The 121,896-nt window shown below is 45.0% G+C and overlaps 1 long non-coding RNA gene and 1 pseudogene across 1 annotated transcript; one reads left to right on the top strand and one right to left on the bottom strand.

Annotated features, from left to right (window-relative positions):
• The first annotated feature begins 7,176 nt into the window (after positions 1–7,176).
• Positions 7,177–82,847, top strand: LOC136648581 (uncharacterized). The gene is made up of 3 exons (XR_010794339.1): positions 7,177–7,335; positions 26,115–26,168; positions 82,703–82,847. It is a non-coding gene; the product is annotated as an uncharacterized lncRNA (long non-coding RNA).
• On the bottom strand, positions 69,068–69,187 carry LOC136637545 (5S ribosomal RNA; annotated as a pseudogene).
• Positions 82,848–121,896: the final 39,049 nt, after the last annotated feature.

The following is a 121,896-nucleotide window of genomic DNA, read 5'->3' as shown; positions in this document are numbered from 1 at the left end:
CAATAAACACACCGCAGTTGCTCCAGAAGATCCCAATTCTGTGGGACAGCTTATGCATGGATATTCATCACTTAATGACTGCAACATCAAGAGATAGTTTTCGTGTCTGAATGGGCCTTGACAGATCCATCTAATGGGCTTTGACAGATCCACCAAAAACTTGCTTCATGTCATCTCACATCACCCGTAATGCAATACTTTTCTGTGAAGCAGGCTATCAAATCCCTTTACATATGTTCAGTTAGGATGCAACAACAGTGCATGAAAGGAGAAGCACTGTGGCAGAAAAATGTGCCCCAACCTGTACTCATCCATTTGCCTGTCAGACGACATGCGAACGAATCTACATCTATACAAGTATGTGTGTGTAAGCTCTCATCAAACATTGAAACAAACTTGCAAATTCTATAGGAGCCAATGGAGCCTTGGTTTACAATGGGTTCACATTACAATGAAATTACTGTAGAATGGACTTGTTGTAAAACAAGCTTCACTTTACAATAGGCTCATGATTGCCTGCAGCAGGTTCTCGTGGGTGATAGATAATCTAACCAGCAATGCAAATGCAAGCATTTGGTAGCATCTCAGCCAATAGCAATGTTTTTAACATGGCTGTGTGTATTGTGGGATGGATATAGCAGATGCAAACACTGATGCAAACACAAGCCTTGAAGGTGGTGTCTCAGCCAGTAGCAGCATTTTTAACATTGTGACTGTGAGTACTTGAGGGAAGGATGCAGCCTTACAGTTTGTGTTTTATCATTACAGTATTATGTAAACTGATAACCATGGTCCCTAAACTGCACAGGAGGCACTTTAACAATAACCTCAGAGTAATTTCAACTTCCAAACCCTTGGTGCAAATAACAGAAAAAAATATGTTAAAGGGTTCACATTACAATATTTTCATAGTACAATGGTATCTCCAGAACGGATTACCATTGTAAGTGAGGGTCCACTGCACAGCAATCATAGGTACAGAAATCAAGTGATCACATGCCTGTGTAGTAAAATATGAAGTAATTCTATTATGGGAATGCAGGTCATCAAAAGTAAGGTCAATGTGATTAACCCATACTTTGCAAAATTGTAGTGACTTGCAATGCAGACATATCCTTACGAGACAAGGGAACGCTGCAATCCCACCTTTGATTGATCTCACATTGCTGGGCTGGAGATCCGTAACTGTACAGCTTCTTGGAAGAAGCTGTTCTAGCTAATCTTTATGACAAATAAACACACCAAATCGGCCTACTCCCATTACTCTCTGTTGCTGTATAATGGAAGCTGAACTTTATATGACCTCCTCAATAGGTAGTATTGGATTTGTATGCTGCCTGCATGGCTCTTTTGCAGCCCTCAATGAGAAAAAGCAGAACTGATTATTATCTCAGTACCAGCAACATGTATCATTTGTTGCTTTTGTTTGGATTTCAAGATATTGACATCACTTCTTTGCTACCCAGAGGGGTCACCTGAAATTCCTAGATTGGGATCATTACAAACCTAGCATGGTTATTGCAGCATAGTGACCACCCACACACAAAAGAAAACAATCATCTTGTAAATATAGAATCAGTTTTGGAGAGCCCAATTCTTAGATTTGAAGATTTCCATAAATTGAGTTCCATAAATTGTGAGTTCCATAAATTACAGACACTGTATAATATTGTTTTTGCTCCTCTTAAGCTGAGAAGCAATGCTTCTGACTGGTAGATTTGTTTGTTTCCGGTGAGTAAGATTACAACCTAAGGCTTACTGAATGCAATGAGCTTACTTCTGAGTAAAATAAATAACACCGTTTTCAAACACCTCTATTGATTGATTCAAAAACTTGATTGGGTTGTATTGCAAGAAAGTTAATCATGATCAAGTATCAGTGAAATCAGTGGTTTGCATCTGGATGTTTCAAGAAGCACAGCTACACAATCAGAAACTCGCTCTATGACTGGAAGGGGTATTCTGCATGTACATGGGGTTTTTCCACTCATGCAAGGAGCTGTTCTTGAATGGAATTCACCTTCCAGTTGCAGAGGAAGCTTCTCACAGTGGAGCAGCACTCAGTTAAAGTTGTCATGCAACTAACTGAGGTCACAATCCTATCCACCCTTTCCTGGGAGTAAGCCCTACTGACTATAATGGGACTTACTCCTGAGTAGATAGGCATAGGATTGGACTCTGAGACAAGTTAATTGCATGACAGTGCAATCCTATATTGCACTGGAACAGGCAGGCCAGGAGGCCTGTGTTGTATCCAGTGCAAGATAGGGGCCCAAAGTGACTCAGCCGGAGGTAAGAGGAAACTTTTCCTCTTATCCCCGATCTTCTTGCACTTGTGTCACCTCTGGGGGTTGCATAAGTCTGAGGAGAGAGGATGGATTCAGCCTCTGCAGGCTGGCACGCATCCCTGCACTGGCCCAGCTGACTCTAGAGGAGGCGCAAATGCACTTTACGGCGCATCTGCGACTCTCCTGGGCCTGCGCAAGGGACTTGCACCGGCCCAAGGCACTCTTAGGATTGTGTCCTAACTTACTGAAGTTCCAATGAGTTCAATGGAACTTAACCATTACTAACTTTCTTTGGTTAGAACTCATTGTATTCTAAAGCCTGCTGCAAAAATGTATTGGTTATCAAATGCTAGAAATAATGTAAGTACTTTGATTAACCATCTAGCCACAGTTGCTGTTGGATCCATTTATTTCAGTAAGAGAGTTAAGAAGATACTAAAAGTCATGCCCATTGAAATCAGTTACACTTCAAAGTGATTGCAGCTGAAATTCTATATTCATTTTTTGGGGGAGTGGCAGCCAGATCCTATGCTGCCCTAGCACCCAGGGTACTGAAATGGCCACCACTTTAGCCTGTGGGGGCAGGGAACCACCTGGATGTATCCTCAGGATAAGGGAAGCATTACACAAACTGGTGGGTCGCAACCCACCAGTTTGAGAACCACTGCACTAGTGCAAGTCTGAGTAGATGCCACTGAGTAGATGCAAAGGGTTATCCCCGGGTAAGGTGAAAATATTTCCTTACCTAGAGGAGACCTCTGCAACTGCCTCCCCCTGCAGATGCAGCAGTAACCATTTTGGTGTTGGTGCATTGGCAGGTTGGAGGTTGGGGAAGAAAAGGATTGGGCTGTTTAGATTGTTTTTGTGATTATATTATTTTCTAATATTTTTTTAAAAAGAATATTCCTGTAGGTAGCTGGGTAGTAATTAATAATAACAATAATAGTAATTGTTACAGCCTGATCTCAAGGTCTGCTGTGCACAGGGAATAGATCTTACCCCTGCTAATTGGGCAAGAGGCACTTTTTCAAGTGGGTGCTCCTTTTTTTAGCAGGGGGAGAGTAACTGGCCCACCTCACCCCAGCACTGTCTGTTCCTAGTGGCTGTCTGCTGGTATTCATTTGCATCTTTTTAGATTGTGAGCCCTTTTGGGACAGGGAGCCATTTAGTAATTTGATTTTTCTCTGTAAACCGCTTTGGGAACTTTTAGTTGAAAAGTGGTACATAAATACTGTTAATAATAATAATAATAATAATAATAATAATAATAATAATAATAATAATAATAATAATAATAATAAAGAAATCCATGCAATGCACAGGTGTGATTGGGCAACAATATCAATGCTAGGATCCAATCAAGGCCCCAGTGCAGCTGTTACTTTTGGAGATGATTGCCCCCTGCTTCCTCATTGACAGCACAGCTCTTCTATAGAAGGTCAACAGTACTCCCCTAGCAATACTGTCCTGGCCTTTTTGGCTATAGTTGTGTGAAGTCCTGGCCAAAACGAACACTAAGAGAGGAAACAAGATTTTTCTGTGGAGTTGAGCTATGAAAGCCACAGTTGCTGAGTGATCAGGGTACCGTGCAAATCGTTATTTGTGCAGCTCATTGTCAGTCTCCAGTTGGCAAGTAACTTTGAGAAGGGTTCAACATTTGGACTGAGCATGGGCTGAAGGGCCGATAATATTGCCTCTGCGCACAGACGCATTCCCACATGAGCCAAACGGGCATCATCACCACCACCCTCCTCCAAGCAGAAAATGCCACAGAGCCTTCAGCAGAGTCCTCCTCTCCTTATTTTTGCTCTCCATGACTTATTGCAGTCCTTGGCCTAAGCATGCAGTTCATCAAAGTGACGGTATCCTAAGTGGCCTATGCCATTTCAGGCTAGCGGTAGAGAGTGTAATTTTTTAATGTTCCCTTTCACTTAAAAAAAAATCCCTGCATGTGAGAAAAGCAGCACATCAAGGTTTAATCCAGTCTGCCCCTTGCTGTGGTAATTTTCTACTTGCAGACACCTGTTGTCTGCAAGTAGGGAATAAGTAGTTGGTTTGTTTGATTTTAACTGCAAGGGAGAATTCAGCAATAGCTCACTTTACCTGTACTCTGAAGTGGTACAGCCCATTCTACCACTTCAAGAGTCTATCACTTCAGTCTTCATGCAGGTACAGATGGCCTGAGGCCAATATTTCTTAAGCTCTCTACCTGCTGCCTTATGAAGAGCAAGGAAGCCTGCATGAAAAAATGGGTTGTCTTTAGCCTGCAGTTCAGGGAGGAACTTTGTGCTGTCCATGCTCACTTTGTAATGTGAATATGAGAAGGGAGGTTACAGGAGGGGATGCATCATTCTTCCCAGTTTGCCAGCTCTTCCTTGCAAATCTCACCAGACCACTTTTAAATCATGTTTTCCCCACCTGGGTTCCAAGTTTGGAAGGAAGCACAGTAAAGAATAAAATGCCATGGGAGGTGTTTGGAAGGGAGAATGAGTGTGTATGGGAGGGGTTGAGCCCTGGATATGAAGGGCTCAATGCATAGCTATTGCGCTGGTATGTCTACCTGGCGGGCCTGAGCATGTAAATTTAGGCTGCTTTCACAAGAGACATTTAATGTATCTCCCCCTCCCCTTTCACCATGACAGAGTCAAATCAACTTGCTTTAGACATGTTTCAGAATTAATCTTCTTTGTATATTTGTGAAATTCAGCGTTTTCAAGGCAAGCACCACTTTTGAAAACAACTCATATGCAAATAACAAGACTGCATTGTTAACTGGGCCCTTCAATTTACTTATTTGCTTGCCTGAATATGTATTCTGTGGTATGCCCAGAGCAGCTATCCACAGGTTGTAAAAAGCAACATAAAATTGGGCTAATTGAACTCACCCCCTGCCACCAAAACAAAGTCATGATAGCCAGAGAGGCCCTTGGGGAATTCACACGGTTTATGGTAGCATCCAAGGGCATGATCAGCTATCCAGCTATTCTTCTTTTCTTTCATTTGACACCTAGGTCCAAGAGTCCAGAGCATTTGCTTATGTTTCATTCTTGGTCCACCTTGCTTCAGAGAGCGGTATTCACTATAAAAGGAGCACAACAGCAAACAACAAGGCCTACCAAGAAGAATAAGAACACTTGGGATAATGCTCACTTGGGGCAGGGGCTGTGTGGAGCCTCTTCATTGAGCAAATGGAAAGTTGACTGATGTCGGCAGAGAGGCAATCCCATCAAAAATGATGCTTCCAAAATTAGATACAAGGAAGGGGCCGTTATCTGCACAGTGATAGCGCTTCCTGCCTTCATTTGTCTCATGCTAGTCATACACACATATACTCCCATCCTGCTCATTCGCTGCTCATTATCTCAACTGGCAGTAATAGATCTTGGAAATGGATTCTGCCAATTCTTACTCCCCCCCTTTTTTCTTTGTTTGACAGGGATGATTCTGAATAGGAGCCAATGCAGGGCTCTCTTTCCTCTTTCCTGCATTAAAGAACAATCTCTGGGCTCTGACATCTAACTCCCATTAATTGTGTTGCTGAGGTTTGTAACGTCTGTGCTTATTCGGCTGACAGGTTTTGCGGTTCAGACGATGCAACAGCATTAACTTATCATCACTGTTGACTGGGAGGAAGATGAATGGAGACACACAAGAGCCTTGTCAATGGGATACCGAATACTGAATACAGTATATGAAATAAGTGCTTACAAACAAAGGAGCAGGTGTTGATTAAAGCCATTTTCCCCTTCCTTCTGCCTGGGTGGCAACAATTCATGGCTCATTAACACAGCACTACTGTGTCTTGGCACACAGCCCTCTTCCCCTCCAGCCAAGTATTTACTAGCCACCTCCCTTCTTCTGTCTCCATCGGCAGCTATGAAGGCAGTAAGTTATGGGGCAAAAGTAAGTGACTCACTGGGTTGTCTGACACCTTGTTGGCATCCTTCAGTCTCGGAAGACTATGGTATCGTGCTCTCAATGGTGGTTCTGGAACAGAGTGTCCTCTCCAGTGCGCAAAGCCTGGATAAGGTAGATATGGAGGATAGACTGTTACCCATGCAGCAAATCCTCCCTCTCCACGTCGCTAAAATGGTCCAATGGAAAGGCAGAAGCCAATACGGTTGGTTCCAGCGGCGTCACAGGATTTGTCAGAGCGTGACTATATACAGCTGCAAACTGCCTCAGGGACTCCAGATTTTGCCTTGAGATTGTCTCCTGAAGCCTTTTCCATAACTGGATGTAGCCACAAGGCAGTGGAGGTTTGGGATCAAAGTTTTCCTTCTCTCAGATGAGCTGCTTTCCCAGGCTAACTAATCCCATCTACCCGGTGGCTGTTTAGTCGCCTCTTACGACAATTACAGCCAAACTGAAGGCCTAGTCTTGTCCCCAGCCCCCAGGGGACACCTGCACTGTCTGACACCTGCACTGACAAAAAGAGTAGAACCCACATTAGACACATAGCTGTGTTTATTTCTAGGGATACCCTTTAGGGATTTTAGGGATACAGGCAGTCCTTGACCTGAAGCATAATGGCACCAAGTATCATGGCACCAACGTACTAGATAGTTACCCTTTATATCAGGATGCCAAAGCATGTTAAGACTATAGAAATGAAATTCACTGGTCTAAGGTATTCTATACCTTGAAGTTGCAAATCTATGCACACTTATTTAGGAGTAAGACATTGAACTCAGTGTGACTTATTTATGAGTAAACATGCTTAGGGTTGAGCTGCATATAACCTAGTGCAATTTAAAGCTTGCTCCATGCCTAAGATTCTGAATAGACATTTTCTTATCTAATTGACCTTTTCAGAGAACGCTGTCTGTTTTCCATGATGTTTTAGGTCTAGCCGTCGTGCTTCACCCACAATCAAAATGAAGGCAAATTATGTGAAACTACATGCATTCACTTTCTTCCTTTCTTTCCTTTGCTTCTCCTGTTTTGTCTGTTCTGGATAAACAGATGGAAAGTGTAATTTAAAGATGAAATGATAAAGCAGATAGTGAACCTTGTTGAAGGAGAATCAGCATGGTTTTGGCAAAGGGTAAGTCCTGCATTACAAATTTTCTAGAGCTCTTTGAGTGTCAACAGGCTTGCAGACAGAGCCAGCTGCTACTGTCTATTTGGACTTAAAGCTTTTGACAAAGCCCCTCACCAAAGGCTCTTGAGTAATTTTAGCAGTCATGGCATAAGAAGACAGTCCTTTTACAGATTGGTGTTTGGTTAAAGAAAAAGGAAGGAGAGAGTAGGAAAAATGGGCAATTCATTAGGGAAATAGTTGTGGGAGTAGAATCCCCTAAGGATTTGTCTTGGGACCAGTGCTTTGTAACTTGCATGTAAATAATCTGGAGCAGGGGTGCCCAAACCCCGGCCCTGGGGCCACTTGCGGCCCTCGAGGCCTCTCAATAAGGCCTTCAGGGAGTCCCCAGTCTCCAATGAGCCTCTGGCCCTCCGGAGATTTATTGGAGGCCGCACTGGCCCGACACAACTGCTCTCAGCGTGAAGGCAACTGTTTGACCTCTTTGCATGAGCTGTGGGGTGAGGGCTTCCTCCACTGCTTGCTGTTTCACGTCTGTGATGCAGCAGCAGCAGCAAAGGAAAGGTCAGCCTTTTATAGGCCTTGAGCTATTGCAAGTTCATCTTTAATATATTCATTTATGTAAACGTATGTAAATTTATTCAAACTAAAAGTGTAAATTAATTCTTCCCCCCCCCCCCGGCTCCCAACACAGTGTCAGAGAGATGATGTGGCCCTCCTGCCAAAAACTTTGGACACCCCTGATCTGGAGCATATAAGAACAGCCCAGCAGGATTAGGCCATAGGCCCATTAGTTCAGCTTCCTGTATTTCACCACCAAATGCCTCAGGGAGCACACAAGACAACAAGAGACCTGCATTGTGGTGCCCTCCCTTGCATATGGAATTCTGAGGCAAATTCCATAGGCAAAGGAGGCAAAATCTGGGATCATTAGGAAAAGGATTGAGAAAAAGACTGCAGATATTATACTGCCCCTATAGAAATCTATGATGTGGCTACATTTGCAATATTGTGGTCACCACAATCCTAATCCAAAGGAAGAGGGTGACTGGCAGACCTTGCTGTATTCTCCTCTTCCGGAAAACTACTCCAGGCTCCAAGGCCATTAGCTATACTGCTGCAATGGATCACTTTGGGATCATATCCAGACCAGCGGTTTTTCATGGAATGAGCTTCTAGTGGGGGGTCCCAGTGTCTGTTCAGTCTGCTGACATCAGAAGGGGTGCCTGACCTCTAAGCAACTACATACTTCCACAGTGCTGTCTGTAGCTTCCCCACCAGCTGTATGTAAGAACAGGGATTCCCCATCCACCATAATCACACCACAAGGGCAAGAGGTGATTTCATTACTATGGGGATTATTTTCAGCAAGTAGATGGCAGCAGGCAGGCACTAGGACCAAGGCAGGCAGAGCCACAACTGCTTTTTCTTCTGCTACAATGGAAGTTTTAAAGAAACAGCAACCCTACTGCTGAAAATTACCCTCCACACATACATGCTTCTCTTTCCCATACAAGGGAATGTAAGTGCAGTGACTTCTTCAGGTTGGGGGGGGGGCACTGGGCAAAACACTCTCAGTGAGCCCCTCTTCCTGAGTTGGCCAACCTCCTCCTTGCTTTTGTCACAGGTGCCCATTTGATTGCCCTCTCCTTCTTGGCTCAATCTGCACCACAGCCCAGAGGGAGAGGGCAAAGTCTATGGAGGCTTCTTCTCCTTGGCTTTTTTGTCACTGACCATATGTTTGAAGAGGAGAGGAAAGCAGAAAGTGACAGTAAAGAGCAGCAGCAACAGAGCTCTTGCCACGCTGGGATCATCAGTGTCCCAGCATATAGCCAGTGATGCCAACCTTTGGCACTGACTTGAAGAAAAGGATATACCTTATAAGAATAGGTTAACTTTTTATTAGAGAATGTTTCACATCTACAAACAAAGAAGAACAACCAAGTAAAATTGTAAAATTTTACAGTAAAATTGCTCACTAAAATTGAGTGCTGGGAGAGTTAGAACAGACAAAAGAAAATATTTCTTTACTCAGCGTGTGGTTGGTCTGTGGAACTCCTTGCCACAGGATGCGGTGATGGTGTCTGGCCTGGATGCCTTTAAAAAGGGATTGGACAAGTTTCTGGAGGAAAAATCCATTACGGGTTACAAGCCACGATGTACATGTGCAACCTCCTGATTTTAGAAATGGGCTATGTCAGAATGCCAATGCAAGGGAGGGCACCAGAATGAGATCTCTTGTTATCTGGTGTGCTCCCTGGGGCATTTGGTGGGCCACTGTGAGATACAGGAAGCTGGACTAGATGGGCCTATGGCCTGATCCAGTGAGGCTGTTCTTATGTTCTTAAGTAGAAAATATGAGATCCTGAAACATGCTTACATACATTGGGAGAACATTGGTGATCATAAGCACAGAGCATTCAGGCATAGTATATAAGTCCGTTTCGGGTGTTACAAGTGGTAGGTTTAAAGTCCATAGGTCACCAAGGCTAGAGAGCAGGGCATGCCCAGTCTCGCCTTGCACGTGGTCAGCTGTGCCAGACCAGGCTTCTTCCGCCAACGGCAGCCTCCAATTGATGGATGGATCCTGGGTCCAGGGGGTCGTCCATGGGTGGTCTCTGCAGTCATTGTTGGCACGTCTGGCTTCTGGATGGGTTTGTTCTAGGCATGCATTACAGCAATGGGGCACAAATCAGAGCACAAGGTGACATACAAGGCAAAAAGTCATGTTAGGGGTGAAGGGAAAGAGAATGAAGCAGAAAGATGGCATATGTCAGTCCTTCTCCAACAGCGTGTGCAGGCAGGTACAATGTTGCTTGGTGGGCTATAGTCTGAGGTTGGGGGTGGGCAATTACTAAAAAAAAAGAGCCATTACTAATTGGGGAATTCTCTGCAGCTCCAAAATGACTTACAAAGATGCTGGGCCAAGTGGCTTGGCTCTTCAGCAGAACTGCATGAGCAGTGGCACAAAAGGGCTGCGGAGTGGTTCTGATGTAGACTGTTCTCAATCAGGGTGATGCTGGAACTAGTAGTAGAGTAAGAGCACAAGTTATCTCTGTGCAAGAGCACCAGGAATCCCGTACCACATCTCAGGTTTAGAAAGTACAGACCAAAAATGGAAGCTCCAATCCTTCACCACTCCATGTTAGAAGTGATACTACATAGTTTGACAGCTCATTTTGAGAGGTGCAAGCGATGGCAGTGACAGCATGGATAGCCTGAACCCACTTTATTCCAAGTGTCGAGGAGTTCTAAAAGTAGCAGTTGAGGTAAAGAACCAATGCTGTCATTCTGAACACTTCCATTGGTATGGGTGCATGCTCCAGTGAAATCAATGGAACATTTCAGTGGAACTCGATTTCAGGATGTGTTCAAGGTTGATAGGCAGGGAGAGTTGGCAATTTGATGGAAATGATTTTATTAGAGCTTCTTTGCATGTTACTTTTTCCTGCACAAACCAAACTCCACGCTTGTCTTAGCATACCACTAGAGAACCCTACTTTGCAGCTGTAAATATGGTCAGTCTTAGGATACAATCCTAATCTGCACCAGTACAGCCAGGCCACAGTGGCCTGCACTATATTCAGTGCAAGTTGGGGGGCTGCTGGAAGTCATCTCAGGGAATATTTTTCCCCTTATCCCATGTTGAGCCCCAGCCTACCCTATGGGGCTACTTGGATCTGTGCCAGCTATATAGCAGGCACAAATCTGACAGCCCATGTAGGGTTGCCAGGCCCAGGAGTGGGGGTTAGGATATGGCGTGTGCTATCATCACCAGTCCTGGCCCCTCCTGGGCCCTGGTCCACCCTTCCATGCACAGAAACGCCCAATCCCCAGAATGCCCTCCCACCACCCTCTCCCACTCCCTGCACTGCCAGACACAAATTCATTCTCTGCCCAGCATAGCTGCAGGATTTGGCCTGGGTGAGCTGGCATGGGCCTCTGAGCTGGCCCAGCCGACTCCTGAGTCAGTGCAAACATGCCTTACAGCACCTTTAGTACACTCAGAAATTGGCACAGGAGACCTGTGCTGGCTCAACTCCAGGTTTGGATGGGGCTGCTCCACTCTAGACTCCCTCCCCACTCCACTGCACTTGGAGTTGCTTAATTATCACTAGTACATAATCACAAATGCAAGTTTATTATGCCTATTGCAACGATTAGAGAAAGAGCCAAGTGGTTTGCCTCTTGGACATCTTAATGTGTGGGAACAACTATGGTGCATGATGACCCTTCCAGCATGGTTGGAGGATCTAGGCCAGGGGTGTCAAACTCATTTCATACAGACAGCCAAAGTTAGCATTCAGGGCATCTGCTGAGCGCCAGAAGTGACATCAGAAAGTGACATCATTAAGCAGCTGATGGCCAGAAATCAGCACTTTGTTCTCACATAGAAACTTATTAGCTGCAAATGATAGAAGAGAAAATATACAAATCTTGATCATATTTCAAGATACGGGAAAGCCCAGTTTTTACATAGGCTGCCTTTTCAGCAGTAACTCCTTAGCACTGCTCAGCAGCTGAGAGCTTGAGAGCTGGATATAAAGCTTCTGAGGGCTGCATCCAGTCCCCGGGCATTATGTTTGACACCCCTGATCTAGACCACTTGTTGCAGAATACAGGCTGAAGCTACATGGAAAAGTTGAACATATGCTTATAGTTGGGGAATGGAATAAAATGTATCAATGAAAAAGCCTAACATGGTGGATCTGTTGGATAGTGAGCTATCTAGTTAGGTGCAAACCACATTTGAGGTTCCTATAAGCCCAGGGGCTACAACTGATCTGAAAAGATCACAATGCTTTTCTCCCCCCCCCCCTGCTTTTGCAAATTGACTGACAAAATTTTCTCATCTCCTTAAGAACTTGAAGGAGTTAGGATGTGGCAGACTTACGCTTCTGCAAGGCACGCTGCTGGTTTGGCTTTGATCAGGGCTCAGCGCTTGTTGTTGAAAGGATATTTCATCTTGCCAGATTCTCTAAACCTAGGCTGCCTGCTTCAGTCCATTGCCACAGGCCCTTGTCAGGCAGGAAAAAGAGCAGTCTCTCCACCCCTTTTCCAAACAACCGCCAAACAAAAGCAAGCAGGCAGCCAAATTACAGTTTGTTTCCATCAGGCACAGAGTGTCTGAGAATGACTCACGTGTTCATTATAGGTCGATGTTCTGAGAGACATCATGCTGAGCGGTTGGGAGAACTGTTTCTTATTATTCTGGGGTATTTTTCTTGCTTGCTTTTTTTCCATAGTGAATATCAAAGCTAACTTTCAATTAGCACCGATGTCCTTAGAGCTCCACCTGGCACCTCCTATCTATTGTTCCTTCAGCCAAGCTTATAACTAGAGTCAGGTTACCAAGTGTGCGGTCTCCAGCACAAAACAGTCCTTCCCTCTTGCTGTCAATTAGACACCCATACAGATAGGTTTGCACCGAATGGCACAACCAAATGTTTCTCATCCAACAGAATCTCAGTATGCTGCTACTCATATTTCGCAAGTGCATGTTTGAACTGGTTGGCCATTATGGCTTCTCAGAAAATCCAGTGGTTTGCTACTAGAAGGGAGGAAGCCTGGCAAATAGGGAGCATTGCATTGGATAAAACCATTGCATTCAATGATGATGCACTGTATGGCTAAAGGGCACAGATTTAAGTTCATGGTAATACTTTTCTAAGTGATACACAGTGCACATTCACACTGCACCTTTAACCGGTTTTGACACTTTTAAGCCAGTTCTGCCCAACATTGCATATGTGCCACAGGAACCAAATGTGTACACCCGTGGGCTGGGCAAAAATGGGTGGATTTCAAACATTTTGGAGGTGGTGCACTCCTTATGAACTGGGCTGCACATCTAGCCAGGTTCAGGAAAGGCCAGTTTGACATTTTTACTTCTCTTACATTTCCTGTAGAGCAGCAAATCCCTATTGAAGCTATTAAAACAGGGGGATCAATCTCTGATTGAAAAGATTCACAGGAGTATCATGGACATGCCCAGATATGGCTGAGTTACACTTTGATTGATTGCACAGAAATCCTCTTCTCTTTTGGAAGACAACTACGGTACATTATATAATAGTTTCACTCTTTTCTTTTCCCATCTCTACTGACAGGTCACAGTCTATGGAGAAAATGCTACAGATAATATTGAAAGATGGGAATAATTGGATAGTCACTGAGCAGTCCAATCCTAACTTGCACTGGTACAGCCAGGCCGCAGTGACCTGCACTGTGTTCAGTGCAGGTAAGAAGGAGGCTGGAGGTCACCTTGGGGGTAAGAGGATATTCTCCCTTTACCCCATGTCAATCCCAGCCTACCCAATGGGGCTATTTTACTGATGTAAATCCATGCAGCCCATGTAAGTCAGCAAGGCCTGGAAGTGGAGATTAGGATCCAATGTGTGCTTCTACTGCCAGTCCCACCACCTGGGCCCAATCCACCTCTTGTTCCACCCTTCCCCTGCCTAAAAATGCCACCTCTCCACCCCCAGAATCCCCTTCTGCCACCCTCTCCCACCCCTGCACCATCCACTTAACCTGGCCCACCAGCACAGGGTCTAGATGCGGCTCTTCCAAGCAGGCGCAGGGTCTGCACCAGCCTAGCCAACTCCCAAGATGGCACAAACAAGCTTTATGGCATTTTTTAAACCCTTAGGAGCTGGTGCAGGTGGGCTGCACCAGCTCAAGTTCTGGTTTGGATTGCACCCTAAGTTGTCCATGGAGATAAGGAGATGGTCTTTATTTCATCTGGCCACAAGAAATATTGATGGATGGAAGAATCCATGACATTTCATCAGTATTGGCTCTAATTCATTTTTAAATTCTTGTTAAGCCAGATTTCAGACAAAATGAAGTGTTAACATGTTAAATACAAAGCCATATGTGCTTAGACAGACATAAGAATTTCACTCAGGCAGCTTTCAAAGGCCTTCCAAAAAGAGTCTTACAGACAGCATCATATTTCTGACATGAATACAAAGGAGCTTGGCTTTGAAGACAAGGCTGAAGTTCCCCACAAATAAGATTCACATATTGGATATGCTCTCTGATATCCACAATAAATTTCTGGCCTGTATAAAATGCTGAGGATAAAATGGATCAAAATGACAATGGAAAAAGGAAAAAAGAAAACACAAAACAGCAGTACCAAGAAGGCAATGAATATTTCCATGTGGAAAATCCATTGTCAACAAGACCCTGCAGTATAGCCTGTGGTCTGAACAAAAACATGTTCAAGCCAAGTCACTCAAATTTTGTGTCCAGTTCTGATTCAGGTCCATCCATATTTTTAACTCTCTTCAGTTCAGTTCTGGATTCAGATGCTCTCTTTAAGATGTGGTTTGCTAACTACGTAGTTCAGATACATTTCATCCAGAATAATGTCCAAGGTTGTTATCCTGTATGTATTGACTTGAATGCAATGGGACTAATTTCTGAGTAAACATGAATACGGTTGCACTGCATGTCTTTTGCTAGCAATAAGTCTAAAAGTTGAAAACAACTATTTAATCTGATATTTGTTTTGAAAAGAAAAGCTGTCTTTCTGAATTTTAAAAAGGTTTGGCAAACAAATTGCATACAACAGAATGAAAGAAAAACAAGCAAATGAAAGAATCACACAACAGCAAATTGATTATACCTGATTATTTGAACCACTTATTTTGAACTGCTTACCACTTTTCATGTTTAGAAGTTAAGTTCTGGTCAAGTTTGAGAGATTTTGGGCGCAATCCTAACCAACTTTCCAGCACTGACATAGCTGTGCCAATTTGGTGTACGCTGCATCCTGCAATGGCGAGGCAGTCAAGGGGGCCTCCTCAAGGTAAGGGCATGCTTGTTACCTTACCTTGGGGGCTGCATTGCGGCTAAGTCAGTGCTGGAAACTTGGTTGGAATTGAGCCCTTTGTTTCAGTTCTGGTACACTGAACAAAATAGCTCTGATTTAGTCTTTGGATTTGGGTTCAGGTTTGGTCCAGCTCCCTGGTTCAAGTCATTGCAGGGTCTAAATGTGATCTATAAGGAAACTCAAGGAGACACTAGCAACAGCCACTAGAAAGGATGCTTTGCTGGGATGAATAGGGACAGTTGTCTCCCACCCCCTGCTAATATAAAAGGACAACAATTTATAAGGTGCCTTTCCCCCAGGTAGCAGGAGTTACTCCTGTGTAAGTGTTCCCACATTCACAGGTGTACACATGTGTGCTGAAGAGATGTGCATCCAGATGGAAATGTCTCTTCTTTCAGCCAAAAGAGTAGGGCCTGATCTGGATAGAGAGTGCAATGGGTACAGGGGGAGGCACATTAGCTCTGTCCCCTTTGCACAATTCTCCCCCCCCCCCCGCAAATAAACTGTCCCCAAAGCAACTATTTTCCCCCAAAGTGTGGGGAGACCAGATGGCTTCTTGAAGAGGAAGGATGATTTTTGATGGGAAAATGGTTAGCAGGAAAAGAGTTAACCTCCTACTCCCCATGCACTGCTGTCTTGATCAGGATTGGACCCCCCTTCACAGCTGTTTGACCATTACTATGCATGATCCTAAGCATGTTGGATTACATCTGATGAAAAAGATCGTAATCCACAAAAGTTTATGCTGAAATACATGTGTTACAGTCTAATCCTATTCAGCGCTGCTGCAGCGGGACCACACAACCCATGCTGTATCCAGCACTGAAACTGGGCAGAGTGGAAGTTTCCTTGGAGTAAGAGAACATTTGTCCCCTTACCCCGTGTCAAGCCCCAGCCTGCCCAATGGGGTCAGGACCAGCAAAATCCCTGGTGCAAGTCTGAATAGCCCTGTGTAGGGTTTTCAGGCCCAGGAAGGGGGTTAGGATAAGGCAGAGGCCTCCTTTACCATCCCCACCCCCTTCTGAGCTTGAATCACCCCCTCTGCACTGTGAAACATGCCCTTGCCACCTCTGTTCCACCCTCCCCTGCCCCATGCTGCCTGGCGCAGAACTCACTTTCCCCGGTGGCTGTTCTGCTGGATTCAGCATTGGCAGCACAGGCCTTCCCACTGGCACTTCTTACTCAAAATTCATTGCAAACATGCTTTACAGTGATTTACTGAGCCAGCGCTAGCTCAAATTAGAATTGGGCTCTTGGTCTTTAAGATGCAACAAGATTATTTGTGCTTCTCTCTTTTTCTGTGTGTTTCTTACTTGAACACGTCACTGGTAGTCTTAGGGGAGAACAAAAACGAAAGGTGGGAGAAGAAAGAATTTGGAATGAGGACACTGGCAGATAGAGAGTGACCTTTCTCTTTTGCCACCTTTCTGCTCCTCATTACTGTCACTGGGAGAGACTTTTCCTAATCAGTCCTTCAAGCTTTCACATTTGCAAGCAATATGTAGTTTGTGTCCCTGTGGAACGGGATATAGAATCATTCCCAAATTCATTTCAGACACGGCAGAGAGGACTGCAGCTACCACCTTTCACTTTGGGTGATGCAATCACAGCTGAAAGTGCCAGCTCCTTCCCCTCCCACAATCTTCACAATTCCAAAAGAATTCCAGCAGAGACCCTGAGGCCGACTCTGAAGTCCTTGGGTGATGTCATGTCTGGAGGAAATGGGATGACAATAATTGTCCATTATATGATCCTATTTATTTTGTGGGAGGCACACAAATGCCTCTTCAGAATGACTCTTCAGGCTCCATTGCAGGCCATCTATCAGATACAGTCCATTTGTGGCTGTGTGGTTTCGGTAATAGGACGCCATTACATTGTTCACATTTAATAGCCAGCATCAGCAATGTTGTTAATATGCAAAAATTTAATAAACTTTAGTTTATTGGCCATTTTATCTTCCACTACAGCCCTCTAGCTGAACTGGATGAGTGCCAGGATATGATGGGGTGGTGGTAGCAGTATTAATATCAGACATCACCATTTTGAAAATATAGATTTCAGAAGATCAGGAGAAAGGGTATAAAACAAATTGATTCATCCTTTCTGTGTACACTTGCCGAACACTTCCAGATTTTGTATAGTTGTTTGCTCCCTAAGCTGGCTTGGATGAAAAGGACCTCTTCAAACTTGTGCAGGATCACTGCACACTGCTGATGAGCTCTTAAGTAGGATAGAAAGAAAAGCATTATGACTCAAGCACCATTGACACACTACACACAATCCTCTTCACAAACTCAGAAGGGACAGAACCTATTTAGCATTCTAAATCCATCTCAAATCCTCTGCTCCCATTTTAGTCAAATTTAGTGGAGCGACATAAACGCAGGCAAATCTGTAAAAACAAATTAAATCAGTATTTCTGATGGAGGTTAGAACTGCTGAGTACGCATTCTTCAGACTTTATGTGTCATTTCCATTTACAGTATAATGCTTTCCAAAGAAATTCATGTGATTCAGAAGCTTGATGCGCTGGTTGATTTTCATCCAGTGACGGTCTGTGCCAGCAGATGCTGTTGCCCGTGAGAATGTATAGTGGACAGTAGTTAAGATGACCAAGTCCAGACTGTGAGAGGTCCCTTGTGTCTATTCAAGTCACATAGAAAAGAAAAACAGGACCTGGTGACATTCTAACGTCTAGGTTATTCTTAAAGGTGCAGCTGCCAATCTCAGGTAATTAGATGGTATAGCCCAGGGCTTATCCAGACAGTCTCTGAATGCATGCTTCAACTGCATTTTATTATTAATTACAACAATAACAACTGAACAAGTCTTGGTTCAGAGACAACAGCATGATATTCTGTCCATATGTGGTTGAGGGGAAGGGCTGAGACAGTCTTGATTGGGAGTAGGTTGAGGATAGTTGTAACTACCATTAAAAAATTATGGCATGTGTGCAGTCTAGTGCTTCAAGAGGAGTGCATTTGTTTCAAAGTAAGCATGACTAAAACAAATATAAACACTAAACATGCAGCCCATTTTAAATACAATGTACCACATTTGTATTTCACCCTCCCTCTGAGGAGCTCAGAGCACTTGTGCATGGATTTCCCTCCATTTTGTCCTCAGCAACCCTGAGAGGTGTTAGAAAAAGGCGGGGGGTGGAGCAGAGCAATCAGTGAAAGCACACCTTTTCCTATGGTAAAACAGTCCACATGGCAAGTTGCTATCAATAACACATACACAGGAACAGAGGCTGGTTAAGGTTTCATAAGAAATACCCTACAGTTCTCATGGTTGTACATACATCTTCTGAGTGATCAGAGGCTCCTACTACTTGGAACAGAGAACCATAGTGCTGTTCTCTTTGTGTGGAAATGTGATGGGGATGACCTGACGGACATGGAACACAGGCAAAGCACATTGTATGGAGAAAGGGAGAGACTGTATGGAGAAAGGGAGAAAGGGAGAAAGGAACTAGAACCCGTCTATGCAAGGATCATAGAGGGCAGGTAAAGAGGTCTCAGGTGTCTGGAAGTACACTGCCCTCTAGAGCTGTGCATCCAGATTATAACATGAGGTAGGTTTTGCCTGCCCTAAACAAGACAACACTGACTGCCCTAAAAAGATCCACCAAATGGTGAACCATTTCAAATATAGGAAAATGTTGCTTTTAAAAATTAACTTTTTCTTCTTTTTAAACGTATGACCTGCACACAAAAGAAGGAGTTTGGGGCCATTAACAACCCAACCTTGAGCTGCCTGGTGTACAAGGTTACTGCAGCATCCAATGTGCACTGGGCAGCCTGTGACAGCTCCTTGGGAAAGGGGACTTTGTCCCCTTCTCTCAGGGAAGGGAAGTAGCCCTGCAGTGGGGTACTTGATTCTGTGATGGCTCTTGCACCAGCACAGAATCGAGGAGCCCTGTGTTGGGCTATGAGGCCTGACATGAACATAAGAACATAAGAAGAGCCCCACTGGATCAGGCCAAAGGCCCATCTAGTCCAGCTTCCTGTATCTCACAGTGGCCCACCAAATGCCCCAGGGAGCACACAAGACAACAGGCACAACCTGCCTGGTGCCCTTCCCTGAATCTGGCAATCAGAGGCAGCCTATCTCTAAAACCAAGAGCTTGCACATACCTACTATGACATGTAACCCATAATGAACTTCTCCTCCAGAAATTTGTCCAATCCCCTCTTAAAGGCATCCAGGCAAGATGCCATAACTACTTCTTGTGGCAAAGAGTTCCACAAACTAATTACATGCTGGGTAAAGAAATATTTTCTTCTGTCTGTCCTAACTCTCCCAACTCAGCTTTTGTGGATGTCCCCTGGTTCTGGTGTTATGCGAGAGGGAAAAGAGTGTCTCTCTATCCACTCTGTCCATCCCCTGCATAATTTTGAATGTCTCAATCATGTCTCCCCTCAGGTGCCTCTTTTCTAGGCTGAAGAGGCCCAAACATTGTAGCCTTTCCTCATAGGGAAGGTGCCCCAGCCCAGTAATAATTTTTGTTGCTCTCTTTTGCACCTTTTCCATTTCCACTATGTCCTTTTTGAGATGTGGCAACCAGAACTGGACGCAGTACTCCAGGTGTGGCCTAACCATCGATTTGTACAACGACATTACAATATTAACTGTCTTATTCTCAATGCCTTTCCTAATGATCCCAAGCATGGAATTAGCCTTCTTTACTGCCACCGCGCATTGGGTTGACATTTTCATTGAGCTGTTCTCAAGGACCCCAAGATCTCTCTCCTGACATGGGGCTCAGGATCTGGTGGAGCTGAGCTCCTGCCCCACTCCTCCCTCCCCACCACGCCTCCTCCCGCCATCTCTCTGCCCTCCCCAACCTCCCCCTGCCTCAGAATTCCTCCCCCCCATGCCCCTACTCACCTCTCCGCCACCTGGTGGTTCATGGGCCCAGCGCTGATACTGGCCCAGAGCGGGTTTGTGCTGGGTTAGATCTGGCGTTGTCCCACGGTAATGGTTGCAGTTGTACCTTACAGCATGTTTGCGACAATGCACGCCGGTGGAAAGCCAGCGTGCACGGCTCTGGATTGGGCCCTAAGGCTCTAAAACAAAAAAAATTAACTAAGAAAACGTCTCACACATTGATAAAAATCTGGCAGGAAGAATTGTGTTGCTTACTATTGGTGTGTCACAAGCACTATCCAACAAGAGGGTCATGACATACAAGTAACTATATTGTGTGTTGGGTGGGGGAAAGATTCCAACCTTACCAGCAACAAAATATTGCAGTTCACCTGGTGAAAAAATATAATGTACAACAGAAGTTCTTCCTTGAGTGAAGGCATTGTCTGGACCCTTGAAGAAATTAGTAACGGGGGGCGGGGGGGGGGCGGAAGGGGACAGAAGAACAATATGGAACTGCACCTTAATATTTTGCTCTGTTAGAGAAGAACAACCAGTTACTTCATTCCTCTTTCCATGACTCATTTGGAGCACGTTTAAAATAGATGTTTGGTGCACTTGGGCTTTTTCCAAAGCACATATTTCAGCAGTTTGTGATAGGTGAATTTTCTTTGTACCGGCAATGCTTCAGAGGAGATTTCTTATCTCAATCAATATGTGAGGAAAGTGGAAAACACTCCCATCCTTTCAATTCTCTTCAATGTAGACTGAGTTGGTCAGAAAGATTGGTGTAAAATAATCACCTCTTTGTGACTGAAATAAATGGCGCCTTATCCCAGAGCTATTTCTCTGGGAACAGGAATAGCAGGCATTTTCCCAGTGTATTCCTCCTGAGAAAGAGTTGATAAAGGTCCAAAGCTGGCCATTTCTCAAGGAAACAAATTAATTCTGGACATTCAGAGCCAGTTTGAGCCACCAACTTGGAATTGGTTGCAGAAACACCATAAATTGGGCTGCTTACTTTGGCAGTTGGCTTGCATTGTAGCTCACCTGCCCCAAAAAACAGAGAAGACCATCCACCGTACGTGGTCTGGATTTCTCTGGACCCTCTGGATTTTTCTGAATATCAGGCTTCTCATTCAGTAGCAGGAAGCTTAAGCTAGCAATGGTGGAGTGGCTCAAGTTGGCAGAAGGCTAGTAGTCAGAGGCATCACTAGAATTTGCATCACCTGGTGCAAGAGCTCATTGTGTCACCTCCATAATGGACCTGAATAACTGAATAAGCTTTCTAGTGTTAACTCTGGTTCTAGTGTTAACTCTGGTATGGAAATGAGAGCTGACTCCTACTAATATCCTATTGCTGAGGTTCAGTCTGGTTCAGCAGTGCCCCAGCCTGAGAGCCTCAGCCTCTGGCCCCTTAAGGAGCACGGGAAGGCAGCCACGTGATCCCCAGGACTGTGCTGCTAATGGGGACCAAGGGGGGGTTTACTTACCGGGGGATGCTGTGAGCTCCAGAAGCCGTCTGCAGGGCTCCCCACATCTTAGGATACTAAAAATAAGTGATCGGAAACCACTTCCAGTCCACGCAATGGTGTGGATGTGCAGCCAGACGCATCTTCTCATTTGATTTTCATGTATGATTTCCATTCTGTGTACAGATCTCCCTAGCTTCAGTTGGAATGTGCATGGTGGAAAACCGGAACTTTTAGAAATAAAAAGTATGGGCATGTGGCTTTTTTTAATTTTTAAAACATTTTTTTCCCCAAAGTACACAAAATACGTTTCTGAGAATGCTACATGCAGAGAGTGCTACACATGGCATTCACATTTGCCTTAAGTTGAAATTGTCTTCAGTAGTAATTACAGTTGCTTATACCTCAAGACATTATGTGACATAAATCATCCTTGAGGTTCGGTTGACAAACTTTCCCTTGGGATCCCATTACTTTGAACAATTTTGCATATAAATTGCAAGCACTTCCTGGAAAATCACAGCAATAACCTTCTCATGGATCACCAGGCCTCCTGAGACATAAAATATTGTTTCCATGAAGAGCTTTAACAAACATTAATTTGACTCTTACTGTTTAAAAAAAAAATCAGTCAAAGTCAGACACTATTAAGGGTGCAATCCTAACTGCGCCTTGGGCCAAATCCAGCCTCCATGACAGCTTCCCACCAAGTCTTGCGTCGGCCTGGCTGGGCCGATGCAAGAGTAAAAGGTAGGCCTGGGGGAGGCGGGGAGGAAGCTGGAGGGAGGCATTCCTGGGTGGGGGAGGGCGGGCAGTGGGTGGCCCTGGGGCAGGTGGGCAGGGAGAGGGAGGTGGGGCTTGGATCTGGCAGTTATGTTGGATCCCGTGGAGTTATGTTACTGGGGAGAATGGAGCGGCTTCAAGCCGCTCTGCTTTCCTTAGTCTTGCGCCGCCTCCAGAGGTGGTGCAAGTCCAAGGAGACCCATAGGGGCCAGCGGACCTTACTCAGGGGTAAGGGGAAAAGTTTCCCCTTGCCTCTGGCTAAGCCGCTTCTGGCCACAATCCTGCGCTGGATACAGCGCAAGTCTCCTAAGCAACGGATGCTCTAAGCAACGGATGCTCTAGGGAGCTGCCTTACAGAGAGGGGGATCAGGGCAATCAAACCCCCTCCCCTCTCAATCTCAGTCTGAAGCACCCAAAGGGAACTGAAGTATACAAGGTAGGATGCTGTGCCCCATGCCACAGGATTCCAAGATAGACGTATAGAGAGCTGGAGCATAGGACCACAGAGACAATGTGAAGCCCTCAATTTGTACTGTGACAACTCCCAGAAGTTAGAACTTGGGGAAGCTCCTCAGTCAGCCAATGCTGGCTTGTTCCACAAAGATAATGAATATGCTGGGTTCTGGGGCTGGGCATTCTGAGTAATTGTATGTGAAACACAGAAGGCCACATTATTGCCAGTGTCTGGACATGTTGCAGGGTGCCTGGAAGACTGGCTGGGAAGGGTAAGACTCAGTAGAATATCTGTGTGAAGGGAATTAGTCATACTAGAGTTTAAAGGATTCTAAACTATATTCTAAACTCATAAACTCCTATCTTAAAGTTTCTCTCTTCTCAGTGGAACTTAAGTCAAGTTCACTCACTGTGGGCACAATCCTAAGCAGGTCTACTCAGAAGTAAGTCCTATTTTGTTCAATGGGGCTTACTCTCAGGAAAGCCATTGTTGTTAAACCTGTGCCTGGGCAATACCACTTTAAACTGTAAGTGGGGCTCACCCAAATCTATTGCATTAAAAATAATCCCCAGAACACATAAAAATCTGCACGTGAGGGAGAAAGCTGGGCTGAAACTGCTTTTCACCTGGCATCTAGTGTTCTATGTACAGGGGATTTTTGTGCAAAATTATGTGGTATAGCCCAGACACAAGATTGCTGTCCCCATCTAAGCGTTGGCTGTAAGTCAGTCTGCCATTGCCTAAAAACATCACAAAAAGGTGGTAATGAGTGGGGTTTATGTCTTCTATGTTTGTTTACTCAGAAGTAAATCGTGCTCATTTCAGTAGGATTTACACCCCAGCAAGTGTGCCAAGCGATTGCAGCCTTAAAGGTTATGCAAGGTGACATTTCAAGGAACAACTTCAGATGATTTCTAGTTAACCCAGACCTATTCGTCAGAGGTGCAGGAGAGAGAGCAGTTTCTCAGTGTGTGCTTTTATTGCCTCGAGAGCAATAAACAACTAGAATCAATGAGCAGCCCAGAAGATTCTTTCTCATGTGGTTATGTCTTATAAAACACATGCATGCAAAAAGCAATCACAGGAAGTCTGATCTTAAAAAAAGAACGCTGTCTCCTCCTTTTGCCTGAGAAAATGGTCAGGAGAACCAGTGTGGGGCATATGCATGCAGAAACCCACACAGAGATGCTACATGCAAATAAAGAGATGTATATAGGCATTCCCCACCCCCACTCTATCCCCTCCCACTAGCAGAACAATGGCTCTCACTGCACACTATTCTGAGCTGTGCAATCCATCTGGGAAGAGAGAGCACTGGTGGTATATTTAGCATTCAGAGTTCAATTGCAACAGACATTTTATAGCTTCTGCTGGCAACCACTGTATGAGAAGCAGATGTTTGCATTTTCAGGGGTTTCTTTTGCAGAAGGTTGGTATATAGGATTTAATGAGGGATTTTTTTTTTTGGCTTGTTTTCTATAAAAAGATTTTTGGGTTTCACAGACAAGTTAATAGGATCTGTCTGTCACAGTGATGGAGACCTCAATTAATCTTACTCATATTTTTCACCCTGGGCAATATTATAGTTAAGCCATGTTAGTGACCTGCAAAATAGGCAGGCAACTACTGTATTATGTACTAGGATGCAAAAAAATGGTAATAGAATAATGTGTACATCATGCACGTAGGCACAGGGGAATTGTTTGTGGTGCATTCTTGATGTCACATACAAATATTCATGGCTTTGAACGTACATATAAAATGCAGACTGTCAGGCCGATCAGTAGGGACCTACTTGTCAAACAATATACCATGAAAATGGAACTATGCATAATTACAACACTGGAGAGAGCTTGTGAGTAAAGAGGGGAAAACTAATCAGATATTCAAAGGCTGGAATCCTATATACATTTACTTGGAAAGAAGCTTCATTGAACTCATCGGGACTTCAGTGTAAATATACTTAGGACCGGACTGCACGTGTACCAGCTGTTCAGTAGGGCAGGTTACAATTTAATGTGTCATTTCCCCCCTCCCACAAAAAATTTAAAATTTTAATGTTTCTGACATTTCGGAGTCTCGGCATAAGAAAATCAGCATAAAAGATGTCAGCTCAAAATGTCACTCCTGAATGCATCATATTAATGTATTGAGCAGCCTGCATTCTAACCAAAATGTTAATCCTAGTATTTGCATCTTTAAAATAATCAGTGTTTTCCTATTTAAAATTGCTAACTTTAAAAAAAATAAATCTGAGTTTGGATGGGAAGTTAAATTTTTATATATATATATATAAAAGTAATTTTTGTTTTGCTAACCAATTTCACCATAATTACAGATATCGCTATTTTAATAACTGTAATAACATTAATAATAATATTTTTCAAGAATGTAGCAAATTTCACATCTTCAGAGAACCTCACTTACCTTACTTCAGTAATCCTTACAACAGTCCATTAAGGGAGGCCAATTTTATTACACCCCCCCCCACCATATTGCCAGTGGAGATCTGAGGCTGGGAAAAATAATTTGCTAAAGTGAGTTTGTGTCTGCCATGATATTTGAATTGGGAAATGGACCGAGACATAACTGTTCTCTGAGACACAGTGGCTAAGTCACACTTACTCTTTTAAAAGCACCTCTTGTGCTTTAATATACTTGAAATGTATTGTGCATTGTGCATAATATACTTGAAATTGCACAGAAACGTCCATGAAGGTTGCCTTTTGGATGTGCTAGACACTGCAGAAAGATACTGTGAGACATGGTTGTCACAAGTAATTAATAATTTTATACAAGCAAAGAGTTGCCGTGGTTATGTGTGGTGACAGCTTGTGCTTTAGCTGGTAAACATGCTTAAAGGATTTGGTTGTGCTAACAGTGAAAGGAAAGGGTGGCATTAATCAGGCAGCAGCCAGTTTGCTGAAATATTCCTTCATGGGTTTTGGTTTCTGAGCTCAGCTATTGTTGCACTCCCCCCCTCCCCCCTATTCTCTTGCTTTACAGAATCCATTTTCTTGTGAGGAGAAAATACTATATCAATTTGCTAACTAATATACATACTGAACAGGTAGGGCAAAAAACAGCACACAGGCAATGTTGCAAGTCCTAATAAATATTAATCTGAAAAGGCAAGAGCATTTTGCGTGCAGGAAGAAAACGTGTTCATAAAAAATGAGGCTTATGAATAAGGAGAATGTCCTGGTTTTAAGGGCTGTTTTTTTTTTCCTTCCCTTGTTTCCTTGCAGGGTGGGTTTCCTTCAGTGTACTTCATTACACTCTCTTGTTTTTATTTATAATCACACCCTTCAACATAGAATAGCATACGTGGTTCTCTTTCTCCCTCTTCTCTTCACAGCGGTTATGTGAAGTAGGCTAGACGAAGAGCTGGTGACTGTGCCATGGTGATCCAGTAAGTTTATGGGGTAAAGTGGGGATATACACCCAGGTGTCATTCCAAAATCTAGCCATTATACTACACTGCTTCCTTTTTATGGCAGTTTCCATGTCATTGAAATATATTAGCTATTCATGCTCTTCTGAATACAAAGAAGCATCAGTGCATATTCTCACAGTACAGCTTGCACTTGGTTAACCAAGACCAAATCTGTTGATTCCCATGGCTGGGTGTATATCTTCTCTTTTCATCTCAGCTTCTCTGATGTGCTGCACAGGTTAATAATAGATTGCAAGCTTTCTTTGCTTGATTCTGACTTCAGTGGGATCAGAGAGTGTTCAAAAATTATGGAAATCGAGATGTTTCTTTGTGAGAAGTAATACCTCCTTCTACACACATTTCTTGGGCTTCTTTTGATTTCATCCAAATGGTTGGTTGGATGAAACCAAATGGATGAAACTAACCAAATGGTTTAAAGTCACATTTTGATGCTTTGATTCCCTTGTTTGGACTGTATCACTTCAGCAGCTGATGGGAGCTCACATGACTGAAGGATCAAATATACAAAAAATTCCTACACAGGAAACTAACCCATCAGGGAAAGGCCAGCCTAGAAATAAATGATCTCCTTCCATCTCGTTTTTCTATGATTTATTTGATCTGTAAGGAATAAAAATCAAACTCTCATAATGATACTGTTCATCAACGTGAAAATCCATTAATCAAATATATAGTGTTCCTACCTTTAGAATAAAGAATATAATCTTAAATAAAACTAGAGAAGGCTTAATTTATCAGCAATATAATCTATATTTAGATATTTGAAATACATGCCTTGTTTTTTATTACAGTTTTGTTCAGCTAGGACAGCAATTTTCAACCTTTTTCATCTCATGGCACACTGACAAGGTACTAAAGTTGTCTAGGCACACTATTAGTTTTTGGACAATTAACAAGGTGCACCGTGCTGCTGGCAGGGGGCTCACATCCTTCAATGGGCCCACTAAAAAATGCTCCTCCTGAAACTTCTGTGGCACACCTGCAGACCATTCATGGCATACCAATGTGCCAGGGCACAGTGAAAAACTGCTGAGGTTGGAGATTATCAAAGCATAATCCTATCCATTGCTGGTGCAGCGAGGCCACACAGCCCACATTGTATCCAGCATTGCATTTGAGACGACTGGAGGTCTCTTTGGGGTAAGGGAACGTTTGTTTCCTAACCTTATTTCAAGCCCTACTCTGCCCAATTGGATTAGTTGGATCTGTGCCAGTGAAATCACTGGTAAAGCCCCATGTTGGGGAAAAAGGCCCAGGAGCGGGAACAGGATTCAGTGGAGGCCTCTTCCTATTCCCCTTTCCAAGCCTCCATTCTACCCTCCCCCTCTGCCAGAGGGCACTGTACTTACCAGTTCTGGCGGCCGATCGTCCAGATTCAACGCTGGTGGGACAGCGCAGGCCTTCCAGCTGGTGCTTCCCACTCATACAGTGCTGCAAATGTGCTTTATGACACGTTTGCAACAACAAGTGCAAACACAGAGGCCACTGCACTGGCATGTGGCACAAATAGGATTGCCTTGTAAATGCTACAAAATGGAACAGTAGTGATAGGGAGAAAAAATCCGCTCAAGATTCAAATGAAGCATGAAATAATTGCAGAATTGCTAGATCTACAGAATTGCTAGATCTACAACAGTATTAGTTTATTTCTTGCTTTGAATTTTTTTTTTCTGGCAAGGATATTTACATGGAAAAGCAAACACCCAATAAGTGCCTTTTCTTATAGGACACCACTCCTATCTGCCTGCTTCACCAGTTCACACCAGTTCACACCAGTATTGATGCAGAGGGGAGGGGGGTTCAACAAGTGCAGCAGGCAGCCTATGAGTTCACACCACTATGTATTGGGATAGTGCCAGCACCAAGTTGCTGGGGCCCTGGTGCAGAGACTGGGTTCCATCATGGAGCCTCCTGCCTTCTCATAATGGTTTACTGGGCACTACCATTGTCACCAATGTCAAGAGTCAGGATTTGGCCTGAGTGGGTGACTGCTCTGGTGGATGTGGGTCCCCAACCAGTTCCTGACCCAACACACTCCTGACATCATCCCTCCACCCAATCTCATCATCATCTCATGCGCCACAGCTTATTGGCACAGAAAGACATTCGTTATTGAAACTGTAGTCAGTGAAATGGAATATGTGTTGACCTGACATACTACCCTTGATTAGGAGCTCTTGGTAAGATTGAGAACCTCCTTTTACATCTTCCAAAAAGAGCCAGGTAAAGATTACTGCAAAATGGTCTTAGATACATCACGTTGCCTGAGGTATTTCTCTCAGAAATATGTTGAGGTTGAATTGACACACATCCACGTGTGTGCACACAGTCAAGCCTTAAAAAAAAGAAAAAGGCATCTGGAAACATCAAAATGACATTAACTACATTCTTTGATGGTTTGTGAGATAAAGAGGAATAATGAAAGACCCTGCATGCAAAATTAGCTCAAAGTTGGAGAGAGATCTAAGAATTCTTTCACTTCTCTTTGAAATGATACCCTTAATACATTTATGTAGCATTAGAGAGGTCTCACCCCATCACCCCATTTCACTCAACAAAGACTTTAAAATATTTCCTCTAATCCTCTAAACAGAGAAAGTTTTGTTTTACAGCTATGGGGGAGGGAGGGAAAGTTCCAATGACTTCTGACTATTGCCACTTTGAAGAACTTTCCAGAATCATTTCATTCCACTTAATATTGACTTAGCATCTTTTTCAGTATAAGTATTAGTGATACTATTAATAATTAATATTAGTACGAAATATGATCACAGCCCACTTCCTGGTTGTGATTGTGAAACCAAAAATGGTTTGTGATCTCATTTTGTCAGTGTTCAGAGGTGCAGGGGCCTTGCAGAGGGCTCCACTTGACTCCCTGCACCCCCCCCGATGCTGGTAGGCACTCAGGTGTGTTTAAAAAAAGCCCCAGGTTTGCAGGTCTTGATATGGGAATTTAGTGATAATAAACAAGTCCCCCCCTTATGTGCTGGTTAATGATCGACTAAATTTTTTTCCCCATAGAGTATGGGGCATTGATTGAGATAGTTTAATTACAGATTACCTTTGAAATGCAAAATTAATTTAAAAACACTTTTTAAAAACCCAAGGAAATCATGTACCACAAGACGTACAGTTATGAGAAGTACAGCGATCTCTCTGTTACAGTTTTATTACACAATATGCCGTGGGGGGGGGAGCCAAACTGAGGCCACATGCGACTCTTTGACATATAACGTGCGGCTCTCTGAAATATGTTGGCTGAGCTCCTTTTTTATCACATTTAATATAAAAGGTAAATAAGAAAATGTTCAAGCTTTAATATTATTTATCGGGTATAAACTGAGAGTTCACTAGATTAAAATCCAAATTTAATGTTAATTGTGAGTAAATATATTTAAGAATTTGAATGCTTTTTAAATACAGTCATGCATCACTTAACGATGGGGATCGGGACCGCAATCCCCGTCGTCAAGCAGCGCTTGACAAAATGCAGACCCTCCACAGGTAAGGGGATGCTCCCCTCCCCCCCTTCCCCTCCCTTCCCCTCCCCTCCCCTCCAGTGGTTGTTTGAGCCTCCCAGAAGCAGCGCACCTCGAAGCACTGCTTCTGCAAGGCTCAGACTGAGAGAAATCATGTCTCTCACGCAACTTCCGGTTTCACGGAGGAAACCAGAAATGGTGCGACAGATGTGATTTCCCTCAGTCTAAGCCTTGCAGAGGCAGCACTCGAATGTGCACTGCCTCTGGGAGGCTCAGACAACCCTCCAGAGGGAAGGGGAGCAGAGCTTCCTTTACATTCAGAGGGTGAGGGTGTGTGCCCCCGACAACCGCGTGACCACACATGGTCGTCGGATATGCGATCCCGGCGTAAGCCTTTATGTCACAAAGGAGCTCACACCTGTATTGTGTCTCTCAAACATTTCTCTTGCAACTCTGAAACATCTGAAGTTTATCATATGCAGTTCTTACATTAAGCAAGTTTGGTCACCCCTGTAATATGCCATTAAAACATCAAATACACAATGCTAATTTTAAGAATGCAGAACATGAAACTTTCTTCCATGTCTTCCATCTTGCCACATGACCTGCCCTGGCCTATTACTGCCTAAGAGGCTCCTTCACTGGTCTGCTTGTTATTCTGTTGGTTTCCTGTTTTGGTCAGAGCTTGGTAGTGGCACCCAGACTGAATCCCTGCTGAATGTTCTTCACCTTCAGAACTTAGGTTTGAAGCTTAACTTCAGGGTTCAGTAGTACCACATTCAGACTAGAGCAACAGTTTGGTCTGGTTTCCATCCTCCTTCCCATTCCATCTTTCCATAAACTGTTTGGCAGGGCCAAGACAAGGGCCAAGTTGTGGACATCCCACCATTGGAATAATTCTGGAGTGCAGTGTGCTAACTTCCCACTGTATCAAATGGTACACACGACTGCCTGCATTTCTCTAATTATGCTATTGAGCACCCCTCTTTGCTTGGGAAGTGAGAATCAGTCTGATGGGAATGCGTGGGAAGGAAGGGAAGAGGAAGGGAATTGGGCTGGTAGTGGCAGAGGATCAACCCTAAGCTGAATATTTCTGTGCTTTGAAGAACTCTTAGAAAAAGATGGAGCTTTTCCCAAGAATTCTCAAAAATAACATAAGATCAATTATAACTTTAAAAAAACCCTAATCCTGTGACTCAAGTAGTCAGCTTTCATTTCACTTAACAGGAGCTTTTCAAATGATTTTATAGTGATTCATTCCATACCTTTGATGTTAAGCAGATTTAGGAAGCAGATTCCTTTTCTCACCTTTCCACCTTCTTTTGCACAGACTGAGGGCCAGACTACATGTGATGCTGAGTCACATGTATGGTAGTTATCCCCTAAGGAAAAGGAATTGCTAAAAACTAATGCTGGTCAATTGAGAAGTCAACCAAATGAAAGCCAAACTGCACATGACACTGAGCTGTGTGTAGTTTTTCTATGAATTTGTATACCCTCAGCAAAATGCAGTTGTGGAGACTGAAATGTGAAGATCAGAGCAGGGGATGAGTGACTTCTTCACCACTTCCCTAAACACACTTTCTCTTCCATTTAAAATATATGAAGTAGCATACCTGAAGGCCCCAATGCAAGGGCAGTGGCATAATGTCGTCACATCATCACATGATGTTGTGGTGTCACTTCTGGGATCGCCCAAAGGAGAAAAAGGTGCTGGCAGCAGCCACTTCACGATCTGGCTGCCACCCCCATTCCTTCTCCTGTGGAGAAGCCTCCACAGGAGAAGGAACCAGGGGCTGCAACCACATCACAAAGTTGCCAGCACCTCCTCCTGCAGGAGAATCCTGAAGTGATGTCACGTTTCCAGGTTGTCCCAGAGGAGGAGCTGATGGTGGCAGAGGCTGCACTGACACCCCTGTTCCTTCTTCTGTGAGACTCCCCCTTGAAGGGGCAACCTCTTGAAGGGGGGTGCCACAGAGCAGAAAGAATGGGACGCGGCCAGATCGCGAAACTGCCAAAACACAAGACTGCAGCTTTGTGATCTGGCTGCCTCCTGTTCTTTCTGCTCTGTGGCATCCACTTTCAAGGGGCACCTAGGGCAGGTGTCTATACCTGCCACACCCTAGATACACCACTGCATATACAGTGATGCCTCGCAAGACGAATGCCTCGCGCAACGACAAACTCGCAAGACGAAAGCGTTTTGTGATTTTTTGGTGACTCGCAAGACGAATTTTTCTATGGCCGTGCTTCGCAAGATGAATTTTTTTTGCATTTTTTTTGTTTTGGTTTGTTTTAAATCGTGATTCGCAAGACGAAAATTTCACAATACGAAACGACTCGTGGAACGAATTAATTTCGTCTTGCGAGGCACCACTGTATACCATATTTTTCGCTCCTTAAGATGCACTTTTCCCCCCCAAAAAAGTGTGGGGGGGGAAGTGTGTGCGTCTTATGGAGCGAATACTGGGGGCAAGGTCCGCATCGGGGGCAAGGTCCTCATTTGCACAGGCGCCACAGGGGGAGGGCAGGCGGAGAACAAAGGGGGCAAGGTCCGCACTGGGGGCAAGGTCCTCATTTGCGCAGGCGCCATGGGGGGAGGGCAGGCAGAGAACAAAGGGGGCAAGGTCCGCACCGGGGGCAAGGTCCTCATTTGCACAGGCACCACAGGGGGAGGGCAGGCGGAGAACAAAGGGGGCAAGGTCCGCAACGGGGCAAGGTCCTCATTTGCGCAGGCGCCACAGGGGGAGGGCAGGCGGAGAACAAAGGGGGCAAGGTCTGCAATGGGGGCAAGGTCCTCATTTGCGCTGGCGCCACAGGGGGAGGGCAGGCGGAGAACAAAGGGGGCAAGGTCTGCAATGGGGGCAAGGTCCTCATTTGCGCTGGCGCCACAGGGGGAGGGCAGGCGGAGAACAAAGGGGGCAAGGTCTGCAATGGGGGCAAGGTCCTCATTTGCGCAGGCGCCACAGGGGGAGGGCAGGCGGAGAACAAAGGGGGCAATGTCTGCAACGGGGGCAAGGTCCTCATTTGCGCTGGCGCCACAGGGGGAGGGCAGGCGGAGAACAAAGGGGGCAAGGTCTGCAATGGGGGCAAGGTCCTCATTTGCGCAGGCGCCACAGGGGGAGGGCAGGCGGAGAACAAAGGGGGCAATGTCTGCAACGGGGGCAAGGTCCTCATTTGCGCTGGCGCCACAGGGGGAGGGCAGGCGGAGAACAAAGGGGGCAAGGTCCGCACCGGGGGCAAGGTCCTCATTTGCGCAGGCGCCACAGGGGGAGGGCAGGCGGAGAACAAAGGGGGCAAGGTCTGCAATGGGGGCAAGGTCCTCATTTGCGCAGGCGCCACAGGGGGAGGGCAGGCGGAGAACAAAGGGGGCAATGTCTGCAACGGGGGCAAGGTCCTCATTTGCGCTGGCGCCACAGGGGGAGGGCAGGCGGAGAACAAAGGGGGCAAGGTCCGCACCGGGGGCAAGGTCCTCATTTGCGCAGGCGCCACAGGGGGAGGGCAGGCGGAGAACAAAGGGGGCAAGGTCTGCAATGGGGGCAAGGTCCTCATTTGCGCTGGCGCCACAGGGGGAGGGCAGGCGGAGAACAAAGGGGGCAAGGTCTGCAATGGGGGCAAGGTCCTCATTTGCGCTGGCGCCACAGGGGGAGGGCAGGCGGAGAACAAAGGGGGCAAGGTCTGCAATGGGGGCAAGGTCCTCATTTGCGCTGGCGCCACAGGGGGAGGGCAGGCGGAGAACAAAGGGGGCAAGGTCTGCAATGGGGGCAAGGTCCTCATTTGCGCTGGTGCCACAGGGGGAGGGCAGGCGGAGAACAAAGGGGGCAAGGTCCGCACCGGGGGCAAGGTCCTCATTTGCGCAGGCGCCACAGGGGGAGGGCAGGCGGAGAACAAAGGGGGCAAGGTCCGCACCAGGGGCAAGGTCCTCATTTGCGCAGGCGCCACAGGGGGAGGGCAGGCGGAGAACAAAGGGGGCAAGGTCTGCAATGGGGGCAAGGTCCTCATTTGCGCTGGCGCCACAGGGGGAGGGCAGGCGGAGAACAAAGGGGGCAAGGTCTGCAATGGGGGCAAGGTCCTCATTTGCGCAGGCGCCACAGGGGGAGGGCAGGCGGAGAACAAAGGGGGCAATGTCTGCAACGGGGGCAAGGTCCTCATTTGCGCTGGCGCCACAGGGGGAGGGCAGGCGGAGAACAAAGGGGGCAAGGTCCGCACCGGGGGCAAGGTCCTCATTTGCGCAGGCGCCACAGGGGGAGGGCAGGCGGAGAACAAAGGGGGCAAGGTCTGCAATGGGGGCAAGGTCCTCATTTGCGCTGGCGCCACAGGGGGAGGGCAGGCGGAGAACAAAGGGGGCAAGGTCTGCAATGGGGGCAAGGTCCTCATTTGCGCAGGCGCCACAGGGGGAGGGCAGGCGGAGAACAAAGGGGGCAATGTCTGCAACGGGGGCAAGGTCCTCATTTGCGCTGGCGCCACAGGGGGAGGGCAGGCGGAGAACAAAGGGGGCAAGGTCTGCAACGGGGGCAAGGTCCTCATTTGCACAGGCACCACAGGGGGAGGGCAGGCTTACTTTAAAAGTACGTTTTCCTCCTCTAAAAACTATGTGCCACTTATGGTCAGGTGCATCTTATGGAGCAAAAAATACAGTAGGTATTAATACCCTTTCCCCAACAGGCAGAAAAGAACCTTGGAAGGTGGGAGTTCCACTTCAGCAAAACATAGTTTACAAAGAAAAGGGTTAAGAAGCCCCTCATCCCTTGCACTGCTTTTCCATTGTTCCAACTTCCATGGCTGCATTTGTGAGTCAAAAACCATATAGAGAAATGTGACGCACAGCTCAGCATCATATGCAGCTGAGCCCTCATTTGTGTCACCAAGTCTCAGCTGTCCTGCATCTCTTCATTATCTTCGACCTGCCAGATTCAGTCAGTAGTGCTGGGTAAAGGTAATGCAAACACATGTGGAGTTGCACAGTGTGGGCAGCTGAAGTTTGCTGTAGTTCTCGTTCCTTCTCCTCATTAGCTTGAGAGAGGGCACAACCTGGAGAATGGCAACAGGCCTACTCTGCTGATTAGCTGAAGTTTGCTGTGTAAAAAAAGCTAGTAGGAAGCTGTAGTAGGAAGAACAGAAGTAGGTTGTGTGGAATGTGGGAATATATAGTTTATTGTCTATTTTTATTCATAATTAGTGACAGAAAACAAGCCACTAGTTGGGGCAAGGCTGTTATCATCTGATGTAAATTGGGTTAATTTAGCCATCACTTAAAGGCTACACACGAGGTGATGATACATATTGTCATTACAGAGCAGTGATTTTCAACCTTTTTCATCTCACACCAGCAAGAAACTAAAATGGTCAAGGCACACCATCAGGTTTTTTGATAATTGACAAAGCACATTGTGCTGTCACATCCCCCAATGGGGCCCTACTAATAAATGACCCTCTCCCAAATTCCCATGTCACACCTGGGCACCATTCGCGGCATACCTGTGTGCCACGGCACAGTGGTTGAAAATGGCTGGTCTAGAGAGACCCCAATCATGTGCAAGGTATGTCATCTAGTTTGGGTTTTGGTTCAGGAAGCAAAAACCCTTGTAAGATCATTGGGACATGTACTAGAAAGATGACAGGAATGCAAAAATATAGTGACGTGCCAGAGAGTTATCCCTGGCACGCCCCTCAGGCATTAGCAGGGAGGGGGAAAGCTCCCTTGAGTTTCATCTGCACAAGCTGGAGGCAGCAATTTAAACACAGTCCAACAGTCATGTATGGCAGCCCATGAGGAATTCAGTGAACCTCTTTTACAGCCCAGTCCTAACTAACCCTCCCTTCATGGCCAATGCCATTGTGCCAATGGAGCACATGTTGTATACTGGGGAAGGCAGTCCAGAGGCCCCATTGATGTAAGGCAACATTTGTTCCCTTACCTTGGAGCAAGCCTCTGCTGCCCCAATGAATCTCCTTGGATCTGTGCCAGAAATGTTGCTAGCACAAGTTCAAGGGAAGTAAGGGAGAGGGATGGGGAGAGGAACAGGGATAGGATCCTGGCACATCCACCCCTACTCTTCCCTGTTCCACCTCCCACCCGCCCCTTCCCCATCCAAGAACTCCCCTATTCCTTCCCCTCCCCAACTAACTCCACCCACCCACTGTCCCCTGCTACAGACTTACCTTTGCTATTGGAATTAGCTGGCTGTGGCAGCATGCCTCCAGCACTACTGACATTTGTGGTGGTGCCCGAAAATGGCCAGCGGTGGCACACACAGCCATATTGCCATTTACAACAGTAGATCTGTGTTCCGCTCTCATAAAGGGCTACATAGCACTAGTTAGGATTGGGCTGTGAGTTCGGTACCTAGCTAGAATGACTAAAATGCTGAGTGTCTGTGTTCTGTGTGTGTGCCTGAAAGAGAGAGAGAGAGAGAGAGAGAGAGAGAGAGAGAGAGAGAGAGAAAACTCTGGAGGTTACAATTTTGGCTGGTTGATGCTGTTTGAGTCACAAATTTTTCAGGCCTGGGCAAGCAGAACCAGCTGACCTGTTTTTTCAATCCAGGCCTAAGCAGACTAGACATAGCACTGATGTCCGTACTGTACATGCAGTCTGATCCTAGCTCTGTTCACTTGGAAATAAATTAGCAGTACAATCCAAAAAAAGTTACATATAGGCATACAGCGTCAGTTGAACGTGCATTTTTCACTGTGAACATTCCCAGGTGAAAAATTTTTCTCTCGTGCTACAAAGTGTGTCTGGTTGATAGCACTCAGAGATGTGTTCTAGAGGTTGTTCTTTAATCAAGAGTAGAAAGTTTTTTATTTTTTTAACAGCAGTGTCAAATAAGAATTTGCTATTAAATATGCAAGCTATTGATTTAGACAATACTCGGAAAACCAGTTCTGGAACATCCATTTGGGAATATAAATTTGTCAAGCAGAAAAAAGAGGAGTTATTTTGAACCAGTGATTTAGGAGAGGCTTTCAAACACTTCTAAAGTTAGACCCTTGCTCTGCCAAGAGAAACAATGCAGCCGAGAGGAAAAAATACCTTAACTAAATAGCTGTCTGCTAGCAAAAATGTCCTGGTTTCATGCCCAGTTAAAATGTGGCCCTGCCAGGCATCCGTACATCAAATGTTTCTGCTTACTGCAATATTTTCAAGGTATACAAGCTGTACTTTATAATGTGGAACTAATAAGCCGCTTCACTGTTGCTCAGAATTTTTAGTCAGGATGTTGCCACTGGGACATTCCAGACGGCTCCCTGAAAGTTCAACTTTCTTAAAAAAAAATAAAAATCTCTAGCCCATTAGCAGATCAGGGACATGGTTAGTTTGCCTTGTTAATAAACAGGAAGCTGGTCTCTTGGTTACAGAAAAACAGATACTGCTAATGTTCAGTTAATATGTTCAGCTTCTTTTATTCTCCTGGGCAACGCCACTTTCATCTCCCTAAGTGGATGGTTTTTTGAATTTTATTAATTTCTATTTTACTAGGACTAGGGTCTTATTCACACTTTATCTAGATAGACTGCCATGTGTACATCCTGCTGCAGCCATAAACTCTAAAAATTGCTAATTTTTAGATTAATTACACACTAATTAATCGCGTAAAACACTCAGAGTGTCCAATTCTGTCTGACTTTCCAGTGCTGATGCAGCCATGCCAATGCACTGCATTTCCTTACTTTGGGGCTGCATCAACACTGGAAAGTGGGATATGATTGGGCCCCGTAACTCTGAAGCTGGTTTGGATATTTTTTCACCTGGTCCAGCCCCACTTAAAGGTCTGGCCAGGCACTTAAAAGTCTGCGTACACATCCCAGCCCTTCCTGTTGTATTAAGCCAGTTCCTTTAATGGCATGGGGGTGGGTCTTCATCCAAACTGCTCCTCTACCCATGCTGAAAAATCTACTTAACAAGAAATATACCACAGTTATGACTACCAAAAGACAGAAATATTTATTAGAGAAACTTGTAAAAATTGCAAAACTTTGTTGAATGAAGGAGGGGATAAAAACACAATACTTTTTCCTGTGGCATTTAAAAAAAAAACATTATTTGTCTAAGGCTACAATCCTATCCAGTGGCATCGCTATGGGGGTGCGGGGTGTGTGGGCCGCACTGGGTGACACGCATGGGGGGTTACGTGCACTGGGGGGGTGATGTGCTAAAATAGCAGTGGTGAGGAGTAACACCATCATGTTATATACTGTTGGATGTGGAATTTCGAGCTGAATGCAATGCAAAAAACCGGAGTGAAATATCACCTTTCTATCAAAAGCTATAGCCAAAAAACTGGAGAACAAAAAAATGCATGGAGCCCTATGGAAAGTGAAAGTGATCCCATGAGTAGGTGAACTTGCCTTAGTCTGTCGGAAAGGGCAGGCTGAGGGGAATCCAATGACACCAGAATGGTCCTGATCCAATGAATGCAGCCCTTAAAAACACCTGAGAAGGAAGTCCCTCCCTCCAAGCAGATGAATGTATTGAGCCCTATGGAAAGCGAATAAGCCTGTTTACTTGTGTGTAAGCAAACGTGCCTTGGCTGGTGTGGAAGATCAGGTGAAGGAGTGTGCAAGGCTACCAGAATGGTCCTGATCCTATGCACCTGCAGCTAAACAAGTGCTCCAGAAGGCAGCCTTCCCCCTCCCCCCCCCCCACTAAAAAGTATCAAAACAGGCTTCAATTGATGAGGTGAACCTTTTTGAGACTTGCAAAGCCAGGTGGATCCTGACAGTGATCTGGTTTAAACAGAAGTTCTTAAATTGAACTGGGCACTGGGTAAGGCTGAAAACCTTACTGATTTGGGGGGGGGGGAGTTTTTGCAGGCAGGCTACAGAGGAAATTCACTTGGTGGAACAGGGCTGGCTTCTGCTTATTTAATTATTTGTTTTACTTTAATTATTTATACTTATTTATTTTAATTTACCTGATGATGTCACTTCCACCATGACATCACTTCTGGTGGGTCTTGGACAGATTGTCATTCTAAAAAGTGAGTCCTAGTGCTAAACGTTTAAGAACTGCTGCAATAAGGTGTTAGTAAGTTGACAACCTGGGGTGTGTGTGACACCACTAGTGACCAAAATCACTAAAATCATAATTTGGAAGAATAATACCATCATGTTATATATCAATCAATCAATGCGTAATTTCATGCAGAATGTGTTCTATCTTTGTTCTATCAAAAGGTACAGCCAAAAAACCAGTGGGGGCGGAGTGATGGTACATCACCATGCCCACCACCTGGGATGTTGCCCCGCCCACTGCATGGGGGGTGACGCGCTGGCATCCCGCAGTGGGTGACACGAACCCTAGTGATGCCACTGATCCTATCCACACTTACCTGGGAGTAAACCTCTTTGACTATAATTGGACTTATTTCTGAGTAGCAAAATTTCTCTCCAGCAAAGTAGAGATTGAAGGTGGGTCTGACTCCACCGTAGAATCTCTGTGGGTTAAATTACCAGGCTTGTGCAGCGATGTAATACTGGGGGTGTGCTATCGTCCTCCAGACCAGAAATCGGATGGGGACCTTGAAATGAGGAAACAGATCAGGGAGGTGACAAGGAGGAACAGGGTTGTAATCATGGGGGACTTCAATTATCCTCATATTGACTGGGTCAATTTGTGTTCTGGTCACGATAAGGAAACCGGATTTCTTGACATGCTAAATGACTGTGGCTTAGAGCAGCTAGTCACGGAGCCCACCAGAGGACAGGTGACTCTGGATTTAATATTGTGCGGTATGCAGGACCTGGTTAGAGATGTAAACGTTACTGAGCCATTGGGGAACAGTGATCATGCTGTGATCCGTTTTGACATGCATGTTGGGGGAAGAATAGCAGGCGAATCTCTAACAAAAACCCTTGACTTCTGATGGGCAGACTTCCCCCAAATGAGGAGGCTGGTTAGAAGGAGGTTGAAAGGGAGGGTAAAAAGAGTCCAATCTCTCCAGAGTGCATGGAGGCTGCTTAAAACAACAGTAATAGAGGCCCAGCAGAGGTGTATACCGCAAAGAAAGAAGGGTTCCACTAAATCCAGGAGAGTGCCCGCATGGCTAACGAGCCAAGTTAGAGAGGCTGTGAAGGGCAAGGAAGCTTCCTTCCGTAAATGGAAGTCTTGCCCTAATGAGGAGAATAAAAAGGAACATAAACTGTGGCAAAAGAAATGTAAGAAGGTGATACGGGAGGCCAAGCGAGACTATGAGGAATGCATGGCCAGCAACATTAAGGGGAATAATAAAAGCTTCTTCAAATATGTTAGAAGCAGGAAACCCGCCAGAGAAGCGGTTGGCCCTCTGGATGGTGAGGGAGGGAAAGGGGAGATAAAAGGAGACTTAGAGATGGCAGAGAAATTAAATGAGTTCTTTGCATCTGTCTTCACGGCAGAAGACCTCGGGCAGATACCGCTGCCCGAACGGCCCCTCCTGACTGAGGAGTTAAGTCAGATAGAGGTTAAAGAGAAGATGTTTCAGAACTCATTGATAAATTAATGATCAATAAGTCACCGGGCCCTGATGGCATCCACCCAAGAGTTATTAAGGAATTGAAGAATGAAGTTGCAGATCTCTTGACTAAGGTATGCAACTTGTCCCTCAAAATGGCCACGGTGCCAGAAGATTGGAGGATAGCAAATGTCACGCCTATTTTTAAAAAGGGAAAGAGGGGGGAACCAGGAAACTATAGGCCGGTCAGCCTAACATCCATACCGGGTAAGATGGTGGAATGCCTCATCAAAGATAGGATCTCAAAACACATAGACGAACAGGCCTTGCTGAGGGAGAGTCAGCATGGCTTCTGTAAGGGTAAGTCTTGCCTCATGAACCTTATAGAATTCTTTGAAAAGGTCAATAGGCATGTGGATTTGGGAGAACCCGTGGACATTATATATCTGGACTTTCAGAAGGCGTTTGACACGGTCCCTCACCAAAGGCTACTGAAAAAACTCCACAGTCAGGGAATTAGAGGACAGGTCCTCTCGTGGATTGAGAACTGGTTGGAGGCCAGGAAGCAGAGAGTGGGTGTCAATGGGTAATTTTCACAATGGAGAGAGGTGAAAAGTGGTGTGCCCCAAGGATCTGTCCTGGGACCGGTGCTTTTCAACCTCTTCATAAATGACCTAGAGACAGGGTTGAGCAGTGAAGTGGCTAAGTTTGCAGACGACACCAAACTTTTCCTAGTGGTGAAGACCAGAAGTGATTGTGAGGAGCTCCAGAAGGATCTCTCCAGACTGGCAGAATGGGCAGCAAAATGGCAGATGCGCTTCAATGTCAGTAAGTGTAAAGTCATGCACATTGGGGCAAAAAATCAAAACTTTAGATATAGGCTGATGGGTTCTGAGCTGTCTGTGACAGATCAGGAGAGAGATCTTGGGGTGGTGGTGGACAGGTCGATGAAAGTGTCGACCCAATGTGCGGCGGCAGTGAAGAAGGCCAATTCTATGCTTGGGATCATTAGGAAGGGTATTGAGAACAAAACGGCTAATATTATAATGCCGTTGTACAAATCTATGGTAAGGCCACACCTGGAGTATTGTGTCCAGTTCTGGTCGCCGCATCTCAAAAAAGACATAGTGGAAATGGAAAAGGTGCAAAAGAGAGCGACTAAGATGATTACGGGGCTGGGGCACCTTCCTTTTGAGGAAAGGCTACGGCGTTTGGGCCTCTTCAGCCTAGAAAAGAGACGCCTGAGGGGGGACATGATTGAGACATACAAAATTATGCAGGGGATGGACAGAGTGGATAGGGAGATGTTCTTTACACTCTCACATAATACCAGAACCAGGGGACATCCACTAAAATTGAGTGTTGGACGTGTTAGGACAGACAAAAGAAAATATTTCTTTACTCAGCGTGTGGTCGGTCTGTGGAACTCCTTGCCACAGGATGTGGTGCTGGCGTCTAGCCTAGACGCCTTTAAAAGGGGATTGGACGAGTTTCTGGAGGAAAAATCCATTATGGGGTACAAGCCATGATGTGTATGCGCAACCTCCTGATTTTAGAAATGGGTTATGTCAGAATGCCAGATGCAAGGGAGGGCACCAGCATGCAGGTCTCTTGTTATCTGGTGTGCTCCCTGGGGCATTTGGTGGGCCGCTGTGAGATACAGGAAGCTGGACTAGATGGGCCTATGGCCTGATCCAGTGGGGCTGTTCTTATGTTCTTATGAGTAGACATGCATAGGATTGGGCTCTAAGTGGTTAAGCACTGTTTGCAGGTTAACATATTATGCTTAGTCTAGTACTTGGTTATATGTACATTGAAGTTGCAACCTTCAGTCTCAGAAGACTATGGTATCACGCTCTGAATGGTGGTTCTGGAACAGCGTCTAGTGTGGCTGAAAAGGCCGATTCGTCTAGTGTGGCTAAAAAGGACTTACTTATATATAAGATTTCTATTTTTATGACTGTGTGCTTTGAGTATTGTTTTATGATACAAATATTCTATTGCCAGGATTCGAAAACATGTTTATATCTCAATCTTGTGCTAATGCCAAACTCTACTGACTGTCATGTTTCTGCATAGGAGTACAGCTCATTAGTTCTTTTACCCCATTTGTGTTTCCTTGGATCCTTTTTTCATCTGACTAAGTCAAAAGGGGATAGTGTACATATCTCCTAGGCCTTGAACTGTTCCTCACTCATCTAGAGATCATGTGGTTCTTGAACACCAAACTTAAGTAAACCTATGGGGGGGGGGAAATGACAAAGTCAATGAATACCATGGGGGAAAGTCATTTCAAATTACTATGGTATTTCATAGAATATATGGGGCTGCCCAATCCTAACCAAACTGCCTGCACTGAGATGCAGTAGTGTCAAAACAGCCACTGCTATATCCAGCACTGGAGATGAGACTGCTGGCAGTCTTCCCAAAGTAAGGGGACATTCATCCCCTTGCCCTGGGGAAAGCCCCAGCAGCCTTTGTGGGGATACTTGGATCTGCACCGGCAAAATTGCTGGTGCAAATTCAAGTGGCCTTGTGTTAGTGATAGGATAGGCCTTGGGAGTAGGATCTGGCGGGAGCCACTGCTGCTGCCCCTGCAACCCTCTTGGGCTCAGTCGCTGCCCCATCACTGTCCTCCCTCATCCCATTCCACCTTGCCTTCCCCTAGCCTGTTCCCTGCTCTAGAACTTTCTCATGCTGCTTGGTGCAGGACTTACCTCTCTCTGTGCCATGGGGCCTCTTCCACCAATGTGAGAGGCCTGTGTGGGCCAGCACCAGCCTTCACGCCGGTGCCTCCTTCCTTACAGAACTTTCATGATGGTAGTCTCCATGGCAGTGTACACTAAACCGGAGCATCTGCCATGGAGGATTGGGCTGCAAGTTCCTTTTATCTGGAGTGCAGGAGGCCAAACCTATAGCATCACTTACAGCAGCTACATTAAATAATTATTTTTCTATAGTGTTTGTATGTTAATGTACATGGTTGTTTTTTAATGTTTCTTTTAAATTATAGCATTAGACCAGAGAATCCAAGTGCTCTGTTGAGAGCAAAAGAATGTTCAGATAATCTTGTTGTTACTGTTGCTGCAATATCTTAGACAAGTATGGATGCTTGAAATATATCTGGATACCTGCTTTTTTGCATTCTTGGATTAGTTCATCTAAAATGGAAAAAGCACATTCAAGAAATGATGAACCACACCAAACAGCTCTCAGGAAAGTAAAGAGCCACTTTAAAAGATTCCTAAATTGAAGGTGTTGTCACATCAATAGAATGAGGAATGCAATGTGGTTTATGTCCACTGCCAAAAAATTCATTGATTTATAAACCGAAATGGCCAGCAATTGGCCAAAATTAAAAGAGTAACAGCTCAGACTTCAACAGTGTTGGCACAACCAGGCTACATGGCTCGGGCTGCATCCAGTGCAGCTTAGGAGCTAGCTGGAGGTTTTCACAAGGTAAGGGGATATTTTTTCCCTTACCTGGTGTTGAGCCCCAGCCACCTCTATGCAGCTATATAACTGGTGCAAATCTGGGAAGCCCAGTGTAACTTTGGGCAGGTCGAGAGGGGGGTTAGGATACGGCAGAGGCCTGCTTGCTACAATCCCTCTAACCCAGAGCCTTCATATCTTCCTCCATACCTTCCTCCATACCTTCTTTTTGTGATGTCAACAATGGTTGGGAGGTGAATGACATCATCACAATTGCTATTTAAATATGCCTGTCTCTAACTGACCTTTCAGGCTTGTTGGAAGTGAAGAGATGGCTGGATGCTTCTTGGCTTGGAGAGGGTTTGAAGCAATTTAGATAGTTATTATAGCTGAAGTTTAGTTTATTTAGGGTGCAATCCTATCCTGCACTGGAACAGGCAAACCAGGAGGCTTGCACTGTACTCAGCGCAGGATAGTGGCCATAAGCAGCTCAGCCAGAGGTAAGGGGAAACATTTCCGTTTACCTCTGGGTAAGGGCTGCTGGTCCCAATGGGTCTCCTCGGACTTGCATCACCTTTGGAGGTGGCACAAGTCCAAGGAGAGCAGAGCGGCTTGAGGCTGCTCCGTTCTCCCCGGGAATGGGATGTTGGTATCCGGCATAACTGCCGATCCCAGCCCCACTTCCCTCTCCCTGCCTGCCCGCCCTGGGGCCACCCACCGCCCACCCTCCCCCCACCCAGGAATGCCTCCCTCCCTCCTCCACCCTGCCTCTCCCATGCCTACCTTTTGTCCTTGTGGTGGCTCATCTGAGCTGACACAAAGCTCTGGGAGGGAGCCGGTGTGGAGGCTTCTGTCAGCCTCCACAGGCCGGTGCTTCTTGGAGCACTGGCCTGGCTTCCTCCCGAGGAGGTGCAAATGTGCCTTACGGCTAACTACCAGTTAGGATTGCGCCCTTAGATAGATAGGCATTTTATTTAGTTATTCATTTAGGCCCAAATCCTAACCCACTTTCCAGCACTGGCATAGCTGTGCCAATGGGACTTATGCTGCATCCTGCAGTTGGGTAGCACTTATGAAGATCTCCTCAAAGGAAGGAAATGTTTGTTCTCTTACCTTGGAGCTGCATTGCCCTTATGTTGGTGCTGGAAAGTGGGTTAGGATTGCACCCTTATTTAGTAGCCAGTGGTTCTCAAACTCCCTGGGAGCTTTACTCCAGGGGTAAGTCTTTGTAGGGGAGGGGCGAGGGCAGCGATGCAATCTCTAGGATCACGTGGCTAATGGGGGTGGAAGCGGGGTGCTTTTACTTTCCAATGGGTGCAGGACATTGCAGAAGGAGCAGGGAGCCCCATGCAGCCCTCTGCAGGGCTCCCCAATGCTTAGAACATTGAAAAAACGTGAGCGCAAAGCACTTTCTCGTTATGCCAGATCCTGACCCTGTTCCTGGGTGGTGCAGAGCGGCCCGTGGTTGCTCTATTCTGCTCGGATCTGCACCACCTCATCAGGTGGTGCATATCTGAGTAGACCCATTGGGGCTGCTGCAGCACAACATGGGGTAAGGGGAAAGGTTTCCCCTTGCCTTGGGCTGCACCGCTTTTGGCCCCAAACTTGCGCCGGATGCAGCACAGGCAAGTTAGGACTGTGCCCTAAATCAAATGCCTATCTAACCAAAGTAAAATTCAGCTACAATAGCTATCTAAATTGCTTCAAAGCCACAAGACATCCACTTATCTCTTCTGACTCCCAACAACTCTCAAAGTTCAGTTAGAGGCAGGCACATTTAAACAGCAACTGGTGATGATGTCATCGTCCTGCCAGCATTGTGACATCACAAGGAGAAGGCTGGGTGGAAAGGTGATGCACTGACTTAAAGGCACAGAGTTAGAGGAGCTTATGGCAAGCATTATTTCATCATTTCTCAATACCTGATTTGTAGCAGGAGTCAGCAGAAAATGAAGCCTGAAAAAAATTAGGGTTGTCCATTGATGGTGTGTGTGTGTGTGGGCGGGGCATCCTTACTAAATAGTTTAACTCAGTAGTTCTCAAACTGGTGGGTCACAACCAGCTCATGTAAAGTTCCCCTGTCCCTTTAAGGGGTGGGGCAGAGGGAGAGGGCAGCGATGCAATCTCCAGGGATGGAACAAGGAAGTGCTTTGTGCTTGTGTTTTTTCAATGTTCTAAGCCAGGGGTGTCCAAACATTTTGGCAGGAGGGCCACATCATCTCTCTGACACTCTGACAGGGGGCTGGGGAAAAAAGGAATTAATTTACATTAAAATTTGAATAAATTTACATTAATGAATTTATTAGAGATGGAACTTATATGAATGAATAAAGGTCTCGCAGTAGCTCAAGGCCTATAAAAGGCCTTGCACAAAGAAGGCCAGCCTTTCCTTCGCTGCCACTGCTGCATCACAGATGTGAAACAGCAAGTAGTGGAGGGAGCCTCGTCCCACAGCTCGAGTGAGAGGTTGAACAGTTGTCCTCAGGCTAAGAGCAGTTGCTTTGGGCCAGCACAGGCTCCAGCAAGTCTCCGGAGGGCCAGAGGCTCATTGGAGACTGGGGACTCCCTGCAGGCCGGATTGGGAGCTCCTGAGGGCCGCAAGTGGCCCCTGGGCCAGGGTTTGGGCACCCCTGTTCCAAGCATTGGGGATGTGTGGTATCCATAGTTGCTCTTGCTGCCTTTACTGCTTCCAATTGTCCCCAAAACATTTGATAAAACAAAGATTTTCACAATATTAATATGGCCTGGCACATTCACAACATTAATGGTGCTGGAACTAGTGTTCTGACAGCATAAGATGACATGCCATTCAGTGTGGTCTGGTCTTCTCTTCTGTAGCAAGTGGCTAGCAGGGCAGTCCACTAGGATTGAGCTGATAGTTGATGATTATGTTTTCATTACAATGGGAGACAAATTTGAATTTTCTGCCTCAGGCACCTTCATGTGCATCTTGGCTAACATGGCTGTCAATTTGGCTATCCTGATCCAGTTACAGTTATCCATGTTCTAGTCATGTCTGGGTTGGGTTACTGTTGTGTGGTCTACACGGGACACCATAAAAAGTACTTTGAGCAAAATGTAACAGCCAGGTTGTTAATCAAGGCTGCTCCATAGGATCATAATCACCTCCAACTCCTCATGAATTGCATTTGTTGTTTTGTTATCATTATAGCTCTAAACCAAACTAAGAACTGTAATAAATAACTACAGTTAACCGAATCCGAGGGAATATAAATAGTTTTCAAGAACTGCAGCCCAGGAAATTTATCACTAGAACTTCCAGGAAAGCATCTGCCTCATATTTCACTGCTAAAAGTCTATTTGCATGTCACATTTTGTGCATGACCTGTGGAGTTCTTGAGCTCCTCTAGAGTTTGCAAAGTGCAATTTTGGAGAGCATTTTGATAGCATTGTTTAAAGAACCATCTCTAGTCTGATTGATAGGTCCCTTTCAACCTAAATGCAATGATTTGCTTTCAGTGGAGGACATCTAGATTATATGCCATCTGCAGGTATCTTGGGACAATCTTGATTGCTTCCTCTTATTGATCATGCCTTGACCCTGGAAATCAATACATAAATACAAGCCAGCCTTGTCACTTTATGTTGAAGGAATACTGTATTTCTCTGTTCCATGATATTCAGTTCACACAGTCACACTGCTTTTGATCTGCCACTCATTTCTCCCATGCTGTGGTTACGGCAAATGGATGTGTTGTATTGTTTGAGCAGAAAACACTATCTGCATGATAATTCCAGCTATGATAATAAAGTATGGCATGTAAACAGTTGTGCTTAAGAAAAAAAGTATAAAATTTATTGTTACTGGTATTGGTTTATCCCCGGCAGTCCATCATTTTTGTTTTATAGACTACCTCCCTCTAATGTTCAGAATCAGAATTACTCTGCATGTTACCATAATCTTTACATAATCCTACCAAAACCTAATCTCACTTGCAGCAGAATGAGGTGAGAATGAAGTGGGGGAGTTCCAGTCCCAAGGTGGCAGAATGGCCTGAACCACTTCAGAGGAGGAAACGAAACACATTTTTTAATGTTCTCTTACAATTAAAAAAAAAAAAAAAAAAAAAAAAGCTCTGCAAATTGAAAACTAACACAGTAAGGAGTTGGCTGGACCGTATCTTTCTCGATGTTTTCCCTGATGTGCAAGTGCCAAAATAGCACCCCTACCAACAGTCTGAAGTGGTACAATCTCTTTTATTATCCTACCTGCTCTATCACTTCATTATCCTACCACCTCATTCTGCTGCATGTCTAGAGAGAATAGTCTCAACTTGTGTGGCAGCTCAGCTTTCTCTTGCACTTCCGATCAGCCAATAGGCTTTCTTCTGGGCCTTTGTGTCATTTCAGGGGCCTGGAAGAAAGCCCACTGACCAGTGGAAGCACCACTTCAGCTCGCAAAGAGTTTCTCAGCAGAACAAATAAAAGTAACAGGAAAGGGAGGAAGAAATATCTGGGGAAAATGCTTCTTGTTGCTATGTGTTTGTTACTGACTTCCCAAAGGTCAAATGGAAGAGCAATCAAAATCTGTACTTGAGCTGATGAAGAAACCCACATCTGTTAAGTGGGCCAGAGTTTTAATCCTTCTGCTATTCCAGCATACTGTGTACTTTAAAGAGAGAACCAGAGTACAGAACTTCAACAATGATACATGTGGAATTTCCAAATGAAAGTTTTTTTCCCAGTACAGTTTAACATTTAAAAGCCTCCTGGGCATCTGATTCGAAAGGAACAGGGAGGCCTTAAAGTCAGTTCCCAGATCCAGAGGAAACAAGTAAAGGATAACATAAGTCAAAGAGAGGACAAGAACACTCTAAACTGGGATTGGGAAATGAAGTTAGGCAAACAACTAGATGGCTGACAGGAAGTCTGTCTTTTACTTAAGTCGGTAACGACACACATCTCTTGTGAGGTGGGGTCAGAAGCCAGGATTGTTGTATGCAGGAATGGCTGGTGGCCAGATGTGGAACTAGAGGGCCAGAGTGGTAAATATGGCATGCACCACAACATGCCGTGTAAGTGCCCTTCCCCCTCTGCATCAGAGCCATTCAGGGCAGCAGTGTTACTTGCCGTCGCTGTCCCGAATGGCGCTGACACCAAGGGGGAAGGGCACTTACATGGCATATTGTGGAGTGTGCCGTATGTACCACTCTGCCCCCCTCTAGCTTCACTTCTGCTGGTGGCTCCAAAAACTGGGAGTGCTACAAGTCACATTTACCTGCCAAGCTATGGCCTCAGTGCCGCAACATCTTCCCATGACAACACCCACTCATAGGTCTTCCAACGTGCTTAACATCAGCTCTATCCATGAAAACCACCCTTGTCTCCTATGATAAATTGAACCTGTTTATTCAGATGCAATGAACCTCTGAACACCAAATGCTGGGGATAAGCAATAAGGGAACACTGTAAGCATCATGATCCTCTTGTATTCTTCTCAGGGACAATAGTCTGACCACTTTTGAAAACATGTGCAGGTATAGATGGAGGTAAGAGACTTTTCCAAGGGACAGTACAGAAGTAGGGTTCAAAATCCAAACACTGAACCACACTTTTGGCCCTACGTTTGATGCAACAACATCAATTTTAGAGAAGGCAAATGAATGATGGTAAAGACAAGTGACTTACCCAAGGCTATAAATGGAAGGCAAGTCAGAAGTGAAGTCTGAGCCCCAAACCTCAGACCTTTCCAAAATCTTCTCCAAAAATCACCAGTTATTTGACCTTTGCTTTGCTGCCATGCTGTAATGTGCTGTACTCAGAATTGCTTCTCTTCCCGTCCCTGGGCTTCCCATGTTTACAGGGGCAAAAAACAGCCAGTATCACAAAACAAAGCCTATATATCTAAGGGCCCAATCTTATCCAACAAACATTCCTTTGCATTGGGGTGCTGGAACGTTCGGTAGGATTGGACACTGAGTCAGGCTAGAAACAGAATCAAAATGGCAGAACCCCAAAGTTTTTATCTGCCCACATTAGGCTTTATTAGGTAGAGCAATTGATTGATATGTGCCAATATTAATTGCTGGGCTGAAATTAAAGGGCATACTGTGGTTTTGAGACTGGTTTGGTAGCATAATAATACAAAGAAGCAAAGACTAAATATGAGATTTCTTTCTAACGCAGTGGTAGCAGTTGTTTATTAGAGTGTAAATTATGTCACCTACCTATATCTCAAAAAAACACTATATCAAATTTCCAGCCTAGCTTTCTTCATGACATTCTGGTTTGTCTATGTGCAGGGAAGTTTTTCGTTCATTTAGAAAGAAATATTCAAACATTTGTTATCTGAATTGATACTATCCAATAATAGATAATGCTACATGTATTTATGTATTTATTTAAGAGATTTATATCCCGCCTTTCCCATGCCAAAGCAAATGCCCAAGGCGGCTCACAAAGCTTTATAGTTAGGTACAAAGTATAGCAATGGGTAGAAACATCAAATAAGGCATTAAAAACATTAAATTTTCACATTATATAGTGGAACGTACCAAAACAGAGCAAAAACTAACAATTAAGGTAAGTCCAGGGAGGCAGTCAAATCACAGAAGTATTTTAGAGGCATGGAAGACAAATATCCACTCAGCCAAATACAAGACGGAACAGGTATGTTTTGAGCCATCGCTGGAAAGCCATGAGAGAAGGAGTAGTTGCCTCTCAATTTCCCTGGGAGGCAATTCCATAGTTGTGGCACCACTACTGAGAAGGCTTGTCTTAATTTAAGATCATGAAAAGCTACCCTGCAATGATCAATAGACCTGAGGTTCCTTCCAGAGGCTCAAATCCGTATCAGAACTCGGGTGTATGACAGAGTAAATAGAAGGACTGTGGTATATTACTGCCTAAGCTTGTACCTGAACCCTTATCAAGCTGCCTCTGAAGACACCACAGAACAGTTCTGGAAATCCTATATTGCCTCCAAGGAATGGTGGCAAACAAAGGGCCATCTTCATGCACAGGGAGGCTGGGGAGTGAGGCAGAAATGCGGAATGGACAGATGAGACTAGAATTTCCAATGAAACATAAAAGCACCAGCACTATTTGCTATACATCCTGTGCTGGGATTTAAGGGACAGATTTAGCAATGCAATGTCACCCTTATTTTCCGACTTTCCTGTTTGGGAAATCCAGTCTGTATAAACAGGATTCAGTAACTTTGTTTCAACACCTGTCAAGCCACAAGCTGTTTCAAATAGAGCTGTTTGTAGTCAGTTTTCAACATACAAGTAGTAAGAGCCTTGTTGCTTGGAATTTGTATATCCACTGTTTTTCCTGTGGTACTTCCTGGAAACGGGGACATATTGTCTGTTCCTACAAGCAAATAAACTTAAAGTGAAGCCATGTCTCGACATCAGGACAAACAGTTTGCAATGTAAATGCAATGTATAATGTCCTCTTAGGACAGTGGTATTCAAACTGGGGCGTTGCGACGCCCTAGCCTGTGGGTCCTGGCCTCTGCCCCCTTAAGGGGTGGGGGCAGCCAGGAGACAGGGGGAAGGCAGTGGCACTGCTCAGGGGGGCTGCAGGGGCTTGGGTGCACTTGCCCAAGCCTCCTGCAGCCTCCCAGGGGTGCAGGGAGCCCTGCGCAACCTTCGGCAGGGCTCCCCAGGTCAGGAAAAGTGAAAGCAGAGCGATCGCGCCCCGCTCCGCAAAACTGGAAGCGGAGCACGATCGCTCCGCTTTCCCTTCTGATGGGGCTGCAGGGACTGGGGTGCACCCTCTAGTCCCTGCAGCAGCCGTCCCTGTGTGTGGGGAGCCCTGCGCAAGCGCCTGCAGGGCACCCCAGGTCAGGGAAAGGGAGAGTGGGGCGATCGCACTCTGCTTCCGCTTTTGCGGAAAGTTTGAAAACCGCAGTCTTAGGAGATTTCATTTTCTGGTAGTCCTTCTCTTTGGACATACTAAACATATTACTGTTATTCAGAGATTAATTTCTAAAAGAGAGGTCATTGGAGCTGCCTTCCTGGTCTGTTCCTGACCTGGAGGCCCTATAATCTAATTCCAGGTGCATGGTATTCAAATTATAGTTGTAAGTCAAAGATTCTTTGCACATGCTCAAAAGTATCCTTATTTATTATTGGTTTGCACAGTGAGATCCTGGAGATGAAAAGAGATTCTGGAGCTGAGCCCTCCTGAATTGTGCCTGAAATGCAGCTGTGCTGTTGCTCCTTTTAAGATGCCATTTGGGAAACAATTTATAAGACAATAATGGCATGATGAAAGGGAATGAGAACTTAAATGTACCTACAGATCAAGCCAAGTGGAGACAGTAGCCATGCCAAACTCCTCGTATTCTCATTTATAATCCATGAATGAAAAATAGGTAGCTTGGGAATGTTCAGCTAGTCTGGACAAAAGGAGAACGGTAATCTGATTATTGTCTTGTGTGGGAAATGTTTTTACCACTTTGCAAATTAATGACCTATTGACTTCATAAATGATAGCTGGCACGCACTTTTTAAGAAAGGGAGCTTATGGACAGATCCACCCTAGCGAAGCCTGGCTTCCTTGCCTTTCTATAGCTTTGCCCGCTATGTTGCTGAAAGGAAATTTTGGCTCCAAACAAACTGACATGTCAATCCTATTCATACCCCCCACGCCGATGCAGCAGCATCAAAATGGTGACTGGGGGAGCAGTCCAGGAGGTCTCCTCTGAGTATAGGATATCGGAAGTGGTGGCAGTGCCAATCCCATTCCCCTCCTGGGACTGATCCACAAATCACCTGCCTCCTCCCTGCCCTCCCCTGCCCCCGTTTCGCCCCTTTCTCACTCCTATTCCCTCCCTCCCTCCTCCCACCTCCCTCTCTGATGTACCTTTGTTGGTGAGTAGTGGGAGAAGCACTGGAACAGATCGTAGGTCATAGGCCTTCCCACCAGTGCTGCCAGTAGCGCATCTAGTGGCATGCTGTCGGAGCACCTTTTGCGACTGGTGCTGACCTCTTTATGGCAGTCAGTGCCACTCTCAGGTGGTGCGCATAGGATTGGGTTCTAAGGCTACAATTCTACACCTGTCTACTCAGAAGTAAGCCCCATTGTGTTCAGTGGGACTGAGACTGCAATCCTATCCACACTTACATGGAAATAAGACTATAATGGGTAGACATGCGTACAATTGGGCTCTTACTCTAGTGTGTATAGGATTGCGTGAGGGATGAATTCTCAACATGCCCCCTGCCATCCTTGTCCCAGTCCTTGCCCCAGTCCTCCTCCGGAGTGCCCCCTCTGCCATCCTACCTGCTCTGGTGGGGGCACACCACTGGCATGCGCCTGTGGCCCTCAGCTGTTTGTACTGGTGGCCCCACCTACACGCCATTGCAGTGGCTGCCCTTGTCATGTGTACCACCAGGCATACTATGTGTACTCACACCCATACTCGCAACCAGAAAAAGTTTCCTCCAGCAGTAACTTCAGCAGAAAAAGGTTTCCCATCTATAGCATTTGCCCCATCAGTTGAGTAAGGAGTAAATTGCATTGAAGCACAGAATTAATAAGTGAAGAGTCTTCCTGCTGGAATTATTTCTGGGGTGAACTTTTTCTCTTTGAGAGCAGAGGTGCAAACAGACAGTGCTTAGCTTGCATGTCTAAAAATGGAAGTCTGACACGGTCTGCTCCAATCCCTAAATGCATTTCATGCTGGCATGGCCATCTTGGTGCACACCATCCTAATGTGCTCCTACTGCATTTGGGCTGTGGGTCAATTACAAATAATACTACACATCAATTTAGTCAGGGATCTTCCCTGAGAGAGCCAGAGGCCTTCTGCAATCGATGTTCAGTCATGCTTGTAAAGCTCTGTCAGATCAAAGAGGCAGCAAAACCGAGGGTCAAGGCATAGGCCCTGGGAGTATTTTATTCTTTACATCCTCACTCTCTGGAAGCTCTCTCTGTCTCCTGCTTCTTTGAAGTTTCTGCACTACTCAGGGTTTTCTGATCATAGACTAGCCTTTGCCATTTTCCTGCTTCCGTTTTCTTTGATAAGTATGTGAACATGGAGTAAGGCTTTCAGTAGTACAGCCACCTTGTAGGTGGCAAAATATTCTTCCTGCAAATACTGCGCAGTGTTCAGGTTTCATCAGTTCTGAGTGAGTGATGCCTCTTGGTTTGAGATGGAAATCTGTGGGGAAGCTCTATCCCAGATCAAATGCTCATTACAAATCTCCCCAGTGATGAATGAGCCATATTCAACATTTGAATGACAGTGCTCTGAACTGGAGAAATTGACCTGTGCTTCATTTTAGGAACAAAATGACAAACCACTGCTAAAACAGAGTTAAGGGCCCAATCCTATCCAACTTTCTACCACTGTGCAGTTGCGCCAACAGAGCGTGTGCTGCATCCTGCAGTGGGGGTGGGGCAGTCACGGAGGCCTTCTCAAGGTAAGGAAACATTTTCCCCTTTCCTTGGGGTTGCATTGCGGCTGCATTGGCACCTGAGATTTGGATAGGTTTGGGCCCTAAGAATGGTTATATAAGCTTAAGAAGTGTAGCTGCTGGTTCCCAGTTCTCAGGGTTCACAGACTCCTCCTATTGTTCGTTGTTCTACCTTGATGCCTCAAACTAGCCACACCTAGGCTGGTAACTGTTGGTCTGCAATGTTTAGTAGTTGGCCAGAATTTCATTTTTCCAATGGTCTCCTTACCTAGAGACTATACTCAGTGATGGGTAGCCCAGTCCTAATGCGGCTGCCCATGCCAAGGTACAATGGTGCTGAAAAGGCCACCACAGTATCCTGCTGGGCCAGGGAGGCAGCCAGAGGTTTCCTCAAGGTAAGGGAACATTTGTTCTCTTACCCTGGGTCTGGCCCCAGCAGCCTCTATGGGCCTACTTGGTTCGGAACCAGCGCCTTCCTCCTTCTGTCTGCAACGAAGTGCCTTAGCATGTTCGGCATGGCTGACTCCAGGCAGAGCGCAGGAGACCAGCACTGGCCCAGGGTTGGATCAGGCTGTGAATGTACTGGACATCAAACTTTAGTAGTGCTACTCAGTCTTGTGGGCTGCTCTCACTAATCTCTCCAGCAAGCTATCCTTTTTCCTGTGCCATCTTATTCCAAATTGAAAAGAAACCAGTGAGTCATTTATTAAATATATACATCACATGCTTTAGGAGGCCCAGTTCACACCCCTCTCCAGGATGCACCTAAAGAAATGCCCCTTTTATTCCCCCCCATCCTCATGATGCTACCAACTGCTACATATCCATATTAAGAAAAAGTTTATCCTCTCCTAGATCTCAAGAAACTGTAGACCTTTCTCTGTCAACCAATGCAGTATTGGTGGTTTACAGCAGATGTTCCTTTTTATAAATGTAGAAGGAATAAATCAAGGAGGGAGAAAGAATTTCAGCACCTCAGTCTTCATCATTCAGTGACAGGTTGTTTGCCTGAGAAATAACAGCCCCTCTCGCTCCACTTCTCGGCTCCATTCTTCTACAGAATCTGTATAAACACCAAAGTTATTACAACCGTTTCACCAGGATACATATATTTTTATGAGCCTACGGTACAGAATACTGAGAACATTTAACTGCACACAGATACAGGAACAAAGAGATGAGGTTCAAGTTGTTAGATAAGGCAAGTTTCACAGCTAGGATTGCCAGGGTGAAGCACCAAAATTCTGAGACTTGTGAGGCAGGGTCTGATAATGCATCAAGGTGGGGCCTGGTGACATTTCAAGAACCGAAAATGGGGGGGGGGATCTGTGACTGTGCCTACAAGTGGTGGAGTCCAGTGCAAAAGAGGGAAAGGCCAAAGGTAAAGTGGCAGAACAGCAGAAAATTGCCTTGGAGATTAATCTTTCTTGCCCATCCACCTAAGAAAAATCTGGGAAAACAGGGTCATCTTGGGCAAAATAGCAATTCTAGAAAACTTCATCATTTTAAAAAATCTGCAGCAAGCTATATCTTTAGCTCCTATTTCCCAAGGCTAAACATCACGCAATGAGACAGTGGTGACTCCCCACCATCCCCCTTCTGATCCCACCCAGTTCTCCCCCCGACTCCTCAGATCCCACCCAAAGCTGTACCAAGACAGAGTGTTTTCCCATCACCTCCTCTTAGCTGGAGGGATTTTACTTTCTCTGGACTCTGAAGGGTATCACATCCTAAATATTTGGATGGGCCACATGTAGAGGTGTTTGAAAAGTTATTTATTTTACTTAGAAGGAAACCCATTGTGTTCAGTAAGACTTCGGCTGTAATCCTATCTTACCAGAAACAAACACCTCTAGTTATGCTCCGCTCTGCTCAGGGAATGGGGTTGGGATCCAGCATTACAGCTGGGTCCCAGCTGCACCTACCACGCCCCGCCCACTTGCCCCAGGACTGTCCTCCACCTGCCCTCCCCGCCTTAGAATGCCTCCCTCCCACCTCCTTCCTGCCTCTTCCCCACCCTCCCTAGACCCTTTTGTTGGCTGACCTCAGCCAACGCAACCCTCCTTGCCCAAGTCGGCGCAGAGGCTGGATCCAGCCTCTGTGGACCAGTGCGTGTCCCTGTGCTGGTCCAGCTGACTCTTGAGGAGGCGCAAATGTGTTTTACAGCACATTTGCTCCTGGGCTGGCACAAAGGACTTGCGCCGGCCCACGGTGCAGTTTGGATTGCACCCCTAGTTACTTAGATTGGGGCTTTGGTAGCAAGAGCACCATGATGTCCTGCTCTTAAATTTGGGGGATGGCTCCTAGATCCAAAGCAGATTTTGTTGTGCCCAGAGACCAGTATGGACATAAGCAGGCCTACCATTGTGCCACATTGTGCTTTGTAAAATAAATTAATAAAGCTGCTGTTTCTTACAAATGACAACATTAAACATGGCGTAGTTGGATGGCAATAAAATTCACCTTAAATCTTTGTTTTGGTGCTAACGTGAGCAAACCAGAAATGGCAAAAGAAAGTGGTTCCACATTTGCTCAAGTCAGCAACCTTTTCATTTGCTCTAAACAGAACAATTATCTTGCTCTTCATGAGGGTTTCCTGGTGAACCTCCTTGTTTAGACAGTCTCCAGATGGTTACTAAAGTGTGTCGGTCAGAGCAACCTTATTTGCTCTGTGCACAAAGTGAGTAATAGAAAACGTCAGAGATGTCCTCTGTATGCTTTTAGTTCTAGAAATGGTCAATGATCAACCCTGTTTGTTACCATAACTCACTGAGCCGCTTCTGCTGACAAAAGTGAAAGGATTGCTAGAATAGAGCATCACAATCTGTGCCTTCTGAGGATTCTAGTAGAACAGTGTTTCCCAAACTGTGGGTTAGGACCCATCAGTAGGTCATAAGCTGATTGTTGGTAGGTTGTGAAAAGTTTTTGAAACATTAAAAACAAAACAAAACTTTGCAAGCACCCTTGCTCAAGTTGCAGAAGAAAATCATTAGCTGGAATGCTAACCTGTGGTAAGAGGTTCATAGCACCAAATTAAATGTTACATTTTCCTGTTTTCTCTAGCAATTGGCATGCTGTAAATCATGTGTGAACCCAGTTTCAGCCTTGTGTCTGGCCTGGAAGTCCTTAATTGCACATCTTACTCTCCAGTTCAGCTTTCTGGATCCCCTAAATAGCTGTAAAGGTTTGGGAACAATCCTTGAACTCCATGTCTAGGGGGAGTCTAGCAAATGTCTACACGCACATATAATATGCAGAATCTCTGGCACCCTTGGAAGCACAGAAACCTGATTATTATTAATCATTTATTAATCATTAATATTAATAAATACACAATTTCTTTCTAGAGCTCTCTCTTTTAATCTAGTGGGATGTGATTGATTGTTATTTTTAAAAGTGGGTCCCAGTGCTAAAAAGTTTGGAAACCTCTGTAGAAGAACAAATGATGTCTTGACTGATGTTGCTCCTTGATCCTGTCAATCCAGATTGAGAATCTTCAGCAGTTGTGACAATGATGGCTTTCTTGTCTGCTTGTTGCACTAGTGATCAAGATCATTGATTATTATCTCCATGAAATCCTTTGAATGTTCCTGTATTTAATTGTAATGCCTTGTATCTACACCCCAGCTTGTGCAAGCACAAGCTACCTTTTGCACATGCAACATAATGCTTGTACAAGAGAAGGGGATGTGATCACATATGGCCAGCTGGGGTTGCTGAGAGCAAATCAAACATTGGGGATGCATTACAGACAGTCTCCTTGTGAGTTCAACCCTGTGATTCCTGACCTACAGGTAACTTCTCTGAGGCTGCCATCCTATACAGCTAGTCCTCACTTAAAGTTTTTTCATTCAACATTGTCTTGTTGACAATCTTCTGACTTCCACGTCCTCTGTGGCTGCACTTTGTAGCACTACCAGAAGCTGCTTCTGGGTTGTGCCGGCCAACAACCTACTTCCTTGGCCTTGTCGCACCTCAGAATGCCTTGCATAGCACAAGACATTCTGGGGCACAACAACACTTTGCAGTGCAATAGGAAAGTCCTCAGTGAGTCCACCTACAGTGAAATTGATTTCATCACAAGTTGTTTAGCTTAAAGTTACTGTTTCAAGAACCTTTTCAATATTCTTCAAATATGTTAGAAGCAGGAAACCCGCCAGAGAAGCGGTTGGCCCTCTGGATGCTGAGGGAGGGAAAGGGGAGATAAAAGGAGACTTAGAGATGGCAGAGAAATTAAATGAGTTCTTTGCATCTGTCTTCACGGCAGAAGACCTCGGGCAGATACCGCTGCCTGAACGGCCCCTCCTGACCGAGGAGTTAAGTCAGATAGAGGTTAAAAGAGAAGATGTTTCAGACCTCATTGATAAATTAAAGATCAATAAGTCACCGGGCCCTGATGGCATCCACCCAAGAGTTATTAAGGAATTGAAGAATGAAGTTGCAGATCTCTTGACTAAGGTATGCAACTTCTCCCTCAAAACGGCCACGATGCCAGAAGATTGGAGGATAGCAAATGTCACGCCTATTTTTAAAAAGGGAAAGAGGGGGGAACCAGGAAACTATAGGCCAGTCAGCCTAACATCCATACTGGGTAAGATGGTGGAATGCCTCATCAAAGATAGGATCTCAAAACACATAGACGAACAGGCCTTGCTGAGGGAGAGTCAGCATGGCTTCTGTAAAGGTAAGTCTTGCCTCACCAACCTTATAGAATTCTTTGAAAAGGTCAACAGGCATGTGGATGCGGGAGAACCCGTGGACATTATATATCTGGACTTTCAGAAGGCGTTTGACACGGTCCCTCACCAAAGGCTACTGAAAAAGCTCCACAGTCAGGGAATTAGAGGACAGGTCCTCTTGTGGATTGAGAACTGGTTGGAGGCCAGGAAGCAGAGAGTGGGTGTCAATGGGCAATTTTCACAATGGAGAGAGGTGAAAAGCAGTGTGCCCCAAGGATCTGTCCTGGGACCGGTGCTTTTCAACCTCTTCATAAATGACCTGGAGACAGGGTTGAGCAGTGAAGTGGCTAAGTTTGCAGACGACACCAATCTTTTCCGAGTGGTAAAGACCAGAAGTGATTGTGAGGAGCTCCAGAAGGATCTCTCCAGACTGGCAGAATGGGCAGCAAAATGGCAGATGTGCTTCAATGTCTGTAAGTGTAAAGTCATGAACATTGGGGCAAAAAATCAAAACTTCACATATAGGCTGATGGGTTCGGAGCTGTCTGTGACAGATCAGGAGAGAGATCTTGGGGTGGTGGTGGACAGGTCAATGAAAGTGTCGACCCAATGTGCGGCGGCAGTGAAGAAGGCCAATTCTATGCTTGGGATCATTAGGAAGGGTATTGAGAACAAAACGGCTAGTATTATAATGCCGTTGTACAAATCTATGGTAAGGCCACACCTGGAGTATTTTGTCCAGTTCTGGTCGCCGCATCTCAAAAAAGACATAGTGGAAATGGAAAAGGTGCAAAAGAGAGCGACTAAGCTGATTACGGGGCTGGGGCACCTTCCTTATGAGGAAAGGCTACGGCGTTTGGGCCTCTTCAGCCTAGAAAAGAGACGCCTGAGGGGGGACATGATTGAGACATACAAAATTATGCAGGGGATGGACAGAGTGGATAGGGAGATGCTCTTTACACTCTCACATAATACCAGAACCAGGGGACATCCACTAAAATTGAGTGTTGGGCGTGTTAGGACAGACAAAAGAAAATATTTCTTTACTCAGCGTGTGGTCGGTCTGTGGAACTCCTTGCCACAGGATGTGGTGATGGCGTCTAGCCTAGACGCCTTTAAAAGGGGATTGGACAAGTTTCTGGAGGAAAAATCCATTATGGGTTACAAGCCATGATGTATATGCGCAACCTCCTGATTTTAGAAATGGGTTATGTCAGAATGCCAGATGCAAGGGAGGGCACCAGGATGAGGTCTCTTGTTATCTGGTGTGCTCCCTGGGGCATTTGGTGGGCCGCTGTGAGATACAGGAAGCTGGACTAGACGGGCCTATGGCCTGATTCAGTGGGGCTGTTCTTATGTTCTTATGTTCTTATGTTTTAAATGAGGACTCGCTGTACACATTTTCCTGGGAGTAAAGCCCCACTTCCTGGGAGTAAGCCCCACTGAAAACAATGGAACTTACTTCAGAGTAGACATGATTAGGATTGCACTGTGATCCTTGCAGTTCATGTGGTCCGGACTTCAGCTGCACTGGTCCCCTGCCTGGCTACATGACTGATAGGAGGACAGCAAGACAGAAGTGATCTATACAGCCAACGTCCTGTTACCAGCACAGGAGCGTCCCAGGAGAAGAATTCACTTGACTTTTCCCAGGGTCTGCGCTTTTCAGACTTTGGATTATTCATAACAGTAGTTAGTGATGTACATAGGCAGCTGCCATGGAAACATATCCACACTGCTTGTACTGGTTTGACATTACAGTCATTACCTCTTCCGAAGGAAGCTTGGGAACTGTTGTTCTATTAGGAGGATCTGGGATTTCTAAGATCTCCTTCTTACACTGTGCTTGCAGCATGGAAGCTGTCGTAATGTGACTCTTCTCTGGTGACTCTGGTAACATGGAAAGCTTTGTGTTCTGTCGGAGGACCCTAAAGGACAGTTATTTTCCTTGCCAGCATTGCCCCAGTTTCAAAGTGGCAAGGGGAGGCTCTGCAGGGTAAGGAGAACTAACAGATCATTAACTCCCCTCACCATACTTTGCTGCCCAGAGTTCTTAAGGGGAAGCAATGCCAGTCAGTGATAGAAACAGATGTGAGCTCGTAAGAAAAATAGGTTTCAAGGTACAGCTAGCTGAAAGTTCTCCACAGAAAAAGTTTACGTTTGAAATTTCATGGGGTTGTGGGTGGAAGTGGAAGCTGAAACTAGCCTCTACCATTTTCTACTTCTGCTTTGTTTTGTGACAGTGGTCAGAGGCATAACACCTCAGTGCCTGGGGAAGAGACATCATGTGATGTTGTGACATCACTTCCGAGTTCTCCCTGGAGGAGGGGGAGCTCCTTGTGGTTACTTCGCGCCCCCATTCCTTTTCCTGTGGAGGCTGTCTTTGGAAGGAGAAGGAATGGGGAGGCACAAAGCCACCACTGCCTCCTCTGTAACTAGGTTTGAGCCTGAGAGGCAGTCATGCACCCTATCCTTGGCGTTGCACCTGGGACAGGTGCCCCTCAGGCTCCTCCCTAGTTATGCTTCTGGCTATGTTGCTCCTTTTGGCAACTGGTGGCTGGCACCCCCCCCTCCCATTTTGCCTCCAGAACAATGCTTCATCATTTCAAGGGGGACTCTGGGGAAAAAAATGAGGACCGTTTTCCCCCAGAAAACATGACATCCCCCACACTGTGACATCATGTCATCTGGAGGAGGTGCTTGGAAGAAATGGCAGTCACTGAAATTTCTGACACAACACTGCCACATCATCAAACCAATCAAGCCAGAATTTAAAGGTACACATCAAGTTTATAGTGCACCACCAAATGATGACATAGATTCACCAGCAGGTTATTGATAACACAGCAGGTTGCCGTGGAGGCTGTGTTGTAACACATTCTTTCCCAAGGAAAAAAAAAAAGGCTAAATATATAGGGGCAATTTCCTTGTTGTTTTTCAGATGCTTTACTTCCTGAAAACAACTAGTCCAAAGTGCTCTTGCCTCAGCAGAACTCAGGCCAGGGATCAGAAACCTTTAGGAATGTTTGATTTGTTCTGCCCAAAAAACTGTAGGTTTTACATTATGAGGCCCAGGTTCAAATTCCACTTCAGACACAAAGGTCAAGAGTATTGTCTCTCAGTTTCACAAATCACACTCTTTTTTTTTTTTTGCAAGGTTAAACCTGACAGCAGGGCCATAGAGAGGAATTTTATCAGGGGTACAAAGTTTCTTGCCATTGCCACATACTATGTTTACTCCTAAATTGATAGATTGGAGGCATGAATGTGAACCCAGAGTCTGGCTGTAGAGTACTCCATCTGAGTGTCCCAAAACTGAACTGAGTATTTAAGGGAGTACGCCAGAAACTACATTTCAAGAAGTTCAAAATTTCACAAATGCTTCAAACTTTCGAATTCCAGAAATGAATTGCTCTGGAAGTTTAATACTGAAGGATGCTTTTTTCTTAAAAAAACACAAACCAAAAAAACTCCACTCAAATTACATCTTTGTTCCAGCGGATTAATTGTAACAATAATGTTCAGCACTAGCTTGTCAAATCCAGCACTGTAAACAGGACTGGCCCATCCACAAAGCAAGTGATGAAACTCATGTCAGCCGCAGTGACAGGGGAAGAGCAGATTCACGGTCTCTTCATCCCAAGTCTGCCACTGCCTTCCTCCAGCCCATTGTAGACAGAGCAGCTTTGATCTGCTTATGGATTATCTAATTCCTTACCTTGCATCATCACATGGTTCTCTTGCAAAACCAGGACGTGCAGGATTTCCTGTTTATTTAAAGGGACCATTAGAGGAAGGAGCAAGGTAAGGATCCAGGTAAGAATTTTTTTTTGGGGGGGGGGGGGAGGCATGATGCATTGGAGGTTGCAGCAGAAAGCCAGTGGTGGCATCAGGTGGTGGCCCCAGTTGGATTGTCTCTCTCTAGAGCACATTTTTTTTCTTACAACCCTGATCAGTTGTGCACATGTGACTCATTCAGTGAAACACAGTTGCCCAGCCATATTTGGCAGCCCACTGGGTTTGATTAACTTTCTGTTTTTGTTGCCTGCCTGGAACAAGGGGATAGGCAAGAATCTGAGAAACCAAAATAATGGTTAGAGGGCCACATTTGGCTTGGTGGGGCCCTAACTGGGCAGGCTTGAAGCATCCATAGTAGGGAATGTTGGGGGGAAAGTTGTACTTTTGAAAGCAAATTTGAGCTATGAGAATTTGAGCTTTTCCTTCCCACAAAACAATTTCCACTCTACATGGTAGCCAGAAGACCACAGCTCAAGAGAGAGGCTCCCTGTTATGCTTGGGAATGCTAAGAAACTGCCTGGCGTTCATTCTGCAGCACTTCTGATGATAATGAATAGCTCTGAGATGAGTGCTGGTTATTTGCTATTACATTCTGTACTCTACAGAGCTCAGTGCCTTGACACACACTACGGGATGTATACAGGGTCATCAGAATAATTTGTAACCTTGTCCATTAGGATGATCCATGGGCAGATTGCTCAGCAGCAATTCCCTTTATGATGTTTTACTTTAGCAATAAACAGCATTCTTGGCAGCAGAGCTCATTCAAAGAAGGGAGTGGGGGTGGGGAGACTGTCCACACATTTTTCTCCAAGTCGTAAAGGCTGTCTGTCATACGGACACTTTTGATACTTCCCAGACCACTTGACCTTTCATTTCCCAGAAAAAACTCCAACAGTTCAGTGTTTTTAATACCCAAACCTGTGCTCGGAATAGTTTAAATATCGAACAAGCATGCAATTTCTGGACCTGTGAACAACTGGCCCATTTTGATTTTTTAAAAGTCCTTGTTGCGTATAGTTTCCTCTCAAAAGTTCTATATTACTACAGTGGTGATTCTAAATAATGGATAACACTTGTGAAGATAATGTTTGGGAATACATAGATAAAGTAATACAGAATAATTCTTGGAAAGCACTTTGAACACTTAAAAGCAGTATACAAGGGCTTATTAGTATCATGCCTGTACAATGCAGCAGACATTTCATCCTCCTTTTAATCAAGGTTGAGGTGGACTAGGTTGGGATCTGGCCAGATCATTCTCAGTGGTGGTGGCAGTGATAGCATCCAGTGGACACTTGGGGGGGTGTGAGGATGCCAAGTGGGGCTTGCAAGTTCAGGGTTTGTCCCTGGGTCACCAGTAATTTGGGACTGGCACTGCTCTTAATTCATACTTGGTGCTCATAGCCTTACTGTTTGATCTGACTCCATAAGTACATACACATAAAAACAATGCATGTGAGTTACATATTCACATGCCAGTCCTTGGGCTGATTCATTAATAAGAGCCTAGGCTGCTGTTGGATCCACAGACTTTGTTCCACATCAAAAGGTTTGCTTCCATGGGAGTGTTATTGGAATTATTCTTGTGGCAATTATCTATCTGTGTGCATGTGTAGGTGCACAAAGGGGGCACTCAAAATCTGCCCGCTGTGCATATCCCGATGAATGACTAAAGGATGCTGCCTCTGATGAAATACGCTTTAATCCATAAAAGTGTATGTCACAACTATTTGTCTTTAAGGTGCCAAAGACTAACATGGCTACGCTCTGGAATTTGTCAATATGGAAGGTCCTGGATTTTTAGCCCAATCCTATCCTTCTCCCTGTCGCTGATTCAGTTGCATCTAGTGGCGGGGGGGCAGACTGAGAGGCTTCGGAGGGGAAAGAGGATTTCTCTGGGGCAAGTCTGAGGAGAGAAAGGGGTCAGGGAGGCTGTTGCTAGAGAGGATTGGATTTGGTATGCTCCATCACCACTGGATCCAACCCGTTCTGCAGCCTTCCCACCCCGTTCTACCACCCCACCACCCTGTTTCACCCCCTCTTACCTTCCCCGCTGTCTTACCTGCTTTGGCAAGTGGCCAGTGATTCCCTAACATGTGTGGGAAGGCTCCAGCCTTCCCACTGGCGCTCGGGCAGCATGCTACTCTGCACATTGCTACAGTGCCCTGTATGGCTGCTTTCCAGCAGTTGCCACCAGTGCAACATGTATTTTGCTCTTGACTGGGCCCAACAGGATTGGGCTGCTAATCATGTGAAATGGAAATCCAGCAGTCTCAGCTGCATCCAATAAACTAGGCTAGATCAGAGAAGACATGGCATGAGCACACTGTTTTTCTTTTCAAGATAGCACCAGTCTGCAAAAGTATGTTACTTCTGCAATAGAATACCACTGCAGCTACCCCTTTGAAAGGTTCTAGGGTTACCAACTTGAAAACATCTGGTACTTGGCTTGGATTGTAGTAGGTTTAGGACAGGGGTGCCCAAAGCCCGGCCCTGGGGCCAATTGCGGCCCTCAAGGACTCCCAGTCCAGCCTGCGGGGAGCCTCCAGTCTCCAATGAACCTCTGGCCTTCTGGAGACTTGCTGGAGCCCACTGTGGCCTGAGACAACTACCCTCAGCTTGACGGCCAACTGTTTGACCTCTCGCATGAGCTGTGGAACAAGGGCTCCCTCCACTGCTTGCTTTTTTTACCTCTGTGATGCAGCAGCAGTAGTAAAGGAAAGGCCAGCCTTGCTTTGTGCAAGGCCTTTTATAGGCCTTGAGCTATTGCAAGATCTTCATTCATTCATATAAGTTCCAGCTTTAATATATTCATTTATATAAATTTATTCAAATTTGAAATGTAAATTAATTCTTTTTTCCAAGCCCCCGACACAGTGTCAGAGAGATGATGTGGCCCTCCTGCCAAAAAGTTTGGACACCCCTGGGTTAGGAGGTAGGGCTAATAGTAGACGGATTCATTCTATTGTTCACTTGTGCTAGCAGACATAGAAGGTTGAGCCTGTGCTAGTGTGAGGTGTACTGGGGGAGGGCTGTTAAAGAACCACACACATGTGTGCTGCGGTTTTATGCTGAACTACTGCTGGGGCTGAACTCAAAGGTCTGACACCTTTTGGAATCTGCAGCACAAGCCTATGCCATAAATGGAAATGCTGCTGCAGCCTTTAACCTTTAAAAAAAAAATTCTAGTTTACTCAAAAAGTTCTGACAACTAGCCCAAACCGGATTAGTGGTTAAAAAAACAGCCAGGCAATTCCCTTTTTCCTAGTCTGTTAGGAACTCTTTGTGCATCTCTGCGGTTTCTGAAGGGTGCCTTGTAAAGCCACCAGCTGGTGATGTCACCGTGATTGGTGTCTGTCTGCAGCTCAGAGTGGAGGAACGTGATGGGCAAGGAGAACACACTTGGACCTCATTGTGTGGATGGCTACAAAGAGGGAGTGAGTCTGTCAAGGGGAGGAGTGAATGGTCACCTGCATACACAAAAAGCAAGCCTGTCCTAGTCTAGGGCGGACCTTCATCCCACCCCTTAAGTCTCAAGCTGCTTCCATTCCAGGACACTCCCAGCTAAAAAGAGCCAGCTCACGTCCTCCTTTCAAATTCCGAACTGGAACTGCAGATATCGGTCTCTTATTCCTTCTCCCAAATCCTGATTGGTCGCACATTCCAAAGGCTGCGGAGAGATTCCAGGATATTCAGAACAATTTTTGCTGTATCCCTTATCACCCATTAGTTTTCTCAGGCAAAACTATAGGATAGGCCCATTAATCCTTATCAAGAAAGCCAATACCATAATACTGTAGTACATATTGAACCTAAGCTTTTGTACCTCTGTCTTCAAGTTTGTCAATTACAGTTAGGAATAATTTTAAGTGCCGTTAAGAACTATGTTCCATTTTAAAATGTTGGCTTCTCTCTGTGATAACAGATAATTTGCTTCAGCCTGCTCATTTTGTGGCATTTTGTGGCATTTTGTTGACAGCAATATCTATTCCTTCTCATTGTCTCCAGATTCCTCTCTCCCCTTTTGTCATTTGACTTTGTTCTGTATGCCAATACATTCCACAAAAGATTATGACTTCATAAACTTGAAATGGTGGTTACATAAAACAGAAATAGTAAATGATTCTAAAAGGAAGCAAAGCAGTCTTGTGAAAATGACCAGAATGCCATTCCATGCTAAGTGGATATCATTTATATTAATGGTCCATTTATTGGCAAATCCATCTCTCAGAAATAGCCCTCTCAGTGCAACACAACTAACCATAAGGAGAAAATCCGAAGGGGGAGGAAGCAGGCAGGGAAGGGCATTGTTGGCCTTCCAGTCAGGGCTTGTTCAGTATTTTTAAGGGCTCTGGAGAGGAGTTCTACAGTTGTTTCCAGCACCACAAAACTCACTGACATTATATGGCAGCAATACTCTGGCTTGGAAGGTACAAAGCCATGCAAAGTGTGCTGGTGGGAGCTTTAGGCTGCCTAAATAGAAAAGGCGGGGAGGGAGGATAAGATAGAGAAGGGACTTGCTGTAGTTTGACATCTGATTTCAACAGACAGGGAAGGAAGCCTGATGTGTTATGCTGGCCGCTCCAAAGACATCTGCACTGTGTTGATTTTCATCACAAGGTAAACAAAACAAAAAAATTAGATTGCAAATCACCAACCAAATTTCTTTTGCAAGAATCTGTACTTCCTGATGATATTACCTAGAAAGGCTCTGAGAACACAGTGTACTTTTCTTCCTACTTCTGGGATTAGTTTCTTTTGCAGTGGGAATGATTAAACGTGACTAAAGAAACAGCAACTGAGTCTTAATATGCGCAACTGGATATCATCATGTGAATGTTTGAACAGGGTCTGATAGCCATTTTCTAAATTACCAGTACATTTATTTTTTATGGACTGTACACTCAACAGTAGCATCTTAATGCTTCAAAATCCGCACATCGAAGGTTGTTCCACCTCCTGCGGTCATGTCTTCCACATCCAAACCATTAGCCCCTTTGTACACTGAGAACATTGCATGTTGCACTTTCTGTTCTGAAAGTCTGGATGTGTTGGTGATGGTCACATAATTCAGAGAAAGGCCATAGCTAATTGGCAGAGCACATGCTGTGCCATAACTTTCAGGCAGCACCGTGGTTTACCTTTGGTGCACCACTCACCAGAACCCTGCAGGAAAGAAGTAAGAAAAGTAGCCTCACAACCTACTGCTTACTGCTCACCACTGCTCCTGGGAGGGTGAAGAAAGGGCATATTTGCATATCTGAATTGCTGGTAGGATTTTTTTTCAAGCTCCAAGCTCAAAACTGAGCCTTGGGGACCAAGGAAGTTCATCCCTTCTTTCCAGTGGGCTGTTTCAAGCTCTCAAGATTCATTTCTGAACCCAATTGGAGAGAATGTCTTCAACATCTCAACTAAACAATACACATACCAGCAGGCAGGCTGCATAGAATTTCTGGGCCTTAGAAGAAAATGGAGCTGGCAAAGTTAATGAGACTGAGCCCTAGAAATCTGGTCAGTTTAACCCAGATCACAAGCCTTCCCTCCCACTGGAATCTTTGACTGGAAAAAAGCTCTCTCTCTCTCTCTCTTTCCAATTATAGCATTTTTATATTGATCTCAGTGAAAAGTGACCTGCACTTAACTTTTTGAGCTGAAGCAGAGTTTAATTAAAACCAAAAAGAGGAGAAATATGTGTAGTGCTCCTTTGAACCTCAGGCAGGAATGGAATGTGGGGGGAAAAAATCTGTTTATCCCCATGACAGAAACCCAGTGAAAATTAATGCAGTATTACATTCTCTTTGACTTTAGGTGGTGAATTGTTCTTATGAGGGAGCAGATGTTGAAAGGAAAGCTTAGCAAAAGTGGGAGGTGATTTCATTAACCAGGTCAAACTCTATAAAGAATCAATGGAATGAACACAGGAGGGGCAGAATAAATATGGCATTATTTGTGGTTGCTACACACTTGATAAAGCCAGGACAAGTTCAACAGTGACTGGGATTCTCCAAAGTGGGGGTTGTACAAACAAACAACTTTGCTCTGAGAATTATCCAATGAGAATGGACCCCTCATTTCCAACAATGCAGGTCTGACATATTGGCCAGTCAGTGGATTGATTCTATGCCCCCAATATAGGCTCAGTGCACTTAAGGACATGCTTATGCCATGAGCGCTAATGACCTGCCCCCTTCCTTTGCATGGGGAAGGAAGGCTGTTTTATTTCATGAGTCCTTTGCCTGAACTTTACAATTTAATCATATGCAGAGGGGCAGTTCTTTTTAAGCAGTGAATTAAGCTCTCATGAGAGGGGTGGATACAGGAAATGCACCTCATGTTCTTAAACACATGGAGCCAATTCAGGCAGCACTACACTCTCTGAATTGACCCTAGAAGTTGTAGCAATGCCAGCACTGAGAATCTGGATTTTAGAATTCAGAATCCTGGTTTCCTCCCCCATCTGTTGCATATGGCTGCCACTGACTTCAGTGGGTTCTCTGACACAACATATAAGTCACATATCAGAAAATGTGCAGGATTTTTCTTTGATCTGAATGAATGACTTAAGTGTCAGGCCTCAAAGCCTGCAAGGCATCAAAATAAATTGGTTGGCAACCTTCAGTCTCGAAAGACTATGGTACAAGCCTACAGCACTCAGTATTCCCAGGCGGTCTCCCATCCAAGTACTAACCAGGCCTGACCCTGCTTAGCTTCCAAGATCAGACGAGATTGGGCATGTGCAGGGTAACAGTTGCTATTAGGAAAATGTAGCTGTTTATGAATTAAGGTGATATTACACAAAGTATTTGAAACAATATTCAGTGGTGTCACTAGGAGGTGTCTGGGGTGTGGTCTGCACTGCGTGCCTCAACTACTGGCCAAAACTGTGAAAATCTTGATATTTTCAAATAATACCATCATGTATCATTCAGTGGGTAATTTAATGCAGAATGCAATGAAACTAACCATGTTGAAATATTTGTATTCTATCTTTTTCCCCTTCCCCTGTTACCAAAAAGGGCTGTTATGTTTTAAGGGGAATTATTATATTACCCTTTTGGAAACTTTATAGGATCGCAGGCTGGATAACAAAACAGCGTAATACAGAGAAAATCCCTTGTATAGCTTAAAGAGGAGACTGGGAGAAAGATAACGTTCAATCAACAATTATATTTTTATTACAAAAACACATAGGTAAACATAATACAGATTTCTTGGTTCTAGTACTTGAAAAATGTACCTAGTTTTTATGGTGGTTGCATGTGCTATGTATTTGGTGCATCCGAGAAGGAATCAGAAATGGATAGATGGTAGGGAAGGATTTTAGGGGTCCCTTAATCTGTTTAAGCCAGTTTGCTAACTAAAGATGGGGGAAGAAGGGAGGAATAGATGGGGAAGAAGGGAAAGAATTTCAGAAACGCAGGATAATTACCTGTCCTGGGGAGCAGTTGGGGAGGGGAGAGTCCTGTGGAGGACCTTTTGCCTTGGAGGGGGCAGCCAGAGAGAGAGCCATGTGGCGGAGTTCTCTCTTAAAAGGGGCTTGGCTGACCTGGAAGCTGACCTAGAATGACTGGATGTATCCCAGAGCTGTGCGCATGCTCAGTATACACAGTAGGACACGTGGAGCATGCAAGAACATGATGACTAGGTAACAGCCATGGCTGACCTGGGGGGGGGGGAGGCAGTTTGCCTAAGGTGCTTAAGAGTGATAAAGCTACAACAATAGAACAATAGACTTCTTCCTCACATGCTTCCTCACAAGCATGCACCACACATGAGGTGCATGCTTGTTTTGCATAACAGTGATTGAATCAGGAGGCATCCCTGCATTGCTAGAGGTTGTGCAAACTTGTGACTTCTACCAGGGCCTTGGAAAAGTGTACTGGGGGGAAGGGTGTCCTGTATTCTGAGGTTTGACCTGCATGAGTTTTAGTCCATAATACATACAAAATCACAGCTTGGAAGGGAAAAGGAGATTTTCACATAACACCCCCCGGTAAAGCAAGTAGCCCTGCAATGGAGCTACTTGATTCTCTGCCCACCCAAAGGTCCCGCCTCCCTCCCGCCCCAATCCCTGCTCTGGCACACTTCCTTCCCACCCTCTCCCTGCCCTCCCTCCACCTTCCTCTGCCCTGAAACACCCCCTCCCTGCCTCCCCCTATGCCTTCATCTACCTCACTGCTGCTTGGCGGTTCGCGAAACTGCCAGGCAGCGGAACACCAGTGCTAGGGCCTGCAAACATGCCTTACGGCCTTACAGTGCCTTACAGTGCACACTAGCAGTGAGTCGGTGCGCCGAGCTCAGGATTGGGCTCTGAGTCTCCTTTGTTTGTTTGTTTGTATCCTACCTGCCAAGGAGCTCAGGGTGGCATATATGATTTTTCACATTCCCTTTTAGTTTTTACACCTTCTTCATAGGTGTGAGGATCATAGAAATCTTGATACTACCAAGACTTAGAATTATGATGCCATTTTCGTACTGTGACTGTTTCCAGTGAGCTTGACAAGGTTATTCACAGAGAAAGAGCATAAGGAGTTGCATGGCCTGATGGGACGGGAGTCTTCATTAGTAATAAATATGTTGATGTCAAGAGTGCATGAAGAAAATCATATTTTCAGTTTTTTTCTGGCTGCAAAAACATTTCATCTTTTTCAAAAACAAAGAAAATGCCTTCAGTGAAAACCAAATCCCTTGATTATAAATCATATCTCATCGTTATTCAAGAGTATCATGTCTGCAGGCTTTTATGCCTTTCCCATGAAAACTCAGATTAAATATGTCTAGTAAAATCTATATTAAATTTTGTCTGGAAATAGTGGCGTTCTACTGAGAGTAAACAGCATTAATTCCACGGAGAGCTTGCACAAGAAAGAGAGAGAAAAGGAAATTAGAACAACTCTAAGAAATAGCAGTAACATGAAACAACAGCAGATTTATGGTCTCTGGCAGCTACACCAATGTGGTTACTAGTGTTTTTCTGTGCTAGAAAACAAAGACTGTGCCTGTCAACTATTCTTATAAATATTTTCTTCTCCTTTTCCTTTTGAGTACTCACACAAGCTGAGTACTGAAGTGGTACATTGGGTGTCTCTGTATTTCTATAGTCTTTAATTCAAATGAAAAAAGCAGGTTAGGATATGCAAGGCTTGCCTTTATGTAGCCTTCCTTGATCTGAAAGGTGCCTTCGATTCTGTGGATAGGGAGCTTCTTTGGTCCAAGTTGGAAAACATGGGGATTGATAAAAGATTGTTGCTGCTGATTAGGTCCCTCCATCTAAATACTTCATGCAGGGTTAGACGCTCCTGGAGTGGGAATCTAACTCATTCCATCGCTACCAACAAAGGGGTCAAACAGGGCTGTGTCTTTGCCCCCATGCTTTTCAATCTGTTTCTAAACGACCTTGCCCCATCCCTTACCCCATAAGGAAGTAGATAGCCATTGCCCGAAGCTTGGCGCAAGCCAAGTGCCGCTACTTCTGTATGCGGATGATGCAGTACTGATATCCCGTACTAGGATTGGCCTAAAACGTCTGCTGAATCGCACTGAAGAGTATCTTCTGTCCAACAAATTGCAAATCAACTATGCTAAATCTAAGATAATGATATTTGCCAATAGATGGAAGGCTTTTAAGTGGTCTTGTAATGGCAATAAAATGGAGCAGGTTAAGCATTTCAAGTACCTGGGAATCAACTTCCATTACAGGCTCACTTGGGCTTTTCATCGTAAGGCAGTGCAGAACGCATCCAAACTGGCGTCCTCAGCTATTTCCCGTTTCTTTTTTACCTGCGGCAATGGTTATGTTCCAGCTGCTCTGGAGGCATTTAAGGGAAAGATTCTTTCCCTGGTCCTTTATGGCTCTCCCGTCTGGTATAAGGCTATTACCCAACCATTAGAACGCATTCAAGCCTCCTTTCTGCGGAAGATTTTGGGTTTACCCAGGTGCGTTCCCTACTCGGTTCTGTGTCTTGAGGTGGGGTTAATTCGGCTAAAGACGACTGCTTGGCTTAGATTACTGAAATTTTGGTTTAGGACTTTATTTAACCCTACCTCCTCTGGTCTAATGCTCCAATTATTGTCGGATTCAGTCCTGCCATTAGAGATCACTGATCTTCTAACCAAGCTCAAGTCAATAGGGCTGGACACTGCAGAGCTAGGCATGATTGGGTGTGATGCTGCTTACAGAATCATCAAAGAAAGAATTCTTGACATCGAACAACAAGAGCTGTTTAGTGCTGCCAGAACCACATGCTCTCCACTCTATCTCCATGTTCCAATCAGTTTTGGGAAACTGGCCTCCTTCTTTTATCACCTGGAGTGCCCAAAGGCTCGGAGAGCATTCACACTTGCAAGATGTAATGCTCTTCCATCAGCCGTGTTATCGGGCAGGTTCAGTGGTATTCCCTACTCGGAGAGGAAATGCAAGTGTGGTAGGGATTGTATTGAGACCATAACACATACCCTTTTCTACTGCCCACTTCATGACGTCTCACGCAAGAAATATCTAGGCCCTTTGCTAACTAGGATGCAGGGCTGGGAGGACTCAATCATGCTTCAGTCTCTCCTTTCCACATCTGACTCTGAGACCCTTGATAGGGTCGCTGCCTTTTTATCTGGGGTAATTGCCAGGCAGAGCTCTGGAACTCTGGGCAGTATGTGAGGAAAAGACTGATGTCTATGTTGTGGTGTCTTTGTATATTTTTGTTTTGTTTTGTTCTTTCTCTGTATTTTATGCCAATAAAGGTCTACTGAACTGAACTGAACTGGGTGTCTCTGTATTTCTATAGTCTTTAATTCAAATGAAAAATCTACATTGTCTAAAATCTACATTCCATTAAAAAAAAGTCTTCCCTGCCACTGTATGGCATATTATCTTTGTAAGTGGTATATTATTCATTTAGCATTTATATAGCACCGTCATTTATATAGCACAGTGCTTTTGACTAGAAAAATAGACAATTACCTGCCCTGATGGGCTCACAATTAGAACAGACATACAGAGGAAGACTGTAGGAGACTACAGAGGAAGGGTGCTGGAACTACAGAGGGGAAGATACAGGAAGAAATTGCAGTTCTTTCATGAAGTTTTGCAGGTAGTCTCCCTGCAGTGTGCAAGCAGCTCCTCCCCTCCCCTTGGGAGCCATGTGGGTGGTTGGGTGGGGGGAAATGGAGGCAAATGGCTCCCAAGGGGAGGGGGAGGCTGTCAAGGAGGAAGTAGCTCCTTATCTGGCTGGTCAGTGGGAATGCAGCTTCAAGGACACAGCCCACAACATAGAGTACACAGACATGAGGAAATCCATCACCATTTCAGTCTGTATTTACAAATTTACAACAATAGCAAAGCAAAGCTGAGACAGCAAAAGACACAACACACATGACGGCCCTCAGTCTCTTATAAAGCTCTGTGCAGGAATCAGGATGGGTGGTGTCTTCTCCTCCTCCTGCCACACCCTGTCTCATGATGCATGACTCATCAGCTGGCTTACTCTACACCTGAGTCCTGGTGACTCAGCACTTCGCATACATTAGGCCCTACCTTATTCAGGCCTGCAAATTTAACCTGGGTTATGTTCTAACCCTGACAGAGGAGCCACTTGCAAGCTGCAGGGAGGCTCCCTGTAAAACTTAGTGCATCCCCCCCAGCCACGCCAGTGTGTACATATATTTACTCTTCATTGCAATAAGGAAAGGGGTTAGGTTAGGGGTATCAAACTCAGTTCATACAGTGAGTTGAACAGCATTCATGGCACCTTCTGAGGGCTGGAAGTGGTGTCATTAAGCAGGAGCTGACATCATTAAGCAGGTGATGACCAAAAATATGCCCTTTTTTTCTCTCTTAGGAACATATTAGTGGCAAATGACAGAAGACAAAATATGCAAATCCTGATCATACTTTCAAGATATGGGGGAGTTCAATTATGCAGGCCACCCTTTCTGCAGTGCTGCTTTTGCTGAGGCATCACTTTGTAGCTCCACAGCTGAGAGGTAATCTGAAAAGGGCCATCTCAGGGACACCTTGGCAGAAGTGGTGCTGCTGAAAGGGTGGCTCGCATAATAATTGGGTTCTCCCAGCACCATCCTTTTAGCAGTGCCATTTCTGACGATTATCACGTCGCAACTCAGTAGCTTGGAGCAGCTAACTGTGATGCTGAGACAGCCCAATTATCACAGGATCTGGATAAAGAACTTCCTCAGGCCATATCTGGCCTACGGGCCTTATATGGGCACCTTCCTTACAAGGAAAGGCTACAGCGTTTGGAGCTCTTCAGTCTAGAAAAAAAGTACCTGAGGAGGGACATGACTGAGACATGTAAAATTATGCAGGGGGTGGATAGAGTGGATAGGGGGTTGTTCTTTTCCCTCTCACACAACACCAGAACCAGGGGACATCCATTAATATTCAGTGTTGGGAGAGTTAGAACAGACAAAACAAAATATTTCTATACTCAGCATGTAGTCAGTCTGTGGAACTCCTTGCCACAGGATGTGGTGATGGCATCTGACCTGGATGCTTTTTAAGGAGGATTGGACAAATTTATAGAGGAAAAGTCCATCACAGGTTACAAGTTGTGATGGGTATGTGTAACCTCCTGATTTTAAAAGTATGAATGCCAGTTGCAAGGAAGGGCACTAGAATGCAGGTCTCCTGTTGTCTTGTGTGCTCCCTGAAGCATCTGGTGGACCACTGTGAGATACAAGAGGCTGGACAAGATGGCGTTTTGGCCTGACCCAGCTGGGCTTTTCTTATGTTTGACACCCCTGGGCTAGGGAGTAATGCCAACGTCTTCACAAGAAACATATGTTTTGAGGAGGAATCTGAAGTAAGTACCAGAAGAGGCATCCCTAGATGATCAGGGAGGAAGTTCCAGGGCAGGAGGGATAAGGGGCAGAACTGTTTGAGGAAGCAGTGGGTCATTCTGAGGGTGTTGGGACCTTGGTAGTTGTCTAATGATGCTGACTCCTGACACCATCCCTGAGTCCAGAGATGAAGTATACCATGTTTCAGTGAAGAATAATCAGGCTTCTGTTTCCTCTCCCCCCCCCCTTTTTTTTTTTTTTGGAAGGCTGGGTCTTGTGTACTCAAGACCACATGATGGGGAAGGTATTGCTCAGCTAGACCAGCCTCTGGTTCTGTGCAAGGGTGGCAGTTTCTTTTCTTTTAACATGATGAGCAACAGTAGCAACTGAAAACTTTAACACTGAAGGACTTCCCAAGCACTGACATATAATTTTCCAGCCCTACTGTGGTCTGTTTGGACTATAAAGAATGCAAGTAGAAGGAATCTTTAATCATCTCTCAGTGTTATGCCGGTGAGTGCCATTTATACACCTAGCTATATTATACTGCAGAGAAATACCTTCTGTTGAATGTGTGTGTGTGTGGTTTTTTCTTTGTTTTGTTTTACTATCTGACAGTTGGCCTGCTCCAATTATATCTGTTATTGTAGTCCTGAAGCTAGGCTCCAAGGTAAACAAGTGAAAACCTGACAGCTGGGACATTAAGCTGGAGGTAAGATGGAGGGGTTTTACAAGCTCCCAAAGCTCAAATCCCCATTGTTTTTGGTGGAATCAGCAGAGCAAAGGAAGAAAGGAGACTCTAATCTCCCCAGAGACGGTCTCTCTCTGTCTCACCTCTGATAAATCCTTGGCAATATCAGTTCCCTGCCATGTGTATCAACTACATGAGATGTGTTTGAAACAGAAAAAAAATGTCAGGACTGGGATTCAGATAATGTCTTGCAATAGCCACCCTGCTACAGGCTGTGTTTGGGAATAATTGGCTCATTACCATTGAGAGTGGTGAATTCTAGAGGGGCATTTTATTAAGTGTTGAGCACTTATCCACACATGCACACACACACACCCCCTTCCTTATGTTTAAAATATGGTATGGTAATGGGAAGGCTACTGTGAAAAATGCTGTTGCATGCCAACAATAGAAGAGAATTACCCAGATTTCAAGAAAGAGAATGATGAAACTACCTGACACCAGTTAGGAGCACAAGCCTATGCTTGTCTACTCAGAAGTAAGTCCCACTGTCTTCAGTGGAGCTTACTCGCAGGAAAGTATGCATAAGGTTGCATCCTTGGTTATTCATTTCTATATCTCGATTTGGAGATCTCCTTCATCCATTTTGCCAGCCCAATGGGGCCAGCATCCGGAGGCTGGTGCACATCCATGCACCGGCCTCCTTGCTCCTAAGTCGGCACAAATGTGTTTTATGGCACTTTTGCAGCGGTGATGGGCCAGTGCAAGAGACTTGCAAGAGACTTGCAGCGGTGATGGGCCAGTGCAAGAGACCCATCTGCCAATCAGGATTGCACCCAAAAACACATTTTAAAATTAAAAATACATCTGGAATTTGAAGTTGCAGAACAGGAATCTCTTAAGGGTTATGGATGGCTTCCACAACAATTAGTTCTCTAGCATTGGTGCTTCAGTAGTTCTTTGGTATTCAGGTCTTTGATGCTCCAGCTACTGATAGATTATTTATTGTGTATAAAGTTTGACACCCCAGCTCATTAAAATTGTCCCATTGGCTTTTGTTCTGGTGGGACTGATGGCAATGGGCTACCTTGGCTGGAAACCAACAAGCTAAATCCTAAGATTTCCTTTCTGCAGCAAAAGGAGTTTCCTTGGGAGGAAGGAAATGTGAGGATCCAACCCATACACCAAGCCATGTCTACTCAGAAGCCCCGTTATGGTCAATGGGGCTTTCTCACAGGTAAGTGTGGATAGGATTGCAGTCCCAGTTTTTATCCAACAATGGGATGTAGGGAAGCTAACACTCACAAGAGCTTGAGCTCTCTGCTGCCTTCTTGGTGTGATGAATGGTACTGGATTTCAAGGCTATGATGTGGATGAAGAGAAGGGAGATCTTCAGCGAACTGTCTTCCAGGCAGATCGAAGCAAATTTGACTCCCTCTCACTGATGTCGTTTTCCTAGTTATATTTGCAGGCAACCTGTGGCAGGAGAGCGCTTCAGATTCACAGAGTACTTAGTTTACCTTCCATTGGACATCAGCTGCAAGTGTTCATTCTCTGTCATCTTCTCCACTCTTTCATGCAACTGCCAAAGAAGGCTTTTGCCTATGAATATCCCTGCCTTTATAAACCAGTCAGTCCTGAAGGTGCCACAGCACTAAGCCTTTTTGTTACAACACACAGATGTGGCTGCTCTTCTAGTATAAAGTCCCTTACTGCTTGGAAATCCCTGGTATTTAGCAGAAAGCCCCAAACAATGACAAAACAAAGAAAAATAAAATCCATCTGCATGTGAATTTCTGCTACTGACACCTCTTCAACAACAACAAGTTTCCAGAAAGAAATTACCTGGTCAATTTACAGCACCATCCTATAAATGTTTCCTTGAAAGTAAGTCCTATGGATGTGAATCCTACTGTGTTCAGTGAGGCTTACTTCTGGATAAGTGTGTATCAGTCTCAAAATTCTAGAGTCTGCAGTCTCAAAGTTCTAGAAAGAGGCTGAGCATTCTCAGGGATGATGATGTCATAAAGCAATAGCAGAGCTAGAGGGGGACAAAAACAGTGAGTACTGCTAGTGCCACAATCCATTGTGTAAGCGACCCCTCCCACTCGCCATTGGAGCTATTCTGGGCAGCGATGGAAATGCACAGGAGGTGCTTGCATAACCAAATAATGTCACCTGTGCATTGCCCTCACTGCCTGGAATGGCTCTGATGGCGAGTAGGAGGGGCCACTTACATAGCACTTTGCGGTGCCTGCAGTACTTACCCCCTCTAGCTATGCTACTGTCATAAAGTAGGTTTTTAGTGAAAGATGAATTTAACATTACGTACACTCTCCAACCATCAGAACTTTTATCCAGGAGATTAAATGTAAACCGCAGAAGTTTGACATCTCGTCCTTAATCCATTTCCTTTTCACAAACTCCCTCAGCATTGAGCTGCTAAAGCAAATATATTAAGCATTGCAATTTATGATTCAACAAACATCAGGATAGCAGTGGTGGAGAAAAAAAGACGACCCTGGAAGAACTGGTATGGCAGTCAATTCGCAATTTAAAGAAATAGTTTCAACAACTAGTTATAGATGACCTGGAGAAAGTCAGCCTGCTCTTGGCGAGAATGTGCCATTGTTTCTTGTGATTGATTGATGGGATGGTGATCCTTAATTCATAACATGAAAGATGCTGGCCTTCAAGAGGTCATGCCCTTTGACCTTCAAGCCCCATCACTAACTCCCCTCATTCCCAAAATGCAGGAATTAGCTATGATCAGTGTGTGATTTAAAAAAATTATGCTTGCACACACTCATTAAGTTTATTTTATATTACAGGAATGCAACCCAGCACTGAAAAGTAGATTCAGGAGCCTCCTCTGGTGAGACCTGGACACAGAAACAGGATGTCAACAGGGTTTTGTTTTCCTCTAACTTCTTGCCCAGCAGCCCTGTCCTCAAAAACCTCACAGACTGCACTAACATGCCACCATTAAGCTAGCCAATGGGATATAATTGAGAGCCAGGATGGTATAGTGGATCAGGAATTAGACCTGGAAGATTCAGGTTCAGATCCCTGCTAAGCCATGAAGGGTGCTAGGTGACCTTGAACCAGTCACTACCTCTCAGTCGCACCTACCTTACTGGGTTGTTGTGAGAACAAAAAGGACGGGAAGAACTATATACTCCACCCTGAGCTCCCTGGAGGAAGAGTGGTATAAAAATGGGAAAAATAATAAATATGTTTATTATAAAAATATGTTGATGTTATCTGGGGTGGTGTCATTCTGGGTTGTGTGAGCCACAGAGGATGAGTGATTGAAAAAACAAGTGTACAATACTGCAGTTAAAGAAGCTGGTCTTCTACTGGATCAGACCACTGACTGGCAGTGCCTCTCTGAGGTCTTAGTCAGGCCTCTTGTCCCTATGCTATCCAGAGCTGCCTGGGATTGAATCTGGGAACTTCTGTATGGTAAAACAGTTGCCCTAACTCTGAGCTGAGGCGTCTTTCTCCTAAAGGGGTCCTTCTCCCAAACAGGGGTTTATTTTGATAGAAATCAGAGATCACTTGGCATTTAAATGTGATGGGAAGAAAATATTTCTGAAAGGCATAAATGGTAGGAAAATACAAAATGCTTTAGGCAATTGTCAACACTGCCTATCATTTCAACTTACATGGTTCCAAAGGTTTTTTGTTTTCAAGCTGTGTCAAATGGCATCAAGATTGAAAGCAGGGTGGTTGGCTGCCGTTGCAGCTGGGCACATCTTGGTACCAAGACAAAGAAGTAGGAAGCTGATCGGCCAGTTCCTGTTGAGAAATTCCTCTTGAATGTCCTAAACCCACACCATACCTTTAACAGGCTGAATGTGAGGTGTCAGGTTTCATAAAGCTGATGATATCAGCCTTATTCCCTGTGCTATCTCAGCAGCTTCCAGGCAGTGGGAAGCTCTCTGCTACGCCAGTCATATAATAGTACTGCCCGAATTGGTCCTGCAGTTCTTCAGCCCAGGCGAGTCAAAGAATCAACAGGGGCCTGACTAGGCCCATATAGCAGTTGCTCTAGTCTTGTTTCCTTAGTTTAAGCACTGGTACTTGTCTCACTCGCATAAAATGGTACTTGACGACCCCTCTGTCATGACCATTTTCCTAACTTCTGATGTTTGTCTACCTGATACAGCATTCAGTGCAGCCTATCAGGACCACAACGGCTGTGTCTGAGCCTTTCCAGCACTGAAATAGCTGTGCCATGTGGTGTGCACTACATCCTGCAGTGGGGAAGGCAGTCAAGGGAGCCTGCTCAAGATAAGGAAACATTTGTTACCTTACCTTGGGGCTGCATTGCGGCTAGGTCAGTGCTGGAAAGTTGGTTGGCATTGTGCCCTGAATCTCATTGGCAGTCAGATGCCCCTAGATGCAGCCTACCTCAGACTTAGCTCAAGGCCTGACACTGATGTTCCAAAAAAAAGTCAAAGTTTTTGGAACTGGGCTGTGCAATGCCAGGCTCATAACTGCCAGTCAGAGCAGGTGACATCACTCTGTTTTCACGCAAGGGAAGGAGAATGTAAACGAAGGGCTCTTAAATGTTGAGTGTTTAATTAGCCTGAGGACAGATATAGAGATGCCTCATCCCATGGGGTAGACTGCCAGGCATTCGGAATTTCCATGAAAGCAAATACTCAAAACTGAGTGAATGTCCTTTAAGGAACAATATGAGAGGGATGGGTTTGAAGCTTCTGCTGCTGAGTAACATGCACTGATTCACAAAGAACATAAGAACAGCCCCACCGGATCAGGCCATGGGCCCATCTAGTCCAGCTTCCTGTATCTCACAGTGGCCCACCAAATGCCCCAGGGAGCACACCAGATAACAAGAGACCTCATCCTGGTGCCCTCCCTTGCATCTGGCATTCTGACATAACCCATTTCTAAATCAGGAGGTTGCACATACACATCATGGCTTGTACCCCATAATTGATTTTTCCTCCAGAAACTTGTCCAATCCCCTTTTAAAGGCGTCCAGGCCTGATGCCATCACCACATCCTGTGGCAAGGAGTTCCACAGACGGAAAGGAAGTCGAATGCACAAAGGAAGTCGAATGCGCGTATACCAGCAAACAAGTGGTGTAATAATGGGGTTTGGGGCCTTAGCGTCATAAAGCCATCCAGTTGAAGGTGACTAAATTTTGGGAATCCAGCCAATATTTTTGTCACAGCCCTGGTTCACATACAGCCCTGCCTGAGGTTGCAGTGTAGAAGGTATGATTTCCAAATACTGATGCAGAAATGGTGTCATTGGAAACTGTGTTCAACTTTTCTATTTCAGCAAGCATTCCCAGCAGGATATTGGCTTAGAGTTGCGTTTTAAATCCTCTGGCAGTGGGTGTTTAAGATGATTTGACATTGACTTTATTGCTTCTGCTGCTGTTGCTTGTATTTCCTATGTTTCTTTTAGTGATTTGATTCTGTTTTAGAGGTGTTTCGTTCACCCTGAATATGTTTTGAATTTGAGATTTCATTTTTGTTGTCATTGTATGTTGCTTTGAATCTTTAAATAAATAAAAGTCTGAGCTCAGCAGAGGCCGGGAATGGAAGTCCTCAGCCTCTGCTGAGCTCAGAGCTCCCCTCACTTCTGGAGGGGGTGCACATGGGGGTGTGTGCACTGGAGGGGCCCAGACCCAATCTCTGTGTAAGTGAATCTTCAGATACGGGATCCACAGATATGGGAATCCCCTATATATAGCCACCTCACAAGGAAGTTGTTTGAATCAGCAAAAAAGGTGGCTAAGCCATACCCCCAAAATTAGAGCTAATTCTGCAAAACCACTGCCATTTTTTGATTCAGCACCCTAAATATATCCAAGTATAGACAGCAAAAGGTGTATAGCCTGTGTAGTGAATGAAACCTGTATCAAATGGGGCCTCTGGGAGAGTGAATTTAAAAAATGGCAGCAAATCTACAGTATATATAGTAAGAGCTTTGAGGTTTTTGGAAAAGTAAAATGGAAAGGAAAACTAATTGCAACCCTATAAATACTCCATGAAATAAATGGATGAGGACCTTAATGTGCCTGAAACTGATAAACTGAGAGTACCAAAATTGAATGAAGCTCCCAAAATGAAAATGCTTGGAGTGCACTCCCTTACATAAGACTATGGCTGCAATCCTAACCACACTTTCCTAAGAGTAAGTTCCATTGAACAAAATAGGACTTACTTCTGAGCAGACCTGGTTAGGCTTGTGCTCCATGTCTGTGTCAGCTAATTTTTATTACCAACTTTATGTGAAATATAGGATTGTGACTCCACAACTAGTTGAATGGTCTCATTGTCACAACTTACTCTTTGATGTATTTAATGGCAAATGTTCCCAAACACAAAGCTTTGGCCTAATAAAAGGAGTTCTTCCTCAGGTTTCCAAAAGAGCTACTTTAGTCTTTCGAAAGGAATTCTTTGCATCCAGGTTGGCATTTCCTGTTGGCACTTAAACTATTTAGGAGAAGACTTTCATGGCAGTTCACATCAGAATTCAAGAATTCTACCCAGGAGGATGAAAGTGTGTGGCTCTCGTAAACAAATTTGAATCAGACCATCTTCAGTAGCAGACTGAAAAATGAGAAAATAGGAAATTGACAGGTAGTGCTGTGATGATGTATAAGACAAGAGCAGAGGAGCACTGGGAGAGAAATGTTCTGCATCCCGTAAGCATAAGTGGGAACAATGTGCTTTCCTAAACCCACAAAATGAGTTTAAGACAGGCAATAGATCTGATTTATTTTCTGTTTCTTTCTAATCCACAGTCAGTAAAAGTGAAATGGCTGGCTGCTCACCTTGAAAATGTGAGAAATGCAGAGACCACTTGATCTTGACAAAGTGTTGACAATTTGCAGTCTGATGGCAACAGTCAGTCAACGGAGGCCTGAAGGATCATACAAGAACATTTCAACTGCCATGGCGCTCTGAGTCTATTGAAATAAATAGTGCACTTTATTGTGATGACGCCTCCGCATTCCTCTGCAGTGCTTTTGGATCAAAACGTAAACCTGTCTGTTGCTGGGAGGAAAGCACAATATCCTGCACAAAGTAGGCTTGAAAAATAATGCAGCAAAGTCAGAACAGAAGAGAGCATTTGTTGTCTAGGTATTAATCTGAGCAATCGTATTCTGATACTCCTGTAACTCAAATTTCATAAACATGAAATCAGGAAAAAAGAATGAGGAGAGATAGCTTTAGAAAAGCAACTGAGGTCCAGTTTTCATCAGAAGAACTCAACAGACAGTCTCTGGAGCTGGATAAACCAGTGTTCTGCAGTTTGCCAGGAGTTCACTTATAGGGGTATGACTCTAGGATCACATATGTCCGTGATTCAGCTTCTGCACTGCTTTTTCTTGTCTTCCAAGTACATTTCTAGATGTTTGTTTGTAATCACTAAAGGCTTTTTTGCTTACCTTTAGGGCAGTGGTTCCCAAACTTTTTCAACTGGCAACTCCCTTAACCTACTGGGCCATTGGCCACGGGTCCACATTTGGACTACTCCTATCCTGTTGTCTAAGGCAGAGGGTTTTTCAAGAGGATTCTATGGCTTGCCTAGTTGGTTTCCTGTCGCAAACTTAGGGGGGTTTGGGGTGCTCAGAGTTCTTGGTTCTCGAACCCTAAAGCCCTCAAGGTCATAAGAACATAAGAACAGCCCCACTGGATCAGGCCATGGGCCCATCTAGTCCAGCTTCCTGTATCTCACAGCGGCCCACCAAATGCCCCGGGGAGCACACCAGATAACAAGAGACCTCATCCTGGTGCCCTCCCTTGCATTGGCATTCTGACATAGCCCATTTCTAAAATCAGGAGGTTGCGCATACACATCATGGCTTGTACCCCATAATGGATTTTTCCTCCAGAAACTTGTCCAAACCCCTTTTAAAGGCGTCTAGGCTAGACACCAGCACCACATCCTGTGGCAAGGAGTTCCACAGACCGACCACGCGCTGAGTAAAGAAATATTTTCTTTTGTCTGTCCTAACCCGCCCAACACTCAATTTTAGTGGATGTCCCCTGGTTCTGGTATTATGTGAGAGTGTAAAGAGCATCTCCCTATCCACTCTGTCCATTCCCTGCATAATTTTGTATGTCTCAATCATGTCCCCCCTCAAGCGTCTCTTTTCTAGGCTGAAGAGGTCCAAATGCCGTAGCCTTTCCTCATAAGGAAGGTGCCCCAGCCCCGTAATCATCTTAGTCGCTCTCTTTTGCACCTTTTCCATTTCCACTATGTCTTTTTTGAGATGCGGCGACCAGAACTGGACACAATACTCCAGGTGTGGCCTTACCATAGATTTGTACAACGGCATTATAATACTAGCCGTTTTGTTCTCAATACCCTTCCTAATGATCCCAAGCATAGAATTGGCCTTCTTCACTGCCGCCGCACATTGGGTCGACACTTTCATTGACCTGTCCACCACCACCCCAAGATCTCTCTCCTGATCTGTCACAGACAGCTCCGAACCCATCAGCCTATATGTGAAGTTTTGATTTTTTGCCCCAATGTTCATGACTTTACACTTACGGACATTGAAGCGCATCTGCCATTTTGCTGCCCATTCTGCCAGTCTGGAGAGATCCTTCTGGAGCTCCTCACAATCACTTCTGGTCTTTACCACTCGGAAAAGATTGGTGTCGTCTGCAAACTTAGCCACTTCACTGCTCAACCCTGTCTCCAGGTCATTTATGAAGAGGTTGAAAAGCACCGGTCCCAGGACAGATCCTTGGGGCACACCGCTTTTCACCTCTCTCCATTGTGAAAATTGCCCATTGACACCCACTCTCTGCTTCCTGGCCTCCAACCAGTTCTCAATCCACGAGAGGACCTGTCCTCTAATTCCCTGACTGTGGAGTTTTTTCAGTAGCCTTTGGTGAGGGACCGTGTCAAACGCCTTCTGAAAGTCCAGATATATAATGTCCACGGGTTCTCCCGCATCCACATGCCTGTTGACCTTTTCAAAGAATTCTATAAGGTTGGTGAGGCAAGACTTACCCTTACAGAAGCCATGCTGACTCTCCCTCAGCAAGGCCTGTTCGTCTATGTGTTTTGAGATCCTATCTTTGATGAGGCATTCCACCATCTTACCCAGTATGGATGTTAGGCTGACCGGCCTATAGTTTCCCGGGTCCCCCCTCTTTCCCTTTTTAAAAATAGGCATGACATTTGCTATCCTCCAATCTTCTGGCACTGTGGCCGTTTTGAGGGACAAGTTGCATACCTTAGTCAAGAGATCTGCAACTTCATTCTTCAATTCCTTAATAACCCTTGGGTGTATGCCATCAGGGCCTGGTGACTTATTGATCTTTAATTTATCAATGAGGTCTGAAACATCTTCTCTTTTAACCTCTATCTGACTTAACTCCTCGGTCAGGAGGGGCCGTTCGGGCAGCGGTATCTGCCCGAGGTCTTCTGCCGTGAAGACAGATGCAAAGAACTCATTTAATTTCTCTGCCATTTCTAAGTCTCCTTTTATCTCCCCTTTCCCTCCCTCACCATCCAGAGGGCCAACCGCTTCTCTGGTGGGTTTCCTGCTTCTAACATATTTGAAGAAGCTTTTATTATTCCCCTTAATGTTGCTGGCCATGTGTTCCTCATAGTCTCTCTTGGCCTCCAGTATCACCTTCTTACATTTCTTTTGCCACAGTTTATGTTCCTTTTTATTCTCTTCATTAGGGCAAGACTTCCATTTATGAAAGGAAGCTTCCTTGCCCTTCACAGCCTCTCTAACTTGGCTGGTTAGCCATGCGGGCACCCTCCTGGATTTAGTGGAACCCTTCTTTCTTTGCGGTGTACACCTCTGCTGAGCCTCTATTACTGTTGTTTTAAGCAGCCTCCATGCACTCTGGAGAGATTCATGCACTCTGGAGGTCCCTCTGTTCAGTAGTACTGCCACCACCCTGTATGTGCCAGTGCCTCAGCCCAGGGACACTGAGACCCTCTAGGCTTAATTCTATCCCTTGCAGGCACTGAGTGCTTTCTCCAATTAAAGCTTCAGTCCTCAAGTTACTAGACCTCAATGAGCACTTGGTAGCTTACTGAACGGCAGGATATACAAGGCAGGATTCTGAACCTTTGACCCCAACAGACAATGAAACAACTTAGTAAAAGAGATTTTAGTTTATTAAGTACATAAGGTTACATAAGGCAGCAAATACTAGAAGCATAAACATCTAAGAAACATATCAGCAATAAAATAATAAAGCTAACTGGCTATCTCTATCTCTAAGCACACAGCATGCAGGATCCTGCGCACTCATTCTATACTTCTTATGCTAATAGCACTGAGGTGACTTCATACTATTTAGACTGTCCAATCAGAAACTTTTGAGAACAGAACCTTCTGGAAGTGGGCCTGGTTGCTAGCCCTCCTAGTTCTTACCCCTCCCAACTGGAGATCCATAGCTGCATTCCATCACGCTTGATCAGGTGCCTCTCCATCTACTAAGGCAGGGGTGCTCAAACTTTCAACTTTAGGGATGCTGGACCTTTAACAAGTGTATAGAAGAGGGAATGTCCCACAGATGACAAGCTGCACCTGCTGAAATTCCCTTTTCTATACACTTGTTAAAGGTCCAGCATCCCTAAAGTTGAAAGTTTGAGCACCCCAGTAAGGTGTTAAACATTCCAATGGGTTGTAATTCTTGTTGTCTGTCCTTTCTGGCCAGTAAGGAGAGACAACAATCTTTTTGTTTATTTACTCACATTCTTGCAGCTAGGAACTACTAGCCACTTCTCCGTTACTCTGTCTTAGTGTGGTTCAGGCTTCTACTGCCAACCTAGGACTAACATGTACATATTCATGACATTTCCATAGCTCCCAGGGAGCCATGGCTCACAGTTTGGGAACCACTGTTTTAGGGGGACATTCCTTTGTCTTCATAATCCGTTATTGTCATGGGTTTTTTGGGCTTGCATAAACAAAGAATAAATCAGCTCATTATAGTCAAGGAGAGGGGCTTGTTAGTGTTGTCCTCAGTGTGGCAAGTTGAGGGATGCCAGGATGTATTCTTAGTGACTGTCTCTTGTAAATCAAACTAAAATGGCTAACCATTTCAGCAAATGTGGAAGTAGGATGCTTTAAAGTTTCAAACCTTTTTTCCAACCAAAAAGTGAATATCCCAAATATACAGGTGTCCCCTCATATCTATGAATCAGGTATCCATGGATTCCATGGTTCAAGGAGAACTTGTCCCAGGGCTAGGGAAAAAGTTCCCTTACCACGAGGAGACCTGTGACTGCCCCCATCTCCGTCACAGAATGCAGCACATGCTCCATTGGCATGGTTGCATCACGGGAGGGTTAATTAGAACTGGGTTGAAAATATGACAGAAATTCATTTGTTTTACTATTTATTTTTGCTTTATGGCTGTCACACAGCAGCCTCTGCCAGCATGTGCTACCAGGCTGCTGGTGGGGAGGCTGGAGCAGCACTTCTGCACTCCAGCAAAGGATGGAATGCCTGCTGGAGCAGGTAAGACATGGAACACGGAGGGGGGGGGGGAGAACAGGGTGGAGGAAGATGGAACAGGGGATGGAATGGGACGAATGGGGTGGTGAAATGGGTGGGTAGAAGGGCAGATCAGGCCTGGGAGGAGGTTGGTTCAGTGGTGGTGCACATTTGATCTAACCTCATTCCCAGGCCTGATCCACCTTCCAAAATTAATGAGGGCCAGCTATAAAGCTGGCACAGGTCTGAATTGACCCACTTGGCCTGTGGGAGCTTACTTCAGGGCAAGGAAACAAATATTCCCTTACCCCAAGGAAGCCTTCTGAGGCTGGAATTTTCCCACGGGATTCTGTGGAGTCTGCACCGGCACTGCTGCACCACTGCATGGGGGTGTTACAATGGATTGGGTTGACAAACTTTCTTCACTTTTTTAAACCTGTGCTGCTGATATTTTATTTTTTCTTTGTGAAAAGTGTACGCATACATAATGGTCAGGGAAGGAAGCCTCACACAGAAAAGATGTGGCATAGGTATGTGCAGTAAGTTCTAAATGTCCCGTGCACATTCTCTCCTGGAGTGATCCACAAGGGAGAGAGAAAAAGAACAGATGAGATCACCCAGGCCTGTGTGCGTTGGGGAGAAATCAAGAATCAACCCAAACACTAATGCTCCTTTTAAATAATGTCTGTTTCTCTGCTATCAGATACATGTATCAGATACATTATCATGGTATCAGATACATTAAATAATGTCTGTATCTCTGGTATCAGATACAAAAACACACGTGATTGTGTTTTGGGGAAACTGGGACCAAGAATCAATTTGAAATCAAATGGAAAAGTGCACTAGTGATTTTGCTGAAGTTCTTAATTACCTGGTTTGGAATACAGATTTGTTCAGCTCTTAAAACACAGTTGTATTATGAATCAAGCATAATTTTCCTCCCAAATTATTAACTGGTCCAGAATGCAAAATGACTGAGTTTTTGCAAGATTCTCCACATATATGATCAGGAGGCCAGGGGCATACAGCCAGCTGCTTTGTATGGACATGCATGAAAGTTCTTTCTTTCATGTTAAACCCTTTACACTCTTTGAAATGCTCATTGATTTCCGTGAAACTACATGAACTACAAAGCCAGTTATGTTTTAGGCACATGTGCAGAAGTTCTTTAATGTTCAACCCCCTTACTCAGCCTGAAAGTCTCTTTGATTGCCATGAAACTTCAAGAACTACAAAGCCACCTGTTTTGTAGAACAACCTAGTTCTTTTATGTTTACCCTTTACTCGTGATGAAACTCTCCTGGTGTAACTAACTGCCCAGACCACATGATCGAATAGCCTCTTATTTGCTGAACATCTTCTCAAACTAAGGGCACAATCCTAACCAGGTCTACTCAGAAGCAAGTCCTATTTTGTTCAATGGGGCTTACTCTTAGGAAAGTGTGGTTAGAATTGCAGCCTAAGTCAGTTCTTTAAGTTGTCTTTTTGGTAAACATTTTAGGTGGTTGCTATCTCTCATCCAGATAGATTTGGGAAGGGTGATGGTGGTGGTTGAATTTCTCAAGCTGTTTCCCACCATGGTTGGTACTAAAAATTACAATTTCAAGCAAGCAACATAAGGTACATCACCACATATGCCAACCTTTTGGCTGAGCTCCTGGAAGACATTTCAATTGTTGCCAAGAAAGCTCATAACAACTGAGCTGATATTAAATTGGGTTGAGGGCACCTGCTAATTGTCCAATTCTATCTGGGCCTTATTGTGGTGGATCTCACAATCTGCCACCATAAGTCCCAGGCCAATGACAAGAAAGCCACTCTGCCATTCAGCAGGCTATGGCCACCAGCACAAATGTGGGTTACCCAGACCATGCATGGTTATAGCACTGAGCCTCTGTTGTCCTCCATCTTCTGCAATAAGTTGGCAGCAAGGTCAGATTGAAGATGAGTTGGGCAGATTGGGTGGGAAGCAGACTGAGCCAGGAGCAGTTTGGGGTGGGAGGGAGAAGATAGTGGCAGCTGCATATACTAAGATTGTACTGCCTCTTCCTCTCCTGGACCTTCCCCCAGAAGTCTCCTTGAACTTAAGTCAGCTAAAGAGCTGGGGTAGGTCCAAGGAGAATACTTGAGGACCAGGCAGCCTACAGAGAAGTTTTTTACTTACCTCTCCTGGACTGTCTGGTCCCTGCATAGCCCACGGCATACAAGTGTGCACTCCATCGGTCTGGCTGCATGCTCTGGTTAGTCATAGGATAGAACTGAGCTGTTAAGCATACAAAACATGTTCAGAGTCAGGTAAGGATGGATTCAATAGCATCATTATTTGTGATTCCCCTCTTTTGACATGTCAGGGGACCCCCAGATGTTTATTGTGATAAAAACAAATTGGAACCCCCCCAATAGTGATATTGGAAACAGTGGTGAACCTCCCCAGCCCTGTGCCCCAGGGCAAAGGTTCGCTACAGTGCCCCCGTGGAATGTCACTGCCCCCCGCATGCAAATTTGCCCCCCTCCACTTAGCTGGAGTGCACGGTGCCTCACGTGACTCCAGGACACATCCAGGAAGCCTCCTGAAGGTTCCCCAATGCTTTAAACTGTGCTTCCAGAAAACCAGAAGCACAGTTTCCAATCCCATCAGGAGCCTCAGAGAAACTTGTGTGGGGTCCTAAAGGCACACGAGGCTCCGTGCCCTGGGCATTTGCCCCATAGAGTGAATGGGAGGTCCGCCACTGATTGAAAAGTGCAGAAATCTCAATGCCTTGGACCTTAATGGCACTTGTGTGACAGAGCAACATATGAACCACCAGTCTTGAGGGAGGAATTGTTCATTATGGCAATGGAAATGTTCTGCTTCAAGTGTCTCTGCCAGCCCTGTTTTGTTTAATTTGGACTTTTGAAATGGCCTTCAGCCCCCAGTAGCTGGCAGGTCTAAGCTTTCACTCAAAAGCTGTCCCTCCCCACCCTTTCCAATTGCACATTACCCTCCTCCTATTCTTTGATCAGTCCCCCTGCGGCCATTTGCGTTATCTGACCTACTTTCATTTGCTTTCTTGCCTTACCCCTACAATCTTATCAATCTATGCAAATGACTTTTAAGAAACCTGGATCCAAAAGGAAATCCTTTTAAAGGTCTTAGAAATTGAGGCCACAAGAATATCTTGGCAAGCATGTCAGATAACTGATTTGCATATTTATAAGCCAGCAGATTAATCTGACCAGAGCAGTAACATCAATTTAATGCAACTCCCAGGCTACAGCCATCCCTAAGAAGTAAGTCACTTGCTTGGATAAAAGACCATTTGTCGGCATTTTCCTGCACTCTGCCCTTCTGTGCTCAAATGAGACCTGTGTAATAAGGCCAAAGTTTCTATGCCTCTGCAGTAGTTTCTCCTTGGATATCTCTTTTGTGTTTAAATCTATATGCTGCTATCTTTATTAAGGAGCTGGTAGATGGAAAACTTTAGTCTAAAGTTAGGGAAAGCTCCAATGAAAATGGACAGCTTAGAGTGCCACAGTATATTGCTGAGCCAACTAACCACAATTACTGAGCCAACCATGAGCCCAATCCTGGGCTCGGTGCAGCAGCTTCCTGGCGGTGCGCACTGTCGCAAACATGCCGTAAGGTACGTTTGCAAGGCTTACCACCGGGCTACCAACTGTGCTAGCCCTGTGCTGGCAGGCGCTGGGCTAGCGCCAGTTGGGTACCCAGCCTCTGCCGCTCGGCGGTCTCACGGACCGCCAAGCCGTGGCACGGTAAGCAGGGCCAGGGAGGAGGTGTGACAGGGAGGTGGAAGGCAGGCAGAAGGCAGAGAGAGGGTGGGGAGTAGGCATGACGGGGTGGGGAGAGGACGGGTGGGAGGCATGCCGGAGGGAGGGAGCTGGGAGGCAGAGAGGCAGGTCTGGTGGAGCTCTGCTCCAGCGGATCCTGTCCTTTCGTGTAGGGCTGGGTGCCCTACATGAACGCATTTACACGAATGCAGGACTATGTCCCTTTCCTGGGAGAAGGGGACAAAAGTCCCTTTCTCCCAAGGCACCGCCTGTGGCAGCCCAAGGCACACAGGATGCAGTGGCAGTCATTTGAGGCGCCACCGAAGCTGCGCGCCCTGGGCAGCTCAGGATTGGGCTATAACAGACAAATCCTACAGGCGGCAGCACCAATTGGTGCAGTGGCGCCAAAGCAGCTACCAATGCATCCTGCAACCCCGCAGTAGCCACTGGAGGTCTCCTTGGGGGAAGGGGATTTCTGTCTCCTTCACCTGGGAAAAGTCTCAAGCCCTGCAATGGGGCTTCTCAGGTCTGTGCTGGATATTTTGCCAGCAAGGAGTTGAGAGACTGGTGTCAGGCCTTCTGGCCCAATATGTTCAGGATCTAGCGGAGCAGAGCTCCATGGGTCCCACCCCCTCCCACCAGGTCTTCCCTTGCCTCACCCTCCCTCACCCTGGAACACATCCCCCTGCCCCGAGGCCCTCACCACTGCCCAGAGCTCTTACCTAGCTCTGGATGACACTGAGTCAGCACCAGCACTGACTCTGTGCAGGATGTCACGGATGTGCCTTATGGCACATTTACAACACCAAGCACCTGCGCTGGCTCACTTCAGAATTGGGCCCTAAAGAGTCTAATCTAAAGCATAGTGAATATATCTAGTCCCTGAGTGCCTGAGTGCAGGTGTGAAAGCACACTATTTTCCTGTCACCACTGCAAGTGTTGATAAACTCAAATATTTGTTTTTGCATGCCATATCCAAATCCCCCTCCTGACTGGGCCAGTGTTACACCAGGCTTCTCAGATTTGCGCAAGCTAAATAGGGCAGACTGGAGTGTTACATAGGGAAAGGGGGAAAAGATCCCCTTACCCAAAGTGACTTCCAGCCCGCTCCCAGCCTGCGTTGGATACAATCAGGGCCGTTGTGTGCCACCCCAAGAGACCAGTCGCTTTTTCCGCTTTAGAAAAAAAGCAAACAACACAGGCAGCCCCCCCCCCCCAGCTTGTAGCCACTCGTTGCATCTGAATGGCTGCAAGGGGGTGGGAACTGGAAGAAATTGTGCTGACATCATTAAGTCATTGCAATTACTTCCACGTGGGCAGCAGAGCGGCAGGCGTGACCCCAGGGTGGCAGGGTCCTAAACTACACCACTGCTTCTAATTATTGTAAATAATCCCGTCAATAAACTATTTTCATTATTTTTCACTCTATACTGTACTGAATCTCATTCTCTTCTGGTGTCAGATCTGGGATGGGCAGTAAATGTCCAACAGTTACAATCCCATACATGTATCTTCGGTGTGTAGTGTGTGCATCTTAGTGTACCTGTCCCCAAGCACATGTGGACACAGTATTGAGAACCATGGCTGCTGTTGACATGACATCTGCTTTTATTTGTACAGTTGCAGACTTTGTAGCTGTAAATGGGTGCCAGTGGCTCTGTTTTACAAATGGGAAGGAAATAACTAATCCACAAAAATGGAAATAGCAAAACGCCATCAAAAATAACACTAAATGCAACTTTGAAGATATGTCTTTATTAGAGATATAATTCCTCTTTGTCTAGAACATCTGTATGATGGTTTGGCTCTAGCAAGTCCATATACTTGGCAGATTGCAACATAGTGATATTTACAATTTACCTGGAAGGCAGGTTTTTTTTCTTTTTTTTAAATTATGGGATCCTTGGTGACAGATGCCTGCAGAAATATTTTTACAGGTACTGCCAATAGGAAAATCTATCAAAAAACACCCAAAGATTCACATATACAAAAAAAAAAAATCAACAGAGCTGTAGTTGCCATTCTTGCATGTGATGCCAGATGAACTTTGAACATCTCTCACACAATCTGTGCCATGTGTGAATGGTGTTTATGCAAAGTAGAAAGTGGAAGAAAGCTGTTCTAAGAACTCCAGTGAATGTTCAGTCAAATGTAGGTTGTATTTGCATTGCAAGCGGATTGAAGCCCCATGGGCAAAGATGCATGTGAAAGGAGCACTGTGAAAGGAGATAGAGAATTAAAGTAAATAATTCCTTAGAATTCCTTTCTGTTTTTAGCCTACTTTCAGGAAGGGCTATGAATTAAATTTTTGAGGTTAAAGCCATTACAAGTCACCAGCAGGAGCAAGATTAAGATTTTTCTTGCAATACTCTACTTCAGGCTGCTGTATATGGAAGCTCTTTGATATTTTTTGCCGTGCTTAACCTTTACTTCCTCTTCACTCCTTTCCCTTTGGTTCTCCATCTCTCTTTACTTTCTCCCCCTCGAGTATTACCCTGAGGCCTGATTATTGATTCGTCTTACTTAAGATAAACTAATTCTGCTTTTCAGTTTTATATGTGAATTCCAGTTACTTGGCATGAGAGAGAGAGAGAGAGAGAGAAGCTTAAAAATTTATATTCTTTTCCATCGTTGGTATGTTGCTGCCCATATATTGATTACCAGTTTTCTGTCATAGAAAAGTTTGTCTTTCTTGTTGTTGTTGTTCAGTCGTTAAGTTGTGTCTGACTCTTCATAACCCCGTGGACCACAGCACGCCATGCCCCCCTGTCTACCACTAACTTCTGGAGTGTATCCAAATTCATGTTCATTGTCTTCCTTACAATTTCTAAAATAAATAGGAACAAAAACCATCCTGAAATGACCATTTAAAGTAAATCAAAAAGCTGGGTTCCTCCTGAACATTTGTTAAGAGAAACAACAGATCAAGGAAGCTGTGCCTAGAAGTCCTCAGAGATTGTGTTATATTCTGCATTTGTTCTCTAATAGCAGTTATTATTTTATTATGCTGCAATTGGTACTATATTAATAATGAGATATTTAGAGTGTCACTAATAACAAGAGCATGGATGTGGCAATTGACAGTCTTTTCCCTGGTTCATTAAAATTATCCTCCAGGCACACCCTTGAATTACATGGGCGTTGTGATTTATCTCATTCAGACTGAAGCACATTGTTGCCTTTTGTCACGTCCTTGAGCATAATTTGTCTCTGTTTTGTAGCCTGCAGTCAAAATCCTGCACATTATTTCATCAGACTCAAAGGTGAATTCATATGCAGTAAAATCAACCCTAATTACAAAAACAGTGGGCATTTTGTAATTACAAAACAGTATTTTGTAATGACAAAAACAGATAGACATATACTAAGGTATGCATATGGAAATATTTGGTTAGGTGAGAATCTGAAAACCTGTTACATGTGTGTATGGTGAATGAGCATAAAGGTGAAAGTGACCCCACCCTCATCTATGTGCATTTAGCATAACTTGTAAAAAGTCACTATGTATACAGATTGTACATACATAGGCTCTAGTCATGCAGTCAGAAGCTCTGCCAAAAACAGTCACCAGTCATGTCTACAGCTTACACACAGACAGAATGTGCATAGAGTTTTTCACAAGTTAAACTTAATGCAGATAACTGGGAGGGATGCTGAACATATTTAGGGGTGATCCTGCTCTTGGTGATTCTATGTCCTTTCACTCCCCATGCATGTTATATGAGTATCGTCCTCCCAGCTAACATCTACAATGACAAGAATGTGATCCAACTTTGCTGCATCATATTCTGTTTTATTTGATTAGTCATCTCTCTCTCTCTCTCTCTCTCTCTCTCTCTCTCTCACACACACACACACACACACACACACACACACACACACACACATTTGGGCAATCCTCAATAGCAGCAAATTCTTAAATAGAATAGTAGGAAAATAGCTATTTACATTATTATTCATGCCAAAAAGCAGGGGTTGCAGGTTAATGCTGTAGCATTTTTATTAAACCAAACAGGTTGCTAACAGTAAAAAGGGACATTACTTTCACCTCTGCCTTCATGGCAAGGGCACAAAGGTCTCTGAACAATTGGTCTGCCTCCTCTCATCTGGCATTTAAGCCATCATCGAATGTGGCTCGAGCAATACATGCCTCTGTTGTTCTCAGCAATATGGTCACAGGCTCCTTATTCCCTTTATGGCACAATCTGCTACATTCCAGCTGTTGCTGTTTATTCAAGTGAAAGTTCGGGCAGACAAGTTAGGGAAAATGGATTTGCAGAAAGCAGGCCTTGCCTTCACATCAGAAAACAGCCAATTTTCCCGGAGGAGTCTTGTGAAAGAGAGATAAGTGAGTGCGACCTCATGAGCAATCTTTTTGAAGGCGGAAGGTCTCCATGAGCTCTCTGACTTCACACTTTGACTGTGAAACAAGCTGTGACCTGAAATCTCTTTGCCTCCTCCTACCACAAAACCACGAAGCGGTACCCTTGCCAGCACCCACGCCTCTGGGGGCAGGCTGTTGCAGTCAGGGAGTTTGGCTTCCAGACCGTTTCAAGGCCAGCACCCTGCCTTTGAGCAATGAATCAAGCAAGGCAATGTCTCAGTGACTAATCTGCACTGCAAAACACTTTCGCTGCCACCTGAGAATTGTTGTTTGAGGAGATCCTTCATTCTTCCTCACCAATGGTTATCCCAGGGTTCCCAAAGGAGAGAGCGTGACTGACACCAACTCAAGCCTGTGGTGTGGAAATGTGCATAGGCTCAGTGAACGCTCTGCCCTTGCTATCTTGCCTGTTATAACAAGATCCGTGTCTTTGGACAAATAGGTCTATGCAAGAAAATATAGATAACGGATCCATGGGGCTGCTCTGTTGCCATGATCTCTAGTTCCAAAATGATTGCATCGGCCACAATTACACCTGAACCCCCACCGAGACAATATCTGTCTGTAAAGGTTGCCACCCCTAGTCTAGCAAAACCATCTTCTTGCTTGCTGCTGGCGTGATACAGCCACCTGGCAAACAGCCCTGTGGAGTTATCGAGTGGGAGCATCTGCTGTTTTGGAAGGCTGCCTGCGTCTTCCAGACGTGTTTGTCTTTGGGCCTATCCTCTGAACAGTCACTCCAGAGGCTTTGACGATATTAACTGTTCTTTCCTTTTTGTCTGCGAGTAGCAAAAACAACATTCCAGAGGAAATGTCAGAGCGGCAGACATTTGTTTCAAGGGGTTTGTTTTGCAGGTGAGCAGGCTTTTATCTTTTGTTTTAATTAGATATTGTATTTGTTCAGGTGGCTGTTGAGAAACAAGCCACACGATGAAACAAGCCAGTTTGTTGCAAGTGGCTGAACAACTGAATTGCAGAGTATTGAGTTAAGATAAAGTACATTCTCAGTGACAAAAGTGATATCGGATGAATACAGTCAGCCATAGGATGAATACAGTCAACCAAAGGATAACAATACTACCAGAGGATAATAGTAACAAAACCGTTGTGCTTTCTGAATGTGCAAAGTGCTTCATGTGCATTATTTTGATGCTGAATTATTATTTATCCCTACATTGCAGCAGAGGCTGGGAGGGAGCGACTTGCCTAAGGCCAGCCAGTGAGAATTCTTGGCAGAGATGAGATTCAAAACAGCGACATCTTCATTTGTGACTCAGTCTTGAAATCTTATGCTACCCCAGGGTGACTTACCAGGAGGTGTTACTAGCAGCCCTTTGCTATACTCAGAGCATATATGTTGAGACACAACCTAGGGATGCTACCAGGTCACACCAAGCACTCCCAGCATCCTCTGCTCATCCTGTTTATTTTAAGCAGGGAGGCATGGAGGAAGGACATGCTACTGGAGCTCAAGGGAAGGGACTGGATCACCCTCCCCCCCCCCGTCTGCTCACCTGGCTGCTTTCCAAAGCTGCTGGGCCTGGAGTATGCACATTAGTTTTTTGTTTATGCAGAATTTGTGTAGCAAGCAGCATTTTGGCTCAAACCAGGCCTATCCATAGCTCAACTTTGCATTGAGCACCTGCTTTGCATGCAGAAGGTCCCAGTTTCAAACCCTGACTTCTCTGGGCAAGGCTGGGAAACCCTGGAGAGCCACTACGAGTTCTTGTTAACAATACTGAAGAAGAAGAACCAACAGACTGACAGTTGTATCTGCTGTTTCACTTATTCATGGCTCACAAATCCCTTCCCATCATGCAAATGATTTATCTTTGTCTGATTGCAGTCCTCCAGTCACTGTCTCATCTGTTTCTCTGGCTCTGTACTGCTTGCAAACACTAACAGGAGACAGGAATAGGCAACAGGAAGCAGGTTGGAGGGCTGAAAACAACATGATGCAGAACATCCCTCTTCCTGCTTGAGTTTGCAGGGAGCACAGAGACAGAGCAGACAGTGACCGGAGGGCTAATCTCAGACAAAGGCAAGTCATTTGCACAATGGGAGAATTTGTGAACAGCTTCTTGTTGGGTTTTCTACTATCCAAATCTACGGCAGTAGCAGGAACCTATCACCTGTGGATATGGGGGGATGCCTGTACTTGTGTGGTTCCAAGCTCTTCTTCCTAACACATGGAGGGCCATCATGTCAATAGCTCTGAAGTGTGTGTCTTGGAAAGTCATCTTATTACCCTTCTGCCATGACAGCTTCTGCCTTTCGAGTGATTGCTATGATTCCTGCAGCCAGACACAGCTCCTTTCAACATCAGGGTACAAGGTAACCCACAACTTGCAAACATTACACTGTAGGCACTGATACAGTGTTCAGGTGTGCACGTGGTACAGCCTGCCATGCCATGGTACCATCTCAAGATGCTGACAGTGCGTTGCATGTTTAGATACGCATGCACGTGTCAAAGTTGCCCTGCATACGATCCCGAGAGCAAAGACAACAAGGAAAATGGAAAAGACTTCATGATGTTTAAGGATCTGTCATGTGGGTGCTTTCAAGTCAGTCATCTCCCCTTTGCTTCTTTTTTCACTCTGTCCCCATAAGTGAAACCGGAAGTCCTACAATTGATGATAGTGCACAAGGAGCAGGTAAGGAGAGGGATGATCTGCTTCTTATTTAAGTGAGTGGGATGTGGATCATTGTGGTTTGCAGTGGGTGGAAGGAGGTGTCAGTGGCGACAGCAATGGACTCAGAGTAAAAGGCACCTAAATCCGTCCGCTCCTTGGACCCTTCACAAACTGAGTGATTTGACCTACATCAGCTGGATGCAGCAGCCCTGCCCTCTCCCCAAGCTGCCTTCCGAGATGATCCTCTTGGCAATTCCAAGTATTTCAGGCATGCAAGGAAAACAACCTTGACTCCAATTAACTCAAGGTCTGCAGAAGAGGAATTTAAGCATCAAATCCTTGACCAGGCAAAAAATAAGCAGACACTGTGCACAATTTGGGGATTAACTGATAAGAGGGGTTCCCCAGCAGCCAGCCCTGGTGAGATCATCTGCTTATTTGATCTTTTTTTGTTGTGCTCAAGCCCCCTGGGCTGACTGAAGGAAGGGGAGCAAATTATCTATCCTGTGTGAGTAATCATTCAATGTGAGGGTTTCCTTCCTGTGTTTTAGAAAGAAAACCAGACGGGTCATCACCGCTGTTGCCAGCTTGGAACAAAGTGCCCTGAACTCAAAAGATCACAGTGATGTAATTTTGGGAGCCATAGTACACTTTGTCAGCTGTGAAGCTCAGCTGAGCAGAAAGCTAAGCCCAGCTGCTGTAATTGCTTCCTTACACTTCAGCACACAAACAGAATCAACCACATCAGAATTCTGCATTCTCAGCAACACATTTCCAGCTCACTCCTGGATTCTGAAAGGCAAGGGCTTTCAGTCTCTGGAGACACTCTGCAGCTATGTCCCGGGCCTGAAGCTATAACTGAAACCGTTCCCTGAAAGCTCGTTGATCTGATCCTTAAGTGGTGTAAATTGGCATAGCTCTACTAATCTATGGAGACTGGACTACTCATCCAATGGTTTTGTACACATTGACATTGTTCTTCCATTTCATTTAACAAACAAAAGCCCTCTCCATTCCTAGTGCTTAGAGGGTCCCATTGAGAGAGGGCAAAGGGGGCAGTCCCCTTTGTGTTTCAGATGAAATACAATTATTCATCAGAAAAGCTTCTGTCTATGGCAGGCTTACTGGTGTTGCACACTGAGAGTATTGCTCTAACAATGAAATAGGCTTATGTGCTAGATCTGTCTGCCAGAGGCATATGAATGTAAGAGGTTGCCTTATACTGCACCAAACCATTGATCCTTCCATGTCAGAACTGATTGAAAGATGCTATCCAGGATTTCAGGTGAAGGCCTTTCTCATACCTAATAGTAGGCAGGTACATTTACCTTAGGAACAAAAGGAAAAAAATGGTACAAATGAGCCTGGTCACCCTTGCCACCCTTTCTATGTCAAGTGGGCTTGGGGCTCTCTTGGAGATGGTGGTGAGTCAGCTTTGGATGCCAGCCAAATAGTTGGAGAACAGAAGAGGGCAGTATGGGAGTGGATTGGTGAACAGGCTCCGCTGAGGTACTTTGAACACCTCAGCCGAACACAACCAAAGAGCTGAACCCTGTGAATCTTCCAGCAGGAGAGGAAAGCACTGGAAGGGGGAGAAGAGGAGCTGCTCTTATGGAGATGACCACGATTGTGAATGGACAAACAAAACCAGATAACAGTTGTGGGATGCTGACCCATTCATATTTCTTTGAAATGAATGGATAATAGAACAAATGAAAATGTATATGTCTGTTTTCAGAACCCCCATACATTAGCATTCAGATGGCGGCCACTTTTTTAACCCATATGCCTTGGATGCAATGTGGGCAAAAATGGTATTTTTTCATTCACACTGCCCATGACGACACTGTATCTGGGGGCATATGGGGAAGAAAAAGGAGGAGGCATGCCAGGGGTGGAGGGATCAGGGTGGGAGGGACGCAGGTTCAGAGGGGCTCTGCTCCTCTGCATCCAGAGCCTCTGTGTCAGACCGTGGGCCCGACATGGAGGCTCTTGATTCTTTGGTAGCCCAAGAGTTGCTGCAGAATTGGGTAGTCCCATTGCGGGTCTACTTACCTTACCAAAGAGAAGGAGATGAAAGTCTCCATTCCCTGAGGAGCTGCCAGTAGTTGCTCTGTTGTGCTCAGGATGCCACAGCAGCCGTTTTTGTGTTGTGGCAGTCCCGGAGCAACAGGCAGATCAGGATTGGGCTGCCCAGCCACTGTTTTTATCCTTTTTACTATGGTGGTGGGCTGCTTTTTGGAGCATGTTGGTTCCACATTCATGTTTGAAGCTTGTTGGTTCCACATTCATCAGATCAGGACCATTCTGGTGGCCTTGCGTTCCCCTTCCCCTGGCCTTTGATGAAACCTGAGGCATGGTCGCCTTCTTACATGTACGCATGTGGCTCCGTTTCGCTTTCCATAGGGCTCAATATACGTATCTTTCTTGTCATTGTACACTTGAATAAATATCATGTAATCCTATGTGTATCTACCCAGAAATAAATCTAATTGAATCCAATGGGGCATACCCCCAGGTAAAATGTGTATTAGATTGAAGCCTTAATAACACATAAGGCTTCAATGCTATGCACTCTCATCTGGGAGCAAGCTCCAGTGAACACAATGGCATTGAGTTCTAATATTCACAGGGCCAGATTGCATCCTACTACAGTAATTCTCATTTTGCTCCAGTTGTATCTTTAGGAAAAAGAAAATGGGGAAAGTGAACCCTTATTGGATCAACACCTCTCACTATGTAGTGCTGCCTATTTTGCATTCAATAAGATGAACAGAAGAATTGTCCTGATCCAATGTTTGCTTTCCTTTTTTGTATTCCTCTAAAAAAGAAGGATGACTATCATTTGGGGGAAATGGCTTTTATATGTGCCTAATTGCAGTTGCTTCTGTAGCAAGATGCCAGAAGCTACATTCAGCTGGGCCTCTCCCAACAGCTGCCAAACAATAGAGACTCTGAGTCATTGCTAACAGAGATCAGATATTCCAAAGCAATGACCTAAAGGCAAAGGGGCCTGAATCCCATTACAAGTCCTCTCAACAATCAATTATACCTCCCTTTCTTTTGTGATGTTGAAGGATTTCATTAGCAGGTTGCTTTCCCCATGGCACCTTCCTCATTATCATTTAGAATTGGTTTGGAGGGTTCTCTTTAATACCTTTTCAAAGCCATCTTTCCTCAATAAGCTACACATTTATTCATGTGTGTTATTCTTCATTATCTATTGCATCTTGTCAGTTGGTGGCATGGCAAGCTTCTGACTATAAAATCCAACAGTAAAGCAGTAAAGCAGATTTTAATAAATGGTTCATGCAAATGCTATAGATGTGGACAGGCTGCCAAGTCTATTATCATGACTTGTAAAACGAGCATTACCAGCCAATCTGACAGGAAGGAAAATTGCTTCCTAACGTTCTCCCCCATCCTCCTCAGATATGGTGAAATATTACTCATTAGTTGAGAAAGCAAACTGCATCAGTTAAGGCCCCTGGGAGATTTTTTTTTTTTTAAACTTTCTGTAACACAAATGCACAGCCAGTGTGATCCTCCAGTCCCGGGATTCTGGAAATGGGCGACCTGGGTTCATGTCCGACTTTCACAATGAATTCATTTTGTGCTTTGGCCTCTAGTCAGAAATTGAATTGTTGAGGCAGGCAAAGGGTAAGACAATGTGAAACTGTAATTTAATACCAGTTGACTAATGTTTACCATTATCGGAGGTATTAAATATTATATAACAAAACCAGTGCCAAGTACAAGTCAGTCACTTTTTTACTCACTAATCAGAAGGTTGTGCTGCAGTGGTAGACCTCCCATTATATTTGATGGGGCAAATGCCCCAGGCGCAAACCTTTAGGACCCCGTTGAAGCCTCTCTGAAGCTCCTGACGGAATTGGAAACTGTGCTAATGGAAAAGCGGAAACACAGTTTAAAGCCTCAGGGAAGCCTCAGGAAACTTTCCCGAGGTAGCCTGTGGTCTTGTAAGGCTCCAGGAGTCTGAGGTGAGTGGGGGGGATTTGCACGCGGGGTGGTGGTGGTGGTGACAGCCCATTGGGGGTGCCATCGTGCACCTTTGCCCTGGGGCATGGGGCTGGGGAGGTCCCCCACTGGTCCCCCACTGTTGCACTGTGTATTCAATGGACCCAAAATACCTATCAGCCAGTTGTGTTTTTTTTAACCTTTGGTCCCCTTGCCTGAATGTTGTGTTTAAAAGTCAGAGATATGACCTGGTTGCCCAGATGTTTTGAGTAAATGTCAAGCAACAGTACTATCCCTTCATGTGCTTGAGTAACTGGGCAGTCAGCACATGTATGCAGGGGCACCAGGTTGCAGAGGTCACTCCAGCACACCACTATACATGCCACTGCGGTGAGACTGCAGGATGCACATGTATGGCCCCTCCATAGCCATTTCTCACAATCCCCCACAAGCCAATCCTTCTGTGGGGTTCACAGAAAATCCTTTTCAATCATAATTGCATAGACACAGTCCATGCAGTTGGGGGGGGGGAAGCAAGAGCACAAAGGTAGGTTCCACCAATGTGCTAATGTTTCAGACCATTGAAAGGAAGTCTTCCTGAGTACAACGTTTTAGGAGTGCATCATGGTGGGGCTTGCCAGTGTGCTCTCACTACCCCTCTTCATGAATGGATAGCATCCATATGATTGATTGATAAGGAATGCTGGCAGTAGTGACTTCAGTGGTGATAGTGCATGTACGGGGAAGAACCAAACACACAATCCAGCTGGTGGTGGTGCTGCCTGATAAAAGGGCTGATTCCCCTTATGTGGAGCTCCCAAAACTACTTCTGCAAAGCAACATGCCATACAGCAGACCTAGTATTTGAAACTGACTCACTACATAGGCACCCCTGATTAAATGGATAGTTTCCGTGGCAACAACCAAAGGGGAGTTATAATTAAGCCTGTAAAGGGGGATTCAAACAGGGCATGAAAAAGATTGAATTTCCAGACAAGCCCCTTTCCAACTTGATTGACATATCAACATTTCCCATCTGTCTCTCCTACTCACTGCTCTTTGTTCTACCTTCCTGCAAATCTGTTTATTGACCAGGCCTTAAGCCTTTCATCCAATACTTGCTCTCATCATCTATGTTCAGTGTAAATATTCCTACTGTAGTTTAGAAGTGTTCTCTAGAATTAAACTCAGCCTTCTCTTTTGAAGAGGGTTACTTTGCTTAGAGCCCAGTTCATCTTTCCAGTGCTTGCTGCCACCAAGATCCTCCACTCCACCTCTGAATTGCCCCCTGCCTGGCCTATTCCCCATCCCAAACTGCCCACGATCTTCCCCTGAACCACCTCTGCTGCTGACTTACATGCTACAGGAGAGTGTCTGGGAGCTTATGCATGCAGGGTCTCTGACCACTTGTCCCAGCAGCCTCAAAGTGCATGATGGCGGTGTTGCTTTTGCACTGCCCATCTGGGGCTTACACTGGCACATCAAGATATGTGCCACCTTCAACCCTGGATAGGTTTGGGCTGCCAATTTCAATTAAGATGTCATGTCTGTGTGGCACTACAGAACTGAAAGCCAGGCAGATCTCACCAAGCAATTTTTGAATCTGACTTCCATGTACTAGGTATTGGAATGACCTTACAAACAAGGAGATGGGAACACTGAAATATAGGGAACTTGGGGTCCAATTCTCTCCACTCCCCACTGGTATTGCCACACTGAAAAGGAGCAGGCTGTATTCAGTGGTGGGGGTGGTGGATATCAGGAGACTTCAGAGGGAAAAGAAGATATAAATTACCTTATCCTTCTGCAAGCCTCCCACTCCACAATGGGTATCCTCAGACCTGCGCCAGCTGTATAGCTGATGCAAGTCTAAGGGGGTGAGGAGACTGTGAAAAGTGGGGATAGGATCCAGCTTGCACAATTGCTGGCAGATATATCCCATCCGTCAGCCTCCCAACCCATTCCTCCCTCTTCTTGCCCCGTTTTGCCCCTCCCTGCCACTGCCTTACCTGCACCAGTGGGCATGATGAGGTCCAACAAAGCACTCCCAAAATGGCACCCAACAGAGCGCTCTGCGCTCCGTTGGCAGCAGTTTCGCAACAGTTTAACTCCACTGTTGCAAAGGGCTACAGTCAGCCCAGCCCAGTCTGTTATAGAACTGGGCTGGGCTGTCAGACAGTGTTAAGTACCTAAAATGAAGTCATCTGAACATCAAAAGCAATGAAACCTCACTTTATGAAGAAACCCACCAGACTTGATTAGTACTCAGCTCTGGCTTTCTATTTAACTGAGCTTGATAAAAACAAATCTAAAAGTCAATAGACTTTAGGAATTGGAGTGTCATATTTCTTCTGTTAAATTCTGTGTCAATAGATCACATCAGATGGAACACATATTTTACCCCACAGTTAATACATTTCATTAGAAAAAACTCTGTAGGATTTTTCCATTTGCACAAACAACCCCCTCCCCTCACAAATGAATAAATATACACAAACAAAAAACTACAAATCTATTTATTCGTACCACAATCTCCTAGTACAAAAATAGAGAAATATGTAGAAAACATAATAAAAAATAACAAAAATACACAACCGTACACATACATATCTATATGTTATATAGATATAAAGATATATCATGTATGTGTTTCTATACCTTCTCATTAATACAAAAAGGGTGTTGATTTCCTAGTAATCTCTGAGGAGTTCTGAGCAGTTATACATTTTGTATGTATAACATGTATGTGACAGAAAATTGAATATCGATGACCAGGTAACATCTGAACAAGGAAAGTTTCTGCTCGCAGCCATGCTGTTGGGCCTGAGTACAAGGCCCCAGCTGTAACCAACTTCTAATTAGTGCATACCAGGTCTGGGAGAACTATGGAGGAAGCTGCTTCACAGGGCCCTCAGATACTGTACCAAACTACCAAGTGGGCTCCAAGACCAACTTGATTTAACAACAGGGTACAGCTGTGAACTTCTCGGGTTGGGAGGGGGGATTCCACCATGAGTAAGAAGGCTTGTGGCACGTTCACCCCTAGAATGATCGGCTTGAACTGAGTTCTGATTGGTGGATGGGTCAGGAGACCTATAAAGGTGAGGGGAAGAGTTTTCTTTGTTCTAGCTTTGCCTCTGGCTAAGGGGGCCTGAGCTTTGGCCATTTTGGCAAGAGGGACCCAACTTGACTGCAGCAAGATGGGTCAGACTGGACTTTGGGAATCTAAGACTTTGGTGAGTGATAGAGTTAGGAGTTATCTCTTTATTGTTTTATTAGTGCTGAGTGTTGTATTGGTATGCTCTATCTTAAATTCTAAAACCTTTAACTGATGCAGTGCTGTCTGGATAACTATTCTTTAAACCTATATCCATTAAATCCTATCTATTACAACTGCCTGGATTATTGGGACTGGTGAAGTAAAGGGGACTGGTTGTGGGAGTTAATCTGGTGTGACTGGGTGGAACCTGGAGACCCAGTACTAGGAGCCTGCTCCGAGGTTCAAGCCGAGGCCAAGGGGGCTCAGGCTGGAGCACGGTTCAGGGGAGGGTTCCCCAAATTTGGCCTGGCTACCAGGATTGGGAGCTCTATGGTTAAAGAGCCATTGGTAACTGGAATTGGAAGGACCTGAGGGGTGTCAGGTGGCTATATGGGTTCATGGCCATTCGTTTGCCCTAAGGGCAATAAACAGATTACATGGCCCATAAGGGAGGGAGCATATGTATGCTAGAGGTGTCCCTGTTGAACTGAAGGCAATTAGAGAGTTCTTCAACTGAACCCAAACTTCCAGCTCCCTCTCTATTCCATACAAACAAACCTTTCCACTTGCTAAGATCAGTAAGGGACAGTCTTGTTACCGTGCATGCTTTTAACAGCCCAATTCTATCCCCTGCCACACTACAGCATACAGCCATGCAACAGAGCATGGGTTGCATGCTATGGTGGAGGGAGGATCAGAAGGCTAGTGCACATGGCACCACTGGCCATTTGCAATCAACAGCTTGCAATGGGGGCATGGCCATCACACTACCGAAATGGGGGCTACTGCCATAGATACTTGATCCCATGGATCATGGGATCCACTGCCATAGATACTTGATAGGATTAGGCCATTAGTCGCATATAACACATTCATTTGCTGCTAAGGTCTAAGGGTCAGCAGGGGGTCACAAGGGGTCACAGCAAGCGCAGTGCAGCACTTTCCCCCAGAGTCTCTCAGAGCCCAATCCCAGTGCTGCCCCAATGCCATGTATTCTACTAAGAATTGTTGAGATTTAATGGTGGGCATGCATCACTCTCAATCAAAATGCTTATATTCAAATACAAAGTGTAAAGTGACTTTTAGGGATTAACAGCAAGTGTTAATCACTTGCAACACCAAACACATGAAAGGGAATCCTATAGCCATTTTTAGAAAAGAAGAGAAACTTTGGGAGGGGGAAATTTTGAGCAGAGAAGCAAGCTGCCTTGAGTCTTGCAAGAGTGAGTTGCGATATAAATATTTTTAAATAAATGAAGTTCAACCCTTTCCTTGCTGATCATTTTTCTGCTCTAAATCACCTCCCCCCCCACACACCGGCGCTTTCTCCCCGCAAAATTGAAATGAATGTGCACCCAAATCCAGAGCTATATATTGAAATGCCATGGTACATATGTGAACTCAGACCTTAAGAAACTGCATTACATTGCTTATTCAGTATAGGGAAAGAACATTAGAGAGCAACTGATATCTGGAATCCCTCATCAAACCCAAACTATGGTGGCCTAATGGTTGATAAGCACCTCTAACTGAAAGGTATAGAGTTGCCAGGATCTGTGCAGGATGTTGATTTCCTAATATTCCAGCTCCTAATAAAACAGCTCAACTCCTTATATTAAAAAATGTCACTTGTGAAACACTTCATGTGTCAGAGCTTTAAATGCATGATCAGACACTGTTGTAGCAGGTCATTCTGTACCTTCTTCCCTGAATGTATTTATCACATTTTTACTACCCTTCCTCCAAAAAGCTCAGAGTAGTGTACATGATTCATCCCCTCCTTTTGTCCTAACATCAACCCTGTGAGGTACGTGAGGCTGAGATATAGTGACTGGTCCAAGGTCATCCAGGAAGCTTTGTGGCTGAGTGGGGATTTGAACTGGGATCGTCCAGATCTAAGTACAACTCCAGAATCACTACATCATCCTGGCTCTTTTAATTTCAAAATCGCATTGGATAGCCTGCATTCCAAAAAGCCTAAAGACGCACACATTGCTGGGAGAAACCATTGTCAAACTCAGTAATTATCTCTCTGTAGGAGGGTCTGCTTCTAGTACAACCCAAGCCTTGCTGTAATGAGGGTGGGGGCAATTTGTGAAGAGGGGAAAGTCCAGCAGCTGTCTGCCTTTGCCAGCAGCATGAAACAGCAATTATAGAGCTGCCAGACAGTATGGAGCCTCTGTTTTTAACACAATTAATTCTGTCATGGTATAATAAATTCATTACAGTGTAGAGTAGCGAAAAAATAAGGTTTCACAATTGCAGGGCTGAGGGAGCTTGAAAAATAAGACACATCATTAGAAAGAGAAATTCTGTTTAATTCTAAGGCTTTGTTTCTGTTTAGCAGCCAATGAGATTCAGATGTGAGTATATAGTTTTACATTCGGGATGTGGCTTGAAACATCCAGATCGAACCCTGCATATGTCCTCACATCACCTTCACATTTGGATAGTTTTAAGGGAACTGAGTCGGATGAGGATTGGGGATAGCCACCATGCTTGTTTTCCCTTGTTCAATTTGCTCCAGAAGAAAACTGGTGAGCACTTGTTGAACATATAAAGCTGCCTTCCGCTGGATCGGAGTCCTGATCCATCTAGGTTAATATTGTCAACACTGAGTTACAGCAGCTCTCCAAGGACAGGAGTCTTTCCCAGTCCTTGTGAAGTTGTAGGGGATTGAAACTAGGACCTTTTGCATGCATTGAACTACAGTTCCTCCACATAACTGGCTTATTTCATAGACCAGCCATTTTCAACCACTGTGCTGTGGCACATTGGTGTGCCATGAATGGTCCCCAGGTGTGCCGTGGGAATTTGGGAGAGGGTCATTTATTAGTAGGGTCATTGGGTGATGTGAGATTCCCATTGGTAGCACAGTGTGCCTTGTCAATTTTCAAAAAACCGATGGTGTGCCTTGACCATTTTTGTGCCTTGCCAGTGTGCCATGAGACAAAAAAGGTTGAAAATCACTGTCATAGATGAACAGTCCAATTCAAACTAAATTCCCATTTGGCAATGCAGCAATGCCAGCATTGGCTATGCTGTTTATCATGGGGGAATTTTGGCTGCTGAAGGTCTCCCTCAGGTAAAGGGAAATTTGTCCCCTTGCCTTGGGGTAAGCCCCAGCAGCTGCAATGGGTCAACTCGGACCTGCCCCAGCTCTATAACTGGCGCAAGTCTGCATTGATCTGTGTTGGGGGATCACGTTCAGGAAGGGGGATAGGAAATATTGTGCACCGGTACTGCTGATCCTGCCCCCCTCCTGGACTTGATTCGTCCACCTCCTGCCATGTTGCTGCCCACCCCTGCCCCATTACACCTCCTCTTGCCCTCCCCCACCCTGTCCCTGCACCAGACTTACCTGGTCCTGCGGGTGTCCTTCACCCCTCCTCTGTGCATGGGAAGGCTCCAACCTTCCTGCTGGCATGCCTGCTTCCTACACTTTATGGTACTTTTGTGACAGCATGTCCTGGTGGACCATGTGTTCTGCTGGTGCTGCTAGAGAATAAGATTAGGCCATTAGAAAACCAAGACTGAAGGATGTAGACTCAAGAGCTTTGACAGACGTGAATAAAGGACCCTCACTGACTGAAACACACAATCTGAAGTTCAGGATTTTTTAATTTCACTGTCTGTCATGTTTGCTCAAGTAAGAGTTCAAAATGCCAGTTTCAACACAAAATTTAACTCAGAATGGTATTGCTGTCTGTCGTCTTCCAGGATAAAAGCCAGACCAAAGTTCTAGGTTGTGAGGGCTGCAAACATAAAGGGTCAAGAATGCAAAATGTGAGGAAACCGGGTATGCTTACTGTAAAGCAGGGGTCTCTAAACTTTTCAGCCAAAGGGCCACATCAAATATCTGGCACAGTGTCAAGGGCCAAAAATATATATATAATTTAAATAAATACATTAGAGATGGAACTCTGAACAAATGAACGAACGAATGGCCTCAAATGCCCAGGATTTCTCCAAGCACCAACACAGCACAAGAAATAAAGCACACACTTAAGTGGATCCCCATTCCCCCACTCCACAAGCACAACTCCAGTTGTGTTTGGTCACCTGGGCCAGAGGCTCTCAAGGGATCAGCGACTGGCCATGGGCTGCATCTGGCCCCCAGGCCTGGGTTTGGAGACTCCTGCTGTAAAGGACAGGAAGGAAAGAAGTGATACCAATTTTCAAATATCAAGAAGACTACCATATTGAAGAAGGGACTTGCTTATGTTGCCCCTGTAATGTCTAACTTGGTCTTCAGTGGCAGCAGTCTATCTGATTTTGTGAGCTATCATGTGATTAAACATGTGGTCCAATATCCATGTGTGAATCAGCCCAAATATCACCTTCACAGCAGCTTTGCATTAATGTTCTATCTACATGAGATCTTGGATTCCTGCTTTGGCTCTTGTCAAGCAGTTAGTTCAGGAACCATAAGTGTGAGTGTGTTTAAATGTACATCTACACCCTATGGGAAAGGATTAACATGTGGGAAATATGCTTTTTCTCCCTATGTTTTCTCCCATGCAGTAAAGAGCAATTTGTGTGCATGTGTAGGTGGTGTGAATTTAAAGAAATGGCATACTCAGGCTTGAAGCTACCATCCTCCCCTGTAACCAAAAAGGGCTGTTATGTTTTAAGGGGAATTATTATATTACCCTTTTGGAAACTTCAGGATCACAGGCTAGATAACAACACAGCGTAATGCAGAGATAATCAGCTTAAAGAGGAGACTGGGAGAAAGATAACTTTCAATCAACAATTATATTTTTATTACAAAAAACACACAGGTAAACATAATGCACATGGAAAATGGTAAGTATATGTTTCTTGGTTCCTAGTACTTGGATCCTGTGTATCTAGCTTTATGGTGGTTGCATGTTCCGTGTATTTGGTGCATCCGAGAAAGAATCAGAAAAGGATAGGTTGTAGGGAAGGATTTTAGGGGTCCCTGGTCTGCATAACCCAGTTGCTAACTAAGATGGGGAGAGAATGGGAGAAATGGGTAGGATAGAAGGGAGAGAGTTCCAGACGCAAGATATAGTTACCTTTCCTGAGAAGCAGTTGGGGGGGGGGGAAGAGTCCTATGGAGGACCTGTGCCTTGGAGGGCAGCCAGAGAGAGAGACCATGTGGCCAGAGCTTTCTCTTAAAGGGTTGTGGCTGACCTAAAATACCCAGATGTGTCCTAGAGCTGATCTGGATGCGCATGCTCACCACACACAGTGGGGCACGTGGAGCAAGCAAGAGAAACTGGAGGCTCAGCTATCAGCCATGGCTGACCTCCGGTGGGGGGGGGGAGGCATAAGGTGCTTAAGAGTGATAAAGCTACAACAATAGAACAATAGACTTCTTCCTCCAGAGGTGCATGCTTGTTTTGCATAACAGTGATTGGATCAGGAGGCATTTTTGCATTGCTAGAGGTTGTGTAAACTTGTGACTTTTACCAGAGTTTTGGAAAAGTGTACTGGGGGAAAAGTGTACTGAGTATTTTGAGGTTTGACCTGCATGGGTTTTTGTCCATAATACATAACCAGACATAAAAATCACAACTTAAAAGGAAAAAGGGGATTTTCACGTAACACCCCAGTCCTATGGCATCATTCCAATTCCCCATGGCTGCTTTTGAAATTTAAAAAATGCATTAATCTAATCACAAATCTTTTGCTGTTATCATTGAGCTGTTCTCTGAACTGAGCTATGCATTTATTTCTTTATTTTCTTTAAGTATGTCTAAGCCACTTTTCATTAGCTCCGCCCAAAGCAGCATACAGTCACAATTTAAAAATACAATAAAACTGCAAACCTTCTTCTTCTTCTTCTTCTTCTTCTTCTTCTTCTTCAGTGTTTGTCCCATGTGGTGGCAGGGTCTGCTATTTTGGATCAGTCGCCATTTCTCTCTGGGTATAGGCGGGTGATTTTCATGTCACTGTGCAGTGTGTCAAGCCAACACTGCTTTGGTCGGCCCTTCAGTTGTTTGTTGTTGACTTCCAACTGAAGGCCCTTCTGCGCCAGCGTATCACTGAAAATTGCAAACACACAACAAAAGAAAAATTATGTAAGCATCAACCAATGGCAGCAGAGCCAGATAAAACCATCAGTCAAGAACACCATTTAAGCCAAATTAAAAGCCCATCTGAACAAGACAAAGGGTTTGCCATCCTTTGATAGGTCAGAAGGAAAGAGGCTAGGCAGGTCTCCAAAAAGGAGCTCCAACATCTGGGGTGCCATGATCAAGGAGACCCCATTGCAGATAGCCACCATCTATGCTAGATAGAAGAGGGACATGGAACTAAGTCTTCCTAGGTGGATAATGTGGGAGTAGGCAGCAGTGGCATCACTAGAATTTGTGTCACCCAGTGCGGGAGGCCTACACGTCACCCCATGCAGTGGGCCGGGCAACGCCCCAGGTGGTGGGCATGGTGATGTACCATAGCCCTGCCCCCACTGGTTTTTTGGCTGTACCTTTTCTTACAACACAGATATTTCAATGTGGTTTGTTTCACTGCATTCTGCATGAAATTATGCATTGATTGATATATAACATGATGGTATTATTCCTCCAAATTCAGATTTTAGTGATTTTGAAAACTTGTAGAGACACAAACACCTTGTGTCAACTTACTAACACATTATTGCAGCAGTTCTCAAACTTTTAGCACTGGGACCCACTTTTTAGAATGACAATCTGTCCAGGACCCATTGGAAGTGATGTCATGGCCAGAAGTGATGACATCATCAAGCAAATTAAAACAAATAATTATAAATAATTAAATTAAAATAAAAGAAATAATTAAATAAGGGGGAGCCAGTCCTGTTCCACCAAGTAAATCTACTCTGAAATAAGTCCTATTGTGGTCAATGGGATTTACTCTCAGGAAAGTGTGTGGGTAGGACTGCAGCCTGTGAGCCCAATCCTATGCATGTCTACTCTGAAGCAAGTCCCATAGTGGTCAATGGAGCTTACTCTGTAGCCTGCCTGTAATAACCCCCTCCCCCCAAAAAAAGAATCAGTGAGATTTCTAGCCCTCCCCAATGCCCAGTTTAAAGTTCTTCTATTTCAAGCATATCAAGATAAGGACCCACCTGGCTTTACAAGTGCAAAATAAAAAACTTTCCCCTTACCAGTTGAAGCCTCTTTTCTTTGTCCGTTTTTTTGGGGGGGAGGCTGCCTCCTGGATCATTTGTTGCACTCCAGCTCCATCAGATCAGAACCATTCTGGTGTCCTTGCATTCCCCTTTGCCTGGCCTGACCACCAGCCAAGGCTTGTCTGCCTACTCGCAAGTAAACGCAACCGTGAGGCTGCTTCGCTTTCCATAGGGCTCAATAGACTGCAGCTGGGAGGGAAGGACCTCCTTCTGCCTTTTGTGTTTTTGGGGACTGCATTAATTGGATCAAGACCATTCTGACCTCCTTGAATTCCTCACAGCCTGCCCTTTCCGTTGGACTTTGGCAGGTACGCCTACTCACGAGTAAACGTACAGTACGGCTCACTTTTACTTTCCATAGGGCTCCATGCATTTTTTCTTTCTGGTTTTTTGGCCATAACTTTTGGAGGAAAGGAGCTATTTCAATTCTGTTTGTTGCATTGCACTCCGCTGGACATTATGCATCCAACGGTGTATGGCATGACAGGCTCGCTCCTAATGCTGCGATTTTAGCTCATCACCCTCCAGTGTGTCACCCGCTGAGACCCGCACCCCCTGCACCCCCCTAGCGACGCCAGTGGTAGGCAGTCATTTAGATACTGTGAACTTAAACCATTTCAGGTTTTAAAGTTGATAACCAGCAATTTGAATGGGTTTGGAAAACACACCAGGAACCACTAATGTTCAAGCATTAGCTCTTTTGTGAGTATGTAGCAGCACTTTTGAGCTGTGCAGGACTAAAATTAACAGATGCTGTACAGCTCATGGATGCTGCAGGACGGATTTAAGAAGAGGTGCTTGCCTTAAGGACACTCTTTATGAACATGATGCCTACAGCCTTTTGTAACAGAAAATGGTTTGAATCTCCATTTGTAAGCCTAAATGGAAAGACAAGGGTATTGATTTCTGCAGGGCAGTAGGCTGGATGGAATCTGTGCACTTTCCCTGCGAATTTTGAAACTGCACAGAAAATAAATGACTGCACAGAGACTATAAAACATTGTGGCTCGGACAGGTTTCCGAGGGTAGAAAGCTTATTCGTTGGTGAGTCATTGAAAGCTGATCTGTCTGACCAGGCGTTAGAAGTCACCAGAAACATGAAGTTTTGTTCACCAAATGAGATCCTTTCAATAATACCCTTGAAAAAGAAAGGTTTGCAGCATCTTTTTCTTTCGCTAAAAGATTGTAAGGTATTTTTGTAATCCAGCTGGTCTTTCAAGAGAGATTGGTTCTAGTAACTGTGAACTGACATAATTTCTCTATCGAAAACATGAATAACCTTGAATTTTATGCAGGACTGAATATCATGCAAGTTGGTAGAAATTTGGAAGCAATACCGCTGTCTCTAACACATAATTTCACATGAAACATATAGCCCTGTGCAACTGGCACCCCAGAAAACAAGTTTACATGCAGGACAGGCCAGTTCTGCACAGGCCAAGCTATGGAAAGGTATATATCAGGGGTGTCAAACATAAGGGGGGGCCTGGATGCGACCTGCAGAAGCTTTTTATCTGGCCTTTCGGCTCTCAGCTGCTGAGCAGTGCTGAGCTGTTACTGCTGAAAGGGCCCTCCCATATCTTGCATGATGATCAAGATTTGTGTATTTTCTCTTCTGTCGTTTGCAACTAATGAGTTCCTAAGTGAGAAACAGTGGTGCATATTTTTGGTTATGACCAGTTTAATGACATCACTTCTTGACTTATGACATCACTTCCTGCCCTCAGAAGGCATCATGAATGCTGTTCGGCCCTCTGTATGAAACGGGTTTGACACCCCTGGTATATATTGTCCTGTGCAATAACAATTTATACTGCAGAAGTTGACCATCTCTGAATCTTCATAACATGCCATAGGGCCTAATCCTACCCAATGTTCCAGCACTGATGCAGCTGCAGTGCAGCCCCAAGGAAAAGGAACAAACCTTGAGAAGGCCTGTGTGACTGCCCCCCACCCCCCGCCGCTGCAGTATGCAGTGCATACCCTGTTGGCATGGCTGCATCAGTGCTGGAAAGTTGAATAGGATTGAGCCCATAGTTTCTACTCCTCTGTAGCAGAATAGCAGATCTAGCAGGTCAAAGTTAAAAGGGATGACAGGTTTGCAGTGCCAAATTATCATCCTCAAGCACACACAGGCCACCACATTTTGGTGGCTGGATTTGGCTGGTTGAAGGTTGAGTCCTTCCCAACGACCTAGGATATTCACAGATATTTCTGTCGTATGAGTACTTTTCCAACTCACAACCGCCTTTTGTGGTTGGTGTGCAGTGATTTCATTTACATCTAGCTTATTCTGATGTTTTCCCAAGTCTTTTGGTATTGGACCTATAGCACTGACCATGATTGGTACAGTTTTAGCTGTTTCCGGCTATAAGCATTCAACTTTCAAACCTTGATATTTTGTGATCTTTTCATGTTCTTTCTCTTCATGTCTTTGCATGTTCAGATACTGTCACATCTACTGTCCAGACCAGCTTCTTTTCAACAATTGTCAAACCCAGAGTGCTATGGACTAGGTGTTTGTTTAAATACAAAAATCCCACAAAATGTTCATGTGTTCATTTCAATAACCTTTTCAGCTTTGCGGTTCCACCAATTTTGGACAAAGAAGCTTCCTGAGTGACCTTGGGCCAGTCACTTTCTCTCAGCCTCACCTACCTTCACAGGGTGGTTGTGAGGACAAGCTCACAAGCTGTGTACACCGCCCTCGGCTCTTCGGAGGAAGGGCGGTATAAAAATGTGAAAAATAAAATAAAAATACTTTCTGCAAAGGCTCCAATGCACCTTTGCTGCAACTTTGTTATGTCTTTCCAACAAGTCTGTCTGTGAGATTTTCTTACAGACGTATGTCAGGCAGACCAATGTTGCTTCTGCTTCTTTGCACAATCTGTACTTATTGTCATTATATGATTTCTTAGTCTGGACCGTCACTATATTTGTACGAAGTGCCTGCTCTTGTGCTTAGAGAAACAGGTATTTGGTTTCCTTCTTCAATGTTCGCTTGCTTAACCACTGCCAGATCTTTTCACTGCTGACTTTGCCTTGGATTTTTTAAGGTATTAGCTATGCAGTGCTTTGTTCTGCCAGCTTTTCTGCCATGTTGTCAACTGTTCTTTTTGGTAGGCTTTCTTTGTCTTCTTAAACTTCAGCAAGCATGCTTTACTAACTTCTTTCAATACTCCTTGACTTGACTTGATGTATTCCATTGAGTCTCTCACCTCCTGTTCAACTGATTATCTGATTTATTGCATTCCACATCCACTTTCACTTTGTAGTTAAGTATCATCATCATCATCCATCATCATCATCTTCTTAGCATTCATGATTAAAAAATGCACTGGAAAACTTTTCAAAGTCAAAATTAGAATGAAATGATCTGGTTGTAGAACACTGTAGAAAGGAGTCCCACTTGAAATGAAATCTTGAACTGACATTGTAATAAGATTTAATAAATGAGCTGGTAAAAAGATTTGATTTATGCACATTAAAAATAGCACTGTATTGGCTTTTTTTTAAGCTGCTGACTCATTATGCAGGAAGTTACTGTCTTAACACTTCCATCATAACTTTTGGGTGGTTTGTTAGGAGTTTAACTGAAGTGGGATATCATTTAGAAAGTCATTTACTTTAATTCAGCTTTATGAATTATCTGATCAAATGCCAACATGTCAAGAATTGGTATTTTCTAAGATCATTGCAAGATGTCTCAGGAACAGCATCAACAAGTACCATCATTAACAGTCTAGACGAGAAACATTTGCAAAGGACTGCAATGAAAGGAAAACATGACTTTCTCTTAGATGTGGTGCCTGATTTTAATACTTTCTGATTATTCCTTCTGAATACTTTTTTTTTCAGCACAATCAACTCAGAAGTAAGTCCCATTGTACTCAGTGGGGCTTACTCCCAGGAAAGTGCATAGGATAGCAGACTGACTTATTTGTGGAGTGAGAAATGTAGGACAGCAATAGAGGACGTAATGATAAAAGGCATTGTCCCGTGACTTGACAACTTCTCTCTGCAGAAACATGCTTGGCCTCTGGGAAACCAAGTGCCTTGGGAACAAAGTGCCAGGTAAGGCACAGCGAGTTTAGCCTCTGTGCGAGTTCAGCAGCAGGGCGAGGAAGCCAGGGCCCCAGGCACTGCCCTTCTCTTCTCTTGAGAAGAGGGTAGCAAACCAGTGAAGGGTTTTTAAGTACCCCTAAACAAACAAACAAACAAACAAACAAACAAACAAACTATGCAGTCAGACAGCCAGCAGCAGGGTGGGGGCTATTTTGCATCGAGTGCAACATGTATGACTATATGCCTCTGGGGCATAAGTCATGGGTGTGTCCTTGGTGCAAGGAGTTCCAGGGACTCAGGGAACGTTTCCGCTCCCTTGAAGCCTTGGTGGCCGACCTGGAGAAGCAGAGGCAGGCAGAGAAGGACTGTGGGGAAACTTCCGGGGTCAATCAGGCTTCGTCCCAACCTCAGGTGTGCAGCTCCTCAGCTGCCCGGGTGGGAAGTCTCGGGGCTGGAGGATGTCATCCTGGAGAGGAGGAAAACAATCCCCTAGGGGGGACCCCTTCTCCAGTGGACGGGCCTGTATCCGAACGCACTCAAGATACTCCTCGGCGGGAGGGGGGTCGGGGGCTTCTTGTAGTGGGGGATTCAATTATTAGAAACATAGAGAGGGGGGTTTGCGATGGATGTGAGGACCGCATGGCGACTTGCCAGCCTGGTGCGAAGGTTGCGGACATCACTTCTTTTCTAGACAGGCTGGTAGACAGTGCTGGGGAGGAGGTAGTGGTTGTGGTACATGTCGGTACCAACAACTTGGGCAAGTGTAGCCGGGAGGTCCTGGAGGCCAAATTTAGGCTATTAGGTAGGAAGCTGAAAGCCAGGACCTCAAAGGTAGCATTCCCTGAAGTGCTACCTCAGGGGTGCTCACACTTTTTTGGCTCAAGAGCTACTTTGAAACCCAGCAAGGCCCAGAGATCTACCAGAGTTTTTTTTACAATGTTCGCGCCATCATAACATATAACATTTATGTGTACAGTGTATGTTGGTGTACCTTGAGCCCCACTGAGTATAACAGGACTTACTCCTGAGTAGACATGCCTAGGATTAGGCTGTGAGGCTGCAATCCTAGCCACACTTACCTGGGAGTAAGCCCCATTGAGTACAATGGGCCTTACTCCCGGCGTTTCCTCCCAGAGGCACTCTGCGATCTACTAATTTTGCCTCGCAATCTACCGGTAGATCGCGATCCACCTATTGAGCACCCCTGTGCTACCTGTTCCACGTGCAGGACCAGCTAGGCAGGCGGAGATCAGGGGTCTCAATGTGTGGATGAGACGGTGGTGTAGGGAGGAAGGGTGTTAGGCACTGGGGAACATTTTGGGATAAGTGGGGCCTGTACAAGAGGGACGGGCTTCACTTGAACCAGAATGGAACCAGACTGCTGGCGCATAACATTAAAAAGGTAGCAGAGCAGCTTTTAAACTGATCCCTGGGGGAATGCCGACAGGAGCCGAGGGACATCCGGTTTGGAACTCCTCATCCCTATGGAACAAGGATGGGGAGGTTAGAGAACAACAAGGTAAAGGCAGAGGAGGAGGAGAAATTGGGAATGGTAGCATGATAGGATGTGATAGATGGTTTGGCACAGGGAGAGGATGCGGGGACAAAGGAACGAATAAGCAGCCCATCCTGGGGCATTCCATGTACAAATGCTTTTATGCAAATGCCCGAAGTCTCCGAGCAAAGATGGGAGAACTGGAATGTTTAGTGACTAGGGAAAACATTGACATAGTGGGCATAACGGAAACCTGGTGGAATGCGGAGAATCAGTGGGATACTGCAATCCCGGGCTATAAACTCTACAGGAGGGACAGGGAGGGGCGTGTTGGAGGTGGGGTGGCCATTTATGTTAAGGAAGGGATAGAATCCAGCAAAGTAGAGATTGAAGGCAGGTCCGACTCCACCATAGAATCTCTGTGGGTTAAATTACCAGGCCTGAGGAGTGATGTAATACTGGGGGCGTGCTATCGTCCTCCAGACCAGAAATCAGAAGGGGACCTTGAAATGAGGAAACAGATCAGGGAGGTGACAAGGAGGGACAGGGTTATAATCATGGGGGACTTCAATTATCCTCATATAGACTGGGTCAATTTGTGTTCTGGTCACGATAAGGAGACCAGATTTCTTGACATGTTAAATGACTGTGCCTTAGAGCAGCTAGAGATCGAGCCCACCAGAGGACAGGTGACTCTGGATTTAATATTGTGAGGTACTCAGGACATGGTTAGAGATAACAATGTTACTGAGCCATTGGGGAACAGTGATCGTGCTGTGATCCGTTTTGACATGCATGTCGGGAGAAGAATACCGGGCAAATCTCTCACAAAGACGCTTGACTTCCGACGAGTGGACTTCCCTCAAACGAGGAGGCTGGTTAGAAGGAGGTTAAAAGGGAAGGTAAAAAGAGTCCAATCTCTCCATAGTGCATGGAGGCTGCTTAAAACAACAGTAATAGAGGCCCAGAGGAAGTTTATACAGCAAAGGAAGAAGGGCTCCACTAAATCCAGGAAGGTGCCCGCATGGCTAACGAGCCAAGTTAGAGAGGCCATAAAGGGCAAGGAAGCTTCCTTCCTTAAATGGAAGTCTTGTCTTAATGAGGAAAATAAAAAGGAACATAAACTGTGGCAAAAGAAATGTAAGAAGGTGATACAGGAGGCCAAGCGAGACTATGAGGAACGCATGGCCAGCAACATTAAGGGGAATAATAAAAGATTCTTCAAATATGTTAGAAGCAGGAAACCCGCCAGAGAAGCAGTTGGCCCTCTGGATGGTGAGGGAGGGAAAGAGGAGATAAAAGGAGACTTGGAGATGGCAGAGAACTTAAATGACTTCTTTGCATCTGTCTTCACGGCAGAAGACCTCGGGCAAATACCGCTGCCTGAATGGCCCCTCCTGAACAAGGAATTAAGTCAGATAGAGGTTGAAAGAGAAGATGTTTCAGACCTCATTGATAAATTAAAGATCAATAATTTGGCATTCACCCGTCCCAGATGGCATCCACCCAAGAGTTATTAAGGAATTAAAGAATGAAGTTACTGATCTCTTGACTAAAATATGAAACTTGTCCCTCAAAACGGCCACAGTGCCAGAGGATTGGAGGATAGCAAATGTTATACCAATCTTTAAAAAGGGAAAGAGGGGGGACCCGGGAAACTATAGGCCGGTCAGCCTAACATCTATACCAGGTAAGATGGTGGAATGCCTCATCAAAGATAGAATCTCAAGACGAACAGGCCTTGCTGAGGGAGAATCAGCATGGCTTCTGTAAGGGTAAGTCTTGCCTCACAAACATTTTAGAATTCTTTGAAAAGGTCAACAGGCATGTGAATGCGGGAGAACCCATGGACATTATATATCTGGACTTTCAGAAGGCATTCAACACGATCCCTCACCAAAGGCTACTGAAAAAAACTCCACAGTCAGGGAATTAGAGGGCAGGTCCTCTCCTGGATTGAGACCTGGTTGAAGACCAGGAAACAGAGAGTGGGTGTCAATGGGCAATTTTCACAATGGAGAGAGGTGAAAAGCGGTGTGCCCCAAGGATCTGTCCTGGGACCGGTGCTTTTCAACCTCTTCATAAATGACCTGGAGACAAGGTTGAGCAGTGAAGTGGCTAAGTTTGCAGACGACACCAAACATTTCTGAGTGGTGAAGACCAGAAGTGATTGTGAGGAGCTCCAGTGGGATCTATCCAAACTGGAAGAATGGGCAGCAAAATGGCATTCGTTTCAATGTCAGTAAGTGTAAAGACATGCACATTGGGGCAAAAAATCAAAACTTCACATATAGGCTAATGGATTCTGAGCTGTCTGTGAAAGATCAGGAGAGAGATCTTGGGGTGGTGGTGGACTGGTAGATGAAAGTGTCAACTCAATGTGCAGCGGCAGTGAAGAAGGCCAATTCTATGCTTGGGATCATTAGAAAAGGTATTGAGAACAAAATGGTTAATATTATAATGCCGTTGTACAAATGGATGGTAAGGCCACACCTGGAGTATTGTGTCCAGTTCTGGTTGCCACATCTCAAGAAGGAGATAGTGGAAATGGAAAAGGTGCAAAAGAGAGTAACTAAGATGATTACTGGGCTGGGGCACCTTCCTTATGAGGAAAGGCTATGGTGTTTGGGCCTCTACAGCCTAGAAAAGAGACGCCTGAGGGGGGACATGATTGAGACATACAAAATTATGCATGGGAAGGATAAAGTGGATAGAGAGATGCTTTTTACACTCTCACATAACACCAGAACCAGGGGACATCCACTAAAATTGAGTGTTGGGAGGGTTAGGACAGACAAAAGAAAATATTTCTTTACTCAGCGTGTGGTCGGTCTGTGGAACTCCTTGCTGCAGGATGTTGACGGCATCTGGCCTGGATACCTTTAAACGGGGATTGGACAAGTGTCTGGAGGAAAAATCCATTATGGGTTACAAGCCATGATGTGTATGTGTAACCTCCTTATTTTAGAAATGGGCTATGTCAGATGCAAGGGAGGACACCAGGATGCAGGTCTCTTGTTATCAGGTGTGCTCCCTGGGGCATTTGGTGGGGCCGCTATGAGATACAGGAAACTGGATTAGATGGTCCTATGGCCTGATCCAGTGGGGCTGTTCTTATGTTCTTATGTAACTTGTAACTGAATTTACCTACCATATTTATCTATACTAGCCATGCACTTCAGTTAAGTTTCTGTCCAGCTGAAGGTTTGGATACCCTTTGGAAATGTTTTATCAATTTTGTTTGTACTAACAATGGCAGGGAAATGAAATTGACACATCTTTAAAAAAAAAACTGCAGCAGAGTTGGCATTGCTGCACTGGATAGAAGCACATAGCCTTCAAAATATTTAAAAGGTATATGAAAGCTGGACCAGGGGGAGAAGTAGCTTTGCTTTCTTTCACCACTTGCTTAAGGGGCATTAAATGATTGCTTCCATATACTTTGCTCCTAAAGATTACAAACCTAACATTTTTTTAAAGATACATGAAATAGCAAAGTCATGGGTGGGGAGCTGTATTGCTTACTGCTCATAACAATGTTGTTGTTAACAATTTATATACCATTTTCTGATTTTAAAAAGCTGCCAGTGTGGTTTACAAAGTGAAAACTGGAAAAAGTGATCCTTTTTGTATGACCACTAACTCACAATTCCAACTGATGTGCTAGCTTCTGTAGAAGAATCTTACTTCCCACCAAGACTATGTTGCAGTTTTGTTTTCTATTAACACTTTATTTGGCTTTCATCACCACAGCACAGCAATGCAAACATAAGGCCCAGATG

Source organism: Tiliqua scincoides, chromosome 1 (genome assembly GCF_035046505.1).
Source record: "Tiliqua scincoides isolate rTilSci1 chromosome 1, rTilSci1.hap2, whole genome shotgun sequence".
Classification (NCBI taxonomy): domain Eukaryota; kingdom Metazoa; phylum Chordata; class Lepidosauria; order Squamata; family Scincidae; genus Tiliqua; species Tiliqua scincoides.
This window is presented reverse-complemented; position numbering and strand designations above follow the sequence as displayed.